The 144179-nt window shown below is 40.5% G+C and overlaps 1 protein-coding gene across 2 annotated transcripts; it reads right to left on the bottom strand.

Annotated features, from left to right (window-relative positions):
- Nucleotides 1-8901: 8901 nt before the first annotated feature.
- Nucleotides 8902-108616, bottom strand: LOC120518885 (SLAM family member 9-like). 2 transcript variants are annotated; one of them, XM_039741896.1, is made up of 6 exons: nucleotides 108498-108616; nucleotides 42750-43073; nucleotides 18794-19078; nucleotides 16601-16714; nucleotides 16237-16289; nucleotides 8902-9129 (listed from the first exon to the last, which is right to left on the bottom strand). In XM_039741896.1, the coding sequence occupies exons 1-6, from the start codon at nucleotides 108559-108561 to the stop codon at nucleotides 9013-9015; spliced, it is 957 nt and encodes a 318-aa protein (XP_039597830.1). In that variant the 5' UTR covers nucleotides 108562-108616; the 3' UTR covers nucleotides 8902-9012. The 2 variants fall into 2 exon arrangements, with proteins under 2 accessions (XP_039597830.1, XP_039597831.1); XM_039741897.1 differs by lacking the exon at nucleotides 16601-16714.
- Between the last annotated feature and the right edge of the window lie 35563 nt (nucleotides 108617-144179).

Below are 144179 nucleotides of genomic sequence, written 5' to 3' on the forward strand. Positions count from 1 at the left end.
CCATCTCGTGCTATGTCCATGGCTGTATTTAATGTTACCTTAGTCCTGGCACTTAAAACTTTCTCTCGCAGTTTTGCTGAGTTTGTACCAAACACCACCCTGACCATCTCATCTTCCTCTGCATAAGCACAGTCCTTAACCCGTGAATATTTAGTGGGAGTTTGCTATTGGATTGCCGCTGACGGACGGCCTTATATGGGCAGGCACTAAATTACAAACGCCAGCGCAGCTTGTCTATGAACTTAATTTAAAGTGTAGGTTTACATCGTGCTTTGTTTCCGAAGTAGCAGAACTCATCAATATAGTTGTATATGTCACTCGCTCGCTTCTTATTGTTTCGCTGCCTTCTCAATTATATAATGCATGTTTTCTTCAGCGCTTTTTGGAGGTCTTCCTGATTTTCTACGTACTGCGTGATTACGTGGGAGGCGTGATGATGTCACACGAAACTCCGCCCCGCGTTCAAGCTCATCTCCATTACAGTAAATGGAGAAAACAGCTTCCAGTTATGACCATTACGCGTAGAATTTCGATATAAAACCTGCCCAACTTTTGTAAGGAAGCTGTAAGGAATGAACCTGCCAAATTTCAGCCTTCCACCCACACGGGAAGTTGGAGAATTAGTGATGAGTCAGTGAGTGAGTGAGTGAGTAAATGAGTGAGTGAGTGAGTGAGTGAGTGAGTGAGTGAGGGCTTTGCCTTTTATTAGTATAGATTGACCACATACTCTCTAACCTCTCTCTCTCTCTCATTTCTCCTAGGGCACGAAGTAGAAAATGGCCGACAGTGGGGTAACTTGCGTTGAAATCGTAATTGAGGAACTCCAAGCACTTGATGAACAGATTCAGAAACTCCTGTCCCGACGGAAATACCTGAGAAATCTGAAGGCCCGGCTGTTGGATAAACCGTCCTTGCCATCTGGAACCGGAAACATCAACCCAGCGTTGTGCGACCTCACCCCGCGTCTCGTAGGAGCGCGCGCTGCTGACCTCGGTGGATTTCAGCTATGCAGGCGGGGGTTCAAGGCCAGAGCACCTCCATCGGCACAGGCGAGCATTTTATCTCAGAACCGGTTTGACCCTCTCCGCGTCCCCATTTCGCCTTCAGCACCTGGTGATGTATTAGTGGTAGGTGATTCTATCGTTAGAAACCTTAATGTCGCATGCCCTAATGCAAAATCGTTTGTTTCTTGTTTTCCCGGTGCTCGTGTCCGAGATGTAATGAAACGCGCGCCAGCAGTCTACGAGAAACACAAGGAGAGGGCAGTTGGATCAATCGTCTTGCATGCCGGCGTAAACGATATAAGGCACCGACAATCAGAAATCCTGAAGGCTGACTTCGCAGCTTTGATTAAAGACACGAAGGAGAGGACCCCATCGGCAAAGATCTTCGTTTGGGTCCACTACCTCTCGTCAGACGATCCAACGAGTACTACAGTCGTCTGCTAGGGTTGAACAACTGGCTACAGGGTTTCTGCAAGAAGAAGGATGTCGGTTTCATCAACAATTGGAATCTCTTTTGGAAAGGCGCGTCTCTTCAAGCGTGATGGCCTGCATCCGAACAGTTTGCGCCGGGTCCTCTCCGAAAACATATCGAAGGTAATTCGTTTTCTTGACTATCTATCTCTGCTCTTAACCCCTTCCGAAATAATACTGCTGTGCCAGGACATGATGAATGTTTAATAGAGTCTTCCGTTAAAGTGCACACCATTAATACTGTAATAAGCAATCTCAATGCACGTAGAAAACCTAGGAAATACGGCATAAACTCCAATAATCTAATTAAAATCACTATTTTAGAGGAACAATGTATTAAAACTATAAAACAGATCACAGATTAAACAAAAATACACACAGAGCGCTAATAATAATAATTTAGTTCCTATTCCAAATAACAATAACGCACATAGTACTCATCTCTGCACCTCCGAAACATTAAATATGGCACTATTAAATGTTAGAGCTTTAACTAACAAAACGTTTTTATCAACGATCTTATTAGTGATAAAAAAAATAGATCTTATTGCACTAAATGAAACATGGCTGAATTCAGATGCGCGCAGTTTTAATCGAATCTGCCTCCGGATTACAGTTTTACTCATGCAAACCGCCAGGGAAAAGGGGCGGATTGGCTAACATTTACTCGAGCGATTAAAATGTAAAGATGTCAGTTTTGGTAAGTTCAAGTCCTTTGAGTATCTCGCCGTTGTTATTCATGGAGATTCTCAAGTTCTAGTACTATCCGTGTATAGACCTCCTAAATATAACGCGTCGTTTTTTGAGGAATTCTCTGACTTAATGTCAATTTTAATTACTAACTATGACACACTCCTAATAGTTGGCGACTTTAATTTTCATATAGATAATCAGTGTGATCTAAAAGTAAAAGAATTTATGAACCTCCTGGATTCTTTTGATTTGAGACAACTCATAAATCAGCCTACACATAAAGCAGGTCATACATTAGACTTAGTGATTACTAAAGGACTGAAAGTTGATATAAAACAGATCATTGATATTGGTCTATCAGACCATTTTCTTCTACTTTTAATATAGAAATAATGATAAAAACACTCATGAGAAGCATATTGTTAAAAACGCTTCTTTGATTGCAGCAGCTTTAAAACTTACAAACATTTTAAGCAATCAGTCCGTTTATAGTGCCAGTATAATAGCGAGGACAATGTAAATAGTAAGGTGGAAAGATTTAATTCTAAAGTGAGAGCTGCTGTTGACATAGTTGCACCTGAAAAGACAGTGAAAAAATCTTCTAGCATTGTATACCATGGAAGACCCAAAGAGTGTCTGATTTAAAGAGAACATGCCGTAGAGCTGAGCGTCAATGGAGGAAGACTAAACTTACTATCCACCACGAAATATTAAAAGTCAAAATAACAGAATACAATAACACTGTCCGTCTTGAGAGACGCTGCTATTTCTCAAGATTATAAATAACAATGCTAGTAATCCCAGAGTCTTATTTTCAACAATTGATCACCTACTAAACCCAGGTAGCTCAAAGGAATGCCTCCTAAGTGCTTCCAGTGAAACCTGTGAGGCTGTCGCTGTATTTTCAATCAAAAATTAATGATATTAGAAATAACATAGTATATCTCCCCAACACTAAGGATCCCCTAAACCCCAACATCCTGTTATAAACAAATTAAACTCTTTCACTAGGATAGATTTACCTGATTTAAAAAAATAATATCTCAATTAAAACCCTCCACCTCGTCCTTGACCCGATACCAACAAGGTTTTTCAAAGAAGTATCAGGCGTGCTAATTGATAATGTTCTTGACATAGTAAATTCGTCACTAGATACTGGGGTCTTCCCAGACTGTCTTAAGACTGCTGTAGTTAAACCCCTACTTAAGAAACATAATCTTGACCCCTCAGCTCTTGAAAATTTTAGACCCATCTCTAACCTGCCTTCTTAAGTAAAGTTCTGAGAAGGCAGTCATTATGCAGTTAAATGACCACCTAAATAAACATGCTATTCTTGATAAATTTCAGTCAGGTTTTAGAACAAATCACAGCACAGAAACTGCACTCGTTAAAGTAGTAAATGACTTGCGGGTAAATGCAGACAGAGGCCATTTATCTGTTCTCATCCTCTTAGATCTGAGTGCTGCATTTGACACCATTGATCACAACATTCTTAGAAATCGCCTTAGTCAATGGGTGGGCCTCTCTGGCAGTGTCTTAAATTGGTTTGAATCCTACCTGACAGGGAGAAAATATTTTGTTAGTTGTGGGAATTACAACTCAAGACACATGATATCCAATATGGTGTTCCACAAGGCTCTATCCTGGGTCCGCTGTTATTCTCAATCTACATGCTTCCGTTAGGTCAGATTATCTCAGGGCACAACGTGAGCTACCACAGCTATGCTGATGACACACAGCTGTACTTATCAATAGCACCTGATGACCCTGATTCTATTGATTCACTAACACAATGTCTGACTAGTATCTCAGAATGGATGAATAGTAATTTTCTCAAGTTAAATAAAGAGAAAACTGAAATTTTAGTGATCAGCAATAATGGATACAATGAGGCTATTAGAAATAAACTGGATACATTAGGATTAAAAGTCAAGACGGAGGTAAAAAGCTTAGGGGTGATTGTTGACTGTAATCTGAATTTTAAATCACATATTAATCAGATCATTAGGACAGCATTTTTCACTTAAGAAACATAAGTAAAGTTAGACCTCTTATATCACTGAAAGATGCTGAGAAATTAGTTCACGCGTTTGTTTTCAGTCGACTAGATTACTGTAATGCACTCCTCTCAGGACTACCCAAAAAGATATAAATCGTTTGCAACTAGTGCAGAATGCAGCTGCTAGAATCCTAACTAGGAAAAGAAAATCAGAACACATCACTCCAGTTTTGATGTCACTACACTGGTTACCTGTGTCATTCAGAATTGACTTTAAAATTCTGCTTATGGTTTATAAAGCCTTAAATAATCTCGCCCCATCTTATATATCGGAATGTCTGACACCTTATATTCCAAATCGTAACCTCAGATCCTCAAATGAGTGTCTCCTTAGAATTCCAAGAACAAAACTTAAAAGAAGTGGTGAGGCGGCCTTCTGCTGTTATGCACCTAAAATCTGGAATAGCCTGCCAATAGGAATTCGCCAGGCTGATACAGTAGAGCACTTTAAAACACTGCTGAAAACACATTACTTTAACATGGCCTTTTTATAACTTCATTTTAATCGTAATTTAACTTAATCCTGATACTCTGTATGTTCAATTCATCATAATAACTATTCATGGTGGCTCTAAAATCGGTACTGACCCCTACTCTCTTTTCTGTTTCTTTTTCCGGTTTCTTTGTGGTGGTGGCCTGCGCCACCTCCACCTACTCAAAGCTTCATGATGCTCCAACAATGATGGACGGATTAAAAGGAAGAAGTCTACGTGACCATCATCATCATCAAGCCCTTCCGTGAGAATCCTAAATCCAAAGAGGACTGTTTCATTTATGTTAGGTAGAATGCCCAGAGGGGACTGGGCGGTCTCATGGTCTGGAATCCCTACAGATTTTATTTTTCTCCAGCCGTCTGGAGTTTTTTTTGTTTTTTCTGTCCCCCCTGGCCATTGAACCTTACTCTTATTCGATGTTAATGTTGATTTATTTTTTTTTATAATTGTGTCTTTCATTTTTCTATTCTTTAATATGTAAAGCACTTTGAGCTACTGTTTGTATGAAAATGTGCTATATAAATAAATGTTGTTGTTGTTGTATAAATGATTTGGATAGGAATATAAGTAACAAGCTGGTAAAGTTTGCAGATGATACCAAGATAGGTGGATTAGCAAATAATTTGGAATCAGATGAATCATTACAGAAGGACTTGGAAAGCATACAAGTTTTTGCAGATTTGTAGCAGATGAAACTTATTGTCAGTAAATGTACGGTATTACACAAAGGAAGTAAAAATGTTAGGATTGAATGCACAATGGGAGTTAAGAGTACACATTATAAGTAGTATTTTCGTTTATAGTGGACTCTACAATATCAACTTCCAGAAAGTGTTCAGAAGCCATTAAGAAGTTAAACAAAATGTCTGGTTAAATAGTAAAATGTGTAGAGTACAAGTCACAAGAGGTTCTGGTCAAGCTTTATAACACACTGGTGAGGCCTCATCTAAAGTACTCTGTGTAGTTTTAGTCTCCAAGCTACAAAAAGGACATAGCAGCGCTAGAAAAGGTCTGGAGTAAAGCGGCTAGGCTGATTTGGGGGTAAATTATGAATTATGAAGACATTAAAAGAGCTTAGCCTTTTCAGTTTAAGAAAAATAATATTAAGAGGTGACATGACTGAAATATTTAAAATTACAAAGAGAATTAGTACAGTGGATCGAGACTATTATTTTAAAATGAGTTCATCAAGAACACGGAGACACAATTGGAAATTTTGCACAAACAATAGGAAGGTTTTCTTTATATATTGAACCATATGTAATGGTATGTAAAGAGAACCATAATTTAATAATCTTGGAATAAGCTACCAAGTAGCATGACAGGCATTAAAACTTTAGGGACTTTCAAAACTTGATTTGATGTGTTTTTAGAAGAACTAAATGTATAGGACTGGCAAGCTTTGTTGGTCTAAATGGCCTGTTCTCGTCTAGATTGCTCTAATGTTTTTACATAGTTTTCATTCACACAGAAAACTACACAAGGAATAAATAAGTAGTGCTGTAGAGAGTAAGATTTCAGGGACCATAAATATTTGACTTAATTACATTTTGGAGAAGTTAGGTGAATTGGATTTGCAAACTTGTTGGGTGGAATGAATGTCTGTATTAACTCAGAATTTTTATAATCCTCTAATGTTACAAATTAAGCTGAGAGTTTAGGGAATATTTCTTTAGGCATACAGATCTGTAATCATGCATTACTCATTGCTAATGGGCAGGGCAGTGGCAGTAGCCAAGAAAATAACTTACAGTAAATCTGACATTAAACTGCATAAGCACTAAACAAAAATAGTGTTTCAAATTCAACACTAAAATATGTTTATTTTGGGTTGTATGCTCTCTCAGTTGGAAAAACATATAAGTTTAATAAAAAAAAGGCAAGTTAAGGTAATATAATAGGAATTAAAACAGTGAGAATATAATTCTCTGCAGAGTAGATGCAAAAATTGAGGATCTGAAAAAAAAAATTAAAGGACAATAATAGTATTAAATAAATGTAATCATTTTTTATTCACTAATAAAATATTCCAGAACTAAAGTTTTAGTCTAAATACAAAGACTATAATAATTCAGGCACTTGTATTTCTCTCCATTCAGATTAGTACAAGTCACTTCAAGCTCAAGTATAGACTGTGGGGGTTCTTTAAATTGTCTACTCTTTCAATAGCTGTTTCACCATTAAGATACTTTTCACTTATTTTGCAGTGGTTGTTGACCTAAGAAATGCAGCTATGTTTGCAGTCCTGTTGGCAGAGAAGTGTTTTTAGATTTAATCTTTAGCATCTTCTGGTGATCCTAGTAGTGATATTTAAAAGTCGTAAAAAAAAATACATCACGCTGTTAAAATTGACATTTTGTTCATATTATATAATATTAAATATGCTTCTTTATTTTCGGAAAGATAATTACCTTGATTAGCTCCACTGTGGCTTATGAATGCAATGGAAAGGACTTTTGCCACTGCACATGTATAATAGATAGACACAGATGGAGAGTACTTTGATTGTTCCCAGGGTGAAATTTAGCTTTTTACAGAGAGTGGTTGGGGCCATATGCTTTTTACAGAAGCTCTTTAAATAAATAAATACACAGGTGAATAGATAAATCAAACAAATAAATAAACAAACATACATACACACGCCTTAATGACTGAAAATGAAGAAAACTAAAATTAGGAAAGAAAACTTCTGACTTGGCTGTCACAGTCACAGTGATGTGCTATGCAGATGTATTCCTTTTGGTATAAAGGAGTGCTAGTAGCATTTCTTCACACACTTCTGCTGAATAATTCATTGACTAAAAGTCCTCAGTGTTACAATGTGTCAAAGAGAGAATGTGCAGCATTGTTCATAATGACAGTTTTATTTTCATTCTCTCCTTCGCTACATCCTCCAGGGGGTCCAGAGTGTGTCCTATATTAAAGGAATGCAAAGCAAAGTATAAAGAGCCTTTCTTAAATAGTTCCTCTGTGTTCTGAGATGAGTCCAACCTGTCATTAATGTGGACCCCCAAATATTGTAGCAGTGAACCACCTCTACCACCTGAATAGTTACATAGAGGCATAGACATAGAGGCTCCCTGGTGCATCAAAAGTTGATAACCAGTTCCTTGGTTTTGCTGATATTAAGATGCAGGGAATTCTCTTTGCACCAAGAAACAAAGTTCTCCAACCTGACTCCTATACTCTGTCTCATCATCTGTATCAATACACCCCACAAGCGTAGAATCATCTGAGAATTTTTGCAAATGACATGACCCGGTGTTATATTATTTATAGTCAGAGGTGTACAGAGTGAAAAAAAGCAGAAAGGGCTCTTCCTTGTGGTGCTCCCGTGTTGCTCATATCTGTATCAGAAACACAGTACTTGACTTTCACAAACTGCAGTCTGCCCGACAGATAGTCCATAATACTTCACGTAAGCAGAAAATTTCAGCATGAGAAAATAAAGTGTAAAATTTAGAGGAGAAATCAGGGCCTAGGTTTGCTACACTTTTAATATTATTAACTGGTCCAGTTAATATTTACCTTTAACTCCATTAGCTGCACCTCTAATTTTGGCTAAGCAAAGAACAGAGAGTAAATAATTACCTGAATAGGTATGGTCCATAGTGATGGACAAAGGACAAAAATGCAGAATTGTGGGAACTAGAGTATTTGGGATCTGGGAGCTAAGCCAGAGGAGGGAGAGTATTTTGATACTCCATAATTTAAAAGAAAAACTAGGATGTTACAGCAAGAAAGATGGGACATGTAGCAGAAAGAATTGTCCCTGTGTGTATAGCCCATCCATCATTCTGTCCTACTAGTCATCTATTTATATAACCTGCTTATTCCAGTGTAGAGATTTGGGGAGCCTAAGCCCATCCTGGCTACATCAGACACATGACAGGAAACAGCTTTACAGGGTGCATTTATGTCAACACTCAAACCTACTTACATTTACTTAACTTATCTTTACCAGTAATCCTGCTGCAGCTCTGTAATGCTTGGTACCCGGGGCTATGGGCACTTTTCATTAAGCCATTGAGTATCTTGTACTTCATAAGTGAGGATGGACTAGGACAAGTGTGCTCCTGTACTTCCTCTTGACAACAAAAGAACAAACAAATCTGAAAAATTATAGTTGTTCAAGTATAAAATACAACATAAAAGCAATGGAGATTATTTATAACTCTAAGTTTATTCAACAGAAAAATTTGGGAACGTTTATAATATGAAAATATATTTTAAAAAAGTCTCTTTCCCATGAACAAGCAGGGTGTGTGTCATATCATCCGGAATACAGGGCTCAACGTTTTGGTCCAACTGTGCTGTATATGGTCATTTCTGGATGGGTGAACTCACTGCCTCCAATCTGAGCATAAGTTGAGTTTACAGCTGCAGTATAATGTTGGTGATCTTTTGTCTAAAATGCAAAAATTTAGATGGTTTAAAAATGCTGGTGCATAGATTAGCAAGCAAAGCCAAAACATAATGCCAGTCAGTCGCTAATTATAAAATCCTCCTGTTTTATCTTGGTAGAGTAATATATATATTGCTCTACTTTCCCCTATTATTTTATTAACATGTAGCTTTAGAATGCCAAATCTCACAGACTTACCATTGTTTATAAGGTATTATTTTATATAACTTATCCCCACCTTCCCTTCTATATCTATAACCTCAGGCAATTAGATGTAGTAAAAAGACAAGCAGGAGTTAAGTTACACATAAAATAATGTATTACTGATAATATTCAGAAATAATAACAATATGCACAGTACATTTGAATATTAGTAACCATACAACCTGATTAAATGGTGATGTGTAGTTCAGACTTGTAGTTACTTAAAATGTCTCTAGTTAAGGCATCATTGGTGCTCGGCTTTCAGCCACATGTCTGTTCAATATGGCTGCTGAGCTGTGTTCTTCATTGTGTTGTCTTCATCATCACAGGTTAGCAAGAGATGCTTCTTTTCAGATGTTAGTAATAGAGAGTGAAGCAAGCAAATTTATGGGTTTTCTGTCCAACTCCTACAGCCAATAGGACATCATGGTACTTAAAGGCCTCTGAGACAAGCCAATTCCAAACAGCCATACCTCAGACCAGTGGGGGAAATAGAACATCTTAACACCTGCCCCCAAACCATATGTTAAACATGCTGGCTTCCTTGTGGGGGGGTTGAAAGACTTTAGCAGAGAAACACTCGCCAAACTGGTTTAAGACACATCTCCCAAAATCTTGTCGTAAAATTACAAAGAGACTTAGTTGTAGGGTGGGCAAATACGAACGCCTCTCACCAAAGTAACAGTAAATTACGTTGCTTTGCCTAAATTATAAATAAAGACATACAAAACATTTATCAAGTTATATGCAAAATCTTATATCAAGTAAGGACTGGTAGTAAAATAAAGACTTTGACATGTCATATTTAAATATTTAACACCAGATTATAGTTTGTCAACACAAAAGGTAAATGAAACTATGGCTGGGGACACAGTGGTGTAAAGATTAGCTATGCTACCTCAAATCTCCAGGGCACAGATTACTAATTTTGCACCTGACACTGTTTGTGGAGCAGGCATATTCTGATACAGGCAGATGATACTCAGCTCTTCTTCAATGTTAAAAGTGGAACTTCATCAGAGCTTTCTCAGCTCACAACCTGTTTTAGTGAAATTAAAACCTGGATGGAACAGAACTCTTTAAAATTAAATTGCAACAAAACTGAACTCCTGCAAATTGGGACTAAAATGCAACTTAATAAAATTAGCTCTTTCCCAGTCCATCTTGGCGGTGATCTCATCAGACCTGCCTCTACTGCAAAGAATCTTGTCATTTTTGATTCCTCCCTCTCTTATTCCGCTCAAATAAACCACATTAAGAAACTTTCTTACTTTCACCTCCATAACATATCTCGTGTTTGCTCCTTCCTCTCCTTTTCTAATGCTGAAAAACTTGTCCCTGCTTTTATCACATCACGTATCGATTATTGTAACTCACTGATGGCAGGTGCCCCTTCTAATCTTATTTCACAGCTCCAGCTTATTCAAAACTCAGCTGCAAGAGTCCTTACTTGAACAAGCAGCAGCGAGCACATCACACTCATCCTACTCCATCTTCAATGGCTCCCTGTGTCTTACAGAATCGAATATAAAATCCTACTAATAACCTACAAAGCCTTAAATAACCTTTGATCAACGAGCTGCTGCAATTATTAGCTAGACACTTATAACCGACATTTTAACATTACTCAGTCAGAGGGTTGGCGAGTGAGGTGAGAACCCAAATCTTGAGTTGGTACCCACAGTCACCTAAGTAACTGTATGATATGGTTACATCATACAGATAACTTACAATTTTGACCAAAAGTGTAACATTAAATGTCTTATCTTACTGTGATGCCAGCCTTCACAATGTGTATGCAGTTGACTGCTTCAATTACATTTGGAAGACCAAATGTTGCTGCCAGTTGTGCTTTGATGTTTACCTGTTCAACCACAGTATAAGGAAAACTTATATATTTGGATGATAAGTGGATAATACCATCCTATACAGCTGGCATAGTGCAAATCAGTGATAACTAACAAAATACCCGATCAGTCAGCCAGTTCACATTGAAAAGCTTCTGTGGCTAAAAACCCAAGGGTGGACAGAACTTGCAAAGGAGCAGGTAGAGCACAATTCCTCAAAGTCTGCCTTTGTAAAGCCAGCCCCAGTTCAGCATACAGCTTTAAGAGGAGAGCTCTTGGAAATCTAAATTGATTTAGAAGCCAGTCATAATCATAAAACAATTTTTCCTTTTGTGACAACACTACTGCAGCCATAGTAGTTGGGATAGTTTGGCCATTCCATGCACCATTATATTGTTGCAGATTGATTACAATCAAGTGCCTTAAATTTGTGAACGAAATGCAAAACATTTTGGTGTATTTGATAAAGCCTGCATCATGGATGCAAATCTAAAAAAGAAAGAGAAACCACTCAGAAACAGTAGGAAGGCTTTGATGCTATGTGCTGCCCATTTACAAAACCAAGCTGAAATGTGTGAATGTATGGTTTCAGGCTGCTGTGAAAATGCTTTACACCAAGTTCAGTTTTATGCATCTCGATGTGAGCGGGAAAACAGGTGCACGCAACATTTTTGTGTATATGCACTGTTTACACATGAGGCACCAGGGCATTAATAAATGGAGATGAAATTGGTGAAAATTTAGAAAAGGAGCTGGATGGAGAGGGAAGACAGGGAAAATGTAAAAGTAGGATGGATTTATATTAGTTAAATTATTTAGGTTCTAATTTTTTATCAAAAGTGAAGGAATGTTTCACAGTCTTCAGTAGAAGTGGTTGTTGGGCCAGATGCAGGTTGAAATAGTTACCTAACCAGAGGGAACAAAACCCTTGGGTTATATTGGCCACTCTCTATATTGGTACCATAATGTGTAATTCTTGGCTGCAGTCAGTGCATCTCCATAAGCTCTATGATAGGAACAGAAAGCCTGGATGTGCACAGTGAGGCCAGTCTTATGTGACATTCTCTCAAGGTGTCACCTAGCTACTTCATAGTCTGTAATGTTGAATTAAAATGATTGCTTAAATTGCTTAAATTAAACCTCTTTGTGTTTTAAATGAGCTATTTTATCTAGTGCTGAAAGGATGACTCAGTTGTAGTGATCAACAAGACTACCTAATGTAAGTAGCATATAGGAAGACAGAAAAGGATCTGAAATGGGTCCAGCAAGAATAGAACATATATTTTTCAGGCTTCTTAGAGGAATTTGATGTTTTAAGTTAGGAGCAGAAAGAGGGGTTGCAACAGTGAAAAACACTTCTTTGTGATCAGAGAGTCCCAGATCAATTCATTGAGTGCACTAGGGATAGACATTCATTTGTCAGATTAAAGCTATGTCACATTACACAATTTTTCCAGCAATTTTCAGTCTTAGCTTTCATTTACACAATCTTAGCCAGCTGGAGGAAGTCAGCGGCACGCTCCTGTGAAGCCAATCACCTAATGTAACATATCTAACAACTGAGACCCACTAATCTGTGATTAGCTCAGATAGAATCAAACTAAAACAGAATGGAAAAAAAAAAAGGCTGAGACTGTGGCTGAATGCACCTCAGCTATTAACCATTCACACAGTACCAGTCCAAAAGCATGGGGGCTCTGGACCTCACAAACAGAATAGAAGCTGGTCTGTTTGATTTCTCATATTCTACCCAACATAACATATTGGAAAAAAGAAATAAAGGGCATGGATTGTTCCTGAATACTCTGCAACTGTTAACACCTTACACAGCACTGTCTCCGTTAGTAATCTATCAACTGTCAGAAAAAAGGGCAAGAGAATTGTGTGATCAAAGAATTAAGGTAAAGGTTAAAGGTAAGGTTTTGAAGACATTATTAACACCAACAATGATGTTTGGAGCTGAAACATAGGCAGTAAATGGAGCGCAGGAGAAGAGGTTAGATGTAGCAGCAATTAGACTGTTGAGATGGATGAGTAATGGGAGTAATGGGAATAGGAGTACATTGAAAGACAAAGCGGATGGATAAAGAAGATCTTAAGGAACAGGGCTTGACTGGCAAGGAGGTTCAGGACAGAGCCGTTGTAGAAGGTTGATCAAGCAAATCAACCCCTCATACAAATGAGAAAAGAAGAGGATGAAGAAGAAAAAGACACAAGCATTTGTCCATACTGAAACAACCGCAAATGCATCATGGCGTAGACCTTTACCTGCACTGGGCATGTGCACATCAGTGGTAAGTTCTGTTTAGGGACTGTGTAATTAAAAACTCAGAGCTCAGTGAAAATCAGAAAATGCACTTTCAAAAGTATCAGCATGCCCAGGACTGTGATAGCACATTCACAGTACAGATAAGGAAATAAACTATTTAAGGAGTTATAGTGAATTGCCCCCATGTTACATGAATGCATTCATTAAAGTTGTAAAACTAACTCAATAGAGAAAATAAATAAATGCATACCCACATGTATCTATATCTTTACTTTACTGCATTGTGCTTTCATATCTCTCTTCTCTATTCTTGTGAGCTTGAGCTGCATTTTACACCTGTCCATTTCCCTAATTACCTTGTTATTAATTTTGCTATGGAAAGTGCTTCTCCTTTTTGAACGGAAACTGGATTTATCACAAAGCTGTAGTTACTGGGAAATCATCTGCACATTGTGCATGTATGCAGCATTCAAAATAAATGCAATTTAGAATGCCTACAGATGCACAGCTTAACAAACTGTGTGGAAAGCAACTGTTCTGTGCCTGCTATGCCAGAGTCTGTTTTTCTTCCATGAACAATAATCAGTCAACAAATAAGACACTGTAATGTTGGGGAAAGGTCCATCTAATAAGCACAAACAAAACAGAGCTCAGTGTTCAGTGATTATAAAAACATTAGGTTTCCCTCTTCCCCAATGAAATACTGCCCTTTGATTTTCAGAAGTATATGACTCTTAAGTGCATTTTTAAATTTTTTTGATTTCAGGAGTTTGAGTGGACAAAAGGTAGAAATAAAGACAAATACATGCATTTTTAAATTGAAAATTTACTAGTGTGGATTGGGCCAAAATTAGAAGGAAATGACAAAAAAGGGTTGTACATCTGATTACCTGTTACTAATGCCAATGGGAAACATTTTTATCTGAAAGGGGTTTGGTATTAAACAGAAACAGAACAGGAAAGTCTCAATAGTTTAACACTAATATCCTTTAAAAGTGATATCCATCAACAGCTGAATTTCACAGAAATCATAAAGATGTTGCTGCAAATAAATCTAGAAGACACAGGTTCTGAAGGAAGGGGCATATATTTTGTTTCCATACAAAATGCCCTAGAATAGTGGAGCTGTTTAAGGTAATCAAAGACTGACTGCTTCCATTTGTAAATGACTTTAGTGCCTGCTCCATCTGAACAATTCAGAGAGATTTCACAGCTGCCACTGGGGTTCTTGATTAAAAACATCTTCTTTGAATGATGTTTCAAAATATCTGGAAACTAAAGGCTATAAATAGCAAGGTATTGATACTTTAAAAGAGTAGCTGTGTATGCAAATAACCAACATACAATACAATACAATTTAATTTATTTCTTGTGTAACCCAAAATCACACAAGGAATACCTCAATGGGCTTTAACAGGCCCTGCCTTTTGACAGCCCCCCAGCCTTGACAAAGAAAAACTCTTGTAGTGAAAAACACTTGTAGTGAAAAAAATGGAAGACACCTTGGGAAAAACAGTTCAAAGAGAGCCCTTTTCAAGTAGGTTGGGCGTGTAGTGGGTGTCAAAAAAGGGGGTAAATGAAATGCAATACACAGAACAGAACACAAGTAATCCTCAATACAATATAATAGTGCAATAGAAATATTAAATGTACAGAGTAGAATTCAACAGTAACAGTCACATAATACAATTTGGATTTGTTCAGAGTCCTGGAGACCTTGGCCATCAAGCTGCCTCCCCCCTTGACCAACATAATATATAAACTATTTTATAACCAGCAATGGGTCAAAGGGCAAAGCATCACAGGGCACACTCAATCACATACCTATAGTTCAGCTGCCAATTAACCCAATGTGTACAGATGTGAGATGAACATAGGTACAAAATGCACCCAAACGTGTTTTAATGGGGTTGACATGCCACCTCCCCAAGAGATTTAAATATGGGTAAAACTGAGAGCACTGTCAAGAGAAAGAAATGATTACTAAAAGTGCCACCATGGTGTAGTAGGTATAGTGCCACCTCAGGCATCTTGGGCTCAAGTCCCACATATAGTTGTTGTGTGTTTGGAATTTGCATGTCATTTGTGTGGTAGGTGTATAGCTCACTCCAGCGGGAGAAGACCCTGGGCATGCTGGTGCATTTATATCTGTCAGTTTTCTAGGAGGGTTTAAAAGACATTTCTGGGGATATGTTGGCCTGATCTGTTGAGTTCTGCATGTGTCTACAACAACCCTCCTCAAGGAAAAGAAGGTGAAGTGATCTATGCTAGTGTTGGACTGGTACTAAGATTCTGAGTGCAACCAGTACTGGTACCAAAAGAGTTCAGAGCAAATAACAGATACTGTAACTCCAAAACCCCCACTTCCCTTTAGGTAGCTATGAAGTCCAGATCACATTAGTTGAGGCAAAAGGGGTGCAGGGGTCCATGAACTCCCGATCACATTAAATCATGTGTCTTCATTTCATAAACTCTACAAAACAGAAGTTTTTCAAAATCTATACTAGTGAGTGACAAGGGGAATCCCAAAATGCTGGTATCATACCATTTTAAAAGTTGGGGTTTTCAGTAGTTTTCCAGTACCCAAATTGATGTACGCACCTGAACTGAAGCAATTTAGAATTGCCTGAAAACATTTTTGTGAACCCAGAAAAACTGGCAAAGTTCTCACTGATTACAGCTCAGGTAGTAGATGGGACGTTATCTGGGATTGTCACATCTGTAATGCCAGCAGTTATTAAACAGTTTTAAAGCATATGATTCAAAAATGTTAAAAAAGAATAAATGTACCTGTTCATTAACTTCAGCTATACCAGCATACACTGTATTGGCGTCACTTTCGTCTAAAGGTAAACACAAATATTAAAACTTTTGACATTTTTTAATACCTCTGTTTCAATAATGGTAATATCATTTGATATTAATATGTATTTCAAATCTAAAAATCTAATGAAAGTAACAATCATGGTAGGATATTTAAAAAGTTGTTAGATTATTTTTAAGTATGTAATTTACAGACCAAATTTAGTTCTTTTTCTAATAGCATTTCTTAAGTGTTAAAGCAATTAAATAACTGCATATTTTCACAAGCAAAGTTACTTGCAATTACTGCTTTAAGGTAAGTTAATATGTACATTGTTTTCCAAATACATACCTTTATCAAAGTTTTTACGATGGGTTTTCCGGTAGCAAAATATTACGAGAATTACAGCAAATAAAATAATAATAGGAGATACTATTGAAATTATAAGGAGCAATAATGAAATGCCTGAAACAAAGAAGAAAGCAATAAAGCAATCATTTCAACTTATTCACTTCACTTATAAACTTTACAAATTACATAATGCATGATTAAAAATGCAGATTAGTTAAACAAAACATTTCAAACTTGTTAATGTGAAAAGATTCTAACAATATCTGTCCTAACATATTAACTTGGAAATATGACCAGTTGACAACAGAGGAGAAGAAAACAAAACTTCAGTCAGCAGCATACTTAGGGAAAAGAAACCTCTTTGGGGATCAATGACTGGTTATAATCTGAAGTCTGATACTGTAAGACAGGCACAGTTCTGGAAACCTTGCAGAACGTGTTGCCCACCACCTCCATGGCATTCCAAATATTATGCAAGGGAATTTCTTTTTTGAACACTCATTTAGATGTCTTGTGGATCTGAGCAGTTCAGTATTTCCTAGCCTTTCACTTTTTTGTTATATAGAATATATATTTATCCAAACAGATTATAATTAACATATATACGTGAAAATGGAAGAAAGTTAGTTGGTTAACTGTTGTTAACTTTTTCAAATAAAGGCTGTGAATCTTAACAAGCAAGTTGATTATAAAATAGGCCAAAAGCGTCTTAGCATTACAGCAGTAATTGGCTTAAAATTTTAAAAATGACTGAAATGAAAACATGCTGTTGCTGTGTCCCTTCTGGCTTAAGACCCATGCCCTAAACAGTAGCCTGAAATAAACCCTGTGCAGGAACATAAATAAAACAACATTCTTCTGAGTATTCATCCATCCATTCATTATCCAACCCACTATATCCAAACTACAGGATAACAGGGGTCTGCTGGAGCCAATCCCAGCCAACACAGTGCGCAAGGCAGGAAACAAACTCCGGGCAGAGCGCCAGCCCACTGCAGGGCATCTTCTGAGTATTCCACCTACAAAACCCATGGGAAAAATAGCATAAAAATGATAAAATCTGTCTTTTCAAAAAAACAAAAAAGGTGATTAAAAGAACTCAATCATGACCCTGTCTATGTTTTAGGGAAACTGAACACTATAACATTGCACAGGATGAAGGTATCTGTGCTCATTAAATTGTATGGTCATACCCAGCACAACATCACTATGGTGCAGACATCTTTGATCCTAAAAGACTATGGAAGATCACTAGCCAGATAAAACAAAATTAAGCACAAATAAGTTGAAAAACACACAAAAATAATGCAAACATGCTTAAATAACTAGAATATCTGATAATATGTTTTCAATGTTGTTTTACTGTTTTATACTCAATACATCATCCATAGTAGGTGGCAATAATAATTTCTCATTATATGCATAAACCTCCTCATTTGGATTCTCTCATTCTACATTAATATGTATGTGATAAGATACAACCAACTGGTAATAGAAGAGATCCAGTCATCATAGAATCTATCCGTCCATCCATCCATTTTCCAACCCGCTATATCCTAACACAAGGTCACAGGGGTCTGCTGAATCCAATCCCAGCCAACACAGGGCAAGGCAGGAACAAATCCCGGGCAGGGTGACAACCCACCTGAGTCATAGAATCATTTCATGTCTATTTTGTTATCCGGTCCCTCCATGAGCACTATAACAATGCAAGACTTTGTCAAAATATGACAAAGAATGAACATCATTAGTGATGAATAATTGCCCCAAAGTCAGGATAAATAAAATTTATCAAAATGGGAGTCACTCTAATTGATACAACCAGATAGTGATTTAAGAATTGGAGGTAGGTGGTCATATTTATTGCTCTGCATTGTGTTGCTTAGTGTTGTGTTTTGAATTAAGTGTTGAATAGTCTGACACTAAAATATTTCAGTAGTTACTCTGCCACATATAAAAGACTTACCTATTACACCCTGCAATTATCATTCATTCTCAAAAGTGCTTAAAGCAATTTAAGGTCTTTTTAATAATCTATACAGCTTCTTTCATTGTCTTGGTTGTCATGCATGAAATAATGGCAATATTTTACATCAAGTTTTGATCAAATAAATGTAAAGTATATTTACATTACTAAATACAAACAGTGAGTTTACAATATTAAGATACAGGTACAGTATTTCTTTTATATACCTTTAGGCATGTCTGGTTCACAAAGTTTTCTTGTAGTTAATGACAAATTGCTGACTTTATTTTCTGCAAAACAGGTGAAAGAAGCATGACTTCCAGCTCTATAGTGTGCAGAATATTCCAGATGAGAAGCTTTGTGTGAAGTAATCAAAGACTCATTGGCTCCAATCTGCTTCCATTTCAATGTGACTTCGGTGCCTGCCCCAACTGAGCAATTCAGAGTGATATTACAACTGCCATCAGAGTTCAGGATTTGAAATTCTTTGTTTGAAAGTTGTCGTACAGGATCTGAAACAATGAAAATAAATAAATAGCCATGAGCTGAGATGTCGAGGTTTCTGGCAATAACTTCCCAGACACTACATTTTGAAGATTTTCAGTCCTAGTGTGTTTTTTAATCAGTTTAACTGTCCATCTTTCTTGCAAGTAAACATCAAACTGTGCTCGCTGAAAAATGTGCCTACATGATATAAAAGTTTATAAAACATATATATCAACATTTTTATGAACTCTTGCTGTAAGCTGGGAGATAGTTAATGAGAGCAACAAACATGATTTACAAATTTTATAACTTTACCTAAAAAGAAATAATTGATATTTTAAATGTGGTGGCTGGATTAGTTAACATAACAACCTAAGAAAAGTCTATGTAGAACAGAGACTAATAAAAAGAACAGCCAAAGCAAGATCTGAATAGTAAGGAAGTAAAATTGGTAAGACTAATATAACTTCCAGACAAAGTGAACATGTAGAATGTTAGACGTAAGATAAGAGGCATTGGCTTCAGCAAAACAACAACTCTTTTCTTTATTACCTGTCAACATAGCATTTGGTATCTGCTTCATGAACATAATAGTAAGAGAGCTGGGTCTCCATACAATATTCCATCTGTTTTATTAAAGTCATATACATATCCATGGCAACTACATATTTTCAGTTTAAAGTTGTTTGCAATTCTATCACTGCTATAGAAATCACATGTCAAATCATTGAATCGTTGAAAATAGTATGAAAAAGAGAAATAATACAATATGCAAATACTGTAGCTAATGGGAAGTATTCAGTTAGACATGCATTCGTTTGTGAAGAGGGATGACAGGTCTGCTAACTACGCATTTTTCACGCCTCCACTATCCATTTATCTGGACTACATCTTGGTGTTTAATAAAAGTCTTCTTGGGGGAATTAAAAAAATTCCAAACCCACCCTTTTTTAACCCCTTTTCAAACACAAGGTCCCGGGGGCCCTTTTGGGCCCCTTTCCCAAACCGGAAACGGGGCGGGAATAAACCCGGGCAGGGGGGGGCCAACCCACCAAAATTAAAATCATTTCATGTCTTTTTTGTTTGGGGCCCCTCCTTGGGGCACTATAACAATACAAGACTTTTAAAAAAATAAAAAAATGAAAAACCCCATTAGTGATAAATAATTTTCCCCAGAGTGGATAAAAAAAATTTTAAATAAAAGGGGGTTCTAATTGATAACAACCAGGTGTTTGGGGGTGGGGGTGGGGGGGCCCATTTTGGCTCTCCATTTTTGGTTTAGTGTTGTTTTTTGAATTAAGTGTTGAATAGTCGGCAAAAAATTTTTTCAGTAGTTACTTTTTGAAAAAGAAACATCCCCCTTTAAAATTATCATTCATTCTCAAAAGTGCTTAAACGTTTGGGTTTTTTTAATAATCTATAAAACTTCTTTCTTTCCCCCGGTTTGTCATGAAAATAATGGAAATTTTTAATCAATTTTTGGTCAAATAAATTAAGTATATTTACTTTTACTAAATACAAAAAAAGGGTTTAAAAAATAAGATACATTTTTAGTTTTTTTTTTATATACCTTTGGATGGGTTCCAAAGGTATTTTGGGACAAATTTGATTTTACAAAACAAGGAAAGCATGACTTCCACTCTAAAAAGTGGCAAGAATATTCAGATAAGGCTTTGTTGGGAAATTAAAAGACTCTTGGCCCAATCTGTTTCCTTTTCCTTTGGTTTGGGTTTTGCAAATTTGAAGGGAAAAATTCAGTGATTTTGGGTATCGGGTTTTCCGGATTTAAAATTTTTCTTTGTTTAAAAGGGGTTTGTCAATTGAAACAATGAAAATAAATAAAAAACCATAAACTGAGATGCCCAAGTTTTGGAAAGGGCCTTTGGCCCACATTTTGAGTTTTTCCGTTCCTGGTGTTTTTTTTAATCAAGTTTAACTGTCCATCTTTCTTCAAAGTAAACATAAAAAACTGAAACAAGCTAAAAAAAATTACCCTACATGATAAAAAAGTTTATAAAACATATATATAAAATTTTTTATGAACTCTTTTAAGCGGGAAAGGGGGTTTTTTTGAGGGGCAAAAAACATGATTTAAAAAATTTCTCTTTCCCAAAAAAATAGTGATATTTTTAAAGGGTGGGGGAAGTTATTAAAAATTTTAAACTGAAAAGATGAATAAAAAAAGGGCCAAGAAAGCAAGATCTGAAAAAGAAAAGGAAGTAAAATTGGAAAGGACAATAAAACCCCAGACAAAGTGAACATGTGGGAAATTTTGGGCGTAAGAAAAAGGGGGCAGGCCAACAAAACAAAAACTCTTTTTTTTTTACCTGTAAAAAGCATTTTGGTTTTGCTTCATGAACAAATAGTAAAGGGGGTTTGGGTCCCCATACAATATTCCATCTTTTTTTAAAAGCCCAATCCCATAACGCCTTTTTTTTAAAGTTTTTTCTTTTTCCTGCTATAGAAATCACATTTTCAAATCATTAAATGGAAAATATAAAAAGAAATAATACAATATAAAAATACGAGCTAAGGGGAAATTAGTTAGACATGCTTTAAAGTTTGTAAAGGGGAAAAAAACGGGTCTCCAAACCCAATTTTTTCCCTTTTCCCTTTCCAAAATTTTTTGGCCCTATTTTGGTTTTTTAAAAAAAAGGGCCTTTTCATTAGTTTATTTTTGTTTAAAGCTGATTGACAAAGAGGAAATTCCAATTTTGGGTCCCTTAGATTAGGTTAAGGGGAAATTGTCAAAATCCCAATTTAAAGGGGCTTCAACCCAAAGTTAAATTTTATTTTTAAAAACCCCCCCCCTCGACATCCCCGGGGTGCCCCCCCTCCCAAAGGGGCCGGAAAGCCCCGTCCTTGCCCCCGATGGCGTTACTTTTGGAAATTCCCCCGCCCCCCCCGGACCTCTCTCCTACCCGTTGTTTTTGGGCTTTGGGGGTTGGTCGGGGCTTCCCCCCCCTTTGGGTCCCTCCTTAAAACCCTCCCCACCCGGGTTGGTTCCTCGGGAAAAGGGTCTGTTTGGGGGCCCCCGGGGGCTTTTGGGAACCGGGGTTTTTCCCTCCCGGGCGAAATAAACTTAAAAGGGGCGTAGGGGTGGATTCCCCGCTGGTTTAAACCCCCGGTTACCTGCGGGGAAAAAATAAACAGTCGGGGCGTTTTGACAGATGTCTGGCCGCTTTTTGGAAAAATTTTCCGAAAGAAAACCCCAAGGCTTTTACTTTTTTGGTTTCCGGTCCCTGGGGGATAGAGGGCAACCCCGGGCATCCCCCGGGGCCTTTCCCTGAAAGCCCCAAAACCCCCATTAAAAATTCATTTTTGGGTTTGACTGGTCGGCTTTTTTTTTTTCCATCTCCCCGGGGGTTAACCCAAATTGTGGGGATCAAAAAACCCGGGGTCTAAATTAAGCCCAAGGTGAGGGTTACCCTGTTTCCCCCAAATTTGGTCCAGGCGTTAATACCCCCCTTTTCCCCCCTTTAAAGAAATTCTGTAAAAAAGGTCCATTTTCTTGGTTCTATCTGTTTTTAAATTTAAAAGATCAAAAAAAAATATATCTCTTTTTGCTTTATCACCGGTAAAACCCCTTTTTCCACCCTCACAGAAATTCCTCAACCAACTTAAAGGGGGTTTCCCCCGGAAACTCTCTTTAAAAGTTTCCCCAATAAAGCACCCCCTTTTTGGGTTTCCCAAATCGGGCCCGGGCGCCCTGTCTCTCTCCCCCGAGCAAAACGGGCTGGGACAGACCCTACTGCGGCGTGGAAGGATAACCCCCATGGTTGTGCCGGCTTAAGGGCTCGCGCTCCAAAACCTAATGCCCAAGGGGCCCGGGCCGGGCCCTCCCCGCGGCGGAAGGATCTTTTTAAAATTAAAGGGTTTTTTTTAAAAGTTTAAAGCTTGGGAGTGCTACTCCCCCTTTAAAAAATCCCAATTTGGTTAAATTTGCGTATTCCCCTTTTTAAAACCTTTGGGGCTTAAAAAAAAACCAACCACGGGTTTTGGATAAAAATGTTCACATATATACGGGGCAAACGGGGACCTCTCCTTTGGGAGAATTTAAAGGGTTTTGGTTTTAAAAAACGGCGGTGGTGCAGAAACCCAACCTAAAAAAAGTATTCTGGGCTCTTGCAGGGGGAAAACCGGTGAAATCCCTACTTTTTCCGGGCTTGACTCTCCTTGAGGTTATTTTTAAAAGGTTTGGGGAAAATAAAAAAGTTATTTTCTTTTTCTCTAAAATTTGGCCCTTTGTTTTAAAGGGCAGACTCCGGGGAAATTACGTTAACTTGTTTTAAATTCATTCTTTTTAAACTAAATGAAATTTTATTTTAATCAGAAAAAGAAATTTAAAAATGGGGTGATTTTAGGCGTGTGGGTAATATAATGAAGTTATTTTTAAAAAGCTTACACCGGCGACAGTTTTCCCCGCGTGTGTTTTAGGATTTGCTGCGGTCGGTGATGAATTTTATTTTTTGCTCAGCTCTTTTTCTATCCCCTTGGGCCCTTTTTGACAAAGGCTTCAAAATTTTTAACTTTTGCATTTGGGAGATTTAAAAGCGGTTTTTCCCCCCCAGTTTTTGGCCCTTTTTACACTTTTACAAAATTTTGATTTTTTCTTCTACTAAAAAACTAAAAATTATTTCTTTTGCCGGATGATAATTAGAAATTTTTACTTTTTTTTAATTTAAAAAAGTTAAAAATTTAAAAAAACCCCAATTATGATTTTTTTTTGTCTTTTAAAAGGGGCCCCGGGGGGTGCCCATTTTCCCCCCTTTATACTTTTGCCTTTAGAAAAACCCTTGTATTTCTTCCCAAAAATATTTTAAATCCAATTCCTACCCGGGTAATTAGACAAACTCCATGAAAAGGAAAATTATGGGTCAATAGACTTTTGTAAATTAAAAAAAAAAAGTGTAAAACACTCCCCCAGACCTCCTTGCCTTTGGTTGGATTTTTTTTAAATTTAAAAAGAGTTTTTAAAGATTAGCAGGGCTTGAGATAACAAATTTTCCCTTTTAAAATCCCCTTGTTAAAATAATATCAGTATTTCCCCTTTTTTAAACCCGCATTTGAGGCGTCAAAAAAATCTAGCCTGGACGGTTGGAAAGATACCAAAAATTTCACATATATATAAGGCTTAACCGGGGGAAACCTCTCCTTTGGGAGAATTTTCCCGGGGTTGGCTTTAAACCCCGGGGCCCGGGTTGGTTGCGGTAGCCCCCCCAAAAAAAAATTATTCTGAACTATTTTCAGAGGCCCCGGGGGGTAGAAATGCCTACTTTTTGGCCTCTTTGCGGGCACCTTTTTTTAAAAGGTTGGATAAAAAACGGAAAATTCTCTTTTGGGGGCAGGTTGAGACACAGAAAGTAAAGTCGGGGTTTTAAAAAAGCACCCCAGTGGGAATGACTCTGGGGTTCCCTTAAAACAACTGGGGCCCCCCGTTTGACACCCACCTCCCGGGTTTCCCCCCAAAAACTCCCCCCGGATGGTAGGATTGGTTCCTGTGTTTGGTGGGATTGGCCCCAAACAGCCCCCGTGCCCCGGGCCAGTTGAGGTTGAAATGGATGGATAGGTTTTAGGGGCCAAAATTAAAAATTGCCTTTTAAATTTTAAAATTTTACCTAAAAAGTCAAACATTTCCCCTATTCAAAAAGGGCTTTTAAATATTGGGTTGGGAATATGAACTAGACTGAAAAGGGATTGTCCCAAAAGGGGGTAAATAAAGTAAAAACCACATAAAAAAATTGGGTGATTAAAATTTTTGAAAAACTTTTGGTATAAAACTTTTTAAAAAAAAATAAAAAAGTTTTTTTTGACGTAAAGTTTTGGAATAGTCTGAATGTTTTTAAAAAGGGGTTCTTTTAAAATAAAACTTAAAAGGAAATTAAAATATTAAATCGAATAAAAAAGAAGTATCATTTAATGTAAATTTAGGGTTAAGTATTATCAAGCCCCGGTATCTAATAAGGTTTTTTAATTTAGTTATAAACAAAAGATTTGTTGGCATTTTTTTTGGGAAATGAACAATAGTCGATAGAGTTTTAAAGAATTAAAATTTAAGGGCGGGGCCCAAAAGGTGTCCCCGGATCTCTGTTTTTTTTTAAACCCTTTTTTGAAAAAATTTCCCGGTTGGGGAAATTACCCCCCCTATTTTAAAAAGGGAACTTTTCCGACATGCTAACTAAATGGATATAACCCTAAGATATTTTGGGAAATATGACCCTGGCGTCCCCCACCATGATTCTAAACCAACTGGGGGTTTCACTTCATTGTAAATTTTTAAGGTCCCTATGGATTTTGGGGAAAGGACATTTTAAAAGATTCTTTTAATCTTTTTCAAAAGGCCCCATATTTTTGGAGGGAATCGGCGCCTGGGCCCGCAAGTTAACAGCCCTTAGGAGATAAAAAAATTTTCCTTTCCCCGGGTTTTCAAATGGGGGGATAGAGGGAGTGCGTGGTTTGAATTACTATTCACAACAACCCCCCCGGGAACCCCCGGGTTTTTATCCGGTACCTTTCACTGGGGGGTAAGAGACATCCATAAAAGGGGTTTTGCGGATTTAAAATTGGCCAAATAGGGGGGTGGGGGCGGGGGGGCTTTTCAAAGGTTAAAAGCTTTTTTCAACGGCGTGTTTGGGGTTAACAATCAGCATTTTTCCTATGTTCCGGTTGGCCCGGGGTCTCGGAGGGGGCCCCTTCGGGGGCCCGTTTTGCCCGGGGTTTCTTTCCCGACGGGGGGTACCCCGCTAACCCCCTACCGCGGGGCCCACCCGGGCCGGATTATCCCTTAACCTCCCCGATCTGGGGGCCCGGGAACCCCCAGGTATCTCCTCTGGTGACCCTATTTGGTTGGATGGTAGGGGAACCGGAAATTTTCCTTTTTTGCCCCCCTGCCCCTGATTTTCCCAGGGTTCCCGGGGCCCCTGGGGAGAAAACCCAAACCCCGGGGGTTTACGGGGGCCGAACCGGCAAAACCGGCTTTGGGAAACCCCTATACCCAAAAGGGATTATCCGGGCAGGGCCCCTTAGAAACCAGGAAAAACCCTGGGGAAATTTTTGAAAAGGCTCGAGCTGGGCAAAAGTGTTGGATGGTGGCTCTCCCCGGTTTTGGAAAAAGGATCAGCCCCCAAAAGTACTGGCGGGGATTTTTCCCGGCCCGGCCCAAAGGGGAACCCACCCAAGTCAAATTTTGGGGACTTTTCTCAGCAGCTGGCGTGTCTTTTTCCATCCGTGGCTCAGGCCCTTTAAAGGGTTTCCGGGAACCTTTTACATCTTTCCCTTTTTTAAAACCCTTTTGGCCAAAATGCGCGATGATAAAAAAATAAACATTCTTTTTAAACCCGATGTAAACCTTTCCCCCCCCAAAAACCGTGATTTTTTTCAAAAATGAGAATACCCGGGGGCATTTTTAAATGCCATTTTTTGGCCCTAAAATAGTTTTGGGGTGGAGTTTTAAAGATTTTACCAGGTATACGAACGGGGAAAAAATCGATGAAAGTCTGAACGGGAATTTCCCGGTGGGCCCCATTTTTTAAAACTTTTAAACCCGGCTTTTTGGTTGGGTAATGTTTGGTGGTTTGGGTAAAACCTCTAATTTTTAAATTTTTTTGAAAATGATCAAAAAGGGCCCTTTTGTTTTAAAAAACCCAAAATTTTTTTCCCCTTTTGGGGAGGGGTTGGGTCTTTGGGCGTTTTTATTTTTGGGCTCCGCCCCCCGGTGTTTGGGGTTAATTAAACTTCAAAGGAATTTTTTTTGGTGGTGTCTTTAAAAAATGGTAAAATTTGGCAAAAAAACCAAAAGGTCCGGGGTTATGGTTTTTGGAATGGTAATACAGAACACCCGCCCCTTTTCTTTCCCTACCCCATTTAAAAAACCGGGAGTTGAATTTTGGAACATCATGTCCTATGACGGTTTCCCCCCTGGACCCAAAAGGGTCCAACCCGGACCATTACGGTAAAAGATTAAAAAATCTTTGCAGTGTCCATTACAAGATCCATAGCACCCCAGTTTTGAAATGAAGGGGAAGACCCCCTTTGGTTTGGGCGAATCGGGAGGGGTTAAACCTAGGGGGCAAATTTTTTCTGGAATTTATTTTTTGGAGCCCCGGGGCCCGTTCATTTTTTAACATTTGGTGGTATTTTTTCCCTGACCAGGGGTTCTTGTCAAAAAATTAAAATAAAAAGAAGGGGGAAATCTTTGTCAAACCCCCATTTCCCAATTTTTTAAAGCTCCCATGGGGTATTTTTCATTTAAAAAATCCAACAATCATTTTATTTTTAATAAATTTTAAATAAACCTTTAAAAAATTTGGTTTTAACCGGATACAAAAACCTTTTTTTTTAAAATGTTCTAGAAATTTAATGCGCATTTAAAAAACCTTTTTTAAAGCATTTTAACCAATGGCCCATTTTAAAATTTTTTAAACGGCCCGGCCGCACAGTTCATATTCACAAACCCCTTTCCCAGTCGGAAATGGCCGACCTTTAATAACCCCTTTTCTTTGGCCTGCAAAGCCTCCTAACCTGCTGGCGAAACGTCCCCCGGTTCCTTGTTGGGCAGGGAAATCCTGAGCGGGAAAGCCAGCCCCGGCCCGGGGCGCACAAACACAGGTCAAAATCCCCAAATGCACGGAACGGACTTGGGGGCGCGGGGGCGGGAGGCCGCAAACCCCGCGGGGGGGCCAGGCGAACCCCGGGGCTCCCAACTTGAAGGCCGGCGCTACCCCAAACCGTCATATTTAAACAATGTTTTCCCCCCCAAATCTTTTAATCCTTTGGGAAATGCCCACATAGATGACAGTTTGTAAATACATAGAACTTGGGGCTAAATTTAAATTTGCAGTGAGCTTAGGGTTTTATCGGTCCAAAATTTTTTAATCTCTGTGACCCTTGGGATTTGTACATTTTAGTTTTACCTTTTTATCTTTGGATTTGGGGTGGGGTCAATGTTTTTATTTTGGAAAAATAATGTCTAAATAACTCTCTTTTCCCCCGACCTTTATCCCTCACAAACCCCCCGGTCCTTGGTTTTTTATTCAAAAAGATTCGGGGGCCCTTTTTGGCCCCTTGGAATCCCAGTTTCTTCGTCCCCCCACCCTGAAAACCACTTTTAAAAACCAAAGAGCTTTTCACAAACAGAGGGAAAACAGTTTTCAATACCGTCCTATTTACCCTTTTGGGCCCAAAAAGAAAGAATTTTTCACGGTTTTTGTAAAATTTTTTAAACCCTTTTGTAAACATATAAAAACAGTAGATATGTGAAAATTTTTCACTAAAACATTTTACATCCTGGTTGGCTTGCTTTCCCCAAAAAACCCAATCCCCAACCCTGTTTGTACGGTTATAACCCCTATAACCATTCTTATTTTCGGGGGGTCATAACGGATTTAAAATGGAAGGCTATTACCCAAACATTTACCAAAATTTTTTAAAAAATTTTTTTTAAAAAGCTACCAAAGTGGAAACCTTTTTTGGTGAAAAAACTGTTTTTTAAAATTAAAGGGCCAACAAAATAACTTTTTTTTTCTAATCATCATTTTTAAAAAGCTTGAAAAAAATAAAAAAGGCTAAAAAACAATTTATAACTGGAACATCGGTTTTAAGGCTGGGAAAAAAAGGGGAAACTAACCAGCTTAAAATGAAAAGGGTTTTACAAAATAAAATACACGGGGGCTCTCAAACGAAAATTTGGCCCCCCAAGGGAAAGAAGAAAATAACAAAAAAGGGGCTGAAGATTTAAAAAAAAAAAAAAATTTTAAAATATGAAAAAAACATCTTTGAACCAAACAAAATTTCTTGGGACCCTAATTTCAGAAAAAAAAACATAGAGATAGATAAATTTTGATACAAAATAGGTATAATAAAATATCAAAAAAAGGGGTTCCTTTAGGGAAAAAACGTTTTTCATGATTACAAAGAACAGCCATTTGGAAAAAAAAAATCCCCTTACATTTTTTTTGGGAAGGGAGAAATTTGGGGCGGGGGGTCAAAAGGGATATCAGATGTCTCCAATTTCCCCTTTTGGGACTTTTTTTGGGAACCCAATTTTCATTTAAAAGGTTTCAGAAATTAAATTCTTTTGCTTTGTTTAGGGTGGATGTGTCAGAAGGCACTGATCTTCCCAAAAAACAATCAGGAAAACCTTTTGGGGAAAAAAGGGCGAACTCTTTTTGGGAAAATGGATTTTTTTTTATAATTTTTAAAATGGGGCCTTTAAAAAATGCTTTTTAATTTTTTTTCATGTTAAAAAGGTTTATTTTTTCTTGGCTACTGAAAATGTATTTTTTCACTAAGGCCTTTTGTGTTTTTAAAATTTTCCCCCAAAATTGATCATTTGGTTTTTAAAAATAATTAATTTGCCCCGTACTTTTGGGGGGTTTTGGGTCCCCTTCACGGGGGTCCCCTAACCTTGAGCTAAAGCTGCTGATTTTAAAACATGATTTTAGTTCTATGAACTTGGAGGGGCAAAACGGCTACTTACATCCCTGACTATAGTTAAACCAGCACACCTCATGGCCTCCTGTGCATTCTTATAAATCTGCTTAAAGCACAAGTGTATTTACAGAGTTTTCCTTTGTCCAAAGGCTCCTAGGTGATAGAAATGAGCTAAGCAAAACACTAAAATCACTGATCGCAGCAAATCCTAAAACACACGTGGAATCTGTCTCTCTTGTGCGGTGTGGGGTTACTTTTTAAAAATAACTTCATTATATTATACATACAAAATGAATAACCAAACATGTTATATATAGTGTAAGGGACGGCAGGTATGGGCCGGCATCTCGACATGTACAGGACCTTGTTCATTAGCCTGGGTACAAGCCCCTATTAAACCTGAGGCCACAGAAGAATTGGAGAGCTTTTACAGGCAGAAATGTTAAAAAGAGACACAAGGCGTTTGTAGCACGAGACTGCTCCATGTCTTTAAAGGTGATAAATCAAAGTTTAGGTTTGTACATGACATAATCCTAACAAATTCCTGAGACTACCATCCGGTGAGCTCTCTGAGGGTCACCCAGCAGGGGTGGGTGCTCAAAGCAGGCGGGCTCAGTTGTTTGCAAGCGAACTCACAGAGTCATTCCCTCGACTGGGGTGCTTGCAAAGCCTGACTTTACTTTCTGTGTCTCTAACCCGGCTGTCCAAATGAGAGTTTATAAAGCAAAAATGTTTTGTTATCTCAACCTTTTAAAAACAGGCGGCTCCGTACAGAGAGAGGCCGTTTCGAAAGAGTAGGCATTTCACCACCGGGTCCCTTCTGCAAGTAGTTCAGAATACTTTTATTAGGTCAGAGTTACTGCACCACCGGCCTGCTTTAAAGCCACTCCTGAATATTCTCAATGGAGAGGGTCCCTAAGGTTAAGCTCTGTATATATGTGAACATTTTGGTATCTCACTACCAATCAGTCCAGGCTAGATTTTTTAGACGTCTCAAACGTGATTTAAAAGGGAACTACTGCATATTATTTAACTATGTGTGATTTTTAAAGGGGTGAACTAGTAGTTATCTCAAGCTTTACAAGCTAATCTTTAAAAATCCCTTAACTTTAAAAGATCCTTCCGTCATGGGCAGAGGGTCTGTGTGGTCTCGAGCCCGCTGACATATGGGGGTAGGGGAGTTTACCGACAGCTGCGGACAAGCGGCCGAACTCGCAGGGGCTCACAACTATGCGAAGGCGATCGCGCTCCACGCTGCAGCAGGGTCTGTCTCAGCCCGTGTCTGCGCTCTGAGAGAGAGAGACAGAGCACACAGGCCTGATTGCAAGGGGGTCTGCTAAAGCGCGCTGCTTCATTGCTAAGAATGTTTTTTACTGCAGAGTCTGTCACTGGGAACCTGATTCAATGTTGGTTGAGGAATTTCTGTGAGATGGAAAAGGATTGACCTGTAAGTGATAAAGCAAAGATGAGATAGATATTATTATTATTCATATTAAAATCATAGATAAAACCGAAGAAAATGATTTGCTTTTTAATACAGCACTTTCAGAGGTGGCTGTGAAATGGTGGGGAGACCGGCCGCTAGGTGCGGCCTGACTGGAGGGCCCAGAAACAGGGTGCGATCACGCTGACTGACTCAGACCGTGTCTTTGATCTCACAATTTCTTATCTGTGTGAGATGGAAAAAAAAGCAGCTTGACTTAGTTTGAAGTAAAGATGAGATGTTTTAATGGTGTGCTCATCTTAAAATCGCAGATAGAACAAAATGCTTGGCTCTTTATAGGGCCTTTTCAGAACTGGCCGGTAAGTATCGGGGGACTGGGAGGTCTGGGGATGCCGTCTGTCAGGTGCTGCCTTGGGCCCAGAGGCCGAGGCAGTCCCTTTAGGACGTCAGGGTACAGAACATCATCGGGTCGGTGCTGGGGCGACTTTGGGCTGGTCTGAACCGGTCAGGACAGGCCCCGGGCCTGTCTGGGCTTGTGCCAGAGAAAGGGCAGTGGCCGAGGCAGCCCCCGGGCATGTCTGAGCTGTTCAGGACAGGCCTCGGGCATGCCTGAGCTGTTCACGACATGCCCTGGGCATGTCCGAGCTTGTCGAGGTAAAAGCTGTAACTGCGCCGGGCTTGTCTTTCGGAGAGAGGGGCTGCGGGTTCAAACAGCGTCAGACATCCGTCAAACGGCCCTTGACAGTTTATTTCACCCGGCAGGTCCAATCCGGGTTCAATCAGCGGTCAGGCCTCCGTCAAACGGACCCTTGACAGTTTATGGAACCAATCAGGGGCCAGGGGAGGGTTCAAGGAGCATTCGGGGCGGGGACGGGAAGCCCTGGACCAATCCGAAACCGGGGGATGGTGCCAACGGGCGGAGAGAGGTCACGCGGGGGCGGGGAATTCGACGGCGTGATGTCATCAGGAGACGGAGCGGGACTTCGGTCTTGCGTCAGCGGCTGCACTTCCGGTGTGACGTCAGAGGGGGCGGGCTTAAAAGTCGTTAATCATTATGATTGACAGCTCTAATTGCGATTTTGACACTTGCCGCCCACCTATAACTACTTAGTGCATCCATTTTCCATTCTGTTATGTTGGGTTGGGTAGGATTCTTCAAGTTGAACAAGATAGGATAATGTGCTAATAATGTAGTTATCACAATAGACTATTTGCTAAGCAATAATGTTGCACCATATGTTATTATTAGAAAACATGAAAGTGTATTGGTGATATTTGTGATTCCAACACTGTGGGATTAAATAAGAGAAGAGTTTATTACAATCAGATCTCAGCAGGTGATATTTCTAAAATATGTGATCCAAAACAATAGTTAAAACTGTATCCTCACATTTAAAGGGACTTGGATTCAACTACTGAAACTTTCACTATCCTAGTGGAGTTTGTACTTTTCTCTAGTGTTTTCTTGGTTCTTCTACAGCTTTACTTCCACATATGAGATTAAGTTGACTGATAACTCTATATTTGTCCTGGTACACTTTATATGATCGATTCCTGCTTTTCACTCCAGGTTTTTTATACCATTATATGGTTTTCCCAACCACATAAAGGACTAAAAAGATGCAAAAAAGACATGGATTGGTAATTCAGATAACTTTTAGACCTCTAAAATCTCTGCACACAGACATGTGGGTACATCTCAGAGAGTTGTTAACGGTTGCTGAGTTCCTGCATCTTTATTATTCCGAGACTTCTTTCTTTTTTTTTAAATGGATGTCGCAGGGGCAACATTTTGAGTTTCCCAATATGCTTTTAGAGACAGCATAGGAGCACATATGCAGATCATGACTGTAAAGTCTTGTAAAATGTAATAAACCTTATGGCCCCGTCAAACTTAGAATGAGAATTAACCTTGCATGTACTGTATGACTCAATATCAGCAATTGTTTATTGCTCCTCTGACCAAGATCACTATATTTTTGTAGCTCATCTAATTTTTGACCCCTTTTTTATATTCTTGACCAAGAGTTTGCCACTTCTACATTTTCTGATCTTTTTAGCTCAATGCAATGTTCTCTGCAGACCTTCTGTCTGTATTCAACACCAGCCCAGGACCACATTTGGGCTCAAGAAGACCATTTGAAATCTCCCCTCCCTCCTCCATTGTCCCTTTAGCCTTGATTCCCAATCCACTCTCAAAGGACTAGACTACTCAAAATTGGCCTGACCACATAAGACAGAGCAGGAGGTCACGAACACTGTGATTCTCCTTATTTAAAAGGTTAGAATTCACTCTAACCCTATATTTACAGTATCTCAGTCCTGCACAGCACACAGTGCTCCCACACCAATCACCCTTAAGTTATGGGTCTTAAAAAGTCCAGGGGCTGCCTTTCTTCTCTCCGTCGCTGGAATTTCGTCCTACTCCAGCACCCGACTCTCACTCCCCGACTGTAGGAAGGCAACCCACTTTATAGTCACCTGGACGTGCTCCAGGTGCTCGTTGATGTCCAATTGGTGGCATGAGCACCCGGAAGCACTCCAGATATCCCTGGAAGGTCCTTCCTCCACCTTCCCAGGTGTGGCGGAAGTACAGATCTCCTGGGCTCCACGATGCTTGGGCGCCCTGGTGGTAGCCACAGGCTAATTGGGTTAGGGCCTCCTTGCTCCGTCCCCGTGGTCCCCTCATTATTCAAGCCGGATGCCGGAGGACATATAGACTGCCTCCAGGTCCTTCCAGGTGTCCTGGCTGGGTCTGGCCACAAGCCTCTTGCCACACTGCCTCTCTGTCAGCGGAGACCCATAGGGTGCAGCGACCCATCCTGTGAGGGCAAGCCTCCCACGAAGCGGGTCTGATTCGATTTCGTTCAGAGTCCGGTCCTGCAAAAGACAAACCGAAAACAGGCAGAGATGTTGCCCTGATGCCACGGCCTGACGTCTTTCATCTTTCCAAACAGGCAAAGCTCCCCCCATCAGCCGGCACCCTGGCAGCCGAAACCTCGGCACCTCTCCACAGCCTTCATGCCCCCTTCCACAGGATGTCCAACAGGACTGCTCGCACTCCCGTCTTCCCCACTGATTTCAGGGTTAAAGACAAAAGTCCTGCACAGCACACAGTGCTCCTACACCAATGACCCACAAATTACGGACCTTTAAATGCCCGTGGGCTGCTTTTCTTCTCTCTGTCGCTGGGGCTTCGTCCTACTCCAGCACCCGACTCTCGCTCCCCGACCGTAGGAAGGTGGCCCCCTTTATAGTCACCTGGACGTGCTCCAGGAGCTCATTGATGTCATTCCAGTGGCACTTCCTGGTGTGGCGGAAGTGCTGCATGAGCACCCAGAAGCACTCCAGGCATCCCTGGAAGGTCCTTCCTCAACCTTTCCAGGTTTGGCGGAAGTGCAGATCTCCCAGGCTCCACGATGCTCGGGGAGCCCCCTGTTGGTGGCCATGGGCCCCAATGTGTTTAAGCCTTCTTGCTCCATCCCCGTGGTACCCTCATTATCCAGGGTGGTTGCCCCCTCATGGCCCGGGGACGCATAGACAGCCACACTTGTCTACTGTAATCAAATGAGGAGTCCGAAACAGTATGTTAATAGTTATGTTTTGCTATTGTTAGTGAAGTATTTCTATCTAAAATACCCAAATACTGCAGACATGTGTGAAATGTTTTGCAATTGTCACCTTCAAAGAGCCAGACATATGGTGGCTGTGGGCAATTGTGTCCAGAGAGAAATACAAGCTGAGTTTTAAGATCTCCATGAGATCTAGCAAGAAGTTGCAATCTAGGAAATGAGCAAATTGAAGGTTTGGGAAAATGGAGTAGAATGATAAAAAGGATCAAAATATAGTGAGAGTAAATAGGTCTGAAAACAACAGGTCAAAAAACCTAACAAAAATTAACAACATTGCCAAAAACATCCTAACACTAAAGTTTTCATACACTGTACAGTAAGCGACTATTAGCTTTTACTAATTATAGTAAAATAGATAAGAGATATGAGAATTACATCTAATGTTGTCTTTTATAAGCCAGACAATGGTGGAAAAAAGTCATGCTATCTCTGTGTAATATCAAAGCTATACACAGCGAAAGTAAAACAATGTGGGTGTTTGTAGCTTTGATAAGTACACTAGTTCAAATACTAAAATGCAGTTACTTTATCGCCCTGCAGGTATACAGTGGAGTTTGGACCTTATCAGTTTGTTTTCAAAATGCTACTGAAATACAGCTGAACTGGTTAGGAATTAATAGGTGACATGCCACTGCTGTACTGGTAAACGTTGGTTTAGAATGTGAAAGAGTGAACAAAACAGACAAGCAGTATTTTGCAGGTATTGTGGAAGCCAGCCCCCGGAGACAGACAGACAGACAGACAGCAGAATGTCCAAAACACACTCCTCCAAATAATCCACAGCACCACAATGCCTTATCACCAACAGTCTTGTCTCTTTCTCTTTCACTCTCTCTGTGACCTCCACTCCCCTCCTCACAAGCTCCGTCTCCTTTCTCCCAACACCAGATTGTCTACTAGAGGGAGGTGGCCCCTTTTATAATGACCCAGATGGGCTCCAAGTGCTCCATCTGACGACACTTCCTGGTGTGGTTGAAGTGTCAGGAGAGCACCTGGAAGCACTCCTGGTGCCCCAGGGATTTGTTCCAGTAGCACTTCCTGGTGTGGCAGAAGTGCTGCCATCCAGGGTTCCATAAACGTCTGGGCGCCCCCTAGCTGTGGCCAAGTCCTCCCATAGGGATGAGCTTCCCAGCTCCTTTCCAGTGGCCCCCAAGCAGACCTGGGCGGCTGCCCTCTAGTGGCCCAGGGGAGGTATCATCCTTCTCGTGGACTGTCCAGGTGTCTGGCACAGTATATAAATTCTAAATTGAAAAAACAACGACAAAATATTTCTGCTATTTTTTGTATTTCCTTTTCCATTTTCATTTTCACCATCTCAGTGAAACCCTTTTAGTATAAGCTGCAGTTTTCCACATGATAATAGCTGATGGGCTATAGAACGTTGTATTAATACATACTTAAGCAAAAAAAAATCTATCCCAGGAAAATGCAGTTGGAGATTTCACCAGATTTAACCAAGGGAACATTATGAATCTATAATAAAATTTCCTACTAATTTTCAGATTTCACTATATCTACAAACAAGACGTGTCTTGTCTTGGTAAAAATGACTGCCTGAGACTATTGCTCTCCCTCACAGATGGATATTTCAATTGTTAAGGTCTCTATAGATAATAAAGTCAAAATACCAGCTATTTAAATGGATCAGATTAGCCTAGGAGCTACAAGGGCAGAATTGAAAGATTCATCTGCAAGCACAGTATTCAGAGACTTTGCACAGTCACCATTTAAAAGAGGATAATGTTTATTCTACCAATTCAGAAAGCAAAGCAGTCTGAGTTAACACTAGAATCCCTGAAGCCTATGAAAAAACTTGTAATCCTGGCCCACCTTAAATTCCTTTGCACTTCTCCTCATCAGCATCTTTTGTTTTGTAAATATGTCGATCAGCACAAGCAGCCTACTGTCCCATCACCCCCTTGATGGAGCTCAACTTGAGCAGCTCAACCCAAGCTCCCAGCTCAACCCAAGTCTCCTTATCTGCAGGGGTGCCTGGAGTTATATAGGGTAAATAATATAGTATATCATATAATAATATAGTATATTAAAATATAGTATATCGAGAGGAGTCAGATGAGGTGGCTCGGGCATCTGAACAGGATGCCTCCTGGGCCCCCTGGTGAGGTGTTCGGCACGCGTCCAAACGGGAGGAGGCCCGGGAAGACCCAGGAAACGCTGGAGGGACTATGTATCTTGGCTGGCCTGGGAACACCTTGGGATTCCCCCAGAACAGCTAGAAGAAGTGGCCAGGGAAAGGGGAGTCTGGGCATCTCTGCTGAAGCTGCTGCCCGCGACCTGATCTCGGATAAGCGGAAGGTGATGGATGGATATCATTATTTGGAACATGTGCATTTCATGTGTGTTCCATGTCTGCAAAGATCTGGGTAAGTGTAGGATGAAAGGAAACGCTGAACACATACCTAAAGCAGAAACTTTTTTCATGTTGTACTAATAATGATGTGAAGTGTATAAAGTGTGAAGACTTTAGTCCAAATATCAAATAAACAAGTGTGCTTTGTTAACCTCGCCCCGGACACAGACAGGCAGACACGTTAATGTCACCCACAATCACTGGTTTATTTTCCATTATTACAAAGCTACACACTACTCCACAATACCCCTCTCAGTCCAGGCCACTCCAATGCCTTCTCTTTTCTTCTTCTCTTTTTCTCTCTCTCTCTCTTTCTTTCTCTCTCTTTTCTTCTGACCGCCTCCTTCCTCCTCTAGACGTTGCCACTCTTCCACCCGACTCTTGTCAATGACTGGAAGGAGGCGGCCCCTTAAATGGGAACCCAGATGGGCTCCAGCTGCTTCCCGGCAATCAGTCCTGACCACACCCCAGTGTGGCGGAAGTGCTAGCTCGCACCCGAAGCCATCCGGGTGTCCCCTGTCGTCTTCCCCAGCCCTTCATGGTGTGGCGGAAGTGCTGGGCTCCCGGGATATTCAGGCACTGGGGCACCGCCTGGCGGTGGCCACGGGTCCCTACAGGGCTGGGCTTCCAAGCCCTCTACCCGAGGCCTCCAGTATAACCAGGACGGGCGCCCCCTCTCGGTCTGGAAGAGACACAAGCCCTCCTCTGGTCCTCCTGGGCATCCCGGCTGGGCTCCAGCCCCGGCCGGGGACCACACGGGATATACGGCATCGGGCACCGCCTGGCGGTGGCCACGGGTCCCTACAGGGCTGGGCTTCCAAGCCCTGTACCCGAGGCTCCCAGCATAACCAGGACGGACTCCCCCTCTCGGTCTGGAGGAGGTGAAAAAAAAAATCAATTAATTTACATGTTGTCAATGAGTTACAAATCCAAGCTTAAATGCCAATCGACAGAAAACTGATACATGTTCCTAGATAGTACAGAGGTATGAGTTGCTGCCTTATAACTGATTTGCTGATTTCTGCCCACATACTACAGTGGTAAAGCATCAGTATCCGCAAATGTGTCTTTGCTCACACATCTTCAACAAGGCACTTCATGCAGCAAACTTTAGGAAATGGGGCTCCTGTGCAGCCAGAGGTTGTATGTTATTTCTATTTCCATTTTGACTTTTTTATTTATTTATTTTTGTGGTTCATTTTGCAGTCTAGACTTTTAATGGTATTTTCATGCTGCTACTATTTAATTCATTTCACACTCTAGATTTTGAATATTATTTTCTTGTTCTCAGTTTTTAATGTTAAGTTGACGCTGTCAGTTTTTTTTCATTTTATGCTTTCACTTTGTATTATTAATTCCAATTTTTTAATTATTTCATGTTCTCACCTTTTTTTAATTTCATGCTCTCACTTTTTATTGTTAATTTCCACTCTAAATTTTTAATGTTAATTTCACTGTCTCACTTTTTGTTAATCTCACACTTACATTTTAATGTTAACTTCACATTCTCATTTCTTCCTTTTTTTTGTTTTTCCCTTTGGAGCCACCATACATTTTAGATATCTGAAGATACACAGGAAGCTATTTAAGATATCTGAAAAGGTACTAGATTGAATATATCTTGAAATATGCAAGAAAATATTCAGAAATATAATTAAGATATTTTAAAAAGTATTTAAGAAATCTTGAAATTCAATGCTGTTTGAGATATCTAAAATACATTAATTTTATGATATTTAAAAATGGGTCACTGTTCCATTTCAGATATCTTAAAATGTATTTTTTGATGATAACTCGTATATTTTAAAATATCTTTAAAAAAAACACGAAATAGTTTCAAGATAATCTGAATAGGATTTTCATCCATTCATCCATCCATCCATTACCCAACCTGCTATATCCTAACTACAGGGTCATGGGGGTCTGCTGAAGCCAATCCCTGCCAACACAGGGCACAAGGCAGGAAACAAACCCTGGGCAGGGCACCAGCCCACCACAGAGCATTTTCAGATAGCTACAATTTAAGATATTGCAAATACATTTTCAAATATCTCAAAATAACTTCCTGCTCATTTCGAAAAATCTAAAATTCATTTCAAGATAACCATGAAGTCCAGCTGAAACAACAGGAAATTTTACAGGAAGTGAATTTGGGATTTGTTGAAATTGGTTTCAAACACCTTAAAGTGTATGCATGGTCAGTTTGAAATGGACAAGCAGTTACTTTGATATATCTGAAAATGTATTTGAGATATTTTGAAATGCATGTAAGATATCTGAAAATGTAGTGCATATATCTTAAAATGTTAAGAAAAATATTGTAAGATATCTAGAAATTACATTAAAATATCTTTAAAAGTAAACTCCATTTTCACATATCTCAAATTCATTTTAGGATATTTCTAAATGTTAATTCATCTTGCTATAAGGATACCTTTTGAATCACCCCTTGTTGTACTATATACTCTTTTAAATATTTATTTGACACTCCACCCTGAAATATGCAAAACTTCAGTTTGATTTGATTATTTCCTATGCAAATTTGGCAACTGCTTAGAAACACCTTGGGAGGAAGTCCAAGTAGATTTAACAGTCCTCTCCTTTTAGTAATTTTTCACTTTTAGTTGGGGATATAGTTTTCCTGTGGGCTGTTAGAATTAATTAGTTACATATACCTTTTTCCATGGGGACATTTAAACTTTACAGAAATCTCATGAGAGGAAAAAAGTATTGTGAGCGCTGGCCGGACACACACAGACGGACAACATAGTTCCACCCAACACACGTTTATTTTCACAATATTTACAATTAGTGCACTCACGAACCCCAGTGCCTCCAGCACCGATTCCCCCAATGTCCAGGCCACATAGTCCTGTGCCTCTCTTTCTCCTGGCCGCCTCCAGTCCTCACTCCAGCTCCGTCCTCTTCCACCCGACTTCCGCTCATGACTGCAGGGAGGTGGCCCCTTTTATAGGAACCCGGATGGGCTCCAGCTGCTTCCCGGCAATCTCCCGCGGACACACCCCCGTGTGGCGGAAGTGCCGGCTGCGCACCCGGAAGCCGTCCGGGTGTCCCCTGTCATCTTCCCCCTGGCACTTCCTGGTGTGGCGGAAGTGCTGGGCTCCCGGGATAATCAGGCACTGGGGCCGCCTGGCGGTGGCCACGGTCCCTACAGGGCTGGGCTTTCAAGCCCTCTACCCGAGGCCTCCAGCATAACCAGGACGGACGCCCCCTCTTGGTCTGGAGGAGGCACAAGCCCTCCTCTGGTCCTCCCTAGGCATCCCGGCCGGGCTCCAGCCCGACCGGGACCACAGTATGTATATTTTATATCACTATAAATCTAAATATTGTCAAGCTTGGGTCACAAAGCTGCACAAGAGAGTACAGTAGGTTTTCCAAGGAGTAATAACTTTATTGCTGTTCCAGCAGTTACAAACACATATCTCTTACAGAGGTGATCAAGCCTCACAAGGAACAGCTGTCATACTTGATGCATTGGCCCCAACTCCTGCTCAAAAGAACACAAAGTCTGCTTTATCAAGGTACAGCTGCTCGGAAGCAGCGGCCAGAGCAGAGGGAGTCTGGGGGAAGAGAGACAGGAGAGTGAGACCTCAGGATAGCAGTAGCTCGGTCTTTTAAATGTTCGATGCCCTCATGTAGCAAGCCAGCAGCTGATCCCGCAAAGAGGAGCTGTAAGAGTGTGTTTGTTTCCAATTGAAAAACTGTTTAAGAGGGTGTTTCTGAAGGGCAGTCGCGTCCCCCTGCAGCAGCAGTCACTAGATAGATAAATAGATAGATAGATAGATAGATAGATAGATAGATAGATAGATAGATAGATAGATAGATAGATAGATAGATAGATAGATAGAAGCAGGGACAGCTAGCAATAACAACAGGGCCACCATTTAAAAAACACATAAACCTTTTGTTGTTTTCCTTAACCCATTCTACAAATATATCATATATGCTCCAATAGTGGCCCCCGGCGTTTATTTGCAAAACTAGCCTCAGCTCGCGGCGCTTAATAGAGACCGGCTGCTATCAGAGACCTGCCATTATTTAAAAAAAAACCTTCAGAACGCAATATTTTTTTTGCGCGTGTTGGTACATGTAGGTACACAAAACTATTGGCGAATATTACAAACAGCTACTTTATTTGAATTTCACATGCTGCCTAAGACTGTTAAAGATAAATGGCAATGTCTTTTTGTACCTTTCGCTGCTATTAAATCGTCAAATCCGCAATGACGGCTTCGTTGTTGTCCAGTTCACTATCGTATTTCTTTTCTTCCAGGTTTGTTTTTGGTCAACCCGGCACAAAAATGAAGCAGTTTTAGAAACCAGTATATCCATATTTCTTATATATGCAACGTGCTGACATGCACATGTATTACACACGCAAAGATACTTACGCTTACAATGTACGCTAGTATGCAAATATCAAAGACCCGGCTACTGTTAGAGACCGGCTACTATTTGGCCATGTCCCCTCTGAAGCCCGGTGCTTATTAGAGACCTGCGACAATAAGAGACTCGGTGTTTATTGGAGCATATACGGTAAATACTTGGGCTAGTATATATATAAATAAAATAACAGTAACGGTGCACTTGGTGTAGGACCTTTTCTCCCAAACTTCTGGCCTGTGCACTACATACATTATAACTTCCCTGTTTTCTTCCTTCAAATTTATACCATTTTAAAATCAGTTGCCATTTCCTTATCCCTTTACATCAGTCTATTTTATATTTTCAAGACATCCTACTTTTAAAGGCATTATATCTTTAGATTATTCTCACTTAACAAACTCTGAGGTAGTGGGTTCAAATTCCATTACTGACACTGAGTGACCATGAGCAAATTACTTTATCAGACTGTGCTCCAACTGGAAAAACAAAAGAAATGTAACAAATCGTAACTCAAACATTGTAAACTGCCTAATAATAAAATCTTTCATTAAATCTTATCAGTTGTTATTATATGAGCTATAGATCCTAATTTGTCTTGTGCCAATTTGAACTTCATCCTGGTTTTTAAATTTCCCTCATTATTTTCCAAAAATCCCAATCATCATTTAACTCCACTGCCAATAATTAATTTCCTCTACTTTACACCTACAATAGAATACAGCACTTTAGTTTAGGGCTATTCCCAAACCCAAAATGTCAGTTTTATGACATGGATATTGCAAGCATATTCATACAAATGTTTTAATGCTGTCCTTTAATTTCAAGCTATAGTCCGACATCAGTCAAGTGCTTTGTTTCCTTCTTATTGTCTTTATCCTATCCATTCACACCTCAACAATTCCTCCTTTTGGAAATACCTAATACTTTGCTACCTCTCTTTAAAAGGATTTATTTTTTATTTTCTTTAGGCACCATTGTAATCAAACTGTTAATTGTCTCTAGGTGGAGATTTCCAAACCACTTATCTTTTCTGCATTGGTGTTCTTCCTTTTTAAACTTGACTTCATTAAAGGACTCAGCTGTATTAAATAATAGTTATTCTACCAGCTTTACCATAATCTTGTGGACATGGATAACCATAACTTGGTGCTTTTAGGCTTGACTTTGATTTGAGGTTATTTTGGAAGAATTAAGTATATAGGATTGGTGAACATTGTTGGTCTGAATGACCTATTTTGTCTTGATTGTCCAAATGTTGAATGTGAAAACTTAGAGTTGAATATTTTGGAAATTTGTTTTTTGGCTTACTAGTCTTATTGTGACAATTATTTTCAGTTACTTTCCAATATAAAATTGATGACAAAAAACAAACAAGACCTAGGAATAGCTTAACATAGAAATACATACTGTACCTTGAAGAAAGAGTTTATATGAAATAAGTTCTGTTGATTCAGATTCGTTATTCAAGACAGATGCAGTATAGATTCCAGTGTCTTCTGTTGTCAGGTTCTTCAAAATCAGAACAAAATCTGATTTTCTGTATTCTGCTTTGAATTTAAAATTGGGAGCCAGTACAATATTATCACCTTGGTATTTCACAATCCGAATCTTACAGTATTCACCAAAACACCATTTGAATTCCTTTAGACTTAATTTTTGTTCCTCTGTCAACATTGGCTGCATCTCAATAACTTTGCCAGTAGGTCTATAGACTTCACAAATTTCAGCAAGACACACTGTGAGAAAAAAAGGAAAAATACTCTTACCAGTTGCAAAGTGTATGAGAGCATCTCCTCATTGACTACAGACACTACAAAAATTCATGCATCTTACACAAAAAAAGAATGTTATAACTTTCAGGTTTGATAATGATATGAAATTTTTTAAATAAACCCCATCTCTTCTGCTTCACTGCATACATTTTATGGCTACAGTCTCAAATTACCAAAATTACTACAGTATATTGCAAAACCTTTCATGTAATTTGTTAGGCGAAGGTATTCTGCAGAATATCTGTGACTTACAGTTCGACGTGCTACCATCTGTACCATTCTACGGTTTCCGCAGACTAGCACTATCACAAGATTTTCCTTTCCTACTAATAAATACAAAGCACCATTGAATTTTTTTTTCAATTTTTAACATGAATAATTTTATTTTGTTAATGAGGTTTGATGTTTGTGGACTTCAGGACATTAATCTATAAGTGAGAACAATTATTTCTTAGGTTGGCTGCAAGTAGTAGCGAAAGGCTGGGGGAAAGAGCTTGCATGGGGAAATACCTCCCCCTGACTTGCTTCAGTGCTATGGATTTGACACATGAAAGCTTAACAATGCTGGGACCCATGGTCACTGCCAGGGGGCATATGTAGAATGGTCCTCCTTTGTAGGGCTGCAGCTGGAAAGAGTTTGTATTACACCTGGAGCACTTCTGGGTGCTCTATAAGAGGGCCGCCTCACTCCTTTCAGGGAGCCAGAGTCGGGAGGTGAGGGACAAAGCTTGCAGGAGGAGGAGTGGAAGTAGACAAGAGACAGACAAGAAGAACAATGAGACTGTGTATTGGAACATATTGTACTATACTGTATAAGGTGGGAAATGAGGAAAAAATGTTGTCTACACTTAACACTAGAATTACCAGAGCCTACAAAAAACTCATAAATCTGGCCCACCTTAAATTCTTTCTCACCTCTCCATCAGCGTCTTTTGTCCTGCAAATATGTCGATAAGCAGCAAGCAGCCTGGTATCCTATCCGCCTGCCCAACGCTGCAGTTCAATTCGCAAAGGAGTTTCTCAGTGCTCAGTGTTTATCTTCGAGTGAAGTGTTGGAGTTTTATAGGATAAAAAAGTAGATCGTCATTTGAAATACGAACATTTCATGCGTGTTCAGTGTCATCAACAATCTATGTAAAAACGTTGTTAACACAGAAACGTTTTTCATGTTTTAGTAATAATTGAGAAAATGCAGACATGAAATGTATAATGTGTGGAGCCTAAAAATACAAATATGAAATAAACACTTTCACAAAAGGTACAAGTATAATAAAACAAGTGCAGTTTTATTCAATTATTTAACCGTAGGAAAAAGAAAGCAGGTTACAGTAGGCGGTTGATACGACAGCTTGTGTGATGCAATGCTAAGAACTGCTGCCTTCCAAACAAGAGGTCACGGTTTTGATATCAGCTGCTTCCCAAATTTACCATTTTCAGTAGTGACCTGCTCTTATTGTTAATATCATACAATAAATACATTTGATTTGCGTCTGTAAACTTATAGTACTTGTCAAAGTTAGTAGGGTTTTTTTTTCAGTTTTTATTCTTTCGCTCACTTTCAAGCTCACGCACAATAAAATATACGTTTGTAACAGCCGCACTACTGACATCCACAATTATTTCCAGTCAAGTACACGTCTTTATCTGAAAACATATGTCCGGTTCTGGGGGGGCAGGGAGGTGTGGGAGCTTGATCGTGAGTGAGAGAATAAAACTGAAATAAAACATGCTAGCACTTGATTAGGAGTCAGCAGTTCTTAGCATTCTAATATGCAAGCTGTCGTATCAACCGCCTACCATAACCTGCTTTCTTTTTTCTTTGGTTATATTCTTGAATAAAAGTGCACTTGTTTTGTTATACTTGTACCTTTTGTGAAAGTGTTCATTTGATATTTGAACTTCAGGCTTCACACCTTATACACATGTCGTAAATATAGGAAGAAAGGTCCTTGGGTATGTGTGTGTGAACTGTTAATGTTTGAATCTGATGATAGTATATAGCGCAGAACTGACCTCTCTGTACTATCCTGTCATCTGCATCTCCTGGAGTTCAAAAAAATACCAACATGCAGCAACATGTAGACACTTGGCAAGATTGGAATAAACAACCAAACGTGGTCACTAACTACAACCACATGAAGGTATGCAAATGAATATAATGTTGCATTACTGCAACCATGTTTTCTGAAATGTACAATACAGGTCATAAAATGAATTACTCCAAATGTCATATATACCTAAGTCTCTTTTTTTATCAGTGTGGCTTTGACATCATGGATCAGAAGGTGCATACTAATTCAGCGTAAGCAGGAACACTCAAGAATAAAAGAATAAAAAAAATTCACATCTACATTCATTCTCATTCACGCACACCACTCACATCCACGTCCACAGTTTTCCCAGTTCCAGTCTTGTTCATGCACAAGATCTGCCATGGTTTTCAAATAAAGAGGGGGTATACAAACCAAGTTTGCTGAATAAAACAAGTTTGCTGAAAATGGCATCAGATTGTGCTTGGTAGGGGATTGTGTGAGACCTTGAACGTGAGTGAGAGAATAAAAACTGAAAAAAACCTGCTAATTTTGAGAAGTACTATAAATTTACAGACACAAATCAAATGTATGTTTTTATTGTATGAAATTAACAATAAGAGCAGCTCACTACTCAAAATGGTAAATTTGGGAAGCAGCTGATATGGAAACCATGACCTCTTGATTGGAAGGCAGCAGTTCTTAGCATTGTACCACGCAAGCTGTCGTATCAACAGCCTACCGTAACATACTTTCTTTATTCTTCAGTAAAATTTTTGAATAAAAGTGCACTTGTTTTGTTATACTTGTACCTTTTGTGAAAGTGTTTATTTCATATTTGGATTTCAGGCTTCACACATTATACATTTTATGTCTACATTTTGTCAATTATTACTAAAACATGAAAAACATTTCTGTCTTAACGACATTTTAACATAGATTGTTGTTGACACGGAACACATATGAAATGTATGCATTCCAAATGATGATGTACTTTTTAACCCTATAAAGCTCCAGCACTTCACTCAAATATCAACACTGAGCACTGAGAAACTTCTTTTGAATTGAACTGCAGTAGTGAGCGGGGAGATGGGATACCAGACTGCTTGCTGCTTATCAACACATTTACAGGACAAAAGACGCTGATGGAGTGGTGAAAAAGGATTTAAGGTGGGCTGGATTTACGAGTTTTCTCATAGGCTCTGGTAATTCTAGTGTTAATAAAGGTATGCTATGTGCTTGACTTGGGCTCAGTGTCTTTTGTGTCTGGGGTTTGGGGAGCTGTTACACCCCCTGGTGTCCACAAGTGGCAACCCAGATGAGACTTCCTGGCTGTCTGCTGGCAGGAGACCCATTTTAAAAAATATTCTTGTGGTCAACCAGACACACATAGCGTAATCACACACACACTTTAAAATCTTACAGAAGACACCTGCCGAAGTCCTGTCCCGACAAAATCCCATCTGTCCATTACAATATATATATATATATATATATATATATACTAGCAAAATACCCGCGCTTCGCAGCGGAGAAGTAGTGTGTTAAAGAAGCAATGAAAAAGAAAAGGAAACATTTTGAAAATAACGTAACATGATTGTCAATGTAATTGTTTTGTCACTGTTGTGAGTGATGAGTGTTGTTGTCATATATATATATATATATATATATTTACACACACACACATAAACATATATATATACATATCTATACATATACACATATATACATACATATATATATCTACATATATACACATACATATACACACACACATAAATACATACACACATATATATATACATACATACACACACACATATATAAACATATATATACATATACATACATATCTACATATATACACACACAGCTATTTCAGATCAGTGCAATACGCTGCTTGTTAAAACGGATGACTCCGCTCTTACGTGCAAGTCTGTGGATATTATGAACTATCAGTATTTGTTCAAGTTCTATTTAAATTTTAAATAGAAGGAATTTTTATTTAGTCGACAGAAATATCTTTGGTAGGAATGGTAAAACAGACAGGAATATTATTCTGAATAAATCAACTCAAACCTTAAACAACTTATAATATTTTGCTCTCCATAAAAATATATCCTGTCTAAATTATACAAGTTAGAAATAAAGTAAACGTTAAAAGAACAAACATTCAAATTTCTTTACTCTTATGTAATTTTATATAAAAATAAACTTAGATTTTAAATATCCCAAAAGATTTTGCTCTCCATAAAAATATATCCTGTCAAAATTATACAAATTCAAATATGAACATGCTGCATAACAAAACCTGGAAATATAAATAAAATGTGTTCCTTTCAGCAATAACAAATCAAATCATTCAGTTGTCTTTGCTCATATGTCATTTTAGAGCTGGACGCCTGGCATCTTTTTGGCCACAGGTTCGTTTCTGTTTGGTGTGAGGTTCTGTGTTGTGGAGATTCTCAGGATGGATTGCAGGTGCTCATCAGTGAGGCGACTCCTGTGTGCTGTTTTGTTAGTCTTTATCACTGAGAAGAGCTTCTCACACAGATATGTGCTACCAAACATGCACAAGGTTCGAGCCGCATGTAGACGGACTTTTTGTTCTTCAAAGTCACCAAAGCGCCGTGCAAACTCTGTGCAGTGCGCTCAGTTTATCAGCAAAGTGCGTATTTGGGAACACCGTAGTGACGACTTGGTTTAACATTACTTGGCAACAGGGAAAGTGGGGCAAGGTGAACTGGTGCATTTGTGTCTCCCATAAAAGCAGCTTCACTTGAAATCACTTTGTGATTGTGCACGGGTAAAACGTCCGCTGAAGTGTCAGATTCTTATTTAATTATGCTGCTTTCTGTATCTTCTGCATTGCATTCAGGTTACCCTGATGTTTTGTCTCATAGTGCCGTCTTAGATTAAATTCTGTAATTACAGCCACATTAGCTCCACAAATGAGACACACGGGTTCAGTAAACATATACTCAGCCTCCCATCGGTTTTAAAGGCTCTATTTTCAGAATCAACTTTTCTCTTCAGCATCGTGTGAGCTAGCTTCGCAATAACTTGCAGCATCATAAGGTAGACTTGATTAACGCGGTAAGTGTTGGCAAGGCAGCTGAAGCGCTGCATTATGGGATCTGTAGTTTATTGTGTTACCAGCGCTTCATATACCCGGCTTTAATAACAATAATACAGTATATAAAATGATCTCGGGCGGATATAATTACGCCGGGCGGATGTGGCCCGCTGCCCTTGAGTTTGACACATATGGACTAAATAGAACTTGAAAAGATATATTTTTCAAATGTGATCGCGCAATTCAGATAGAGTTGACGACTACAGCCTGCATGCCTCAATAAGTCATCCTCCCTCGCTCTTACTTTTTACCGCTCATCTAATGAATACACTGAGTATGGCTTTACCAAAACAATCATTGATGGCGAATAAAGTATCCATTATTCGAGTATGTAGATCGGGATATATATATATATACATATATATATATACCCGATCGCAGCAGAGAAGTAGTGTGTTAAAAAGCTAGAAAAGAAAAGGGAACATTTTAAAAATAACGTAACATGACTGTCAATATACAGTATTTGTTTTGTGAGTGTTACTGAGTGTTGCTGTCATCAAGGATTTGATTATCATTATTTCTTTCAATCAGGTTCGTATTTGTAGGATGTGTTGTGTTCAAGTTACATTCCGTGTTTGTCAATCGCTGTAAAGATGACAGGTTTCATTCATCGATTCGTTTCTTACTGCATCAATAAACAGCTCTTCTTCTTCTTTATCTGAGACCTGACACACTGCATGCACGGGTTTTTTACACTGTCTTCCTTTAGCGGGACATTGACTTTTTCCAACGTGTGCTTTGTTTCCGCAGTAGTTGGATTTATGAATATGCTTATATGTATCAGACGCTTCATATTTTTGCTGCCTTTTCAATTGTGTAATTCGGTTTTGTTCAGCTCTTTGGAACTGTTGCTTTTATCTGTGCACTCGCCAGTTCACGTGAGCCACTCGGTGTACATGCATCGAAGGTTCCCAGCTGTGCTGGTGCCATCTCGCTATGTCCATGGCTGTATTTAATGTTACCTTAGTCCTGGCACTTAAAACTTTCTCTCGCAGTTTTCTGAGTTTGTGTCAAACACCACCCTGACCATCTCATCTTCCTCTCCATAAGCACAGTCCTTCACCCGTGAATATTTAGTGGAGTTTGCTATTGGATTGCCGCTGACGGACGGCCTTATATGGGCAGGCACTAAATTACAAACGCCAGCGCAGCCTGTCTATGAACTTAATTTAAAGTGTAGGTTTACATCGTGCTTTGTTTCCAGTAGCAGAACTCATGAATATGGTTGTATATGTCACTTTCCGCTTCTTATTGTTTCGCTGCCTTCTCAATTATATAATGCATGTTTTCTTCAGCGCTTTTTTGAGGTCTTCCTGGTTTTCTATGTACTGCGTGATTACGTGGGAGGCGTGATGATGTCACACGAAACTCCGCCCCCACGGCGTTGAAGCTCATCTCCATTACAGTAAATGGAGAAAACTGCTTCCAGTTATGACCATTACGCGTAGAATTTCGATATAAAACCTGCCCAACTTTTGTAAGGAAGCTGTAAGGAATGAACCTGCCAAATTTCAGCCTTCCACCCACACGGGAAGTTGGAGAATTAGTTGGAGAATTAGTGATGAGTGAGTGAGTGAGTGAGTGAGTGGCTTTGCCTTTATTAGTATAGATATATATAGTTACACACAAAGGCCAGGTTGGAAGCTGTTCTGTGGAAGTTAACATCTTGGGCAAGTCTGAACAAACTAGATGCTGTCTCACCATGCTATAAAGGTAGCTTGCATACACCGATCCTGCTCATTTAGTTAATATAGATTGTCAGTGTGTATGTATAGTATCAGTAAAGTTAAGTATAGTATCTGTAGCAGTATAACAGTAAGTAAGCTTGATGCCATAGACGTTTTGTATCAGTACACCTCAAACATCAGGACTGCATCTGCATCAGGAAGCCTAAAAAAAAGACCTGTCAAAATAAGAGACTATTTCTCCTTCTTGACGTGAATCATCTTTAAATGAAATGCTGCCAATAAGGAATAATAGAAATCACCGTGCTGCTTTCTATCTATGATGAACTAACGTTTTATGGGGTGAAAAAAATGATCTCCCCTGACAGATACACTTAATCAGTAGAGTGTGTGACCCACGATTTGTGAATTTAAGTGTGTGTGTGTGTGTATGCGTGTACATGTGCATGTGTGGGTGTGCATGTGTGTCTGTGTGCGTGTGCATGTGTGTGGTTTTGTCAGTTTTACTATAAAAACATTTAAACACCCGTTATTTGTGAAGCAGGGATATTCTGATCATTCTGATCTCTGATCACTGATAAACATTCAGAAGAAATAACACTATTCCAGTGTTTTCCTCCATAACATCCTTTTATCAAACAGGACTAATGCCCTTGCTAAAACAGATCGCCCTTTAATGAAATGCTGTTAATACAGAATAACAGAAATCACCCGGCGGTTTTCAGTCAATGATAAACCTGCATCTCTTGATGATCGCCCCTGACACATACACTTAATCAGTAATGTGTGCAACCCATGATTTGTGAGTTTGAGTGTGTGGGTGTGTTGGTGTGCATGTATGTCTGTGTGTATGTGTATGTGTGTGGTTTTGTCAGTTTTACTATAAAAACAATTAAACACCCGTTATTTGAGAAGCAGGGATATTCTGATTATTCTGAACCATGATCACCGATAAACATTCAGAAGAATCAGCGCTATTCTAGTGTTTTCCTCCATAACATCCTTTCAGCAAACAGGACTTATATCCTTGATTAAACAGATTGCCCAATAATGAAATGCTGCCAACATGGAATAACAGAAATCACCGGGCGGGTTTCGGTCAATGATAAACCAGCGTCTGTTGAGGTGAAAAAATGGGAGGTACTGCGGTTGCTATCAATATATCCTGGTAACTCAGCTTTAGAGAAAAATCTGTTTTATGGGGTGAAAAAATAATCGCCCTTGACAGATACGCTTAATCAGTAGTATGTGCGACCCACGATTTGTGAGTTTGAGTTTGTGTGTGAGCGTGTACATGCTTGTGTGTGGTTTTGTCAGTTTTACTATAAAAACAGTTAAACATCAGTTATTTGTGAAGCAGGAATACTCTGGTCATTTTGATCCCTGATAAACATTTAAAAGAAACAGAGCAACTCCAGTGTTTTCCTCCATAACATCCTTTCAGCAAATGGGACTAAGTTTCTTGCTGAAGCAGATCGCCCTTTAATGAAATGCTTGCAATACGGAATAACAGATATCACCGGGTGGTTTTGGTTAATGATAAACCAGTGTCTCATGAGGTGAAAAAAATGGGACGTATTGCAGTTGCGATCATTGCTTTCCGGTAACTCAGCTTTTGAGAAGAATCTGTTATGGGAGGGACAAGAGGGAGCGAGTAAGGCGGGTGGATTGAGCCGGGGCAGGACAGAGCGGGGCGAGGAGGCAGGTATCCGTGCAAGCGTTTTAAATAATGAAAGTAAAAAAGTGGTTTGAAATCAAGGACCCCCAACCAAGATGGCTTACGAAACAAAACGTGACAGACAGGCATATGTTAATTGTATAAAATATGCACAATAATGACAACAGTGTTGAAACAATGGTGAAGCGAAAGGGAGATGCTAATCTTGGGTGGCCGCGTTATGCCTGCCCGTATCTCCCAACGGATGTACATATCTGAGTGGATGTATCTGAACCAATATATATATATATCTGAATGGATGTATCTAAACCGATGTATATATCTAAACCAATATATATATCTAAACTAATGTATATCAACCAATACATTTATCTCAACCAATGTATATATTGAAACGGATGTATCTCAACCAATGTTTATATATCAGAATGGATCTATGCAAACCAATTTATATATATCTCAACCAATGTATCTAAACCAATGTAAATATATATATATCTGAACGGATGTGTGAAAGCTGATGTATATATTCAAACCAACGTATCCGAACTGATATATATATCCGTACCAATGTATATATTGTCGGGGATGCCAGGTGCCATGACCCGGCCGGGACGCCAGGAGGGACCGGAAGAGGGTCAGAGCCCTGCCTGGATCTCGTGGGGTTCGCCTTCCGGGTTGCTTTGGGGGCCACGGGTCAAGGGCATGGAAGCCTTTCCCTGTAAGGGCCCGTGGTCACCGCCAGGAGGCGCCCCGATGTCTTGGAGACCTGTTGTCCCAGCACTTCCGCCACACCAGGAAGTGCTGGGGGAAAGACCTTGGGTGCTACCCGGAGGGCTGTCAGGAGGACAGCCGGCACTTCCGCCACGCTGGAGCGTGGCCAACGGAGGAATGCCGGGAATACCTGCTGCTCATCCGGGCACTGTATAAAAGGGGCCGTCCTTCATACATTCGAAGCTGGAGTCGGGTGGAAGCAGGACAAGGCAGGAGCAGAGAGGATGAAGGCGGCCCAAAGAAAGGCATCGTGAGGCCAGGACTTTGGGATAGGGGTTTGTGCACTTGTGTGGGTCTGTGTGACCAAAGGACTGGGGTCTTTGTGACCAAACGATTTGTAAATAGTGTAAATAAACGTGTGGTGGTTGTGTAAAACAAGATGTCTGCCTATCTGTGCCCGGGTGCCGTTGACAATATTTATGAATCAATCTTTTTGTCCTGAACAGCCCCTCATAATATATATATATATATATATATATATATATATATATATATATATATATATATATATATATATATATATATATATATATATATATATATATATATATATATATATATATATATATATATATATATATATATATATACATACTGTGGAGAACTGCCGGCTTCCCATGCCGGTCCTCATGCCCAGGCCGCCAAGAGGAGCTCTCCCGACAGCTGGATCGTGCACCGAGGTCCAGCAGGGCCTTATGGACTCTGTAGTGTTTATACACAGCCTTGCTGGATACCTTGGGGACCACCCAGAGTCGCTGTGGGGGGACTTGTGGGCTCTGTTGTGCCTTATGACCCGGAGTACGCCGCGGACGGGAAGGAATGGTGTGCTCCGGGTGAAGTAAAAGACTGATTGCCCTGACCCGGAAGGAATAAGGAACTGTGGACTGCTGGGACAGGAACACCTCCGGGTCAGGGGCTATAAAAGGACGGTGCCTCAGTCCAGACACTGAGCTGTGCTGGGTGGGAGAGGAGCAAAGTGTCTGGGCGAGGAGGAGTGATTATTGTAGTTAGTGGATTGTTTATTTAGTAGTGAAATATAGAAGTAGTGTGGAGGGTGCTTTGTGCATGTTCTGTGAAGAAATAAAGAAGTCTTGGACTTTTACCTGGAGTCTGGAGTTGTACCTGAGGGTTCAAGGGAGCACTAGCGCCCCTACTGCCACAATACATATATATATATATATATATATATATATATATATACATATCTATACTAATAAAAGGCAAAGGCCTCACTGACTGACTGACTGACTGACTGACTGACTGACTCACTCACTCACTCACTCACTCATCACTAATTCTCGAAGTTCCCGTGTAGGTAGAAGGCTGAAATTTGGCAGGCTCATACCTTACAGCTTACTTACAAAAGTTGGGCAGGTTTCATTTCGAAATTCTACGCGTAATGGTCATAACTGGAAGCTATTTTTCTCCATTTACTGTAATGGAGTTGAGCTCGAAAGCCGTGGGGGCCGGAGTTTCGTGTGACATCATCACGCCTCCAACGTAATCACATGAACTGACTGTCAACGCAGAGCGTAGAAAACCAGGAAGAGCTCCAAAAAGCGATGAAGAAAACATGCATTATATAATTGAGAAGGCAGCGAAACAATAAGAAGCGAGCGACTGACATATACAACCATATTCATGAGTGCTGCTACTCGGAAACAAAGCAAGGTGTAAACCTAAAGTTTAAATTAAGTTCATAGACAGGCTGCCGCTGGCATTTGTCATGCCCACAGGTAATGCGGGATACAAGTTTAATGAGAGGACGCAAAATATAAACGAGAGTTTTGATCACTTTGTAACTAAGTTAAAATTGCCACCAAATACTCACAGAAAAATCCACAAGTTAATACACATGCTGTCTCTACAGTTTCTCCACACTGAATCCTCCAGGCACTACTTACAAAAGGTTACATTGACAATCGTGTTATGTTATTTTTAAAATGTTTCCTTTTCAAAGCACAAGCACAGCTGAGAAGCTTTAATGCATGTGCTTCATAACGCATTAAAAAATCACGCATTTAATCACAGTTTGCAATACAAGCAAAGGGGAACTTCTGTCAATGCATGATTTCCTGGTACACAGATTACATTGATCAGCGCTTCCCGATTCATTTTACCTTCTCACCCCCTTGGTTTGAGAAGAAGTATGAAAAAATATGAGGTTAACACAGAAAAACAGATCACCAATTGAAGCTTTATGAATAATCGATTCGCCATCAATAATTGTTTTGGTAAAGCCATACTCAGTGTAATCCTCCTTCCATTTTATAATTTTTCCGCCACTAGCCATGATTAAAAGAACGGTAAAAAGTAAGAGCTGCGAGGTGACTTATTCAGGCAGGCAGGCTGCTCAATAGCTCAATTTGGAAATAAGTAGGTTCTATTTTGTCAGAATCAGAAATCAGAAATATCTTTGTTAGGAATGGAAGTTGAATTTAGTCTTTAAATTTCTATGGTCTATATAAAGTCAGCGCTTTATATATTCTGACGCTGACTTTATATATTCAAGTTTTCACTTTATATATTCCAGGGATGACTTTATACATTCAAGTTTTGACTTTATATATTCCAGCGCTGACTTTACATATTCAGAAAAAAGTTTTGACTTTATGTATACCGACGCTGACTTTATATATTCAAGTTTTATTATATATATAATAAAAGGCAAAGCCCTCACTGACTGACTGACTGACTCATCACTAATTTGGCAGGCTTATTCCTTACAGCATACTTACAAAAGTTAAGCAGGTTTCATTTCAAAATTCTATACGTAACGGTCATAAACGGTCAACAACATCCGCCATGTTGAAGTTTCTTATTTATGGCCCCATCTTCAGGAAATTTGGTAGGCGGGTTCCTGCGCTAACCGAAACCGCTGTACTTACTTATTTCGATGGTATGACGCCACTGTTGGCCGCCATATTGAACTTTCCAACGTCACCAATTTTCAAACTTCCCGTGTAGGTAGAAGGTTGACCCCATCTTCACGAAATTTGGTAGGTGGCTTTCCTGCGCTAATCAAAACTGATGTACGTACTTATTTTGGTGGTATGACGCCACTGTCGGCCGCCATATTGAATTTTCCAAACGTCAATAATTCTCCAATTTCCCGTGAAGGTAGATGGCTGAAATTTGGCAGGCCCATTCCTTACAGCTTACTTACAAAAGTTAAGCAGGTTTCATTTTGAAATTCTACGCATAACGGTCAACAACATCCGCCATATTGAACTTTCTTATTCATGGCCCCATCTTCACAAAATTTGGTAGGCGGCTTCCCTGCGCTAACCGAAACCAATGTACATACTTATTTCGGTGGTATGACGCCACTGTCAGCCGCCATTTTAAACTTTCCAACGTCACTGATTCTCCAACTTCCCGTGTAGGTAGAAGGCTGAAATTTGGTACTTATTTCGGTGGTATAATGCCACTGTCGGCCACCATATTGAACTTTTAATGGAAACCGATGTCCGTACTTATTTCGTTGGTATGACACCACTGTCGGCCGCCATATTGAACTTTCCATCGTCACTAATCCTCCAACTTCCCGTGTAGGTAGAAGGCTGAAATTTGGCAGGCTCATTCCTTACAGCTTACTTACAACAGTTAAGGAGGTTTCATTTCGAAATTCTACGTGACGGTCATAATGGTCAACAACGTCCGCCATGTTGAACTTTCTTATTTACGGCCCCATCTTCACGAAATTTGGTAGGTGGCTTCCCTGAGCTAACCGAAACCAATGTATGTACTTATTTTGTTGGTATGACACCACTGTCAGCCGCCATATTGAACTTTCCAACATCACTAATTTTCCCACTTCCCGTGTAGGTAGAAGGCTGAAATTTGGCAGGCTCATTCCTTACAGTTTACTTACAAAAGTTTAGCAGGTTTCATTTCGAAATTCTACGCATAACGGTCATAACGGTCAACAACATACGCCATGTTGAACTTTCTTATTTATGGCCCCATCTTCTCGAAATTTGGTAGGCGGCTTCCCTGAGCTAACCGAAACCAATGTACATACTTATTTCAGTGGTATGATACCACTGTCGGCCGCCATATTGAACTTTTCAACAGTCTTTGTTACTTATGGGCCCATCTTCAAGAAATTTGGTACACGGGTTCCCAACGTTAACTGAATCCTACTTACGTACATATATACATCCATAGCCTGCAGCTTGGCCGCCGTGTGAGGTGCCGTTGGGTCCCCCATCCCAACGCCTCCCACGTTGTTGGCTGCCTGCCTATTTAAGGCCATCCGTCACTCCGGTCTCTACACTCCCTTCCTTGCTTCGCCACGGACCTACTGATAACTACAGCTTTTTTGTTTAATCCACGGCTTCTCTGCTGTTTTATTGTTTGTTTATTATAATTATAGTTATTGTGTAGGTATTTTCCACTTACTTTACATTGCTCAGGTACCCATTTCCTTTATCATTCCAACCCCCATTACCATGTCTATCGAGATGATCATATTACACGGCCATATCAGTCTCACTCTATATTTCAATTCAGTTCAGATATCCGGAGGAACATTGTGTCTTATGTATTGAATGACTGGGACAGGTTCAAGGTGTAGACTGATGACGGTACAGGAGATAATTATACTACACAGGAGCACTAGAAGAGTGAAATGCTTAAGCCCTTCACCTATGGTTCTGCATGTGAGTGGCCAAATATTTTACACCTTCCGACAACCGCCAATGCCTCTTAAACATCTTAGATTCACAGGTGATGATTTCAGTAGTGCACACTTTGATGTTTATGAATGTTTAAACTCTCAAAAGCTGGATGTGATTTTATCGATGAAACCGGTTATGTGCTTACAACGCTTGACAGATGCCGAATGTCACTTCAACACAACAAATCCTGCAAATACTTTTGTAATTGAAACAAACCATGACACTCAAACCGATTATGACAGCAGCAATCCAAGCTGTGAGATTTGAGACAAGATTACTGTTTACATGGCCAACTGTACGTTGCATCCTTAAGAGTAAGTTCAGCGCACAGCTTGGTCATGTTACAACCGGAGGGCCGAACTGACAACATGGTATACAAAGAGATCCTTAACAAATAATTATTGACATATTTTCCCTCAGTTTAAAAAGTTTAACTTTTCTTCTTAATAAAAATTTTAATGCAGTACTTCGCCGCTGCGAAGCGCGGGTATTTTGCTATATATATATATGCCAGCAACACTCCTGACAATGACAACACAATTACATTGACAATCATGTTACGTTATTTTCAAAATGTTTCCTTTTCTTTTTCATAACTTCTTTAACACACTATTTCTCCTCTGCGAAGCACGGGTATTCTGCTATATATATATATATATATATATATATATATATATATATATATATATATATATATATATATATATATATTTACAATCATATGAAAAAGTTTGCGAACCCCTCTTAATTCGTTGCATTTTTGTTTATCATTGGCTAAACTTTCAAAGTAGCAAGTTCCTTTTAATATATGACATGCCTTATGGAAACAGTAGTATTTCAGCAGTAACATTAAGTTTATCGGATTAACAGAAAATATGCAATATGCATCATAACATAACTAGACATAAATTTGTGCACCCCAATAGAGATATTACATCAATACTTAGTTGAGCCTCCTTTTGCAAATATAACAGTCTCTAGATGCCTCCTATAGCCTTTGATGAGTGTCTGGATTCTGGATGGAGGTATTTTTGACCATTCTTCCATACAAAATCTCTCCAGTTCAGTTAAATTTAATGGATGCCGAGCATGGACAGCCTGCTTCATATCATCCCATCGATTTTCGATGATATTCAAGTCAGGGGACTGTGATGGCCATTCCCGAACATTGTATTTCTCCCTCTGCATGAATGCTATTGTAGATTTCGAACTGTGCTTTGGATCATTGTCTTGTTGGAATATTCAAACCCTGCGTAACTTGAATTTTGTGACTAATGTTTGAACATTATTCTGAAGAATTTGTTGATATTGGGTTGAATTCATCTGACCCTCAACTTTAACAAGGGTTCCATTCCCCAAACTATCCACACAACCCCACAGCATGATGGAACCTCCACCAAATTTGACAGTGGGTAGGAGGTGTTTTTCTTGTAATGCGGTGTTCTTTCGCCATGCAAAGCACTTTTTGTTATGACCAAATAACTCAATTTTTGTCTCATCAGTCCAAAGCACTTTGTTCCAAAATGAATCTGGCATGTCAAAATGAACATTTGCATACAACAAGCGACTCTGTTTGTGGCGTGAGTGCAGAAAGGGTTTCTTTCTCATCACCCTGCCATACAGATGTTCTTTGTGCAAATTGCGCTGAATTGTAGAACGATGTACAGCAAGATGTTCTTGCAGGTCTTTGGAGGTGATCTGTGGGTTGTCTGTAACCATTCTCACAATCCTGCGCATATGCCGCTCCTGTATTTTTGTTGGCCTGCCAGACCTGGGTTTAACAGCAACTGTGCCTGTGGCCTTCCATTTCCTGATTACATGCCTTACAGTTGAAACTGACAGTTTAAACCTCTGAGATAACTTTTTGTAGCCTTCCCCTAAACCATGATATGGAACAATCTTTTTTTTCAGATCTTTTGAGAGTTGCTTTAAGGATCCCATGCTGTCACTCTTCCGAGGAGAGTCAAAAGTAAGCACAATGTGCAATTGACCACCTTAAATACCTTTTCTCATGATTGGGCACACCTGTCTATGAAGTTCAAAGCTTAACAAACTAATCCAACATATTTGGTGTTGCAAGTAATCAGTATGGAGCATTTACATGCATTCAAATCAGCAAAATTACAAGGTAACCCAAATTTGTGCACAGCCAGTTTTTCACATTTGATTTAATTTCATACATTTAAATACAGCTTCACTAAAAATCTTTGTTCAGAAAACACTACCACTGTTATCTTTTTTTGTTGAAAGTAGAGTAAATTATTATGCAGGCTGAGAGGTTTTACCAAACGTTTTCATATGACTATATATATACTGTATATATATATATATATATATATATATATATATATATATATATATATATATATATATATATATATATATATATATATATATATATATATATACAAAAGAGCCAAGGTTTTTGTCCAGTCTTTTGACAAACCAGTCAGGTTTCAGTTGTGCTGAACAGAAACTGAACAAGAAAAGCCGATATCTACTAAAGCCATTGGCAGAGGCCATGATCTGCTATGGTAGCTGGTGTACTGACTTTATGACTCCAGGGGACCTCCTGTCTTAATGAGTTTACAGGCCAATCATTATGAAATACTGAAACGACATGTTTAGCATCCAAAGCTAGGATTTGTGATGTTGATGCTCTTGCTTTACATGTCAAAAATTATGACAGTATTATGCTGAAGTATTGTCCAATATTGTATTGTATTTTACAGTTGTTTCTCAGAGTTTATTTTTAGTTTAGTTATCTGCAAAATCATTGGCTGCATTTTTTTTTAAAATAAGCACCAATTTGACAGGTTTAAGAATTAGAATCAGAGAAAAAACTACGTACTTGATATACAGTAGTACACAATAAATGTCCCTGTTTTAATATTTATTTACTTTAATCTTTTCACAAGAAACCCTTTGGGATATATACCATATATTGATAAAATAAGCAAAAGAGTAAGTTAATTGTAAAAAAGGCCCAGTTTTTTGGAAAAAGAAATCCACTCTCCCAATCTGGAAGGCTAGCTACACTCCTGTGACAGCTCCTGTTACAAGTTCTAACAGTAGCTGTCATTAGTCATGCAATTTGAAATTGTACAATTTGAAATTGCAATCCTGTCCATGAAATGATGGAGGGTAGCTGGATAGCAGCCAAAGTGATCTAGCAGCTAGCTAAGCAGCAACACATTGTGATATAAAGCAATGTTTCAGTTAATAAGTCTGTGAAATGCGGTACATAAAACAACAATGAATATTCTCTTGAACTGGAACCAGTCTTCTGCAAAACTGTATGAACATTATTGTATTTGTTACCTAATACATGAAAAAGTATTATTGGGAATATTATTGAACATAATAGTGCTGGAAGGCAAAAAATGAAAGTTCCAAACAAGGTGAATCGTGTAAATTGCTGACAGGAGGCAGTAAAACTCTCAGAACATTGTGGACTTATAGTTGAGTTTGTAAATAAGTATTGCTTCTAGTAATTGAAACAGTATACAGGTATGCAAGGTATGCTAAATTCTGTTCATGTATTTGCACTAGCTTCAAGTTTACCTGATTTTTGTATGAGATGTATTTTGTGTTTGACAATTCCTGTAACAGTAGAAAAAGCTGAAAGATGGGCTTACATCAATAGGAGACGCCATCCAATCCAGTACTTTGAGCTCAGCGTTGCAGGACTTGAGGAGAAGGTGAATAGCCTGCATTGCTGTAAGAAATTTTCAGATCTTGCCTAGATGTGCTTTGGGGAGACAGAGTGCACCCTTAAAGTGGTAAGGGAGGAGAATTCAGACCAGAGAATTAAAACAGGTGGTTAATGGTTAGATGTAAGTGCAAGACAACAGGTACACACTAACCAAGGCCAGGCATTTAACTATTTTCAGGAGGAGCTGAACTGTGACTCTAACTTTGCAGTGATAGGTAAGGATAAGGGCCTCAATGGATCACCTTTCAAACCAGTCCTCTGATGGCAAGGAGAAGGATTGAAAGTTGGTGACTTAATCATTAGGAAATTGAGACACAGGTTTATTCCAGAGACAAAGAGTTTTGTAAGATGCATCGTCTTCCAGGCTCACAGGTGGGAGACTTTTTTAGAAGGGTGGCAAGGCTCTTGAAACCAGCATTATTCTACATGTTGAAACAAATACATATGTAAGGGCAGGCTGTCAATTCTTCTATCTAAATTTAAAAAGGCAGTTGTTAACCTGAGGAATGAAACTGAATATGGTGGTCTGCTCTCTAATGCTGCAAGGCTGCAGTACCACACATCAGTCCAGTAAAGATTGAGGAGATCAGAAGGTTTAACACTTGGCTCAGACCTTCTTGTAGGATAGAGGGGCATAGGTTTACAGCATATTGAAACTACTATAACAGATATGACTTGTTCTGCTGAGATGGGTTACATTTGAACCAGACAGGCATCAATGTATTGTGGAAGTATTTAAGTAACTAGGGAATATGAGGGTTGGACAGGAAGTTTAGTATTGGCCAGGTTTAGGACACACAATAATTACAATTATGCAAAAAAGATATTTAAAACAGTAAAAAGATATTAAAATATGCTTGTCTTAATGCTAGAAATATCCATCCTATAGGGTCACGGGGGTCTACTGGAACCAATCCCAGCCAACACAGGGCACAAGGCAGGAAACAAACCCTGGGTAGGGCGCGAGCCCACCACAGTGCTAGAAATATCCATCCATTATCCAACCCACTGAATCCAAACACAGGGTCACGGGGGTCTGCTGGAGCCAATCCCAGCCAACACAGGGCAGGAACCAACCCACCACAGGACACACACAAACACACTAGGGCCAATTTAAAATCACCAATCCACCATGTCTTTGGACTGTGGGAGTAAACCGGCACACCCGGAGGGAGCCCACACAGACACGGGAAGAACATGCAAACTCCACTCAGGGAGGACCCGGGAAGCAAACCCGGGTCTTCTAACTGCAAGGCAGCAGCGCTACCACTGCGCCACCATGCCACCTAGTGCTAGAAACATTACAAATAAAATTAAAAAGTTGAATTTATATATATCTTTTCATAATTATATCATAGTAATAACAAAAACCTGGGTAAATAATAGAGATAGGGGTGAGTATAACAAACAGGTACACATTAGGAAGGTCAAGCAAACCAAAAAAGTTGTTGAATCACTATTTATGTAAAGCAGAATTTAAATTTAAGTTTTCTTTAACTGGATAAGAACGCATATTCTTGTTAGGAGGTTTGGATTCAACTGGAATGCATTTAGGATAGAGATTATACATTAGATGGATTGAAGGAGTTGTATGTTTTCCATTTAACACTAGAATTACCAGAGTCTACGAAAAAACTGGTAGATCCGGCCCACCTTAAATCCGTTTGCACCTCTCCAGCGTCTTTTGTCCCCTAAATGTGTTGATAAAGACAAGCTGCAAGCAGCCAGCTATTCCACCCCCCCACCAACTTAGAATGTGCACAAACTTCTCCCAGCTCATGCCTTGATTGGTTATGTGGGAGTGAAGAGGAATTTTAGTGTGGAAATAATAGATTGTTATTTGGAACACATGCATTTCATTTGTGTTCCATTTCTACAGTAATCTGTGTAAACACATTTTAAAACAGAAACGTTTTTTCATATTTTAGTAGTAAATAACAAAATATAGGCATAAACTATAATATATAATGTATGAAGCCAGACGTCCAAAGATCAGGTAAACACTTAACACAGTAAAGTAAAGGTTCAAAGAAAAGACAACAGCTTTTGTAGCATAGTGGTAAGATTTGCAGACTTGTAATCAAGAGTCCTTGGTTCGATCCTGACACATTCCTATATTTGCCATTTTCAGTACTGAGCTGCTCTTATTGTTAGTATTATACAGTACACACATACACTTGGTTTGCGTTTGTAACACACGATGTACATTTATAGGACTTGTAAAAGTTACCTTTTTTCACTTTTATTCTCTCTAAATCATGATCACGATACATACTAAAGGGATCTGACGCTGTTAATTTTAATTTAAAACTGGGAATAACTGGAGATATGAGTGGTGTTTTGAGACAATGGAACTGGACATTCTCTCATCTGGAGGGATTAAAGCTAACACACAAATGCTGGCAAATCTGCCTTCTTTGTATCTCACCGTCACTTGATTTTTTATTCAGTTTTATTGAGTGTTCCTGCCACGCTGAATTAGTATGCACCTTATGGTCTATGATGTCAAAAAAAAAAACCCAAAAAAACAGAGACATAGGTATATATCCATCCATTTTCCAACCCGCTGAATCCGCATAGGTATATATGATATTTGGAATTATTCGTTGTATGACCTGTATAGTACATTTCTGAAAACTTTGTGGCACGGATGCAACATTATTCATATTATTCATATTATTCATATTCATTCGCTAACATCTTGCGGTTTGTAATCAGTGACCAGGTGTTTTTTTCTCCAATCTTGCCAGTCCCCACATGTTGCTGTATGCTGTTTCTTTTGTACTCCAGGACATGCAGAGGAAAGAATAGTACAGAGCAGAAACTTCAGTGCTATATACAATCATCAGATTCAAATGTTAACAGTTCACATACATGCAAGGATCGTCCTTCCTACATTTACAACGTGTGTACCTGTTACAATGTACACACTTCTCTATGCTGTGGTTTCTATTACACACCTGAAAGAAAGAGACAATATATGTGAAAACATCATCGCACTAATACAATATTATTTGAAAATGAACAGCGTCAGATCGGGTGTCAATTTATGCTGGCAGTGTTACTTAGAGTCAGATCAGGAGGGACGGGGTGGGTGACACTGACTAAGTTTACTTTCCTGGGGAAAGCGGCTGTCTGGAGCAAAAGCTTATCGATGTTGAATCCTCCTTTTCTTTTTCCATTGCCTTTTTTAGTAAGATGTGACTACGAAGTTCCTCTTCAAGCTGAGCCATGAACATTCTTCTTTTCTCAGTGGCCCCCGTGCATGCCTTGCACAGTACACATGCGTTGCTCACTGCCAGCATGTTGTAGCACACAGCAACTGGCCACCTGCATGTTCTTGTGCGCACTGTATAAGCTCCTGATCTGACTCTAAGTAACAGCGCCAGCATAAATTCACATCCAATCTGACGCTGTTCGTTTTCAAATAATATTCCTTTAATGCAGTAATGTTTTCACATATATTGTCTCTTTCTTTGGGTGTACTGTATAATATTATTAGAGCAGCTCACTACTGAAAATGGCAAATATAGGAGTGAGTTGGGATCGAACCAGGGACTCTTGATTACAAGTCAGCAAATCTTACCACTACACTACAGAAGCTGTTGTCATTTCCTTGAACCTCTTGTGAAAGTGTTTACTTGATCTTTGGACATCTAGCTTCATACATTATATAGTTTATGCCTACATTTTGTCATTTACCACTAAAATATGAAAAAAGACGCTGGCGGAGAGGTGCAAACGGATTTAAATTGGGCCAGATCTACAAGTATTTTCGTAGGCTCTGGTAATTCTAGTGTTAAGCAAATTGAGATTAAGTGGTGATATGATGGAAGCATTTGAAACAATGAAGGGAATTAGTGCATTGAATTCCTGCTGTTATCAAAGATGAATTCTTTAACAAGAGTACCAGGACATTGTTTTGAAATTTGTTAAGGGTAAATTTCACACAAATGTTAGAAAGGTTTCATCAAAGCAAGAACCATAAACATATGAAATAAATTTCCAAATAGTGTGGTAGATAGTAGGACTTTAGGAACCTTCAAATCTTAACTTAATGTTATTTTAAACAATCTGGGAAAATAACATTGGTGAACTTATGAATGCAATGGCCTGTTCTTGGCAAAATTGTAATGTTTTAATGTCTACAGTATTTTTTATTTATCCCACCTTAATCAAATTGCACAAGGACAGAATAAAGTCAGCAAACATTCATTTTTTTTTGGCAAGAGACAAAAAATGCTGTTACAATTCATCCAGGCTTCCCAAGAAGCAACTTCGGCTGCCTCGGAATATGCCCTGTGTCTTTTTAAGGAAGGATCATAATCATCTGGAGATGGACACACCCTTAAAGGAAACTGGAAGCCCAAATATGTCTACTTGGTCTAGATCAGTTAAATATAGAAACTGGAGGTCTACTAATTCTAGCTAGTTGACCAATCCACAGGTTAATATATGGACAAGAAGGACCATTCACATTCATCCAAAACTGGTTCAAGGTCTACCTAGAGAAACAAAGTAAAGATTACCAAGGCATAGATATGCTTTACAGTATAACAAATAAGTAAGAAAATGTGTATTTGTATTTCTTTAAGGCCTTCTGCACTGTTAAATTCTGAGAAACTGTAGACTTTTGACCTAATCTGAGAGAAAACCTGCAATTAACAGTTACTGTATTTACTATGGGTGGCACGTTGCCACAGTAGGTAGTGCTGCTGCCTCGCAGTTAGGTGACCCGGGTTCGCTTCCTGGGTCCTCCCTGTGTGGAGTTTGCATGTTCTCCCTGTGTTTGTTTGGGTTTCCTCCCACAGTCCAAAGACATGCAGGTTAGGTGCATTGACGATTCTAAATTGTCCCTAGTAGGTGTGTGTGCCCTGCGGTGGGCTGGCACCCTGCCCAGGGTTTGCTTCCAGCCTTGCACCCTGTGTTTGCTGGGATTGGCTTCAGCAGACCCCTGTGACCCTGTAGTTAGGATGTAGCAGGTTTGGGTAATGAATGAATGCATTTACTATTTTTCTAAAGGCCTCCTATATGCTGGGGTTGGAAATGATTAAATAACAAGTAAACAGTAAACAGGAATATAAACGGATATATTGTAAATTAAAAAGACAAACAAATATTCACTACCGTAGATGTGTGTACGCAAAACACCACTATCCCAATGACACCACTAACTGATTACTATATAAAGAATATACAAATATTTACAAAAAAAACCCTCCATTGCTCCAAACAATAAATAGAAACATGGAACACAAATACAAACACAAATTAGTTAAAGATAGTAATTGAAATGTGGTGATAAATGAATCCAACATTAATAAAGTCCAATGGTATTGATACTGGCTGTAATGTTACTGTGCTCCTTACCAAAAAAAAAACAACCTCACCAGGAAAGTCCTGGCAATGGCTGGAATGAATCCGAAACCCCTTGGTTCCTAGGCGCTGGCTGTCGTGATGATGAAAGCGGATGTTGAAAAAGCAAGCAGTAGAATAAAGCAATGATCAGCAATGATGGCAAATGAATGGATAAACTGTCCCCCCTCTCTGTCTATCTCATTTATGAAATCCATCTCTTCTGTACTTGAATATACAGTACAAACCTCTCTGGGAAGTTAAACAATACAGAAATAATAAAGGAATAATGATGTAGAAAATAATAATTAATAATAATTGTAATTAATTAAAAAGAATTAATAAGTTAAATAACATCACAATAGGAAGTCTAATGAGCTTAATGAAATCTCAGCACCAGTCTATATTGGCCTCTTACCTTCTAGATACATTTTTATGGTGTAAAACTGAAGAAAGTAGTTAAATTGATACAGATGATCGATAACATCAAGGTTGATAACAGTTACTGAATCTGACAAAATGGATGGTTGCTACTGGATCCTGACACTTTACAGCAAGATTTCGTAAACATTTTATTTGAGATCGCAAATCAAAAAATCAGTTCCATATTGTGGAACAAAAAGATGATTATTATGAAATGGAGTTCTAGTGTCTAAAGTCTAAAGACACAAACAACAAAGGGCAAATAATAAAAAAGTAATGATTTTGTTTAATTTCAAGCATATTTGCCTCATAAATATTACTAAATGAGAAAAATGGACAAAGATTGTTAAAACAATATTTCTTTTTTCCATTTTCCAAACCATTTTATTCAGAGTAGGGTCACCTGGCAGCTGGGGCCCATCCCAGCAGCATCAGGTGCAAAATAGGGTAAACACACACACACTTGGAAGAAAGTGATAGTGTTTGCTTGTATGAAAGTAGATTATTATTATTTTTTTATTGTATTTTTGATTCAAGTCTCTATACAATGCAACTGTTTTCAGTTAATTTTTGTAGTTGGAGTATAGGCAAGTTAAGTGACTTGCTAAGGGTCACACTGCAAGTCAGAGCCAAAATTTAAAAAGGAATGTAACTAGTTCACTTTAAATCTATCAGATGGAGTTATATTGCAGTGGTCTTTGAACATCCTTAAAGAATAGATATAAGAGAAACAGAAAGAAAACCTCAGCTTCCTTTACTCCCATTTGCTTAATGAAGATAAGAAAGGCAGACTTCCCACAAATATGCTTAAGAGTAAAATTTGATAAGAGGCCTTCTAACAATAAAATAAGACAGGTCATCCTATATATCTGTACAAACTCAAATGCCAGATTCTCACAACACTTCAACAAATACTGTTTTTACACAGAGCAGTTTAATGCTCTAGTCCAAAAAAGTATAAGAAAATTTTGTAGCCCCAAACAGAAAACTTCAGGGAAGTAATCCAAGGAGGAAGTCTCAAACTAGGCCCATAAATGCCCAGTTCAGAGAAGTATAAATCACTTTTAAATACACTAGATACCAACTACATTTGAGAGGATCCTTTCAGCAGCTGTGATGACTTTCAGCTACTGTTAGCACCCACAAAGCCTAAACCACAGTAATATAATGTCTGCTGCTTTAAGATTTGATAAGACAAATTGATTTTGCAATAAAGGAAGGAACTTAAGTTTGATGTGGACACAACATAGAGAAATACTAACTGATGCCAGAATTAAAACTTAATTTATCTGAAATTCTCTTCACAGTTCATGTGCACACAACTAGGTCTCCCCAACAGTAAAATAATAAAATTATCAGAAGAACTTATTCCTCTTTTTGTATCTAATATCTTTAATCCATCAAGTTTTCCTTATAAAAACAGGTGTCCATTTCAGTTGATAAGAATTGTTTCTAGTAGGTTCAATAGGTTTTGGAGAAGGGGAATGAAAAATGCCCTGTTTGGGCATCTGACAACATTACATGATACGTTTCTTTGTGCCCATGTCTGTGTGGTTTGCTCCAGGCATTCACATTTTCCTTACACATCCTCAAACACTTGAAAATGTGTTCATTTACGGGTTACAAATTGGTAACCCAGCCACAGGGGATGACAAACCAGTTGGTTTCTTTGTGCCGATCCCAAGCCTGGATAAATGGGGAGGGTTACGTCAGGAAGGGCATCCAGTGTAAAGATTTGCCAGATCAATATGTGGACAACAATTCAAATTTCCATAACAGATCGGTCGAGGCTTGGGTTACCAAGGGCCACCATTAGCACTGTTAACCAACAGGGTGCTGGCAGAAATTGGGCTACTGTTGGCCAAAGAAGAAAAAGAAGGAGAAGAACGGGGGAGACATGTCTCGAGGCAGGAGGAGAGGAGGAAAGTAAAGAAAGTGGAACTGAGGGTAGGAACTTTGAATGTTGGCAGTATGACTGGTAAAGGGAGAGAGTTAGCAGATATGATGGAGAAAAGGAAGGTTGCTATATTGTGCATGCAAGAGACTAAATGAAAGGAGAGTAAGGCCAGGTGGATCGGAGGTGGATTCAAATTTTTCTACAATGATGTGGATGGGAGGAGAAATGGAGTAGGGGTTATTCTGAAGTAACAGTAAGACAAGAGTGATTTAGAAGTGAAAAAAGTGTCAGACAGTGTAATGATTATGAAGCTGGAAATTGGAGGCGTGATGATGAGTGTTGAGTGATGAGTGTTGTTAGTGCATATGCCTTGCAAGTTTTGTAAGTATTTTGTAAGAGTACAGACTAAAATTGTTAAGATGAACTTTGGTAGGGCTAATTTTGAGCAGATGCGACAAAGTCTAAGTAGGATAGACTGGGATAAGCTTTTAAATGTGGAGACAGTCGAGGAGCAGTGGAACAGGTTTAAAAATGTTTTACATGTAATGCAGGACAGATACATACCTAAATTTGGAAGTAATAGGAAACTAAAAAACTCCACAATGGATTAATAAAGATTTAAAAAAGAAGTTGCAAAGGAAAAAACTGCTGTATAAGGCATATAAGACTAATGACTGCAAAGAGAACCGTAGCGCGTATGAGAAAATGAGGGCAACCATTAAGAAGGATATCAGAGAGGCTAAAAGACAGTTGGAGAGGAATATAGCAGATAAGGCGAAAGAAGACCCCAAGAGATTCTTTCAGTATTTTAGTAGTAAAAGAACAGTTAAGGAGGAGGTCAAGTTCATCAGGAATAGTAAAGGGAATTAAAAGATACAGACAATGAAATAGCAGATGCCCTAAACTTACATTTTTCTGAGGTGTTTACAAGTGAGCAAGTGGATAACCTGCCAGAGGTAAACGCAACTACTAAGGAGGTACTGAGGGATTTGGAAATTGTAGAGGGAGAAGTGCTGCTCAGATTAAATAAGATGAAATCAAACAAATCACCAGGCCCAGATAATATTTATCCTCGTGTTTTAAGGAGGCTAGTGAGTACATATATAAACCCTTGACACATATTTTTAGGAAGTCACTGTGCACTGGAGAGATTCCAAAGGACTGGAAAATGGCAAATATCATCCCATTATATAAAAAGGGTGACAGGGCAGATCCAAGCAACTATAGGCCAGTAAGCTTAACAAGCATCACAGGAAAATTAATGGAAGGAATTATTAATGATAAGATTGAGCAACACATGACAAGGACAGGAGTTATTCTGAACAGTCAGCATGGGTTCAGAAGGGGGAGGTCGTGTTTTACTAACATGTTGGAATTCTATGAGGAGGCAACAAAAGGATACGATCAAAGTGGAGCTTATGATATTATTTATCTGGACTTTCAGAAAGCATTTGATAAGGTGCCACATGAGAGGTTGGGCATCAAGTTAAAAGAAGTGGGAGTTCAGGGTGATGTTTTTAGATGGGTGCAGAATTGGCTCAGACACAGGAAGCAGAGGGTGATGGTGCGAGGAACCTCATCAGAACTGGCCGATGTTAAGAGTGGTGTTCCACAGGGGTCAGTGCTAGGGCCGCTGCTATTTTTAATATATATAAATGATTTAGATAGGAATATAAGTAACAAGCTGGTTAAGTTTGCAGATGATACCAAGATAGGTGGATTAGCAGATAATTTGGAATCCGTTATATCATTACAGAAGGACTTGGATAGCATACAGGTTTGGGCAGATTTGTGGCAGATGAATTTAATGTCAGTAAATGTAAAGTATTACACATAGGAAGTAAAAATATTAGGTTTGAATACACAATGGGCGGTCAGAAAATCGAGAGTACACCTTATGAGAAGGATTTAGGAGTCATAGTGGACTCCAAGCTATCAACTTCCAAACAGTGTTCAGAAGCCATTAAGAAGGCTAACAGAATGTTAGGTTATATAGCACGATCTGTGGAGTACAAGTCCAAGGAGGTTATGCTCAACCTTTATAATGCACTGGTGAGGCCTCATCTTGAGTACTGTGTGCAGTTTTGGTCTCCAGGCTACAAAAAGGACATAGCAGCACTAGAAAAGGTCCAGAGAAGAGCGACTAGGCTGATTCCAGGTCTACAGGGGTTGAATTATGAGGAAAGATTAAAAGAGCTGAGCCTTTACAGTTTAAGCAAAAGAAGATTAAGAGGTGACATGATTGAAGTGTTTAAAATTATGAAGGGAATTAGTACAGTGGATCCAGACTTGTATTTTAAAATGAGCTCATCAAGAACACGGGGACACAGTTGGAAACTTGTTAAGGGTAAATTTCGTACAAACATTAGGAAGTTTTTCTTTACACAAAGAACGATAGACACTTGGAATAAGCTACCAAGTAGTGTGGTAGACAGTAAGACGTTAGGGACTTTCAAAACTCGACTTGATGTTTTCTTGGAGGAAACAAGTGGATAGGACTGGTGAGCTTTGTTGGGCTGAATGGCCTGTTCTCGTCTAGATTGTTCTAATTCTAATTCTAAAGTTGGGTGTGTGATAGATGAGAAAGAAGATTTATGGAGAGAGTTGGATGAAGTGGTGAACAGTGTACCCAAGGGACAGAAGTGGTGATTGGAGCGGATTTCAATGGAAATATTGGTAATGGGTATATATGGTGTCAAGGAGAGCAATGAAGAAGGTTTAGATGCTAGTGGATTTTGCCAAAAGGATGGATATGGATGTGGTGAATATGTATTTTAAGAAGAGGGAGTAACAAAGGTTTACATACAAGAGTGGGGGAAGATGCACACAGGTAGATTACATCCTATGCAGAAGAGTCCATCTGAAGGAGATTGAGGACTGCAAAGTGGTGGAAGGGGTAAGTTTAGTTAAGCAGCATAGGATGATGGTCTGTAGGATGACGTTGGAGATCAAGAAGAGGAAGAGAGTCAGGGCAGAGCCAAGGATCAAATGGTGGAATTTGAAAAAGGAAGACTGCAAGGTTGAGTTTAGGGAGAAGGTGAGACAGGCACTGGGTGGTAGTGAAGAGTTACCACACAGTTGGGAAACTACAGCTGATGTAGTAAAGATGACAGCAAGAAGGTTGCTGGGCGTGACATCTGCACAGAGGAAGGAGGAAAAGGAAACCTGGTAGTGGAATGGGGAAGTATAGGAGAGTTTACAGAGAAGGAGGATGGCAAAGAAGAAGTGGGATAGTCAGAGAGATGCAGAGAGTAGACAAGAGTACAAGGAGATAAGGGGCAAGGTGAAGAGAGAGGTGGTGAAGTCTAAAGAAACGGTGTATGATGAGTTGTATGAGAGGTTGGACACTAAGGAGGGAGAAAAGGACCTGTACCAATTGGGTGGACAGAGGGACCCAGCTGGAAAAGATGTGCAGCAGGTTAGGATGATGAAGGATAAAGATGGAAACATACTCACAAATGAGGAGAGTGTGTTGAACAGATGTAAAGAGTACTTTGAGTTGCTGAGGAATGAAGAGAATGAGAGAGAGAAGAGGTTGGATGATGTATAGATAGCAAATGAGGAAGTGCAACGGATTAGCAAGAAGGAAGAAACGACAGCTATAAAGAGGGTGTAAAATGAAAAAGCTGTTGGTCCATATAACATACCTGTGGAAGCATGGAGGTGTTTAGGAGAGATGGCAGTGGAGTTTTTAACCAGATTGCTTAATGGAATATTAGAAAGTGAGAGGATGCCTGAGGAGTGGAGAAGAAGTGTACTGGTGCCAATATTTAAGAATAAGGGGGATGTGCAGGACTGTAGTAACTACAGGGGGATAAAATTGATGAGCCACAGCATGAAGTTATGGGAAAGAGTAGTAGAAGCTAGGTTAAGAAGTGAGGTGATGATTAGTGAGCAGCAGTATGGTTTCATGCCAAGAAAGAGCACCACAGATCCAATGTTTGCTCTGAGGATGTTGATGGAGAAGTATAGAGAATGCCAGAAGGAGTTGCATTGCGTCTTTGTGGACCTAGAGCAAGCATGTGACAGGGTGCCTCGAGAGGAGTTGTGGTATTGTATGAGGAAGTCGGGAGTGGCAGAGAAGTATGTAAGAGTTGTACATGTGTGTATGTGTGCCAATGTGTGAGTGTATTCACCCTGCATTGAACTGGTGTTCTATCCAGGGATTGTTCTTGCCTTGACCATATGCTTGTTGAGATAGATTCCAGTCCCTTGCAACCCTGCTTTGGAAATGTTATGGTATAGTATTCTACTCATAAAACTTATTTTGTTATTAAGGTTGAAGCATACTGATGTAGTGGCTTGCACTGCCACCTTATAGTTCCAGGGGCCATGCCTTTGAATCTCAGCCCAGATACTGTACCTCTTTCATGTTGTTTGAATGTTCCCTGTGTGCCTGCTTGGATTTTTCTCCCTGTATATCCTGTATATCTCGTATAGAGAGAGCTATGGGGAGGGAACTCACAAAAGTTAAGGAGGTTCCACCTGATTTGGAACTGCTTCCAGAGTGTAATCATGTGGCACCAGAAGCACTCCAAGATTTGGCATAAAATAAACCGCACAACCTCATCCAGGTAAGATGGGAATGGAAGATAAAGGACAAGGCTTGTCTGGAGGAGAGTAGAGGAGCATTAATATGCAAGTTTACTTGTGAGTACTTTTTTGAAGAAAGGACCTAAAAAAGGTATCTGTGTAAAATAAAATGTATTTTATTTAAACCCCTGGCTGTGCAAATACACTCTTTCTGGACTCAGCTGGTATTATTTACTTGGCTACATAAGATACTGATGGCATTGCTAGACATTTGTTTGTATTTTTATGTATGAAAATATGAACAGGATCTACAGGATGAACAACCATAGCAGATATCTGCTGAACCAGTCCACAAAATGTATTTGTTGAAAGGCTGAGACTAAATTTCATTACCTGAACCAATGCAAGTGAGAACTGCATTATTATAATGCTATGATGAAACCCGCCATTTTGACTGAGCTATTTTGAGGCAATTTGAGAATACTTTGTGCTATAATCCCAAGTGATATTTGGTAATACTGCTTGGCTCATTAATTAGTTTAAACTGAGATAATGTTGTTATAAACATTAAATGAAGAACTAAATTTTTTTATGAGCTGCATTATGGGTGAATGGTATAATGTGAGATGCCTGTTCATTCATGCATTTTTACATGCGTGTCTGAGGATCTCTTAATGGGCTCTGTTGAGGCATGTAATAACCTGCCAGAGTGAGAGGGGTGTACATCACTTGCTTTGTCTTCTCCTTCTATCTTGAGAGAGACACCTGAATCCCTTTCCATTAGAGCCCCAGACTCCTGGAAGACGTGAATTATTTGACTGACAGACTATCCGCTAGACAGAGCTCCTGAAAACATTGACTACAATTAAAGGTGTTACTTTGTTTATTTTTCTTTTATATTAAACAAGATGAAATTTTGATATGGCAGTCTGTAATTTCTGCGCCCAGCCACAGTATATACAAGGGACGTTCAAAAATTTTATGCACTTTTATATTTTCGTCAGCAATGGTGAAGGAGGGAGGAATAGTAATTGGGCATTAAAAAGTTGTCACGATGGTGAATGGTCTCATCCGTTGCGAGAGATATACGTCTAAAGTGGAGCTCCATTAGCAGCAGTGTTATTTTTTTCTATTACAGTGATCCCTCGCTATATCGCGCTTCGGCTTTCACGGCTTCACTCCATCGCGGATTTTAAATGTAAGCATATCTAAATATATATCACGGATTTTTTCGCTGGTTCGCGGATTTCTGCGGACAATGGGTCTTTTAATTTATAGTACATGCTTCCTCAGTTGGTTTGATACCAGTTGATTTCATACAAGGGATGCTATTGACAGATGGCTGAGAAGCTACCCAATCAGAGCACTTATTACGTATTAAATAAAACTCCTCAATGATATATAATATGCTTGCCACGCGGTGCTTCGCATACTTGAAAGCATGAACAGCACGTATTGATTTTTGATTGTTTGCTTTTCTCTATCTCTCTCACTCTCTCTGACATTCTCTGCTCCTGATGGAGGGGGTGTGAGCAGAGCGGCTATTCGCACATTGGCCTAGAGCAGGGGTCGGCAACCTTTTGCTAACTGTGTGCCAACTTAAGGTTTCAAATTATTCAGAGTGCCAACATCACATATCATTTTATACAAGTCGAGGTCAATATTCTTATTTTACCATATATTTTATTTTTATATTTTAATTAATTAGTATATAGTGATATTCAATAATATGTAAAGTTGTAAACAACATTAAAAGAAATAGAGTTTCTTGAAAGATTTTTAAAAAAACTTTTTTATTATTAATGGGAGCCTTGCCCTTGCATGGTCTTGGCCAGTTGCTCAATATCGACAACATACTTTCTCACTTTGAGTTTGACACAATTTTCTGAATGTTCAGGCGTTAGGCGACTACGCTGTGGATTTAGCACTGCTTTCATGTGAGAGAAAATTTGTTCACAGGAATAGGTTGATCCAAAAGCTGAAAGAAGAGCAAAAGCAATTTTCTTCAAACAGATGTAATAATTCGGAAGGGATCTCCAACAGCTGAGAATAGCTGCAGACTTTTCTAGATTTTCATTTTCCAGAGACTTCCGTAGTTCAACAAATTTTGATGTCCATAATTCTGAAGATCTGAAGTCAATCTGTTGCATTTCAAAGTCATTAATATCCATCCAACTAAATAGTTCCAACTGGGTAGTTTCCAAATCAATTATATCAGGCTTAATGAGATACGAAAATAAGGATCCATGAATGTGGAAGTCTTTACTTCGTTTATCAAATTCTGCTTTGAGTACTTCAATGTACTCTTGAAGCTCATCTACATTTACTTCAAATTGATTTGAGAGATTCTTCACATTCGGGAAGTACCTGAATGCTTTGATATTGATATCACAGGTAAAAATGTCTAGTTTCATTGTAAATGCTTTCCAATAGCTGAAAAGATCAAGTACTGTTTGTCCCTGTCCTTGTAATTTCAGATTAAGTTAATTTAAATGTGTGCTTATGTCAGTCAGAAACATCAACTTTAACACCCAGTTTTCATCATTCAGTTCAGGAAAATGTTTCTTTTTTTCATTAAGAAACACCTTAATAGCTCCAAGACAACTGACAAATCTATTTAAAACTTTGCCTCGACTAAGCCAGCGAACATTGCTGTGTAGCAGAAGATCTCCATATTCACACTCAATTTCTTGTAAAAGAAACTTGAACTGCCTGTGAACCAGTGAAGAATGAGAAATTATAAAGTTGACTATTTCAACAACAGTTGTCACCACAGAGACCAAATTCAGAGATGAGGTCTTTGCACATAGGCTCACCTGGTGTATAATACAATGAAAATTCAAAAGTTTGCGGCCAACATGATTTTCAAGAAGTTTTACAAATCCTTTCTTCTTGCCAACCATTGCAGCAGCACCATCGGTTGTCACACAGAATAACTTGTTTAAGTCTATGTCATGTTTAGCAAAATAACTAATAAATGCAGTCAAAATGTCTTCTGCTTTGGTTGTGTCATGATGTGGCAATAAGCAACACAACTCTTCATAAATGTGATTATTTTCAAGATATCTTGCAACCAAGGCTAAGCGAGACAAATCGTTTAAATCAGTGCTTTGTCAAGCACAACACTAAATACTTGAGATTGTTTTAATCCAGATATTTGTTTAGTTGTTACATTTTCAGCTAAATCAGTTATGCGCCTCTCAACTGATCTTGCAGAAATTGGTATTTCTCTAATACGAGTAAATATAATCTCCTTATTTGGTAAATCACCGAATAAAATTTCAGCACTGCTTAAAAAAGTTTCTTTGATGTATTCTCCGTCTGTAAACGGTTTCCCTTTCAAAGCAAAACATTCAGCTATTTTATAACTACATTCAGTAGCTTTAATCTTCATTCCAACTGCTTTGCTCAAAATACTAGTTTGTTTTTCGAAACCAGAAATAGCTTTTTTGATAGCTCCACTTTTCTCTTCTGAGGTTTTAAACTTAGACTGGTGTTTTGTTTGAAAGTGTCTTTGTACACTAGATGTGCGACACGCAACGCTTTCACAACAGAAAGTACACACAGCACGATCTTTTTGTCCAACAAATCCATATTCTTTTGTCCAACAGATCTACATACGTGCAATATGAGAGGAAAACTGTCAGTAAACTGTCAGCTATAACTAGTCATAATGACACTACAATGCCGATCGCTGTACACAGCTTGTTTAGAAGCGTGGGCCTTAATTATATTGACGTTTTTTCTAAGTAGATCTAGGAACTAATAAAAATATGACCATCTCAGTTTTTTTATACAATGGATATATTTAGATTAATCAATTATGAACCATATATATTATTCAACTATCGGCATCCGGCCTTTGTAGATCTACTGTAGATCTGCATATTTGCAGCACATGACCGGAAAGTCGTAACCAATGTTCATATTAGAAAACATTTATAAAATGCAAAAACCAATGTTGTTCTATAGTGGGTATCGTTAAAATATCACCTGAAAAATTATATATATGCTTGTATACAACGAAATCCAGATATACACACAACAGGTTTTAAAGCAAATGCGCCACAATTTTTTATGTAATAGAATTTTGATCTCGCTAGTGGACGTTACTGTCGTTAGTTTCTGAGATTTCTCATATAGACTGTTCCCCTGACCTACTTAGACTGCTGTTACAACAAGTCTGTGGCTGGGACCCTGCTACGCCCAAGTGCCGAAATGAGCGAGGAAACCCCGCTAATCAATTTATAATCAACTTGATACAGGAAACGTGAAGAGTCTGCGTGCCATTTGAAATTGCTTGGCGTGCCAAGTGTGGCACGCGTGCCATAGGTTGCCGACCCCTGGCCTAGAGGATACGGACGCTCCTCTAAAAAATGCTGAAAGAATGCCTTCACATTGCTCCCTTCCTTGCAGCTGCTTTGTCCGGCGGTGCTTCGTATACTTAAAAGGCTGAACAGCCCTATTGATTTTTGATTGTTTGCTTTTCTCTCTCTCTGTGTCTCTCTCTCTCTGACATTCTCTGCTCCTGACACACACTCCTTTGAAGAAGAAGATATGTTTGCATTCTTTTAATTGTGAGACGGAACTGTCATCTCTGTCTTGTCATGGAGCACAGTTTAAGCTTTTGACTAAAAGGTGTTACTTCATGTCTAGAGGGCTCTAATAATGTTAAAAAAGTATATTTAGAAGTTAGAGGTTTTCTATGCTCTGTGAAAATATTCGTTTTATAAATAAAGAATCCTACTTCGCAGAAATTCATTTATCGTGGTAGAGTCTGGAATGGATTAACCGTGATAAACAAGGGTTTACTGTATTTCCTTAGTATCCTGAGATATCCTGTATTTATCCAACCCGAGGGTTTTACTATAGTATATGCAAGCATATATAAACATGGGCGGCAAGAAAGGGGCTCAGAAAGAAATGGAAAAGAAAACTAAGGCTACATCCAAGCCTAGATCGACAAGTCCAAATTCAAGCTCAAGGTATGGCCTTTCAGAGACTGAAAGAAGAAGTGAGAAGCTGCGGCGGGAACTGCAAGAGCTGTGGCAGGATAATAAAGATTCGGAGAAACGTGTATATATTCGTTTTGAGGTGGCCTTTAGAGGTCTGCTGGATAAATTTGAGGAGCACATTCAGGAAAACGCGTCTAAACTGAGCACACTTGCCAATCAGCTGGAGGATGTTAAGCAGACATTAAAGACTCGAATCGAAACAGCCGAAAATCTAGCATCCACCGCTGATGGAAAAACAACAGCTGCCAATTCTGAGACAGACTTGCTGCTCTGGAAGATGGAAGCAGTAGGAATATTATTAGAATTGAAGGTCTACCTGAGAATTGTGAAAGTCCAAACCCAGTGAAATTCACAGCTGAACTATTCTCTAAAATAATTGGAGATGACTTTAAGTCAGATACCGAGACAGCAGCAGCTTATCGCATATGCGGATCAAATACCTTTAGACCTAGGTCTTTTATTGTCCGCTTCGAGAGATTACTATGTAAGATAGAGGTGATGGCACTCCTCAAGAGATTATATTTGAAAATAACTACATTCATATTTTCCCTGATTTCTCTCCCGCAACAGCTGCTAAATGTGCTGCCTTCTACAACATTAAACTGAGGTTATGGCAAGCTGAAATCAAATATAGCCTCCTGTACCCTGCCAAACTGAAAGTGGATGTTTAAGGCCAATACTACGTCTTCTCCAGCAAGGAGGAAGCAGAAAAGGAATCCCGACACTACTCTGAAACACAATAGTGAGTCGCATCCTGTCATGGCATGGCAAGGAGATATCACCTGCTGACTAAACCACTTGTAATAATACGGGTAATATAATTATACATCCTTTTCATTACTTGGACACTTTCTGTTTATGTTTTAATTACAGTTATAGACGTGTGTGTGGAAGAAATTAACTTTTTTTTTTCTACTACCCTAACGGAGTCTGATTAACATCATACCCTTGGTTTATTGTTATTGTTATTATTGCATTAAGACTTACTATGCTTATCCTGGACCACTTTTTAACATCATTCCCAGGGTTTATTATCTTAATATTCAAAGATTGCTGAAGATTATATTTTATGCTTATAGTTTGTTAATAATTATATTTTAGGCATAGTAATTAGACAATATTGGCAATAGATATCTCTACCTTTTAATCCTAAAACGCCGTTGCGTGGGGGCTTGTTTTGCTTTGGATATGCTCTGTCTCTAGTTATGTCAGAGCACCAAGACTTTGTGAAGTGGGGTCCAGACTCTTGTGGGGAGACAAAATGTGTGGGGTGTGGAGGAGGAGAAAGAGAGCAGGCTATATCTAATCAATCCTTTTAATGCTTATAATTATAACTACCAATGTAACAACAGGCTGCATGGCAATAACTCTTGGGGAAATATGGAATTAAGGTTAAAGCTGTCTCACTTCCGGTTAAGACTATAAAATGAAATGATCAAAAATTCAGAATCAATGTCTCCATGATGGAACAGTTAACTTTGTGAGCTGGAATGTTAAAGGCCTGAATCACGAATTAAAGAGAAAGAACGTACTCTCTCAACTAACAGGTTTAAATGCTAAAATAGTATTTTTACAGGAGACCCACTTACTAATCAAGGATCAGTTCTGGCTGCAAAAGTACTGGACTGGCCAAATGTTCCATTCTAGCTTTACAAAGAAAACTAGTGGTGTGTGTCTCATACATAGAACAGTCTCATCTGTAGCATTAGCTGTAGCATCTGATCCTGAAGGGAGATATGTGATTGTCTTGGGCTCTTAAAACTATAATGGCTGGGAATTTTAATTGTGTTTTAATTAAAATTCCCAGCCATTATATTTAATTGTGTCACTGCCCATTCCTAGCTTGGTCGATGAGTTCAAATGCGCAAAGATAAGGCTGGACATGTCACTCACGGACTCTCGGGATTCCATAGTGAGAGGCGCTGCTACCACCCTAGCAACAGGGAGGAAGTGGACCACAGCCACAGCTGTGCTACAGGCCAAATCTGCTCTTCTCCATTGTGACGTGGTGGGCCACGTCCAACAGGGCAGAGGAGGCTTTGGTCTTGGAGTGGTAACACCTCTCTGGCAACAGGCATCTGCAACTGAACATTGAAACATGGTGGTGGAGGAGGTGCGTCGAGAGGAGGAAGCAGCCAGACATGCCAGAGGTGTAGCACAGGCCAAGCAGGGCCGCTGGATGAAGTGGGAGGGTGTTGAAAAGAGAAAACTCACATGGAGTGAACTCTGGGGAATGGAGTCCAACAGGCTGAGCTTCATTATCTGAGCCACATATGATGTGCTGCCTTCCACCATAAATCTGCAGCTGTGGTTTGGAAAGGACCAATCTTGCCCCCTGTGTACAGTCCCAGCAACACTCAAACACATCCTGGTTGGTTGTAGGACTAGCCTCACGCAAGGCAGATACACATTGAGATACAACAAGGTCCTCAGGTGCCTAGCTGAGAAAGCTGAATGCAAGAGGGAATCCATCAATGCCCTACCTTTCACCAAAAAGGAGGTGCGCCAGTACCCACCAGCATTTGTCCGGGAGGAGGACAAGCAGAGGACTAGCCCTTCAACCCTAGATCTGGGACAGCTGAAGGTAGCCAGGGATTGGCAGATGCAAGATGACTTGGATCAGAGGCTCATCTTCCCTACAGAGATCATAACAACTACTCTGCGACCAGACCTCATCCTTTGGTCTAACTGCCGAAAACTTTCTTATGTCATCAAGCTGACGGTACCGTGGGAGGATGCCATTGACGAAACCTTTGAACATAAGAAGCTGCAGTATGCCAACTTAGCAGCTGAGGTGGAGAAGAGAGGCTGGAAGATAAAGGTGCCCGGTGGAGGTGGGGTGTAGGGGCTTTGTGGCCAGTACAACAGCGAAGCTCCTTAGAGAGGTTGGAGTCAGGGGACAGGCCCATCGACAGGCTATCAGAGAATTGGCTAACACTGCTGAGAGGACCAGTCACTGGCTATGGCTGAAGAGGGATGATATCACTTGGGCTGCTAAGGAGATCAGCTAAATGCGAGACACATGCCCAGGCTTGATCAACCTGGGGTGGGCCTGCCTCAGCAGAGGGTGTCTTGTGATAAATGGCCGAAACACCCTCTGAAGTTGAGGCACACAACTAACGATGTGTCCTGCTGGTAAAGCCTCCTGGCTGCCATCCCTCATAGCAGCCATCCTTCAAGATTTCCCCCCTATAGAAGCGGTGCAAATATCAGGGATTGTAACACCTAGTTCTTTCATTGAATCTAATTTCTACTCACCAGTATATCATTGCTACTAAAGAATTGGTAATAATTTCTTGCCTACGATTAAATCCTACAAGTACAATGCTATTGTTATTTCTGACCATGCACCTCTGATCTTGGTGCTAAAGTCACTATGCCCCACACACTCACCTCGCAGATGGTGTCTTAACCCGCTTCTATTAGCAGACGAGAACTGTACAGAATTTATATCCAAACAAATCAGTTTCTTCCTAGAGACAAATACATCCTCAGAGGTTTCTGCAGGAATACTCTGGGAAACTCTAAAGGCCTTCTTAAGAGAACAGATTATTTCATATCTTTCCCACAGGAATAAATTAGAAACCAAGAAAGTATCGGAGCTAAAAAGCGAAATTACTAGAATAGATGAAGAACATGCCAGGCTTCCAAGCGAGGCTCTACATAGGAAAAGGCAGGCTCTGCATTCAGAACTCAACCTCTTGACAACTAAAGAAACTGAACAACTAATTTATAAATCCAGACATCATTACTATGAACACGGAGAGAAAGCTAATAAGCTTTTAGCTCAACAAATCCACAAGCAAGAAGTTCACAATGCAATCCCAGTAATCACCAACACGAACGGAGATGAAATCATTGACCATAAAAATATAATGCACACATTTAGAGACTACTATAAATCCTTATATTCTACTGAGTTTAAAGAAGACAACACACAATCTAATGCATTTCTGGATACATTACAGATACCACAAATAGATACTTTAGTGTGGAGGAACTGATAAACCTCTAGCACTATCAGAATTACTAGATGCTATAAAGTCACTTCAAGGTGGGAAAGCAGCAGGCCCTGATGGCTACCCTGCAGAATTTTATAAGAAATTCTCCACTCAGCTAGCTCCCCTCCTATTAGCAACATTTACAGAAGCTAGAGACAATCAAATTCTACCTCAAACTTTTCACCAAGCATTAATCACCATTTTTCCTAAACAAAATAAGGACTTATTACAATGTGCATCATACAGACCAATTTCACTTCTGAATAATGATGTTAAGATACTCTCAAAAATCATAGCTAGAAGGATGGAGAAAGTGCTGCCTTCAGTAATATCACAAGATCAAACTGGATTTATCAAGGGTCGACACTTATCTTCCAATCTTCGACACCTGTTTAATGTAATATACTCACCAACAAAGTCAAACACCCCAGAAATATTATTATCATTGGATGCAGAAAAAGCATTTGACATGATTGAATGGAAATACCTTTTCACTACATTGAGAAATTTGGGTTTGGCCCAAAACATTTGTGCATGGATCAAACTACTGTATACAAATCCAGAAGCTTCAGTTTGTATTAACAACATTTGTTCAGACTACTTTAAACTAGAAGGTGGTACCAGACAGGGATGCCTTGTCACCACTGCTATTTGCAATCGCCATTGAACCACTGGCGGTTCACTGTCAAAATGCTGATCAGATAAAGGGATTATCAGAGAAGGACTGGAACAGAAAATTTCTCTATATGCAGATGATATGGTACTGTATATATCAGACCCACAAAATTCTGTGCCTGCAGTCTTAACAGCACTTACAGAATTTCAAAAGATCTCTGGTCTCAGAATTAATCTGAATAAAAGTGTACTCTTTCCAGTGAATTCTCAAGCATATAATATTAGATTAGACACCCTACCTTTTATCATTGCAGATCAGTTTAAATACCTAGGGTAAACATCACAAGTAAACACAAAGCTCTTTATCAACAAAATTTCCATGTCTGTATGGAAAAAATTAAGCAAGACTTGCATAGATGGTCAACCCTTCATCTCACTCTAGCTGGAAGAATTAACGTTGTTAAGATGAATATTCTTCCTAAGCTTCTTTTTTTATTTCAAAACATTCCAATATACATCAATAAATCATTTTTTAAGCAATTAGATTCAACAATAACCTCATTTATTTGGAACTCAAAACATCCACGTATCCAAAGAGCGACCCTACAAAGACCTAAGGCAGAAGGTGGCATGGCTCTACCTAACTTTCAGTTTTATTACTGGGCAGCAAACATACAAGCTATAAAAACCTGGACACAAATAGATGAACATACACAGGCCTGGTCCGCAATAGAAGTAAAATCCTGCAGTACTTCTTTATATTCCCTGCTTTGTGCCCCAATAAATGCAAGTTATTGGCAATATACTAATAACCCAATTGTGCTTCACTCACTCAGAATATGGAACCAATGTAGAAAGCATTTTAAGATGGAGAAGCTTTTATCTGTGGCACCTCTGCAAGAGAACCACCTCTTTCAACCTTTGCAAACATATGCAGTTTTTAATATCTGGAAAAGATTTGGGATTAAATTGCTTAGAGATCTTTATATAGACAACATCTTTGCATCCTATGAACAATTACATTCCAAATTTAACTTTCCAGCTACACATTTCTTTCACTATCTTCAAATTAGGAACTTTGTTAAAAAGAACCTGCCCAATCTTCCTCATATTGCTCAATTTCGAGGACTTAGATACCATCTCTAAAATATATAAAATTATTTTACAGTCCCTCCCTTTCAAAGGTCCAAGAGGACAATGGGGAAAAGATCTCTTAATCAATATATCAGGAAAGGAGTGGAAAGAAGCAATGCAGAGACTTCACTTGAGCTCCATATGCACAAAGCATACAATTATTCAACTCAAAATTATCTATCAAGCACATCTGTCTCACCTAAAACTGTCCAAAATGTTTCCAGGGCAAGCCAAACGCTGCAATGAAGTCCCAGCCTCACTGGGTCACATGTTTTGGGCCTGCACCAAACTTAATATCATTTTGGACCAAAATTTTTAAGTGCCTTTCAGACAGCCTTGGTATCACAATCCCTCCTAACCAATTAACAGCTGTGTTTGGTGTACTCCCAAATGGGCTTAAAGTGGAGAAGGACAAACATACTGTGATTGCATTCACTACAATTTTGGCACGGAGACTTATTTTGCTAAACTGGAAGAATCCCAACTCTCCTCTTTTAAGTCAGTGGGAAACCGATGTTTGAAACTGGAAAAAATCAAATACTCAGTTAGAGGATCTGTACAGAATTTTTTCAAAACCTGGCAGGATCTAATCAATAATATTTTAGAATAATCTCTTAAAGCACAGAAGAAGCAATTATTTCCACATTTCTTTTTCTTTTCCATTCATCTCTATTGCCCTATTAAACTCATCAATTTAGGTATGTTCATAAGCCTTAAGTTTTACTCTGTTGGTCATGCTCTCTCTCTCAGTGGTGGGGGTCGATTTGTTTTTTTCAATCCTATTTTTTGTAAAAATTGATCTATTTGTATGGAATGATTACAATAAAATGTATAAATAAAAAAAAAAAATTGGTACAATGCTGGGAAAATTATATCGCAAACAAAGGTGACTATATAGAAAAGTGATGCAATTTGTTTTCCATCCATCCATCCATTTTCCAACCAATTAAATCTGAACACAGGGTCACGGGGGTCTTATGGAGCCAATCCCAGCCAACACAGGGCACAAGGCAGGAACCAATCCCGGGCAGGGCGCCAACCCACCGCGGTGCACACACACACCAAGCACACATTAGGGACAATTTAGAATCGCCAATCCACCTAACCTGCATGTCTTTGGAGGTGGGAGGAAACCGGAGTACCCAGAGGAAACCCATGCAGACACTGGGAGAACATGCAAACTCAGGAAGGAAACCCAGGTCTCCTAACTGCGAGGCAGCAGTGCTACCACTGCGCCACCGTGCCGCCCCTAATTTGTTTTTGAAATTCTTAAATAATACAGTTTAAAAGAAAGTGTGGAAACTTTTTGAACGTCCCTCGTATATGGATATATATAAAGCACAGGCAGGTTTAAAAGATGGACTGGAAGTCTTTGTATATTTTATTCACCAAAACAAGCTGACTGCCTAGATAAACAAAAGCAATCAGTCCCTGGCAAGATCAGTGAATAAACATTTCAACAGTTTAAAAAACTTTGAAATAATTATCAAAGAAGGAGAGAGAGATAATAGACAGAGTATCACGCCATTTATTATATGAGTTGCTAGTGTTATATAAATTCAAGAGCTGCAATTAATATCCACTTTGGCATCATAAAACTGCAGTAATGAAATTCCTTTTTGTAAATTTATAGTTATATCACCAATTAGGCATTAATTCAAAGCATCACTTTACAGTTCTCAAATCTGTTGGAATTAACAAATAGCTCCATATTTGTCCAGTATTTTCAATCTAAGTATGTGTTATGAGTGCTGCACTCCACCCAGAGCTGGCCCGATGGTGCCAGTTTCACATCACCCAAGACCAATGGACAGATGAGTAAAACCACTGGTTTCATTCGATTTAAAATTTAGTTGCAATGTTTATATCAAGGGTTTTTATGTCAAATGAGTTTTCTGACCTATTATGAACGCATTACTAAGCTTCATTTAAAAATAGCTGTTTCTAGTTACTTCAATACCTTACTTATACATGTTGTTAAGAATGTATTAAAATTCTTTTTTGGATTTTTAACTATTGTCACACACGTGCGAGTAGGAAGCAGCTAAAAAGTCTGAGTAATGGTAATAAAACATCCAACCAGGGGACGGCGGAGTGCGCTGACTGTCTTTTTTGTTCCCTACAGACCTTTCCTGGGAAATCCTGCAAGGTTCCCAGGAACCTTCTGCTGACAGAAGACATCGCTTCCGGAGCTGACCTCTTTGCTGACATCACTTCTGAAGCTGGCCCCCTTGCTGACGTCACTTTTGGTTCCGGCCCTTTTGATGACATCATTTCCTCTACAGGCCTTTAAAGCCTCTATCTTTGTCTATTGCAGTCAGTTCTGTTGTGGACTCTGTTCTATGCACATCATGTTTAAAAAAAACTTAAACTTTTGCAGCTAGGAAAACAATATACAGGTGGCTGCCCCAAACCTGTATGATATCTATGTTGTATTATTATCACAGTGGCAGAGCTGCCAGGATACAGTCCCAGAAGAAACTGGGACATGGATAGGAAACTAACCAGGTAGGAAAGTACCAGGGCCGAGTTTCTTGGGGGGGGGAGTGCATTTGGGTCAGGAAGGACTCGGTACAGGCTCCGCTCCCCAAATACTACCCCAGGCTTGTCACTTACCAAATGGAGAGTGTGAAAGGGACACATAGACGTAAGCTGGTTTCTGGGGATGAAACAAAAATCGCTTATTATGCTCTCTCAGAAGAGAGAGCTGAGCCACCCAATGGGGTTGCTTTCCCAGTTAAATATGAGCTATCCCTAGTTCAGCAGGCAAGAATAATAAAAAATTGGGAATTTGATCCAGAGAGATCAATCTAGGGGCAGGCTATGACCCTCTGGGAGCAGGTGGCCTTATGGCTAAGGCCATTTGAACTGACCACCTGCCAAACAGTGCAGTAGGTCACCTGCTTTATTTTTCTAAAGAACCTCCCCAAAAACTTTGCCCAGCTGGACTGGGGAGATTTCCATTCTATGGAAGAGCTTATAAAGCTCATAAAATCACCAAAATACTAATCTCGCAATCTGGGAGAGCAGAACAGTTCTCTAGTGGATTTCCTAGAGATTACATCCTACAAAATAAGTCTCTTCCACATAAATTGGAGCCTGTTTCTGAGTGTGACCTACCTGGGAGCGAGGCAGGATGTAGGTGGATGGGAAGTGATGGTTTGTGTGCTCTTGCCAACTTCCTGATGTCATCAAATAAAAGACCAGTAGTCATTAATGGTTATAAATTCAATGCCTTGTTTGGTTCTGGCAGCAACATTTCCATTGTTGATTGCCGATACGTTTTACCGCGACAAAGAATTAAAGCAAAGACCAGTATTAAATGTATTCACAGAGATATCCGGATGTACAATACCGCCCTATGTTTCATGAGTCAGGGAGGATCGCTAAAAAAATCCCCCATGGCTGTCCACCCTAATCCACCTTTTCTAGAGATTCTGGGGCAGGACTGGTCTGAAAATAAATGCGGTAAACTATTGAGTACTCCCGATAAAAACTTCGTTATAGATGGGGATAACTTGTCTCAAGCTGTCTCCATGTCGTGTACACAGCCAGTGGAGAGAGATAAGGAAGCCCATGAGAAGGATGGGCAACAACCCCAAGGTATATTGAATATTTTGAAAGAAGACTGGGAAGAAGAGGCTCTTCCATCTAAAAATATTTTGGAATATATCAGAAAATTACATGATAGATTTGGGAAAATCCAACCTATTCTAAAAAGTCATATGGAATAGGCACAAGCAGCACAGGCCTGTTATTATGACCGTGGCACAACGCTCCAAGAATTCTATCCGGGCGATCGTGTCATAGTATTAGTTCCCACCTCCCATTCTAACTTACTTGCCCATTTGCATGGCCCATATGAAATTAAGGAGAGAAAAAGATTAGTTGACTATTTGGTGAAACAACCAAAGCAAGCTGGTTTATCATGTGAACTTACTAATGCCGTGGAAGGAGAGGGAGTCAGATCCCTCCTCCGCTCAGCCCTGCTAATTCTTCGCTCACATGAACACCCTTAATTTCAGCGAGGAATTAACTTATAGACAAAGATGGGTGCTGGAATCAGCTATCCTGTCTGTCTCTGAGGTGGTGAGTGAAAAACCCAGGAGGATCTCTCTAATTGTGCACAGCATAGTGACTGAATCGGGGGTTATAGTCAGAGAGCGCCCCTATAGACTTCCTGAGGCAAAGAAAGCAGAAGTGGAGCTGGAAATCAAGTGGATGCTGGAACTAGGAGTGATAGAGGAAATTTATAGTCCCTGGTCCAGTCCAATTGTCTTGGTTAGTAAGCCTAATGGCAGTGGGTGGGTTTGCAATGACTTCCATCGGCTTAACCAGGTCTCCCTATTTGATGCTTATCCCATTCTTCTCGTGGATGACCTCCTCGAGAGGATTGGTCAATCAAAATTTTTGACCACACTTGACATGACAAAGGGGTACTGGCAGATTCCTTTAACAGACTCCGCGAAGGTCCAAACAGCGTTTAGCACCCCTAGCGGACACTGGCAGTATCATGTCCTTCCATTCGGATTACATGGGGCTCCTGCGACTCTTCACTGTCTGGTGGACAGTGCTCCAACCCCATAATGCATATAGTGCTGCCTTTCTGGATGACATTGTCATCTATTCCAGCACATGGAAGGAACACATACAGCAGGTCACTGCGGTACTGTGGACACAAGGAGAAGCCAGGCTTCATATCAATCCCAAGAAATATTTCTTTGGACTGAAAGAGGCTAAATATTTGGGCTACCTGGTGGGTCGGGTACCATGAAACCACAGTGTTCAAAAATAGATGCCATTTTAAAATGGTCCCATCCGCAAACCAAGCGGCAAATCTAAACAGTAGTTATAGGCATGCGGCTTCTGTCAAAATCGCAATTAGAGCTGTCAATCATAATGATTAATTACTTTTAATCCCCGCCCCCTCTGACGTCACACCGGAAGTGCCGCCCCGTTGATGCAAGACCGGAAGTCCCGCCCCGTCACCTCCTGATGACGTCACGTCGGAATTCCCCCGCCCCTCCACGTGACCTCTCTCTGCCCCGTTGGCACCGCCCCCCGGTGTCGGATTGGTCCAGGGCTTCCCGTCCCCGCCCCAAATGCTCCTTAAACCCTCCCCTGGCCCCTGATTGGTTCCATAAACTGTCAAGAGTCCGTTTGACTGAGGCCTGACCGCTGGTTGAACCCGGATTGCACCTGCCCGGCGAAATAAACTGTCAAGGGCCGTTTGATGGATGTCTACCCGCTAGTTGAACCCGGATTTCACCTGCCGGGTGAAATAAACTGTCAAGGGCCGTGTGACGGATGTCTGACCGCTGTTTGAACCCATTCAGCCCCCCTCTCCCGAAAGACAAGCCCGGGCGTGTTACAGCCTTTACCTCGACAAGCTCGGACATGCCCGGGGCATGTCGTGAACAGCTCAGGCATGCCCGAGGCCTGTCCTGAACAGCTCAGACATGCCCGGGGGCTGCCTCGGCCCCTGCCCTTTCTCTGGCACAAGCCCAGACATGCCCGGGTCCTGTCCTGACCGGATCAGACCAGCCCAAAGTCGCCCTAGCACCGACCCGAGGATGTTCCGTACCCTGCCGGCCTAAAGGGACTGCCTCGGCCTCTGGGCCCGAGGCAGCACCTGACAGACGGCCTTACCACACTGCCCGGTCACCCAGACTTCCCTGCCGAAAGCCTAAAAAGCGAAGCATTTTGTTCTCATCTTTGCTTCAAACTAAGTCAAGCTGCTTTTTATCCATCTCACACACAGATAACAAACTGTGAGATCAAAGACACGGTCTGAGTCAGGCCGGAGCACCTGACCGTCGGCCTCCCCACACTTCCCGGTCACCCAGACTTCCCAGTCCCCCACACTTCCCTGCCGAAAGCCTAAAAAGCTAAGCATTTTGTTCTATCTACGATTTTAAGATGAGCACACCATTAAAACATCTCATCTTTGCTTCAAACTAAGTCAAGCTGCTTTTTTTTTTCCATCGCACACACAGATAACAAACTGTGAGATCAAAGACACAGTCAGTGTGATCGCACCCTGTTTCTGGGCCCCCCGGGGTCAGGCCGCACCTAGTGGCCGGTCTCCCCACCACTTCCCAGCCACTTCTGAAAGTGCTGTATAAAAAAGCGAAGCATTTTCTTCGGTTCTATCTATGATTTTAATATGAACATGCCATTAAAATATCTATCTCATCTTTGCTTTATCACTTACAGGTCCATCCTTTTCCATCTCACAATTCCTCAACCAACATTGAATCAGGTTCCCAGTGACAGACTCTGCAGTAAAAACATTCTTAGCAATGAAGCAGCCCCGCTTTTAGCAGACCCCCTTGCAAGCAGGCCTGTGTGCTCTGTCTCTCTCTCTCTCTCTCAGAGCGCAGACACATGCTGAGACAGCCCCTGCTGCAGCGTGGAGCGCAATCGCCTTCACATAGTTGTGTGCTTCAAGCACCCATTCCCGCTGGGTGAGCCCCTGCGAGATCGCCCGCTTGTCAACAGCTGTCTGTAAACTCCCCTACCCCATATGTCAGCGGGCTCGAGACCACGCAGACCCTCTGTCTCTGACGGATGGATCTTTTAAAGTTAAGGGATTTTTAAAGATTAGCTTGTAAAGTTTGAGATAACTGCTAGTTCAGCCCTTTAAAAATCACACATAGTTAAATAATATGCCGCAGTTCCCTTTTAAATCACGTTTGAGACATCTAGCCTGGGCTGAATGGTGGCTGATATCAAAAATGTTCACATATATACAGAGCTTAACCTTAGGGTTTATTTTCCGGGGTCTGTCTAAAATCAGACAAAAGACACTTCCTAAAAAAGAGCAAAACCCTAATTTTTCCTTAATTATATTGTCCTCCTGGCTGAGTAATGAACCATGTCCTGTACTTTCGAGAGGCTGGCCCATGCCTGTCATCCCTTACACTATATAGCATGTTTGGTTACTCTTTTTGTAAGTATAATATAATGAAGTATCACTACACTGGTCAAGAGAGACGGATTCCACGTTTGTTTTTGCTTAGCTCATTTCTATCACCTAGGAGCCTTTTGACAAAAGAAACCTCTCTAAATACACTTGTGCATTTCAACGGAGATTTATAAGAAAGCAGGTTTTCTACCTTATCCCAGTTTTGTACGTGCATGTAAAAGCACTTACTGTTACACTAGCACAAAATTTTGATATTTTCTGTCTACTCAAAAAACTGAAATTATTTCTGTTTACACAGGTGATAATTAGAAATCATTTTACTATTTTTAATTAAAAAGTTAAAAACAGAAAAGCCCAATTATAATTTTTATTTTGTCATGGGAGGGCCCTAGGGTGACACTTTTCCCCTTTATACTCTTACTTATGTAGACCTTAAAACATATTCTTACCAAAATAGTTCATCACTTCCCAATTCCTGTAACTTCAGGTAATTAGACAGAGCTCCATGACAGGCAAGAGAAGATTATAGGTCAAATACACAGTGTCATAAAATAAAATAAAATGTGAACACTGCGCAGACCTCTGCCCATGACGGATGGATCTTTTAAAGTTAAGGGATTTTTAAAGATTAGCTTGTAAAGCTTGAGATAACTGCTAGTTCAGCCCTTTAAAAATCACACCTAGTTAAATAATATGCAGTAGTTCCCTTTTAAATCACGTTTGAGACATCTAAAAAATCTAGCCTGGGCTGTATAATTTGTAATTATATTACTTAATATAATTTGTATAACAATCGATCTAAAACAAGCCCTTTTTCTATTCAAACTCACCCCACATTTTTAAATACAGGTATCTTCAGCTGACCCTAAGGAAACATCTTGTGGAAGCAAGCGGCCGTATGGCTCAGGGAGGGGGGTGATGGTTCCAGCAGGGGCCGATTTCACACTTCAGCTAAATCAGGTTTCCCAGTGACGGACTCTGCAGTAAAAAACAGTTTTAGCAATGAAGCTGATTTCCCAGAGAGAAAGACCAAGTGGCAGACCCTGTCAGCTTTTAGCCGACCCCCCTGCGAGCAGCCCCTGCTCTCTCTACACACAGAAAGTAAAGTCAGGCTCTGCAAGCACCTCAATCGAGGGAAGGACTCTGCGAGTTCGCTTCCAAACAACTGAGCCCGCCTGTTTTGAGCACCCACCCCACGCTGGGTGACCCTCAGAGAGCTCACCGGCTGCTAGTCTCAGGAATTTGTTAGGATTAGGTCATGTACAAACCTAAACTTTGATTTATCACCTTTAAAGACATGGAGCAGTCTCGTGCTACAAACGCCTTGTGTCTCTTTTAACACTTCTGCCTGTAAAGCTTTCTATTCCTTCCGTGGCCTCAGGTTTAATAGGGGCTTGCACCCAGGCTAATGAACAAGGTCCTGTACATGTCGAGATGCCGGCCCATGCCTGCCATCCCTTACACTATATAACATGTTTGGTTATTCATTTTGTATGTATAATATAATGAAGTTATTTTTAAAAGTAACCCCACACCGCACAAGAGAGACAGATTCCACGTGTGTTTTAGGATTTGCTGCGATCAGTGATTTTAGTGTTTTGCTGAGCTCATTTCTATCACCTAGGAGCCTTTGGACAAAGGAAAACTCTGTAAATACACTTGTGCATTTAAACGGAGATTTATAAGAATGCACAGGAGGGCATAGTGAAGTGTGCTGGTTTAACTAGAGGCAGGGGATGTAAGTAGCCCTTTTTGCCCCTCCGAAGTTCAGCAAACTAAAATCATGTTTTTTTTTAAATCAGCAGCTTTAGCTCCTGCTAGTGACCTCATAAATGGGAGCCAACCGCTCAGCACGCTTGTATAGCTCACAAAATAGCAGAGCTAATTACTCTTTCTTCTTAAACTAATGATCAGATATTCGGGTAATTCTTAATGAAACACTAAAGCTAGTGAACAAAAATACATGTTCAGTAGCCAAGTAAAATGACCGGTTGCTTTAACATGAAAATAAAGCATCTTTAGAAAATAAAGCATCTAAAGCATCTTTGTAAAGGTCCGATTTTAAAACATTATAAGAAAAATCCTAGTTTCCAAAAAAGTTCTGCCCATTTTCCAACAGTTTTCCTGATTGATCTTTGGAAGCATCAGTGCCTTTCTGATCACATCCACCCCAAACAAAGCATAGAACTTAATTTCTGTACTCATTTTAAATGATAATAGCCAGTATAAAGTCCCTAAAGGAACTGGAGACATCTGATATCTTCCGTCATATATGTTTTCTTGCCAGCCCAAGTCATTCAGATTCTGCTTACAACATAAATGTACGATTATTTTTTCTCAAATGGCCAGTTCTTTGGCCTGCTAATCATGAAAAAATCTGATTTTATTCTCATGACACTTTATTTGCATATTTTATTATACCTACTTATATCGACATTTATCTATCTCTATATTTATTTTTCTGTATCAGAAGGTAGTTTAAGTTAATTTGTTTTGGGTTCAATAGATGTATTTTTCATATTTTCGATTCTTGTTTTCTTTTTTCACATCTTGAGTCCCCTTTTTGTTACTTCGTGCCCCCTAGCGTGGTCAGCCCCCAGTTTGAGAACCACTGTGTAGGGTTTTATTTGTAAAACACTCTGCTGCATTTTAAGCTAAATTAGATTCCCTTGTTTATTCAGCCGTGCATCGGTGTTCCATTTTTGTTATAAATTGTATTTAGCCTCTCTTTATTTACTAAGCATTTTATATGATGATTAGAAAACAGTTATCTTGTTCAGGCTTTAATTTAAAAGAGCATTTTCATCAACAGGTTATAAACACTTTGGTACTCATGGGGCTTTGTTTAATACAACGTTTTAGAAATTCTTTGAATGCTTGGTAATAGCCTTCCATTTTACATCAGTTATGAACCCCTGAAAATAAGAACGGTTATAGGAGGTTATAGGAACCTGTACACTACAGGGCTGATGCTTAGGCTTTGGACACATTAGACCAATCAGGATGGAAAATGTTTTAGTGAATAATTACATCATATCTATTATATGTATTAGCACAAGGATTCCAATTTTACTAAAACTGTGAGGTTTATTCTTTCTTTTAGGTAGTCCAGGATACATAGGACAGCTGTCATTGAAAACTGCTTTCCCTCTGTTTGTGAAAAAGCACCCTTGGTTTTAGTAGCATTCAGGGTCAAGGGATGTAAGTTTGACCTGTGATTCCAAAATGAAACATTGACTCGCCCCTATCACAAAGATAAGATAGTAAAAACTAAAATGTACAAATACTAAGTCACAGAGGAGATTAAAAAACATCTTAAGACCGGATCACATCAAGCTCACCGCACACTACAACAGAACCTACAGTACGTGTTCTGCGATATATTATCAGCTAAACTGTCATCTATGTAGGCAGTTCCACGGGATTGCAAAGAGTTGGGGAAACATTATTTAACATCGGCTAGTATGAGGCTGATTAACATTAGCCGGTTATTGTTAGAATCTTACCTGGCACTAAAAGTGAGGCTTGTGTTCCTCCTGATTCAGGAAGAACATTAAATATTAGAGTTTAAAATATGAACTAGACTGATAAGGACATGTGTGCCAAAATAAATAAATAAAGTAAATAACCACATGAAAAAGTGGAGTGATTACAATTTGAAAAAACTGCCGTGATGTATAAAAACATTTGAAATAAATAATAAGCTTTTTTGACATGCGCAGTCCGGAATAGTCTGAATGTGTCTTAAAGAGTTCATTTTTTAAATAAAACTTAAAAAGGCAAATTAAAAATATTAAATCTGAATAAAACACAAAAGTCTCATTTAATGATATCAATTAGGGTTGAGTATTATCAAGCACCGGGATCTATTTATAAGGTTTATTTAATTTAGTTATAAACAAAATGATTGGTGGCATTTTGCTTTGAAATGAACAATAGTTTGATAGATCTTTAAGAATTAGAATGCAAGGGCTGACAAAGAGTATCTCAGATGTCTATTTTATTTTAACCTTTTGACAAGAAGCCCCTGGTCAGGGAAATATACCACCTATATTGAAAATGAACAGTGCTGACATGCTAACTAAATAGATATAATCTAAGATATTTTAGAATATGACCCTAGGCGCTAACCCCCATGATTCTGACCAACTAAAGGGTCTTCACTTCATTGTCCAACTTCCTGCGGGTGTTATGGATCTTGTAATGGAGACTGCAAAAGATTCTCTAATCTTTACACTGTAATGGTCCACATGACGGAGATCTAGCGCCTGTGTCCGCATTGTTAACCGGTCATAGGACATGATGTTCAAAATTCACCTAGGGTTTTTCAAATGAGATAGGACGAGTGCGGCGTGTGTTCTGTATTCACTATTCACAACAACCGTTCCCCCGAGACCTTAGGTTTTTTATGCCGAAGTACCTTTCACTGACCCGAATAAGAGACATCCATCAAAATGCTCTTGACAGTTTCCTGAACCAATCAGACCGGTGGGGCGGGAGTCTCTTTTCAAAGAGTATAAAAAACATTTTTAACGACGTGTTTTGAACGGTTAACAATCAGCATCTTTCCAGCTATGTTCCTGATCAGCCACGACGGTCCATGGACCAGACGGCCCCCTACGACGGCCTGTTTTGACATAAGGCTATCATGCCCGACTCCGAGTACTCTGCGCCTAACAGCTAGCCTGCAGACCAGCCTTCTCGGCTGGACCATCTTATGCCTTCAGCTGCCCAGATCTAGGGTCCTGAGCCTCAGGTATCTGCCCCTGGTGATCTATATTGGAGAACCGCGCAGTACCTGACATTTTTGTACCTGCTCATGATGTTACGGGGTTCCTAGTAGGGTCTGAGGAGATAGCCGTGCAACAAGAAGAGGCCGTGGACGACCAGGCAGAGGCTCAAGCCGATTGGAACCTATCACCCAAGGATGGGATTATGCGGGCATGGCCCTTGAACAAACGGATGGACCCTGGGTGAAACATTTCGAAAGGCTCTGAATCTGGGCAAGTGTTGGATAGAATAACGGATCGGCACCTAAAAAGTACCGGCAGGGATGTTGTACAGACCGACCCAGCCAGACACAGCCTACTGGTCTGTTTGAGACTGATTGACTCACCAGCGACTGTCTGTTTTCCACAAACTGTGGCTCAGGAGCCTGGTTATCAAGACTCTGGGCGGCTTCCACATCTTTCTGCCTTTTCATCACCTTTGTAAACTATACACTATTCACAACAACCATACCCCCGAGACCCTCGAGTTTTTTATGCCGAAGTACCTTTCACTGACCCGAATAAGAGACATCCATCAAAATGCTCCTGACAGTTTCCTGAACCAATCAGACCGGTGCGGCGGGAGTCTCTTTTCAAAGAGTATAAAAAACGTTTTCAACGACCCACCATCGTCGACGGTGAAAGAAATTAGGGCTTAAAAATCAAATGGTCCTTTATTGATCATTTTCAAAAACAATATTAAAATTCAGAGAGGTTTTACTAACCACTTCAAAACATTACAACTAAACAGCGTGATTAAAAGCCGACAAAAACATGTGATCTCACCAGACATTTAGTTCAGACACTTCATCTGATTTTCCAGGTCATACAGTGGTGTGAAAAACTATTTGCCCCCTTCCTGATTTCTTATTCTTTTGCATGTTTGTCACACAAAATGTTTCTGATCATCAAACACATTTAACCATTAGTCAAATATAACACAAGTAAACACAAAATGCAGTTTTTAAATGATGGTTTTATTATTTAGGGAGAAAAAATCCAAACCTACATGGCCCTGTGTGAAAAAGTAATTGCCCCCTGAACCTAATAACTGGTTGGGCCACCTTTAGCAGCAATAACTGCAATCAAGGGTTTGCGATAACTTGCAATGAGTCTTTTACAGTGCTCTGGAGGAATTTTGGCCCACTCATCTTGGCAGAATTGTTGTAATTCAGCTTTATTTGAGGGTTTTCTAGCATGAACCGCCTTTTTAAGGTCAGGCCATAGCATCTCATTTTGATTCAGGTCAGGACTTTGACTAGGCCACTCCAAAGTCTTCATTTTGTTTTTCTTCAGCCATTCAGAGGTGGATTTGCTGGTGTGTTTTGGGTCATTGTCCTGTTGCAGCACCCAAGATCGCTTCAGCTTGAGTTGACGAACAGATGGCCGAACATTCTCCTTCAGGATTTTTTGGTAGACAGTAGAATTCATGGTTCCATCTATCACAGCAAGCCTTTCAGGTCCTGAAGCAGCAAAACAACCCCAGACCATCACACTACCACCACCATATTTTACTGTTGGTATGATGTTCTTTTTCTGAAATGATGTGTTCCTTTTACGCCAGATGTAACGGATATTTGCCTTCCAAAAAGTTCAACTTTTGTCTCATCAGTCCACAAGGTATTTTCCCAAAAGTCTTGGCAATCATTGAGATATTTCTTAGCAAAATTGAGACAAGCCCTAATGTTCTTTTTGCTTAACAGTGGTTTGCGTCTTGGAAATCTGCCATGCAGGCCATTTTTGCCCAGTGTCTTTCTTATGGTGGAGTCGTGAACACTGACCTTAATTGAGGCAAGTGAGGCCTGCAGCTCTTTAGACGTTGTCCTGGGGTCTTTTGTGACCTCTCAGATGAGTCGTCTCTGCGCTCTTGGGGTAATTTTGGTCGGCCGGCCACTCCTGGGAAGGTTCACCACTGTTCCATGTTTTTGCCGTTTGTGGATAATGGCTCTCACTGTGGTTCGCTGGAGTCCCAAAGCTTTAGAAATGGCTTTATAACCTTTACCAGACTGATAGATCTCAATTACTTCTGTTCTCATTTGTTCCTGAATTTCTTTGGATCTTGGCATGATGTCTAGATTTTGAGGTGCTTTTGGTCTACTTCTCTGTGTCAGGCAGCTCCTATTTAAGTGATTTCTTGATTGAAACAGGTGTGGCAGTAATCAGGCCTGGGGGTGGCTACGGAAATTGAACTCAGGTGTGATACACCACAGTTAGGTTTTTTTTTTAACAAGGGAGCAATTACTTTTTCACACAGGGCCATGTAGGTTTGGATTTATTTTCTCCCTAAATAATAAAAACCATCATTTAAAAATTGCATTTTGTGTTTACTTGTGTTATATTTGACTAATGGTTAAATGTGTTTGATGATCAGAAACATTTTGTGTGACAAACATGCAAAAGAATAAGAAATCAGGAAGGGGGCAAATAGTTTTTCACACCACTGTATACCTGTAAAACCTTAAAGGTCCATCAAACCTATCAGGTCCAGAAAATGGCATTTAGAGAATGCCTCGGCTATTTCACATATTTTTGAGTAAGATTTGGCGTCCGTGTGATGAAAGGCTTGGGCGATCGACTGAATGTTCATTTTTCAGGTCGTCGACAGCGTATTTTACAAAGGTGATGAAAAGGCAGAAAGATGTGGAAGCCGCCCAGAGTCTTGATAACCGGGCTCCTGAGCCACAGTTTGTGGAAAACAGACAGTCGCTGCTGAGCCAATCAGTCTCAAACAGACCTGTAGGCTGTGTCTGGCTGGGTCGGTCTGTACAACATCCCTGCCAGTACTTTTTAGGTGCCGATCCGTTATTCTGGCCGTCTGGTCCATAGACCGTCGTGGCTGATCAGGAACATAGCTTGAAAGATGCTGATTGTTAACCGTTCAAAACACGTCGTTGAAAATGTTTTTTATACTCTTTGAAAAGAGACTCCCACCCCACCGGTCTGATTGGTTCAGGAAACTGTCAAGAGCATTTTGATGGATGTCTCTTATTCGGGTCAGTGAAAGGTACTTCGGCATAAAAAACCTAAGTTCTCGTGGGTATGGTTGTTGTGAATAGTGAATACAGAACACACGCCGCACTCGTCCTATCTCATTTGAAAAACCCTAGGTAAATTTTGAACATCATGTCCTATGACCGGTTAACACTGCGGACACAGGCGCTAGATCTCCGTCATATGGACCATTACAGAGTAAAGATTAGAGAATCTTTTGCAGTGTCCATTACAAGATCCATAACACCCGCAGGAAGTTGGACAATTAAGTGCAGGCCCTTTAGTTGGAATTATTCTAATTCTTAAAGATCTATCAAACTATTGTTCATTTCCAAGCAAAATGCCACCAATCATTTTGTTTATAACTAAATTAAATAAACCTTATAAATAGATCCCGGTGCTTGATAATACTTAACCCTAATTGATATCATTAAATGATACTTCTGTGTTTTATTCAGATTTAATATTTTTAATTTGCCTTTTTAAGTTTTATTTAAAAAAATTAACTCTTTAAGACTCATTCAGACTATTCCAGACTGCGCATGTCAAAAAAAGCTTATTATTTATTTGAAATGTTTTTATACATCACGGCAGTTTTTTCAAATTGTAATCACTCCACTTTTTCATGTGGTTATTTACTTTATTTATTAATTTTGGCACAAATGTCCTTATCAGTCTAGTTCATATTCTAAACTCTAATATTTAATGTTCTTCCTGAATCAGGAGGAAAACAAGCCTCACTTTTAGTGCCAGGTAAGATTCTAACAATAACCGGCTAATGTTAATCAGCCTCATACTAGCCGATGTTAAATAATGTTTCCCCAACTCTTTGCAATCCCGTGGAACTGCCTACATAGATGACAGTTTAGCTGATAATATATCGCAGAACACGTAGGTTCTGTTGTAGTGTGCGGTGAGCTTGATGTGATCCGGTCTTAAGATGTTTTCTAATCTCCTCTGTGACTTAGTATTTGTACATTTTAGTTTTTACTATCTTATCTTTGTGATAGAGGCGAGTCAATGTTTCATTTTGGAATCACAGTTCAAACTTACATCCCTTGACCCTGAATGCTACTAAAACCAAGGGTGCTTTTTCACAAACAGAGGGAAAGCAGTTTTCAATGACAGCTGTCCTATGTATCCTGGACTACCTAAAAGAAAGAATAAACCTCACAGTTTTAGTAAAATTGTAATCCTTGTACTAATACATATAATAGATATGATGTAATTATTCACTAAAACATTTTCCATCCTGATTGGCCTAATGTGTCCAAAGCCTAAGCATCAGCCCTGTAGTGTACAGGTTCCTATAACCTCCTATAACCGTTCTTATTTTCAGGGGTTCATAACTGATGTAAAATGGAAGGCTCTAACCAAGCATTCAAAGAATTTCTAAAACGTTGTATTAAACAAAGCCCCCTGAGCACCAAAGTGTTTATAACCTGTTGATGAAAATGCTGTTTTAAATTAAAGCCTGAACAAGATAACTGTTTTCTAATCCTCATATAAAATGCTTAGTAAATAAAAAGAGGCTAAATAAAATTTAAAACAAAAATGGAACACCATTGGACGGCTGAATAAACAAGGGAATCTAATTTAGCTTAAAATGCTGCAGAGTGTTTTACAAATAAAACCCTACCCAGTGGTTCTCAAACTGGGGGCTGACCACGCTAGGGGGCACGAAGTAACAAAAAGGGGACTCGAAGATGTGAAAAAAAGAAAACAAGAGTCGAAAATATGAAAAATACATCTATTGAAACCCAAAACAAATTAACTTAAACTACCTTCTGATACAGAAAAATAAATATAGAGATAGATAAATGTCGATACAAGTAGGTATAATAAAATATGCAAATAAAGTGTCATGAGAATAAAATCAGATTTTTTCATGATTAGCAGGCCAAAGAACTGGCCATTTGAGAAAAAATAATCGTACATTTATGTTGTAAGCAGAATCTGAATGACTTGGGCTGGCAAGAAAACATATATGACAGAAGATATCAGATGTCTCCAGTTCCTTTAGGGACTTTATACTGTCTATTATCATTTAAAATGAGTACAGAAATTAAGTTCTATGCTTTGTTTGGGGTGGATGTGATCAGAAAGGCACTGATGCTTCCAAAGATCAATCAGGAAAACTGTTGGAAAAATGGGCAGAACTCTTTTGGAAACTAGGATTTTTCTTATAATGTTTTAAAATCAGACCTTTACAAAGATGCTATTAGATGCTTTATTTTCTAAAGATCCTTTATTTTCATGTTAAAGCAACCGGTCGTTTTACTTGGCTACTGAACATGTATTTTTGTTCGCTAGTGCTTTAGTGTTTCATTAAGAATTACCCGAATATCTGATCATTAGTTTAAGAAGAAAGAGTAATTAGCTCTGCTATTTTGTGAGCTATACAAGCGTGCTGAGTGGTTGGCTCCCATTTATGAGGTCACTAGCATGAGCTAAAGCTGCTAATTTAAAAAAAAACATGATTTTAGTTCGCTGAACTTCGGAGAGGCAAAAAGGGCTACTTACATCCCCTGCCTCTAGTTAAACCAGCACACCTCACTATGCCCTCCTGTGCATTCTTATAAATCTCTGTTTAAATGCACAAGTGTATTTACAGAGTTTTCCTTTGTCCAAAGGCTCCTAGGTGATAGAAATGAGCTAAGCAAAACACTAAAAATCACGGATCGCAGCAAATCTTAAAACACACGTGGAATCTGTCTCTCTTGTGCGGTGTGGGGTTACTTTTAAAAATAACTTCATTATATTATACATACAAAATGAATAACCAAACATGTTATATAGTGTAAGGGACGGCAGGCATGGGTCGGCATCTCGACATGTACAGGACCTTGTTCATTAGCCTGGGTACAAGCCCCTATTACACCTGAGGCCACGGAAGGAATAGAGAGCTTTTACAGGCAGAAGTGTTAAAAATAGACACAAGGTGTTTGTAGCACGAGACTGCTCCATGTCTTTAAAGGTGATAAATCAAAGTTTAGGTTTGTACATGACCTAATCCTAAAAAATTCCTGAGACTACCAGCCGGTGAGCTCTCTGAGGGTCACCAAGCGGGGGGTGGGTGCTCGAAACAGGCGGGCTCAGTTGTTTGGAAGCGAACTCTCTGAGTCCTTCCCCCGATTGGGGTGCTTGCAGAGCCTGACTTTACTTTCTGTGTGTAGAGAGAGAGCAGGGGCTGCTCACAGGGGGGTCGGCTAAAAGCTGACTGGGTCTGCCACTTGGTCTTTCTCTCTGGGAAATCAGCTCCATTGCTAAAACTGTTTTTTACTGCAGAGTCCGTCACTGGGAAACCTGATTTAGCTGAAGTGGGAAATCGGCCCCTGCTGGAACCATCACCCCCTCCCTGAGCCATGCGGGCCGCTTGGTTCCACAAGATGTTTCCTTAGGGTCAGCTGAAGTTACCTGTATTTAAAATGTGGGGTGAGTTTGAATAGAAAAAGGGCTTGTTTTAGATCGATTGTCATACAAATTATATTAAGTAATATAATTACAAATTATACAGACCAGGCTAGATTTTTTAGACGTCTCAAACGTGATTTAAAAGGGAACTACTGCATATTATTTAACTATTGGCACTTTTCCACTGCATAGTATGGCACGACATGGTTCAGTTCAGCTCACTTTTGGGGCGTTTTCCACTGGGAACAGTACCTGGTACCTGGTCCTTTTTTTAGTACCACCTCAGCCGAGGTTCCAAGCGCACCGAACCGTTACCAAAACATGACGTGTAAACTCTGCTGGTCACTGATTGGCCGGAGAAAATCGTCATTACTGCATCACTGGCTATTGTTTTCTTTAAAGGTACACACACGCGGAAGTTTGTGTCCCGTCTCTCCATCGCTGGACGCAGTTTGTTGCATAAGTGGATGAATGTTTCTTCAGACATTCGAAAGTTCTCCTGCCACTGAGTGTTTGTAAAACCGGGAACAATCACATCCCACCACTCTGAAGCACGGTTAAATGTCCAAACAGATGGTCTGTTGCGCCGAATTTTTTGCAAAATGTGGAAGATCTGTAATATACAGAATAAGCATTTTAATGTTACACTGGCAGTTAAGTTCATTTTATGCTTTGCAACAGTGATAAAAGTTAGCTAGTGATGTGCTTTTTTTAGATGCTTACCCTTACGTCGTTGAGCTAAAGTGTTGTCGTTGTCTGCATGTTGTTGTAAAAGTTCCACGGTGTCACGGCAGTAGAGGCGCAACTATACACGTGAATAATCCCGCCCACTCTAAAGCGGTACTATACTGCAGTCGAAACGCAAACTGAGCCGAACTGAGACGAACCAAGGTGAGCTGTACTGAACCGTGCTGTGCCGTACTATGCAGTGGAAAAGCGCCATATGTGTGATTTTTAAAGGGCTGAACTAGCAGTTATCTCAAGCTTTACAAGCTAATCTTTAAAAATCCCTTAACTTTAAAAGATCCATCCATCATGGGCAGATGTCTGCGCAGTGTTCACACTTTATTTTATTTTATGACACTGTGTATTTGACCTATAATCTTCTCTTGCCTGTCATGGAGCTCTGTCTAATTACCCGAAGTTACAGGAATTGGGAAGTGATGAACTATTTTGGTAAGAATATGTTTTAAGGTCCACATAAGTAAGAGTATAAAGGGGAAAAGTGTCACCCTAGGCCCTCCCATGACAAAATAAAAATTATAATTGGGCTTTTCTGTTTTTAAATTTTTAATTAAAAATAGTAAAATAATTTCTAATTATCACCTGTGTAAACATAAATAATTTCAGTTTTTTGAGTAGACAGAAAATATCAAAATTTTGCGCTAGTGTAACAGTATGTGCTTTTACATGCACGTACAAAACTGGGTTAAGGTAGAAAACCTGCTTTCTTATAAATCTCAATTCACAAGTGTATTTAGAGAGGTTTCTTTTGTCAAAAGGCTCCTAGGTGATAGAAATGAGCTAAGCAAAAACAAACGTGGAATCCGTCTCTCTTGACCAGTGTAGTGACACTTCATTATATTATACTTACGAAAAGAGTAACCAAACATGCTATATAGTGTAAGGGATGACAGGCATGGGCCGGCCTCTCGAAAGTACAGGACATGGTTCATTACTCAGCCAGGAGGACAATGTAATTAAGGAAATTAGGGTTTTGCTCTTTTTTAGGAAGTGTCTTTTGTCTGATTTTAGACAGACCCCGGAAAATAAACCCTAAGGTTAAGCTCTGTATATATGTGAACATTTTTGATATCAGCCACCAATCATCCCAGGCTAGATGTCTCAAACGTGATTTAAAAGGGAACTGCGGCATATTATTTAACTATGTGTGATTTTTAAAGGGCTGAACTAGCAGTTATCTCAAACTTTACAAGCTAATCTTTAAAAATCCCTTAACTTTAAAAGATCTATCCGTCATAGACAGAGGGTCTGCGTGGTCTCGAGCCCGCTGACATATGGGGTAGGGGAGTTTACAGACAGCTGTTGACAAGCGGGCGATCTCGCAGGGGCTCACCCAGCGGGAATGGGTGCTTGAAGCACACAACTATGTGAAGGCGATTGCGCTCCACGCTGCAGCAGGGGCTGTCTCAGCATGTGTCTGCGCTCTGAGAGAGAGAGAGAGAGACAGAGCACACAGGCCTGCTTGCAAGGGGGTCTGCTAAAAGTGGGGCTGCTTCATTGCTAAGAATGTTTTTACTGCAGAGTCTGTCACTGGGAACCTGATTCAATGTTGGCTGAGGAATTGTGAGATGGAAAAGGATGGACCTGTAAGTGATAAAGCAAAGATGAGATAGATATTTTAATGAATTAAAATTTTAATATTAAAATCATAGATAGAACCGAAGAAAATGCTTCGCTTTTTTATACAGCACTTTCAGAAGTGGCTGGGAAGTGGTGGGGAGACCGGCCGCTAGGTGTGGCCTGACCCCGGGGGGCCCAGAAACAGGGTGCGATCACGCTGACTGACTCAGACTGTGTCTTTGATCTCACAGTTTGTTATCTGTGTGTGAGATGGAAAAAAAGCAGCTTGACTTAGTTTGAAGCAAAGATGAGATGTTTTAATGGTGTGCTCATCTTAAAATCGTAGATAGAACAAAATGCTTAGCTTTTTAAGGCTTTCGGCAGGGAAGTGTGGGGGACTGGGAAGTCTGGGTGACCGGGAAGTGTGGGGAGGCCGACCGTCAGGTGCTCCGGCCTGACTCAGACCGTGTCTTTGATCTCACAGTTTGTTATCTGTGTGTGAGATGGATAAAAAGCAGCTTGACTTAGTTTGAAGCAAAGATGAGAACAAAATGCTTTGCTTTTTAGGCTTTCGGCAGGGAAGTCTGGGTGACCGGGCAGTGTGGGGAGGCCGTCCGTCAGGTGCTGCCTCGGGCCCAGAGGCCGAGGCAGTCCCTTTAGGCCGGCAGGGTACGGAACATCCTCGGGTCGGTGCTAGGGCAACTTTGGGCTGGTCTGAGCCGGTCAGGACAGGACCCGAGCCTGTCTGGGCTTGTGCCAGAGAAAGGGCAGGGGCCGAGGCAGCCCCCGGGCATGTCTGAGCTGTTCAGGACAGGCCTCGGGCATGCCTGAGCTGTTCACGACATGCCCCGGGCATGTCCGAGCTTGTCGAGGTAAAGGCTGTAACACGCCCGGGCTTGTCTTTCGGGAGAGGGGGGCTGAGCGGGTTCAAACAGCGGTCAGACATCCATCACACGGTCCGTTGACAGTTTATGGAACCAATCAGGGGCCAGGGGAGGGTTCAAGGAGCAGTCGGGGGGGCGGCGCCAACGGGGTGGAGAGAGGTCACGTAGAGGGGCGGGGGAATTCCGACGTGATGTTATCAGGAGGCGACGGGGCGGGACTTCCGGTCTTGCGTCAGTGGGGCGGGACTTCCGGTGTGACGTAATAGGGCGGGGCTTAAAAGTCATTAATCATTATGATTGAAAGCTCTAATTGCGATTTTGACAGTATGTACCTGCCTATAACTACTCTAAGCATTTCTCAGATTGGCTGGGTACTAATGCTGGTTCGTACCTAGATTTTCAGAGAGAATGGTGCCCTTGACTGATCTAATAAAGAAAAGAGGTACTAATCATGTGGTATGGACTGACAAGACGGACATGTGAATTCTGTGACTTAAAACCGGCTCCCAATTTTTCTCTCCCTTTTATTCTCCAGACGGACGCTTTGGACACAGGCCTGGGGGTGTTGAACACCCCGTCATGTACCTAAACTGGAAACTGTTGGATTGGGAGACCAGGTATGCGGTGGAATGGGAAGCCCTTGCGATTCAATGGATGATTACACAGTTTAGGTACTACCTCTTGGGCCGGGAGTTCACTCTGGTGATGAATCATGCTCCCTTACAGTGGATGCACCTTCACAAAGAGTCGAGTCCACAGGTCACTAGATGGTTTCTTGACCACCAACAAGTTTTTGCTAATTCATTGTAAGGGCTCTCTCCATACCAATGCTGACACTCTTTCTCGTGCCCACAACCTCTCAGTGCAGGACACCCGACCCAATGGGTCTGGGCTGGGGGGGTGGGGCCTTGTCACACACGTGAGAGTAGGAGGCAGTTAAAGGGTCTGAGTAATGGTAATAAAACATCCGACCAGGGGGGCGATGGAGTGCTGACATCACTTTCGAAGCCGGCCCCTTTGCTGACATCACTTCTGAAGCCAGCCCCTTTGCTGACATTATTTCCTCTACAGGCTTTTGAAACCTCCATCTTTTGTCTATTATAGTCAGTTCTGTTGTGGACTCTGTTCTATGCACATCATGCTTAAAATAAACTAAACTTTTGCAGCTGGGAAAACAATATATGGGTGGCTGCCCCAAATCTTTATGAATTCTATGTCTATGTTGTTATTATCACACTACATTTTAATTAAATATAGCAGGTACTATTCTAGGGCAGCACAGTGGCTGAAGTGGTAGCACTGCTGCCTCACAGTTATGAGACCCTGGGTCTTCCCTGCGTGGAGTTTGCATGTTCTCCCTGTGTCTGCGTGGGTTTCCCCCAGGTGCTCCGGTTTTCTCCCACAGTCCAAAGACATGTAGGTTAGGTACATTGACGATTCTAAATTGTCCTGGGGTTTGTTTCCTGCCTTGCGCTCTGTGTTGGCTGGGATTGGCTCCAACAGACACCCATGACCCTGTAGTTAGAATATAGTGGATTGAATAATGGATGGATGGAGGTACTATTCTATTCTAAACAGAGTTTACACTATTTCATGCCTTGTGGGCTTTACACAAACAATAAACACAGCTACCAAGAAGTGCAGTGGTGTAGTATTTTGTGACCATCAAACAACAAAATCAAAAAGCTTGAATTTTACAAAACCAGATCCCAGCATATTACATTCCACTATGATTGGCCACAACTTATCAAGTGATTGATACTGTAAAACACAGAAACATTAATTCAAAAACATATTGCATGTAAAGTTTGCTTTTCCACATGTTTGTGTTTACCTTTAGTTTATCCGAAATGCTACCAAAAGGGCCACTGTTTGAACTTTGAGATACCATGCTATATTTTGCATTGGCTTCAAGTTACATTTAAAACCAATTTTAAAACACTCCCCTCTGATACATAAAGTTATTATTAAGTTTGGTTACCTTCACTTAATAAAACCCAATAATGTAATCACATGATACAGGTTTTCTAGAAATGACAAGGACAAATAAGACTCCTGCAGAAGTCAATAGCCTATAACTACAAGGTGCCTATGATATGGTTTAACTAGCCTTCAAAGCAGGGAATGACCTGTTAGTGTTACAATTTAAACTAATCTAACTAAAAAAGTGATATCATTTAAGTTGTTCACACAGGCCAGTAAAAATGTGACAATAATCATGAGCCTTTGATGATCATTTCCTATTCCTATTCCTTCTCCTTTCATGATATCCCACTGCAATACTTGGTGGCACAGACTAGAATTGTATGTCAAAGTGGTTCAATATCTTTGACATTAACTGTGAAGGACACAGTATTAAACTGCCTTATGGTTATATTCTCAAGCACATGGGGTCAAATATTGTAAAATGTCCAGCTACAAGTGCGTAGTCATTTTTTGATCTGTAACAGTCAAACGTGGACTTGTTGAGATAGTAATTTACAGAGATAGTAATCTATTGTGAGTGAAGACAACATCAGTTTACATGTTACTGAGGTCGTGGTTAATTTTCAAATAACTATAGTGTGCTGAGGAAAAAAGGTATTTTCTTAATTATGGGAGTAAAAACCTTAATGACTTCAATTCTTTATGTCTTCTGTTTCTAAACCAGTTTAAACAAGTTTGCCAATTGATGAAATTTATACCAGAGTATAAAACAAAATATTAAAAAGATGAAATCTTTAGCCAAATGAAATTGCCTTTATTATCCACGTATATTTACCATACACTAAGCTAGTTATGTGTGTACGTGTTAATGAGAATAAGCTGAAAGTTGTACCATCTCCTATCTCTGATTATGCTTTGACCTTCAAAATAAGAAATCGTGTCCATGTTGACTATGGAAACTTCATTATCTATTTGGGTTTGTGCTCACTCAGTTTTATTATAAAGATGTCTGAGAGCTGTTCTTGTAAATCTTTGCCCAAGTCTGCTTGAACCATGAAATTGCTAATGTCATTGAGGCTGCTTTTTTACTTTGCTAAGTTGCAATACCACTCACTTAGGATTCATTTTATTCGTAATTGAAAAGTAACTGTAGCAAAAAATTGATGTAATATAACCCATTAAACTGCATTAGCCTTTTACTGTGGAGGAATTATAAAATATACAACACAATAATTAGTGTAAAAGTGTTCCATTAACTTTTCTTTTCATATCTCAACATCACTAGAACAAAGTGCATTAGTACTGACCTTCTCTCACAAAATATTAATATGAATAATGGTCTTTTTTTCTGAAGTGTAAAGACATATAGTCCCACGCCAGATATATATATTTTTTTATAATAAAGTTTAATAATGTTTCTTTCTAAGTGTGTGAGAGTAATTGTAATACAATAAAGTAAAAAAAAAATATATTTAACATACTTTAAAGAAATAATTTACCTGTTTTATTCATGAAGATGCTAATTATGCAGAATGTAGAAATTTTCATGCTCATAGCAGTCATTTGGTCCAACAAATATGAAGTTGTTAAGTTATGCTAACTCTCAGCGATGTGTAAAAACTTTCAGCTTAAACCTTAGAACAGGAAACTGTCGGATAACAGGAAGTTACTCTTTAACATATACTAATGCTGGCACAGCAAGTTTAATATTTCAGTCATCCTTCTTCACTTTCATTTAAATACTAGTTTTTCAATGTAATTAAATATATACTTTTGCAGTGTGTTTTCCAGTAGACAAAGATCACTCTTCTCATCTATCCATCAATCTACGTGTATAAATGCATACAACACTCTTGTTTTTAAAGGTACTAAGCTGTATAAGAAAAGAGTTTGAATTAATACATAAACACTATATATAAAAAGTAAATTATTTGAATTTTAATCTATTCTCTTCTCAACGTCATCCAATCCTTATATTATTTGAATTTATATATTTTAATTTCTCAACAACATCCACACCTTTTAACTACTGTACTTCACTTATCAAATTCAGTGCCTAGTTAAATGCAGAGGCCAAAAAAATCAAATATTTAAATTTCAGAAATTCAAGATATTTTTTTATTGAAAATTAAAGCAATTCAATAAACATATAAAATTTGATTATTCAAGTAACCAGTTAAACTCACTAATTGAATTTCTTTGCTGTTTCAATGCACTTCAAGACCCTACATTTATTTATTTTATTTTATATTATTTATTTATTATTATTACATTTGCTTTCAATTTAAAGTTGCAAAATTTCACAATAAAATATTTACAGTCTCACAGGCTTCAATATCTCTCGTTACACCTTATGGACCCACACACACCTACACAAACACACAAACACAGGTGATGAACAGCAAATGGTTCATACAATAAATATAAAATAATATAACAAGTACACATAAAACACCCTTTAGTTGCAAGCCTGAGTGATGGTGGTGGTGTGTAGCAGAAATACAGTACCTTCAGAAATGTCCTTTGTTACCAGAGGAAAACCCAGGGCTTTCTCTTTCGTGACTCACATTGCTATGTCTTGTTTCTCTCTTTTTTTTCTTTGTGATTGTAACCCAGTCCAAATAAAAACTCAACTGACACACTAACAACATTCGGCAACAGTTTTAGCTGCTGCCGCTATCAAATACGATGTTGGCGGTCATGCTCACCAATTATTTTTTTACTTTATCACTAAACTTCTTCCTTTCAATGTTTTGATGTTCCAAGTAATTTTTTTCTCTCTCATTTCCCTTTCCAAAAACAAAAAACTGAACTGGAGTCAGGCAGCTCCCCCAGTCTCTTCCTGGTCTTTTTCAGGTCTTCCCCATTTGCTCCTTTTGGCCAATCCCATTGCATGAACAGAATACTGACCCTCACTTAACCAGTCACAACAGAGATACTGTCAAGATGTGTTGTGCTCAGTATGTTAACAAGGCGCTTTTCAAACAGCAAGAATAGTGAGTAAGACGACACATGTTCTGCCCTATTTGGGGCTTATCAGTTGTATGCACTTTTTTGCTTCCCCTTACAGGGATCGAACCTTGGAAATCAGCACCTGAACCATTGTGCAGTGGTGGCCAGCTCACTTACTTGACATGGTATAGATCGGATATTTATAGTCACGCATGTGTGTCCAAGGAACGCCTCCTGAGCTGTCAAGGTATGTAATAACCCGTTGAGATGAAAGAGGGCACCATTGCTAACTGTGTTTTCTCCTTTTCTCCCCACAGGAGCAGCAAACCACCCAGTGAGGGCACCTGTCTCCTTCCTTACCTGTTCAGTGTCTGTGACGGCACCAAACTCTCAGAAGATGGAGTCATTTGGCTATCAGACGACCCACTTGATAGATCACCAGAAAGCAGTGACTGTGTTTGATTTTCTGTTTTGTTTCGGCCCACAAGCCTGGGTAACTATGCCAAGACATGTGTTACTTTCATTTACTTTTTATACATACTAAATGGGACCATCTCATTGGTGTCCCAAATATTGATAAGTTTACCTGTCAGTCTGCACACAGCCACAATATGGTTATGTATATGTGTATTGTAAAAAGAGCACACAACAACCATGTTAAAGGGTTGTGGGACCGTTCCCATATACTGTAGGTAGAAGTTAGGTCTTAGAGGTTTGTTACAGGCAACTGTAAAAAACATTGGCACAAGACAGTTATTAGGTGGACAAGATGGTGTTTTTATGGAGGAGGGGAGAGTGAAAAGGATGTCAGGAATAGCAGGGTATCCTGGGAGGATCGTGATATCATCAGGAAGGGACAACACATGGCTAGGGAATGTGGAAGTGGTCCGACCATCTGAATGAACAATTGGAGGTGGTTTTACGGTGACTGACTCTTTTGTGGATCATCCTTCCTGTGAGAGAACAGAGAGGTTGGTTAGTACACTGGTTTTGTCCTCCGTCTTTCGAGTTTAAGCGGCTCATCGGGTTCTTTGGTTGCCCCCTAGTTGCACGTGTGTGACAATATATATATGTACGCCCCTTTGACACTTTGTCCAGGGGAGCAGCCATGGAATGCACATTAGGTCCCCCAGAACGCATGGTGGCCTCTGGGTTACATTGGGGCCACTGGCTTGGGACACCCGGAAGTGCAGCCAGAAGTAGGTCATCAAGCACCTGCAGCAGTTCCGGGTGAGCTATAAAGGAAGCCAACAGAAACCACTCCGGGCACCTGAGTCGTGAAGAGGAGGACAAACCTGCCATGGAGGAGTGGAGGAAGACGAGAGTGTTTTGGGTGTTTTTTGTTTGTGTGTTTTGTGGATTGTGTAGGGCCTGTGGGACAGTCTGTCTTGGGTCGGTGCAAGCACTTATTCCACACTGGAGTAGTCGGCAGGATTCGAACCTGCATGGGGACCTTCACCCAAATTTGTGCGACAACCCGGAACAGCAGCGCGAGGCACGCACCCTGCACAGAAGCGCATAGAGTGCTCCCCGGGACCGTGCACGGAAGCGTGCACCCGTGGCAGGAAGGCCGTGACACTCAAGGGGCTCTCAAACCCCACCAGAGCCGGTAGGGGGAGAAGGAAAGCCGGGTGGACTCCAAGTTGGTGGCCGGATGCCCACGCACTGTCAAGGAAGAAGTCAGGGTCGACGTGGCCCGAGGTGTGGCCAGCTGGATGGTAGAAAGTCTGGCACAGACAAGGTAAGTGCCAAGCCCAGGGAGGATTGGCTCTGGGGCTATTATACTGTGTTTCCACATACCTACCTTGTGGATGCCGATGGCCCAGATCTGCGTCGGTGGTCTGGGGATGCCGATCTGGGGCACGATAGTGGGGCGAGCAAGGTAGGTCTGGCCCCCTCTTTTTCCGCAGGACATCAAACAGAGGATGAGTGACTGGATGATCACCCCGACGTGGCTTTCCCAGGTGAGGTGGGTGCGGTGGAGGAGCGAAACCACCTCCCCGTGGCAGGTAAGGGGGGGTGAAGGGTATGTGCCGACATCCCGTAGGTAAAAGAGTACAGGCGGGAGCGACGAACTTCCATCCCGGACCCTATTAACAGCCGAGAGCACCTGCGGAGAAGGAGCAGGACCTCCAAGACTCACGGTTGGCGAGGTGGGACAAGGTGAGTCCGAGTCCACTGCCGGCCAACAAAGTTAACCTATCTTTGGCTGTGCTGGAGCTGGAGGAGATCCTCAAACCTGTACAGTCTTTGTTTCAGGCCCTGGGACTGCTCCACAAGATGTTGGAGTGGCAGGAGAGGAAGGTCGGCACACCCCTGGGGGCTATAACGCAATGGCTAAGGCGGCGCAACGCTGGATTCTCTGGTCGGACACACATGACGGTACAGGTGAGTGATGCCTGCCCCTGACACAAGATGCCACCATGATGACTAATCGCGTGGCAGGGGCGGGGCTGACTGAGCTGTGTGCTAGCAGCCAGCATGCCAGCGTCAGTCTCGCAGGCATCTAAAGGGGCGTAGACGGCACAGGATCTCCCTTCTACCCAAAAGAGGACTCAGACCGTCGTTGCACCCCAGAACAAGAGGAGACCCTGGAAAAAGAAGACAGAGGCTCCAAACAGTGGACAGCACGAGCCGATCTGCTCAGGGACAGTGGAGGGCCGTGCTGCAGAGGGACTGAACCACCAGCCACCCTCAGCTGCGCAGACCTGCCAAGGATCTAACCAGAATTGAGCAGCATTGCTATGAGTGCAACTGCTGTGGCCACAACTGGAGGTGTTGTCCATGGAGGATGCGGGTGCTGGGGCAACACCTTCCAGTTTCTTTATTTTTTTGTTTCAGGACAGAGCCGTGGACCAAAGGACACCAGCTCCCCATCCTGGGAGGCTCAGCTGAGGGGTGGACAGCCAGGCATGGGTACCAGCCAGGATGCCCCTTTCCTTTGACACTGAGTCTGCGGGAGCAGCCATAGGATGCACACTACGTCCCCCACCCGGAGGAGCTGCACGGATTTACGAGCCTGTCTGGGCAGTACTGCAGCCACACTCTGAAGTGCAGCCGGAAGTAGCTCATCAAGCACCTGCAGCATTTCCAGGTGAGCTTTAAAGGAAGCCGACAGACACCACTCCGAGTGCTAGAATAGGGAGAAGGAGGACAAAGCTGCCTGGGAGGAGTGGAGAAAGACAAGTGTATTTTGGGGACTGTGTAGGGCCTATGGGACAGGGGGAAGATGTGCCCCACGGCTGCAGAGAAAATAAATCTTTTTGTTTATTTTTCACGTGGCTCTGGTGTCAGTCTGTGTCGGGTTGGCGCCAACAGAGTGCTTATTCCACAACATACAGTATATATATATATATATATATATATATATATATATATATATATATATATTGTCACACTCATGTACATGGGAGGCAGCTAAAGGGCCTGAAAGTGAGTTATCCCATGTCAGAACAGGGGGTAGCGGAGTGTGCTAACTCATTCTCTCACTTTCCTGCAGACTGTTCATGGGACATTCTGCCTGGCCCTTTTGATAACGTCACTTCCAGTTCCGGCCCCTTTGATGACATCACTTCCGGTCCGAACCCATGGAGGAGGACCCTTCCAGTTTCAGCCCTTGTGATGATGTCACATCTGGATCCAAGCCTATAGAAGATTCTTCCGGTTCTGGCCCCTTTGAGGACATCATATCCTGTTTTTACCTTTAAAGCTGCCATCTTACAACCAGAGAATCAGTTCTGTATTAGACTCTGACTTGTGGACATCAGTGCAATAATATCAAAACCTGTTTGCAGCCAGGGAGAATATGCGGGTGGCTGCCCCAAACCTTTTTTATGACTTCTTGGTCTCATTCTTGTGACATTATACCGTATATACTCATGGATAAGTTCTCTTGCGAATAAGACAATACTTCATTTTATCATATAATTTCTGGTACTTTATAATGTCAGTCGTATAAGTTAAATGCGGAAAACTCCCACTGTTGGTCCAAGAGATTATGATATGCTAGCGGCCACCTGAGAGAGTAATCACGGAACGCTGTTTTTTTGTATGTGGGTGCAGCAATGCGCCGTATCAGCATGTGTTTCTAACCTCTCTCTCTCTATTGTGCCTACGTGACCACACAGTAATACCCAAACTATTCCAAAGCAATGTTTGCACTGCTTTGTTTTTTTTGTATCTCACACCCTCAGGCACCTATATCGTAAAAGCATCCCTTATCTATGATGGAGCATTCGATTAGAAGAAAATATGAAGCTGGTTTTAAATTAAATGTCGTTGAAGTAGCGTAAAAAATTGGTAACTGCAGTGCTGCAACAAAATTTGATGTGTCTGAGAAACTGATGCTAGATAGGAGGAGGCAAGAAGATGTAAAAAAAATGTAAATGTTGCATTTTTGAACGGGTGTATAAGTCGGGGTATGATTTTATGATCAATTTTTCATGTTTCAAGACCCGACCTACACGTGAGTATACAGTACAGGCCAAAAGTTTGGACACACCTCCTCATTCAATGTGTTTTCTTTATTTTCATGACCATTTACAGCACTCCATCACTCTCCTTCTTGGTCAAATAGCCCTTATACTGCCTGGAGGTGTGTTTGGGGTCATTGTCCTGTTGAAAAATAAATGATCGTCCAACTAACCTGACTTCTGCACAACACAACTGCTGGTCCCCACCCCATTGATAAAGCAAGAAATTCCACTAAATAACCTTGATAAGGCACACCTGTGAAGTGAGAACCATTTCAGGTGACTACCTGTTAAAGCTCATTGAGAGAATGCCAAGAGTATGCAAAGCAGTAATCAGAGCAAAGGGTGGCTATTTTGAAGAAACTAGAATATAAAACATGTTTTCAGTTATTTCACCTTTTTTTGTTAAGTACATAACTCCACATGTGTTCATTCATAGTTTTGATGCCTTCAGTGAGAATCTACCAATGTAAATGGTCATGAAAATAAAGAAAACACATTGAATGCGGAGGTGTGTCCAAACTTTTGGCCTGCACTGTATATATATTATAAATACAGTCATATGAAAAAGTTTGGGAACCCCTCTCAGCCTGCATAATAATTTACTCTACTTTCAAAAAAAAGATAACAGTGTATGTCTTTCATTTCCTAGGAACATCTGAGTACTGGGGCGTTTTCCGAAGAAAGATTTTTAGTGAAGCAGTATTTAGTTGTATGAAATTAAATCAAATGTGAAAAACTGGCTGTGCAAAAATTTGGGTCCCCTTGTAATTTTGCTGATTTGATTGCATGTAACCGCTTAATAATGATTACCTGCAACACCAAATTTGTTGGATTAGCTCGTTAAGCCTTGAACTTCATAGACAGGTGTGTTCAGATCACCCCCAAGGGCCTGTAAGAACATTTTGCTGCAGATAGTGTATCTGTACATTGTTCTACAATTCACAGCAATTTGCACAAAGAACATCTGTATGGCAAAGTCACACAGAGTCACTTGATTTATGCAAATGCTCGTTTAGACAAGCCAGATTCATTTTGGAACAAAGTGCTTTGGATTGATGAGACACAAATTGAGTTATTTGGTCATAACTAAAAGCGCTTTGCATGGCAGAAGAAGAACACCGCATTCCAAGAAAAACACCTGCTACCTACTGTCAAATTTAGTGGAGCAAATCATGCTGCTGTGGGGCTAGTTCAGGGACTGGGGCCCTTGTTAAAGTTGAGGGTCAGATGAATTCAACCCATGTGGTCTATGGCTGGCTTGTCATCCCAGCCAATACCCCCAGGCCGCCAGGTGGACCTCTCCCTGCAGCATGGCGGTGCCCCGAATACCAGCAGGGAGTCATGGACAATGGAGTTTTCCTCAACAGCCCTGCTGGATACCACAGAGGCCAAAAGAGGACACTGCAGGGAGGCCCAGAGAGTCTTATGTGCCCTATAACCCGGAAGTACGTCCTAGGCAAAGTGACAGGGGAAGTGACGTACATCCGGGATGAAGAAGAGGACTTTTTACCTGAGCCGGAAGTGATAAGAAGTCACATGAACTGAATGATTGGAAACACTTCCGGGTCAGGCAATATAAAGGACTGTGTGAAATCCCCAGATGGCCAAATTTATGCACCTGTCTAATTTTGTTATGATGCATATTGCATATTTTCTGTTAATCCAATAAATTTAATGTCACTACTGAAATACTACTGTTTCCATAAGGCATGTAATATATTAAAAGGAAGTTGCTATTTTGAAAGTTCAATCAATGATTAATGAAAATCCAAAAAATTAAGATGGGTTCCCAAACTTTTTCATCCATTCATCCATTATCCAACCCGTTATATCCTAACTACAGGGTCACGGGGGTCTGCTGGAGCCATTACCTAGCCAACACAGGGCACAAGACAGGAAACAAACCCCGGGCAGGGCACACACTAAGCACACACTAGGGACAATTTAGAATCACCAATGCACCTAACCTGCATGTCTTTGGACTGTGGGAGGAAACCGGAGTACCCGGAGGAAACCCACGCACACACGGGGAAAACATGCAAACTCCATGCAGGGAGGACTTGGGAAGCAAACCTGGGTCTCCTGTTTGCGAGGCAGCAGTGCTACCACTGCACCACCGTGCCGCCCAACTTTTTCATATGACTGCATATATATATATATATATATATATATATATATATATATATATATATATATATATATATATATATATATATATATATATATATACAGTGGTGTGAAAAACTATTTGCCCCCTTCCTGATTTCTTATTCTTTTGCATGTTTGTCACACAAAATGTTTCTGGTCATCAAACACATTTAACCATTAGTCAAATATATAAGTAAACACAAAATGCAGTTTTTAAATAATGGTTTTTATTATTTAGGGAGAAAAAAATCCAAACCTACATGCCCCTGTGTGAAAAAGTAATTGCCCCTGAACATAATAACTGGTTGGGCCACCCTTAGCAGCAATAACTGCAATCAAGCGTTTGCGATAACTTGCAATGAGTCTTTACAGCTCTGGAGGAATTTTGGCCCACTCATCTTTGCAGAATTGTTGTAATTCAGCTTTATTTGAGGGGTTTCTAGCATGAACCGTCTTTTTAAGGTCATGCCATAGCATCTCAATTGGATTCAGGTCAGAACTTTGACTAGGCCACTCCAAAGTCTTCATTTTGTTTTTCTTCAGCCATTCAGAGGTGGATTTGCTGGTGTGTTTTGAGTCATTGTCCTGTTGCAGCACCCAAGATCACTTCAGCTTGAGTTGACGAACAGATGGCCGGACATTCTCCTTCAGGATTTTTTGGTAGACAGTAGAATTCATGGTTCCATCTATCACAGCAAGCCTTCCAGGTCCTGAAGCAGCAAAACAACCCCAGACCATCACACTACCACCACCATATTTTACTGTTGGTATGATGTTCTTTTTCTGAAATGCTGTGTTCCTTTTACGCCAGATGTAACGGGACATTTGCCTTCCAAAAGTTCAACTTTTGTCTCATCAGTCCACAAGGTATTTTCCCAAAAGTCTTGGCAATCATTGAGATGTTTCTTAGCAAAATTGAGACGAGCCCTAATGTTCTTTTTGCTTAAAACCGCTTATCAAGCGGGGTCATTTTTGCTAAATCGATTGTAATTTGACCTCTCCAAATTAGAATCATTGCTGTTATTGAACTATCTGGAGTATAAACACATGTTTGGTCTCTTTGTAAAGGTAACATTCTCTAGTTTCACCCTTAGTAGTCAGAATCACTGTAGGTGTGACTGATCAAAAGTTATGCACATTAAAACTCACAGAAAAAATGAATTTTTTTGTTCCCGCCTAAGTTTTTTTGTGAAAATAAAGGCCTCTATAGCTGCAGTAGGTAGGTGGGGACAGAAACACACTATGTACCAACAGAATAACTTGTTGACTACTCACATTTCAAATTTGTAAAGAATACCTGTAAAAATGACATTTTTACACCAGTTTTTATGTGGGCATGTCCAGGTGCTTTTTAGAGGGACCTATGGTTAATCCATTATCCACATTTTGGAATGTATGGAAAAAGTGTAATAACTTTTGAATGCTTCAACCCACATATATCAATGAGGGCTCTACTGAAAGCTTACACCTAAAGGAATCTATATCTACATACAGTGTCACTCTATTAGTTATGGAAATTCATATTCCATAATAAAAACAATAAAAAATACACATTTCAATATAAAAATAGTCAAAACAAGTCTTATGGGCCAAAAATATATATATATTTTATTTTTTACTTTTTTTTAAATAAAATGCACACAAACTATATACATTTTTTTACAAACTGTTACAACACAGCTCAGCGTTTTGCCATGTGCCACTGATTGTAGCAATCCCTAGCAGGCAGAAAGCACAAGGGCGTGTCACATGTATTTCTCTGCCATTAGACGTCTCCTGATCCGGAGGATCCCTCTCACTGTCACGCCGCGTACATGCCTCTATTACTTAATCGAGAGTGTATTTACGTATATCTGTACTTTTATCCATATTTTAAATGCGAAAAAACTTGGTGAAATCACAATAAACAACCACGCACCAAGTCTGCAGACTGGCACAAATGCCAGCTTCGCGTGGCTCCGATCAGTTTTGTTTACAAGTTAGCATGGCAAGTTACATATCGGCGTGCTCAGCTGCTCATTGGCTGTAAGTTTGGAGTGTCACTCACAGCGTCCAATCAAACTGGTAAATTCTACCAGGGTTTGGAGTTGTGCGTCATCGTTCAGCTGTCTGTGACACTCGTTGGCTATACGAGGTGCCAGTCACCCCCCCAGACCCCTCGTAATTGGCCAACTTAGGTGTCAATCAGAAGCTAACACTTCCATGTAACATGCTTTAGCATGGTTATTGCCGACAGAAACAAATTACGTCTGATATGACCAATAGAAATGAAAAAAAATGTCGGAGCTAGTCTCAAGTTAAGAAACGTTTTCTGGAGTTTTTGTTCCTTTGAGGATCTATCGTGTGTTTTGGACCTAATCATTTTACTGGATTATATTCCCTGGAGCCTTACGGACATAATGAGATATGCTCGGAAATATTGATGTTTGACTTGCAGAGAGCCTTCAAAGGTAGTCAAAGGTAGGAAAAGTCAGCTCTTAAAAGTATTTACTTCTCTGTAAAAAAGGATTTAGTGTCAGTGCTGTGGTTGTTGTGTGTCAAAATGGTTTATATCGTCGGAAAGACGAGTATCTGAATTTTCATTTGATGTGTAGTATGTCGAGGTGCATGACAGAGGGGCATGCACACATGGCTGTGACATGATTGTGACATCGTCCAATCGTCGTTATGTACCGGACCGGTACGTGTGCATGTTAAGTGTGGTTTGCGTCTTGGAAATCTGCCATGCAGGCCGTTTTTGCCCAGTCTCTTTCTTATGGTGGAGTCGTGAACACTGACCTTAATTGAAGCAAGTGAGGCCTGCAGTTCTTTAGACGTTGTCCTGGGGTCTTTTGTGACTTCTCGGATGAGTCGTCTCTGCACTCTTGGGGTAATTTTGGTCGGCCGGCCACTCCTGGAAAGGTTCACCACTGTTCCATGTTTTTGCCATTTGTGGATAATGGCTCTCACTGTGGTTCGCTGGAGTCCCAAAGCTTTAGTAATGGCTTTATAACCTTAACCAGACTGATAGATCTCAATTACTTCTGTTCTCATTTGTTCCTGAATTTCTTTGGACCTTGGCATGATGTCTAGCTTTTGAGGTGCTTTTGGTCTACTTCTCTGTGTCAGGCAGCTCCTATTTAAGTGATTTCTTGAATTGAAACAGGTGTGGCAGTAATCAGGCCTGGGGGTGGCTACGGAAATTGAACTCAGGTGTGATACACCACAGTTAGGTTATTTTTAACAAGGGGGCAATTACTTTTTCACACAGGGCCATGTAGGTTTGGATTTTTTTTTCTCCCTAAATAATAAAAACCATCATTTAAAAACTGCATTTTTGTTTACTTGTGTTATATTTGACTAATGGTTAAATGTGTTTGATGATCAGAAACATTTTGTGTGACAAACATCCAAAAGAATAAGAAATCAGGAAGGGGGCAAATAGTTTTTCACACCACTGTATATATATTGTGAGACTTACCTGGACATCAACAGTCAGAGACCACATCTTTATTAAAAGACACACGTTTATTAATCACCACTATACACAGGTTTCAGTCCTGAACACCACACAATGCACTCAGCAATAATCCCCCACAATGAACTCTTCTTTCTTACAGTCCTTAGCCACCTCTATTCTTCTCCTGGGAGCTTTGTCCTGCTCCCACTCCCGACTCAAGTTCTTTGAATGTAAGAGGGCGGCCCCTTTTATTCCCGCCCGGATGTGCTCCAGGTAGCTGATGACGGCCTTCCGGCAGCACTTCCGGGCGTGGCGGAAGTGCTGCCCTTTGCACCGGAAGCACTCTGGGCGTCCCTGGCAGGTTCATCCGCCATCTTCCCTGGTGAAGTGAGAGTTCTCCGGGTCCCACGAGTCTGAAAGCGCCCCCTTGCAGTGGCCACAGATTCCAACGAGGTAAATTCTTTTCCCTCTTTTCCCATAGTCCTTTTATAGTCCAGGGCGGTTGCCCTCTCATGTCCCGGAAGCTTTTAATGTCCACTTCCAATCCTTTCAGGCATCCCGGCCAGGTAAGGACCCCAGCAATATGCCACAATATATATATACTCAGCAAAAAAAGAAATGTCCTCTGACTTTCAACTGTTTTTACTTTCAGTAAACTTAATGTGTAAATATTTGTATGAACACTAAAAGAGTCAACACCATAAGACATAAACTAAAAATGTTTCACAGTGTGTCCCTGAATAAAGGGAGGCTTAAAATCAAAAGTACCAGTCAGTATCTGGTGTGGCCACCAGCTGCTTGAAGTACTGCAGTGCATCTCCTCCTCATGGACTGGACCAGATTTGTCAGTTCTTGCTATGAGATGTTACCCCACTCTTCCACCAAGGTACCTGCAAGTTTCTGGACATTTCTGGGGGGAATGGCCCTAGCCATCGATCCAAATCGATCCCGCTCCAGGGTACAGGCCTCGGTGTAGCAGCTCATTCCTTCGACGATAAACACGAATCCGTCCATCACCCCCGGTGAGACAAAACCGTGACTCATCAGTGAAGAGCACTTTTTGCCATTCCTGTCTGGTCCAGCGAAGGTGGGTTTGTGCCCATAGGCGGCGTTGTTGCTGGTGATGTCTGGTAAGGACCTGCCTTACAACAGGCCTACAAGCCCTCAGTCCAGCCTCTCTCAGCCTATTGCGGACAGTCTGAGCACTGATGGAGGGATTGTGTGTTCCTGGTGTGACTCAGGCAGTTGTTGTGGCCATCCTGTACCTGTCACGCAGGTGTGATATTCGGATGTACCGATCCTGTGCAGGTGTTGTTACACGTGATCTTCCACTGCGAGGATGATCAGCTGTCCTTCCTGTCTCCCTGTAGCGCTGTCTTAGGCGTCTCACATTGCAGACATGGCAATTTATTGCCTTAGCCACATCAGCAGTCCTCATGCCACCCTGCAGCATGCCTAATGCACGTTCACGCAGATGAGCAGGGACCCTGGGCATCTTTCTTTGGGTGTTTTTCACAGTCGGTAGACAAGTCTCTTCAGTGTCCTGCGTTTTTAGAACTGTAACCTTAAATGCCTACTTTCTGTAAGCTGTTAAGGTCTTAACGACCATTCCACAGGTGCATGTTAATTAATTGATTATGGTTAATTGAACATGCATGGAAAACATTGTTTAAACCCTTTACAATGAAGATCTGTAAAGTTATTTGGATTTTTAAAACATTATTGTTGAAATACACAGTCCTGAAAAAGGGATGTTTCTTTTTTTGCTGAGTATATATTGTAAGGTTTCTAAACTTACAATACTTGGTTGCCTGTGTCATTCAGGATTGACTTTAAAATACTGCTTATGGTTTATAAAGCCTTAAATAATAATCTCGCTCCATCTTATATATCGGAATGCCTGACACGTTATATTCCAAATCGTAACCTTAGATCTTCAAATGAGTGTCTCCTTATAATTCCAAAAGCTAAACTTAAAAGAAGTGGTGAGGCGGCCTTCTGCTGTTATGCACCCAAATTCTGGAATAGCCTGCCAATAGGAATTCGCCAGGCAAATACAGTAGAGCACTTTAAAACACTGCTGAAAACACATTACTTTAACATGGCCTTTTTATAACTTCACTTTAACTTAATACTGATACTCTGTATGTTCTATTCTTCATAATAACTATTCATGGTGGCTCTAAAATCCATACTGACCCCAACTCTCTCTTCTGTTTCTTTTTCCGTTTTTTGTGGTGGCGGCCTGCCACCACCTACTCAAAGCATCATGATGCACCAACATTGATGGACTGAAAGCCAGAAGTCTACGTGACCATCATCATCAGGTCCTTCGATGAAAACGCTAAATACAAAGAGGACTGTTTGATTTATGTTAGGTAGATTGCCCAGAGGGACTGGGGGTCTCTTGGTCTGGAACCCCTTCAGATTTTATTTTTTCTCCAGCCTTTGGAGTTTTTTGTTTTTCTGTCCACCCTGGCCATCGGACCTTACTCTTATTCTATGTTAATTAATGTTGACTTATGTTTATCTTTTATTGTGTCTTCTATTTCTCTATTCATTTTGTAAAGCACTTTGAGCTACATTTTTTTGTATGAATATGTGCTATATAAATAAATGTTGATTGATTGATTGAATGATTGATTGAAACTCTTTTGGGGCTCTCCCCAAAAGTATGACATGCCTAAGAGCACCCCCAAGCGCTGTGGAAGATAGCATCGCGGTTGCAGAGGAACCGCAGGATCCTAGCACTGTAGCAGTTTGCGCTATAAGCGCCTGCCAAGGATGGGTGATGGAAGGAATTTTGTAAATGCAGGGAACAGTATTACTTGGCCATTAACCTGATCACGACCCTGCCTGATTGTTGTGTCTGTGTACAGGAGAGTGATAGGCCCCAGTTCAATAAATAACCATGCTGTTCCTGTTTCAAGTTGAATAAAGCTGGATTTGCTAAAGTACTGAAACTCTGCCTTGTGTTTTGGGGGTGCAAGACAGGGACTCACATGTCACAATATATATACAGTGAATATATATATATATATATATATATATATATATATATATATATATATATATATATATATATATATATATATAGCTTACCAGCCATGGAGAAGTAGTGTTAAAGAAGTTATGAAAAAGAAAAGCAAACATTTTAAAAATAACGTAAGATGATTGTTAATGTAATTGTTTTGTCATTGATATGAGTGTTGCTGGCATATATATATATATATATATACAGTATATATATATATATATATATATATATATACACACACACACAGACACATATATAAACATATATATACATATAAACATATATAGAAATATATATATATATATACACATCTATACACATATATTTATATACACACACATATATATACATACTGTATATACAACATATACATATTGTGAACGCTGGCCCCGGCACAGACAGACGGACAACATTGTTTCACCCAACACACTTTATTTACACTAATATTTACAAGGTTTGTGCTCACGTGCACCCCCAGTGCCTTCTCGCACCGATCTCCCAAGTCCAGGGCCACAGTCTTTTGTGCCTTCCTGGCCCTCCGTCCTCTCTCTCCAGTTCCGTCTGCTTCCTCCCGACTTCCACCACCGACTGGAGGGAGGCGGCCCCTTAAATAAGGCTCCCGGATGAGCCCCAGGTGTTTCCGGCACCTGTTCCTTGGCCACGCCCAGCGTGTAGAAGTGCTGGCTGCCTTCCTGGCAGCTCTCCGGGCGCCCCATAAAGTCTTCCCCGGCACTTCCTGGTGTGGCGGAAGTGCGGGCTCCCGGATAATTAGGCACCGGGCGCCGCCTGGCGGTGGCCACGGGTCCCCAGGGCTGGGCTTCAAAGCCCTGTACCCGAGGCCCCTGCCTAACCAGGGCGGGCGCCCCACTCCGTCTGGAGGAGGCACTCGCCCTCCTCCGGTCCTCAAGCGTCCGGCCGGGCTCCAGCCCCAGCCAGCGGACCGTCGCGGGATAAACCGGCATGGGCGCCGCCTGGCGGTGACCACGGCCCTACAGGGAAGGGCTTCCATGCCCTCAACCCGTGGCCCCAACAGAACCAGGGCGGGCGCCTCGCGGTGTGGAGGAGGCACAAGCCCTCCTCTCGTCCTCCAAAGCGTCCCGGCGGGCTCCAGCTCCGGCCGGCGACTGCATGGGATCAACCGGCATCGGCGCCGCCTGGCGGCAACCACGGCCCCTACAGGGTAGGGCTTCCATGCCCCCGACCCGTGGCTCCCAATAGAACCAGGACGGACGCCTCGCGGTCTGGAGGAGGCACAAGCCCTCCTCATGTCCTCCTGGGCGCCCCGGCGGGGCTCCAGCCCCGGCCGGGGCCACAATATCTACATATATACTGTATATACACATATATATACAAATCTACATATATATATCTACATATATATATATATATTAGGGGTGGGACTCGATTAAAAAAATTAATCCAATTAATTAGAGGCTGTGTAAGAATTAATCTTGATTAATCGTATGTAATCGCACGTAAATTTGCCCCAAATCGCAAATGTTTTTTTTTTATTTAAAACGGTTTTAGTGGGCGACAGAATCAAATAATAGACATGGACATGAATATTGTAAACTGAAGCTGTTTTAATTTCTGAAAAAAAGCCTTTAAACTGCATTTGAATTCAAAACAGAAACAAAAATATCATCCCTGGTTAAAATTGGGCAGACTTAAAAATAAAGTGGTAGTTTAAGTACTTTAAGTACATTTTCAGAATAGTATTGTCTTTAAATAATAATAACCAAAATTTCACCATAAAGTGCAGTTTTTCTTCTTAAAAAAATAAGTCAGAAACATAAAAGGTAATTTGACCAGCTTACTCTTTAAACTCTGAGTAACATTAGCCAAAATTATTTTGTACATTAGGCTAAAACAGTGTGATCATTGAACATTTTGTAATTAGATGTATTTAGAATTACTAACGGTCACGGAAGTCCAATGATCCCCAGTAAGAGCCACAAAGTCCGCTTTCTGTAATGCATCTAATTTTGCTTGCTTTTCAGTGTGCACAAAACCATGCTTTTATCAAGGCTTCGCTCGGGAAGTCGAAATGATCAGTCGTAGGAACGCGCTTTATTCCGACTCTAACATTTTTGTAGCTGTGATGTGTGCATCAGTGTAATGGATGTACCAGGAAATCATGCATTGACAAAAGTTCCGCTTGCTTGGAATTGAAAGTGTGATTAAATGCGTTATTTTTAACGCGTTATGGAGTACATGCATCAAGCTTCTCAGCTGTGCTTGTGCTAAGAAAGGGAAAATTTTAAAAATAACGTAACATGATTCTGCGTTAACCTAATATTTTTCATACGTCCCAAACCAAGGAGATCGAAGGTAAAATGAATCGGTAGCGCGTACATAGTCAGTACATCCCTCTCGGGAATCGAACCTCGAATGTCGGCGTTAGAGGCTAAGACTCTACAATTGCGCCACAGCGTGTGGCTTGTCTATGCTAAAGTATGTATTGTAGATCGAGGTATATATATACATTTATATATATACCCGTGTATCGCAGTGGAGAAGTAGAAGTTATGAAAAGAAAAGGGAACATTTTAAAAATAACGTAACATGATTGTCAATATACAGTAATTGTTTTGTGAGTGTTATTGAATGTTGCTGTCATCAAGGATTTGATTATCATTATTTCTTTCAATCAGGCTCGTATTTGTAGGATGTGTTCAAGTTACATTCCGTGTTTGTCAATCGTTGTAAAGATAAGAGGTTTCATTCATCGATTAGTTCCTTACTGCATCAATAAACAGCTCGTCTTCCTTTTATCTGTGATGTGACAAACTGCATGCACGGGTTTTTTTTACACTGTCTTCCTTTAGCAGGACATTCACTTTTTCCACCGTGTGCTTTGTTTCCGCAGTAGCTGCACTTATGAATATGATTCTATGTATAAGGCGCTTCATATTTTTTGCTGCCTTCTCAATTGTGTAATTCGGTTTTGTTCAGCACTCTTTGGAACTGTTGCTTTTTGTCTGTGCACTGCGTCAGTTCACGTGAGCCGCTTGGTGTTCTTGCATCGAAGGTTCCCAGCTGTACTGGTGCCATCTCGTGTAATGTCAGCTAAGACCCGGCACTTAAAACTTTCTCTCGCAGTTTCAATGAGTTTGTGCCAAACACCACCCTGACCATCTCATCTTCCTCTGCATAAGCACAGTCCTTCACACGTGAACATTTACCTGCAGTGTTTGTATTGGATTGCCGCTGATGGACGGCCTTATATGGGCAGGCACTAAATTACAAACGCTAGTGGTAGCCTATGAACTTAATTTAATATAAACTTACGGTTCACGCCGTGCTTTGTTTCCGCAGTAGCTGTACTTATGAATATGCTTGTATGCATCATTTGCTTCATAATGTTTTTCTGCCTTCTCAATTGTGAAATGGCGTTTTGTGCTGATCGCTGTTTGGAGTTCTTCCTTGTGCTCTACGTACTTACGTAGGAGGCGTGATGATGTCACACGAAACTCCGCCCCGCGCCATCTCCAACTCAAGACTCCATTACATTATATGGGGAAAAATAGCTTCCAGTTATGACCCTTATGCGTAGAATTTCGAAATGAAACCTGCCCAACTTTTGTAAGTAAGCTGTAAGGAATAAGCCTGCCAAATTTCAGCCTTCTACCTACACGGGAAGTTGGAGAATTAGTGATGAGTCAGTGAGTGAGTCAGTGAGTGAGTGAGGGCTTTGCCTTTTATTAGTATAGATATATATTGTCACACACGTGCGCATGGGAGGCAGCTAAAGGGCTTGAGTGAAGACAGTTCTGAGGCAGGCCGGGGTGTGGCAGAGTGCACTGACTCTTTTTCTCACTTCCCTGTAGACCATCCCAGGGAGACTCCTCCTGGCTCTCGTGACATCACTTCCGGGACCGAACCAATGGAGACAGAACTAACCGGCGCCGGCCCCCTGATATCACGCCCGGGCCTGATCCAATGAGTGACGAACACATGCCCGATTCCCAAGACCTCACTTCCTATCTTCCCCTTTAAAAGCCTGCCCTTTTTCCCTTTTCCCTCAGTCTTGTTTTGGACTCAGTTGTATGCACTTCAGTGCTGATTATTTGTAAAAACGACTTTTGCAGCCAGGATACCACATTATACGGGTGGCTGCCCCAAACCTTTCTTGGAGTATGTCTCAATTTTGTGACAATATATATATATATATATATATATATATATATATATATATATATATATATATATATATATATATATATATATATATATATATATATACTAAGACAAAGATAGCAGATAAAGAGTTGGGGCACTGTGGTGAACCCCATATATTTGACAGTCCAAATTCTGAAAAAAGACACAAGATCAGTCTGTTGTAGGTGTGAGTTTATTGTTGACTGACTCCGGAATGGCAGGGGAGCTGTATTTCATTTGGGAGGACAGGAAGAGACAGGTTCAAGAAGTCAAAAACTTGAAGTTACATCATTAGGGACATAGCTGTCAATCACTGCAGATGGGAGGAAAGAGAAGATGTTAGGCAACAGCACCAACCCCTGGTTCGCAGTATAATTATCTTTAGATGTGCATTGAAGTTGTCTCGCAAGTGCATGTGTGTGACAATAAACATACTTGCTGCACTATATAGTGGTGTGAAAAACTATTTGCCCCCTTCCTGATTTCTTATTCTTTTGCATGTTTGTCACACAAAATGTTTCTGATCATCAAACACATTTAACCATTAGTCAAATATAACACAAGTAAACACAAAATGTAGTTTTTAAATGATGGTTTTTATTATTTAGGGAGAAAAAATCCAAACCTACATGGCCCTGTGTGAAAAAGTAATTGCCCCCTGAACCTAATAACTGGTTGGGCCACCCTTAGCAGCAATAACTGTAATCAAGCGTTTGCGATAACTTGCAATGAGTCTTTTACAGCGCTCTGGAGGAATTTTGGCCCACTCATCTTTGCAGAATTGTTGTAATTCGGTTTTATTTGAGGGTTTTCTAGCATGAACCACCTTTTTAAGGTCATGCCATAGCATCTCAATTGGATTCAGGTCAGGACTTTGACTAGGCCACTCCAAAGTCTTCATTTTGTTTTCTTCAGCCATTCAGAGGTAGATTTGCTGGTGTGTTTTGGGTCATTGTCCTGTTGCAGCACCCAAGATCGCTTCAGCTTGAGTTGACGAACAGATGGCCAGACATTCTCCCTCAGGATTTTTTGGTAGACAGTAGAATTCATGGTTCCATCTATCACAGCAAGCCTTCCAGGTCCTGAAGCAGCAAAACAACCCCAGACCATCACACTACCACCACCATATTTTACTGTTGATATGATGTTCTTTTTCTGAAATGCTGTGTTCCTTTTACGCCAGATGTAACGGGACATTTGCCTTCCAAAAAGTTCAACTTTTGTCTCATCAGTCCACAAGGTATTTTTCCAAAAGTCTTGGCAATCATTGAGATGTTTCTTAGCAAAATTGAGACGAGCCCTAATGTTCTTTTGCTTAACAGTGGTTTGCGTCTTGGAAATCTGCCATGCAGGCCGTTTTTGCCCAGTCTCTTTGTTATGGTGGAGTCGTGAACACTGACCTTAATTGAGGCAAGTGAGGCCTGCAGTTCTTTAGACGTTGTCCTGGGGTTTTTTGTGACCTCTCGGATGAGTCGTCTCTGCGCTCTTGGGGTAATTTTGGTCGGCCGGCCACTCCTGGGAAGGTTCACCACTGTTCCATGTTTTTGCCATTTGTGGATAATGGCTCTCACTGTAGTTCGCTGGAGTCCCAAAGCTTTAGAAATGGCTTTATAACCTTTACCAGACTGACAGATCTCAATTTCATTTGTTCCTGAATTTCTTTGGATCTTGGCATGATGTCTAGCTTTTGAGGTGCTTTTGGTCTACTTCTCTGTGTCAGGCAGCTCCTATTTAAGTGATTTCTTGATTGAAACAGGTGTGGCAGTAATCAGGCCTGGGGGTGGCTACGGAAATTGAACTCAGGTGTGATACACCACAGTTAGGTTATGTTTAACAAGGGGGCAATTACTTTTTCACACAGGGCCATGTAGGTTTGGATTTTTTTCTCCTAAATAATAAAACCATCATTTAAAAACTGCATTTTGTGTTTACTTGTGTTATATTTGACTAATGGTTAAATGTGTTTGATGATCAGAAACATTTTGTGTGACAAACATCCAAAAGAATAAGAAATCAGGAAGGGGGCAAATAGTTTTCACACCACTGTATATCTAAGATGAATGTAATCTAAGTAATCAACATAGACCAGTGCACCATCCATTGGAATGTATGTAATAATAAAATGCACCGCATTAGCCATTCCAACAAACATTTGTAGTAATAAAGCCCATCACTATAAATGTTTGTTATATGTCATCTGTTGGATTGAGAAATGCATTGCATGTTAGTAGCATTATGTCAGGCGGCTTTGGTCAAACTCTCAATCAAATTTTATTGATTACCTTAGGCCCCATTTTCTCTGATTGATGGATTTGAATGCTGGCCCCGCCCCGACATGTTTGCCCGAGGAAAGTGTCAAGGGCATTTTGATGGATGTCTGCCCTCCTACTTAATCCCACCCCCACCCACCTGTTTGCCAGAGGAAAGTGTCAAGGGCATTTTGATGGATGTTGGTCCCACCCCCAGCCCCTCTTCCACCTGCTTGGTGCCCGGTATGTCAGCACCTGTTTTGTGGGGTGGCCCCCCACTTCCTGGCCCCATCTCTTAAGGACATGTTCAGACATGTTCCATCCAGCCCAAGCAACATTCTCGGGGTATGAAAGGCCTGCCTCTGCCCCCGGTCAGGCAGCACCTGTTGGTTGGCCCCCCTTCTCCCGAGGACATATTCAGACACGTTCCAGCAGGGCCCCTCGACATGTCTGGGGCATGAAGGCCTCTGCCTCGGTCCCCGGTCACGCAGCGCCTAATGGCTGGCCCCATCCACTTCCTTGCCCACTTCTCCTGAGGATATACCCACACGTGTTCCAGCCGGGCCGATCTACCTTATAGCCGTTCCTGCCTATATTGCTTTGGGTAAGACCCCTGTATCTACAGTATCTATTATTTTTAAAATATCTATCTAATCTTTGCTTTACCATTTGTAAACCGGTTTTTTTATCTAAGTCAAAACAGCCTTTTTCCATCTCACAGAAAATCCTCAAGTAGAAAGACCAAATGACAGGTTTCCCACAGAAAGACACTTTTACAGCTGCAGCTGCGATGCAAAAAGCCTTTCCCAATCTTACAGAAAGCAATGCGCCTGCTCTCTTTCTCTCTCACTGTACACATTGCAAGCTGATAAACTCTCAGATCGCTGACAGGCTCTGCACGCTCGCGCAAGCTGGACAGTCCCTATCAGCCGCTTTGCGCGTATAAGCAGGCACGTGACTGTAGCTGGAAGCTGCAACCTGTGTGAGCTCCTGCGCACTGCTACGTACCTACTAGCCGGCAAGCATTTGTAGATGGAAACTGACAGGCCCCTGCAAGCTCGCTTCCAAACAACTGTGTGTAATCTCCCACCCCCCAACCCTGCCTGCTCGTGAGCACCCAGACCTTCTGTCCATGAGATGTAAAGGTTATACTTATCTTTTAAAGTTAAGGGATTTTAAAAATCACACACACACAGTTAAATAATATGCAACAGTTCCCTTTTAAATCACGTTTGAGATGTCTAAAAAATATCTATCCTCTGCTGTATAATTTGTAATTATATTAATTAATATAATTATAATTTGTATAAAAATCGATCTAAAACAAGCCCCATTTCTATCCAATACCTACCATTTTAAATACATGTATTTTCAGCTGGGCCCTAAGGAAACACATTGTGGAAGCAAGCATTTAATTTTCTAAAAGTTAGATTGCCTTAAACAGATCGGATATCTGGGATAGAGAAAGGCACTTTAAAATACTCTTTCCAAAGCACATTGCCACCAGTTCCGGCAGCCTGAAGCTGAGTGTGAAAGTCAGTGTCGATTCACACTTCAGCTGTTAGACCGGCTCATTCCTTTTGCTGACACCAAGGAGGTTCACACATCCAGACCTTTAACCTCAATACAAAGAGTGTCTTAAAGACAGCTACTTAAAGAAATCTAAGCATGACAAAGGCTCCTTTTTAAAAAATACTGGACTTTAAGTCGTCCGGCAAAAGACCTGGTTGTAAGCGCGCACGTGTTTGTTATGATAAGTTGTAGCCTTTTTATATTGACATTTTTCTATTTGTCTGAACCATTCATGAAAGGGGTTGATGAGGCTATAAATGGTCATGTGTGAATATTTGAGTTTAATTATGGTTTTATAATGGAAAATGTACAGCTGAATCCTTTAATTTTTTCCTTAGAGATCTATATACAAGTAGAGTTTCCAATTCATTATGCGGAAGCAGGTAAGAACCTTTTCAAAAATGATAAATGTTTACAATGGGCCTACGAGTGTGTGCACTTGAACGCGTGTGCTCGTGTGATTAGAAGCGCTCGGGCGTATGCGCTTTCATTTATTTTGCTAAATGAAATGTAATTATTTTAATACAGAATAGTAGCCCCAAAGTCCACATGATTTTTAGACGTGTCATGTGTATTGTTGAATCATGGGGTAAATGCTTATTATAATATGGTGCGGTATTTATGAGATTATATTTTAATACCCAGGAGCTCTGAGATCAGGCTGTCAGCTGTGCATGTGTGTGCGTGCGTGTGTGTGTGTGAATTGCTTGTTTAAAGCGAGCCTGCTTTTTGTTTGAGCTGTGGTAGGCTTTGGAAGGGAAGATTGTTGTTTTAAAGAGCATATGAAATTTGTTTAAGCTGTGGTAGGCTTTGGAAGGGGGGACTGTTGTTTTAAAGAGCATATGCATTTTGTTTTCTAGACAATAACCCTTTACAACGTGAAGCAGCTTCTCAAAGGGCTTCCTCTGATCTGTCATTTTTAGGGCTCAGATTATCGAAGAAACATAGGGGACATGCATAGCTCCAGATTTTGTGAAAAGATGTCTTTAACTGAGAAGTTCATACTTTATTTCCAGGTCCCAGTCCCCCGGGTATTTTAATGCAAGTGTTGGATGGTTCAGAAAATCTAGCCCTGTACCATAACTGGAAAATTCCACAAACACTGCCACCCTCTGAGAGCAGCGTTCAACATTCTCCCTCGCACTCTGAGAGCCGCGTACAGCATTCTCCTGCACCCTCTGAGAGCAGTGCTCAGCAATCTCTAGCGCCCTCTGAGATCAGTTTTTTTTCGAATCTTCTGCAGTCTCCTCCGCATTTGCCGACACCTTCTAATTCTAGCTAGTGTTCAGCCCCCCGGCAGTCCCCTTTGCCGGCAACGCTTCACTCTGACCGCGGATCTCGGTGTAGAAATCGTTATTAACCCCGATATTCCCTGACCACGAGCGGAGACATCAAGAAAGACTGGAGCAGCTGACTGAACACCTTCACCGATTACTGGAGCAATTTGTAGAATTAGAGGCTCCTGTGTACAATTCTGTACCCGAAATGTGTTTAGATTTGATAAATCATGTATTCTTTTTACAATGCTCTAATCCGAAGTTAAAGGATAGGATTTATATTACTTTTTTTTCATGAAAAATAACATTGACTGCAAATTATTATTATATTCTGTGATCATAACTGTAATCTTTGATTAAATTTAGGTCATGCCTGAAAACAGGTCTTGCGGCAGAAACAGCTCCAGCGTCAGCAGCATCAGCAGTGATACAGACAGTGAACGTGAACATCCTGGAGGGTGCAAAGGTAGGAAAAGACCGTCCAGTGAAAACCTGAGACAATTAAAAGAGATGTCTGATAATCTCGAATATTCTATAAAGCCCCCTCAAATCCCCACCCCTCCGCGATCTCCTCAAATTGTTCAATCATCATCCCCAGTGACACATCCGATTGACAATTTTGACCTCAATAATAATTTGCTCCAGGTTCTAAATTCTGATGAAATAGCCATAGTTAATGCTCTGCTTGAGCTTTTGAAGAATACCTCTTCTGAGGCCAGAACATCTTCAGGCCCTTCACAACAGCCTAATGCCCTAGACACGTTTGTAAAATCCCCACAACCTTCTACCTCAGGTACCTCAGGGGCAAGTAGATCTCCACTTCAGCAGTTACCAGTTGACGACACCCTTCTACCTTAGGGCCCAGTAAGGTCAGTCTTCAGCACTCACCTGTTGATGCCTTAACAGAGTCGAATAATTCAACCCCACATCCTCAGACAGGATCAGGAGTGACTAATTCGTCCGGGGTAAACTTGAGTCTCAAAGCCAACTCTCCACAGCCATCTGCCTCACCTCCTTCGTCTCCAGAGCCATCATTAAGCTCCCCGCAGCCCTCCACCTCTAGATTAAATCATTTTTCTATAATGGAGCATCCAAAATTTAACAATATCGAGATTAGACACCAATTCAATTTTTATGAGGCCTACACACTTGATTCATTCGCCGAAGATTTTAATTATATACACGAGACCCTTCAGCCAATATTAGACAGTTTTGCAAACACTTTGAATCCTAAGGTTCTAGTGCAGCTAGAATTATGTGCCGAATCTCTCAACCCCAATGTTTATTCCCTAACCCCCGTGAGTATACTTTCTGTTGAGGACTTTTTTAACCAAATTGAATTACTTCTCCAGAGTCACACTACTATTTTAGCCGATTCCAGTCTGATGCTAATCGTTCAGGTAGTGAGGGTTCCATCTGGTGGTGGGGGACCTAAGTGTAAAGCCTGTACCCTTTCCAACAATATAATCGTTCAAAAGAAACGGAAGCACCTATGAATCTCCTTCAACCCGGATGATCAGTGCTGTTTTGCCAGGGGTTTGCTGGCTGTATTAAACAATCAGTTCAGAAACAACCAGAAATTGTGTGAACAAGAGGGTCGTCAATTACACGTCAGGGTCGGGTTATCAACGGATCAGAAAGTAATGTTTTCAGATGTTGAAAAATTTGAGAGGCTACTAGGAATTAAAATTATCGTCTGGTACCAAGCCCCGAACTTACGCTCTATTAGAATTTGAAGCGCCCCAAGGCAGAAAACCAAACACGGCATTTTTGTTTTTGCACCGTGAGCATTATTACGGTATTTTGAATCTAAAAGGCTTTCTGGGATTTTCCTATACCTTTTTCTTCTATTTCTGCTACTCGGGATATTCTATACCATCACGACATCGTTGTGAACAGCACTGTGATGTCTGTTTATCTAAAGACTGTCGATGGGTTGACGAGGAGGCTTTTCGATGTCCTGATTACAATATTTTCTGTTGATCAAGGTTTTGCTTCGAACTCCACAAAACACAGAAATTTAATGAAAAGACGCGTCAGTCTGAAAGTATCTCCGACGTCCTTAAAATCTGTGCTATCTGTTATGAGAGATACAGCTTGAAAGCCGGGTCAAAACCTCACAAGTGCCACCCCAGACACTATCACATTTGTAGAGCGGTCATTAAAAAGTCGGATGAAAATCATCAGTGTTTTATTCAAAGCTTACCGCAAAGACTGATCCACGAAAAGTACGTGTTCTACGATTTTGAGTGCCGTCAAGATGACAGAACCCACATCCCCAATTACATCCGCTGCATGCATTGGAACAGTCAATCGTGGGGTCGTACCGGTGAGGACTACATAGCAAAGTTCTTCCACAAATATCAACGCCTGAAATACCAAGATTACACGTTCATAGCTCACAATTCTAAGGGATATGACGGCTATTACCTAATGAAATTTCTCGTCGAGAGTGGGCAAACTCCATTTGTTACAACTCAGGGGTGTAAACTAATGTGTTTTATAGAAGAAGATTATGACTTGAGATTTATCGACTCATTGAACTTTGTACCTATGAATTTAAGCAGTATGCCCAAAGCCCTGGGATTCCAGGCTCAAAAAGGGTACTTTCCCCATTTCTTTAATACCGTTAAAAATCAAAATTACATCGGACCGTACCCTGATCCTAAATATTACAGCATTCAACACATAATGAGCCAGGAAAGAGAGGAATTTTGTCTTGGTACGAATTGATTAAAAGCGGTACCTTCAACTTTAGGCAAGAAATGGCTTACTATTGTAGTAACAATGTGGTTATTTTGAGAATGGCGTGCATGAAATTTAGAGAGGAAGTGCTCAGGATTGGTAATATTGATCCTTTTCAGTGTATGACCCTAGCTTCTCTCTGCCTGTCCATGTACAGACAAAATTGCATGCCTGATAATGCATTTGGAATAATTCTGAGTGATCATTACAAAGGCACTCAAAAGCTTATTCTAATGCTTCTATTCAATGGCTAATGTTTCTTTCTGAGAAGGAAAAAATCAAATTCAACATGCCCTGAATCATAGTGAAGTAAAGATGGGTTCCTTTTATCTAGATGGTTACGCTGAAGTTCAGAGTGTCCCAACTGCCTTTGAGTTTGCTGGCTGCATTTATTACGGTTGCCCAGAGTGCTACGATGTGCAAGCCAAACTTCCTCTCATGGGTATATCTTATGCCGAATTGTTTAAAACGTTTGATGACAAACTGAAGAAATGGCATGAAAAATTTAATCTCATGGTTAGAATGATTTGGGAACATCAGTGGGAAAGCATGAAAAAAGAGGACTCGGAGCTTCAGGATTTCTTAAGGTGCTTTGAGTTTCCTGAACCTATCAATCCCCATGATGCCCTGTATGTTGGGCACACCAATGCTATCAAATTATATCATAAGGTTCAAGGTGACGAGCAAATGCATTATTACGATTTTACAAGTCTGTACCCTTATGTCAATAAAACAAAAACCTACCCAATCGGCCATCCGACCTTAGTTTTTGAGAGTTTGGCGATCTTAAGAAATACTTCGGCCTCGTTAAAATCACCATACTAGCCCCTCGCAATTTGTATTTTCCGGTCCTCCCTTTAAGAATATGTGAGTAAATTGATGTTCACTCTGTGCCGTACGTGTGCAGAAACCCAAACATCCACTGGACTTTGCCGTCACAATGATCAGGAAAGGTCTTTAACAGGAACCTGGTGCAGCGTTGAAATACTAAAGGCCTTAGATAAAGGGTACAGAATTCTAAAAATTCATGAGATATGGCATTACGAGTAGAGTACTGCAGATTTATTTTCCGCTTACTGGCGTCTCGCCAGTGCTATGTTGATGACTATTTCATAAAAGAAGGAGTATTATTGGACAGTGAAAACATACCCTCCAACTCCGCTAAGAGACAAATTTCCAAGTTCTCTTCTTAAATTCTCTTTGGGGAATAATTCGGTCAGAAGCCTAACCAGCTGACCACTACGTTTGTTAAACACACCCAAGAATTCTTCAATAACCTGCTCACGGCCGTGTATCGGGTCTCCTATTTTGGCTTTGCTAGTGACAAAATCGCTCAAGTGCAGTGGAGGTATGCAGATGACAGATACGTTCTACCCGGGCCCGTCAATGTGGTGATTGCCGCTTTCACAACGTCCTATGCCCTCCTAGAATTGTACGATTTGCTGGATTGTTTAGGGCTGAGGATTCTGTATCATGATACAGATTCCGTTATCTTCACAGCATCGCCTGGAGAGTACTCGCTGCCGCTCAGTGACTATTTAGGCGAACTCACCAGCGAACTAGATCCTGATGACTTCATAGAGGAATTTGTTTCTGGGGGTCCAAAAACGTACGCGTACAAAACATTCAAAGGCAAGGTCTGCATGAAGGTAAAGGGCATTACTCTCAATCATGAAACCGTTCAAGCGGTAAACCTATACTCATTAATGGATCTAGTGCATAATTTTGTAGAACATGATCTCACGAAAGAAATAACGGTTCATGGCACACAGATTCATAGGAACAAAAACACCCTGACATTGCAAAATCGTACACTCAGAAAAGGATTCAGAGTGGTGTACAACAAAAGGGTTCTATTGCCCAATTTCACATCTCTCCCCTATGGATACTAAAGAGGGCTTTGATATTAGACTTTAGCATCCGTTCTCAAAAATAGTCTCGGGACCCTCCTGTTTGGGTAAATCGCATTATGTGAAAAAGCTTTTGGAGCATGATGACCATGTGCTTTCTTGTCGCCCTGACAATATAGTCTGGTTTTATAGCTGTTGGCAGCCTCTGTACAACGAACTGTTAGCCCAATTTCCAAAAACCACATTTTTTGAGGGGTTACCTGCCTCCTTAAGCGACGATGAACTACTGCCACCTGACCAAGTTAACTTGGTGATCATTGACAATTTGATGGAACAGGCGAGCCATAGCGAAGAGATAGAGAGGGCCTTCACAAAATATCACAGGAATTTGTCCATCATTGTCCATCATTTACTTGGTCCAAAATTTATTTTTTCAAGGCAAGAAAAGTAGAACGATAAATCTGAATGCCAATTACATCACCCTCTTTAAAAACCCTCGAGATAAGCTGCAAATCACCAGTTTAGTGCGTCAAATGTACCCTGGGAGGGTTACATTTTTCTTGGAGGCTAAACGGGCCCCTTACGGTTTTCTGTTGGTGGATCTGAAAGCCCATACGCCTGACGAATTTCGTTTACGTACTGGATTGTTTCCTCCTGACTGGCCTGCGGCATACGTCGTGAAAAGATAAAGACGTGTGATTTTCCAAGTATTTGAGAAAGAGCCGGCATGTCGTGCAAAATAAAAAGAAGTCTCCCTCTGCTCAAGACCCTGCATAGGGTCTCCTGTCGCTGAAGAAAAGCGATGTTGAGCGAGGCTCTGGATGATTTCATTTACGCTCTGGCCAAAATAGCTCTCAAAACTTTAAAAGGCCATGTACCACTGACTTCCAGACAGTTTGAGTTGCTGAAGAAGCATTGTTGCGCTATTAAAAAACTCAGCGATAAAAAAGTTAATGTTAAAAAGAAAAAAGCCCTTTTAAATCAGAAAGGAGGGTTTGTCAGAGCCCTATTAAGCGCAGCCATTCCTTTCATTATTAGTTTAATAGGTTCGAGAGTATAAATATTGAATACACTCGTAAGATGTACCTGGTCTCTCAACAACAAATGGCTCAATGGCAACAGAAACTCCCAGCTTCCAATGACCTTTTAAGCGCTACGGAAAGTGAAATGGATAAACAAATAAAACTCATACTTGAACGCTGTGACTTGAGCGTTGATGCAAAAGTAAAACTTTATACGACCATCTTGCAAAGATACCTCACCTTTGTGAAAAAAGCTGATAAATAAACCGCTTCTCTGACGTTATTGCTGCCTGCCAAGAGCAAGGAGGAGTCACCGGGAGCTCTCAAAGAGGCTCCTAGTACCCCAGAAGAACAGGTGTATGACGAGATTTTGAAAAGTGCGCTGGATAAATCAAAGAAATATACTGAAATTATTTTACAGGAAATGTTGCATAACCCTAATACAACCTGCTGGAATGGCTTGGGAGAGTTTGTGTTTTGTGGAGAACCATTACCTGAGACAAATATGGTCGATCTAATGCGGAACTTAACCACCCGTCACAATATACTGTCCTATCGGAGACCTAGGGGGTGGAAAGAATTTGTTAAGGCCCTGGCCAGTTTGAACATTCCGGTCTCTGCCATGCCAAACGTCGACACAAGAGAACTTCTAGAGAGTTTCAAACCTTCTGTCCCAGACGGGGCCTCTGCTGCCTGTGGCACTGCCGCTGTAACTGCTTCCGATACACCTGTTGGCAAGAAAACCAGATCTCGCAAAAAGAATGAATGGTGTCACACATGTGTGATTAGGAGGCAGTCAAAGAGCCTAAAAGTGAGTGAAATATCGCGAGATAAAGGGTCATCACGTGGTTCTTACCTAAACTTCTTTTCATCAACAGAAAACCCAAAGAAAAATAATTCTGGTTTCCAAAATGGCCGCAATGATGTCACTTTCAGCCAACCCTGATAATGCAACTTCCAGCTCCATCAAATCACATCACTTCCGACGCATCATGATGACGCTGGTTCCGGCTCCTGCTGCAACGTCACTTCCTGCCAACCATTTCCAGTCCCATCAACCCTTTTGTATAAATCCTCCATTTTCTCTAAGTAAAATTGTTCATTGTGCTCATGAAGACTTTGAATCACATTTTTCTTTATTGTCTGCACGACAATATATGGGGGCGGTCCCCAAAACTTTGTTTTTGTGACGCATTATTTTTATAAGAAATAATCACATTGGATTCCTTATTGAAATGTAATTATATTTTTGTTTAGTAAAATATTACATTTGATTACACAACCTCACTATTCTTTATTAAGATAATTACAGGTTATAGAGCTTTGCATACAGGAGTGGTCCTGAAAACCTCTAGAAGTGTCCTTAGACAATGTGCTGAGAAATTTTTGAAACATATAATCTTTCTTGGTGACTTCATTTAAATACAGGTTCATGACCTCTTTATAAGAGCATCCTTTTCCTCTGTGATGCAGGAAAAAAATACAATGTTGTCTGCAGACGGTGGAAAACCAGATTTGAAGCTGCCGGATACGGTGAATAATTTCTTTACAGTTTCTGTTTAAAAAGCTGTATATTTCCTCAGGAAAATAGATAAAGTCTGGTGGGGCTCCGTAGGAATTGAAAAATTCTCCAGTTCCGTCTTCTCTGAGATGTATCACCAGCCAGTATTCTCCGGGTTGATTTTGACGGTGAGTATTGACGATGATCATGGTTGGGAGATCCGTAAGTATCTTTTCAGGCAGTTTGTCACCTGAACAACAACAACAACATTCCATAAAACAGATTTTCTGTGTACGGATTACTGGACAGGAGTTCGTTGATCTGCAGGGTGTTCATGCTTTTTAGTAATCATAAAGTATATTTCTTCTCTTGTTTATTTCAATAATGTTGTCAAAGACCGTGTACAATATTAGATTCACAGTATGGGGTAGGCTACCGAAAGAGGATTTCAAATCTCATGTTCCCGGTTTTCATCAATCATAAATGGTCTTCGCATTCTTGATCGGGTGTCAAGTCAAAAGTGAAATGGGTGTAATATTTTTGAGCGGTGGTGTCATTAGCAAAATTGGGTTGAAATGGTTTGGCAGGAATCTGTTCACCGTCCAAATACAAGGCCAAGAACTCCACATTGTTATGTTTGAAATTGAAGGGGTTTTTGGCATAATCCCCCGAAAAGGCATCGTTATCCACCATGCCTAGGACAACATACTTGGGTAATTGTCCCAAGAACAGGTTCTCCTGATTGCTCACTCTTATCCCAGCCGGCATACTGAGAACTTTCATATTCACTCTTTCCACGGGGTACTTGGCTGTTTCTTTTTTTGAATCCCTCATTTGGCACGTCCAAGGTGGTGTTTTCATGTTCATTGCCCGTGTCTTTGTAAAAAAGACCAGAGGCAAATTGATACTTAAGATTTTCATTGCTGTAATTTAACAGTCCCTCAAAAAGGGCCCTGTACCGGTAAAGGCTGGAACTCTGTGATATTAAGTGATCTCCCAGGGTTATATCCACTTGTGAAAATAAAGCGGCTATTGGATAATTAACAAAGGCTACCTTGGCCACAGGGGACGGATTAGTTCCGTCAGCATTGATGATTTTGCATCGGATGTATAGAAGTGTGTTATTCAGGTCCAAGTAGTTTTCCCCATTCCCAGTAATCAGAAACCCCAGCGACTTCAGATAGAGCTGAGAGAGGAGGTACCTCGATGTAGATGCTTTTTTCTACGCTAGTCTGAGTATAGGGTACCGTAAACAAGTCCAGTTTGGATTTCACACACTCTTGAGACATTCGATGAAAGAAAGACATCTTGAGTTAAAAAATGTTTTTCAATTTCTTTTGTCTGCGGGAGTTGGACTTATCCTTGTGACAGAGAGAAGAAACTTATGTAAAAGCCGAACGGTGCGTCTTTTTGATGATCAGACCTGTGACCCGGGAGGTTTCTTACATTTAGTTTTCCTCATCATCATCAGACATGCCCCGGCTTGATTTTCTTCGTTTCCTTAAATCATCGCTCCTGACATGGCTCCAGCCACCACGTCTTTGACAATATTCTTAGCGGCTGATTTAATATGTGGTTTGACAATTTCAAATCCTCTTTTCAAGAGAGGCAAAGCTCTTCTAAACAGACCTCGAAATATTCCGCCGATCCCAGAACCGTACATCACGGGGGCCCCAGAGAACCTCTACCCGCTACCCGCTTGGGCTTCACAATAACGCATGTAAGGGCTAGGGTCCAGGTAACATCTCATCTCTGTACAGTGGAACCTCGGTTCACGAACATCTCGGTACACGTACAGCTCAGTTCACAACCAAAAAGTTCACCAAACTTTTGCCTCGGTTCACGACCACACACTAGGTATACGAACAAGCCAGTTTCCCTTTCGGTTTGTGCGCGCCGATGATTTCCGCACGTGTTGCATTGTTCTCGGTCAGACGTGCCTGCCTGCCTGCACGTGCGTGCCTGCCTTCCTGCACGTGCGTGCTTGCCTGCCTGCCTGCCTGCCTGCACGTGCGTGCCGATTACTGTATTTAAGCACATGTTGAGCTACTCCCTGTTCATTGTTCTCAGTCAGACGTGCGTGCTTTACCTGTGATCTCTTTGTGCTCTACACTATTTCGTGTGCTTTTGCAGTTTACCATGGGTTCTAAGCAAGTGAAGAGTGGTGAGAAGAAAGTTTTGAAGAAAATTGAAATCGAAGTTAAGAAAGAAATTATTGAAAAGTCTGAATGTGGTGTTCGTGTTACTGATCTTGCCGCCGAGTACAAGAAGTCAAAATCTATGATTTCGACTATTCTAAAGCAGAAAGAATCTATTAAAGCAGCTGATGTTGCAAAAGGCATTACAGCGTTAACCAGGCAGAGGCCTCAAGTGCTGGAAGAGGTGGAAAAACTGTTGCTAGTGTGGCTGAACGAGAAGCAACTTGCAGGGGATAGCGTAAGTGAGGGGATGTTATGTGAGAAAGCCAGGAAGATTCATGACGATTTGCTGCAAAACTGTCCTTCTACGAGTGCCGAAAGTGAGGAATTTAAAGCCAGTAGAGGAAGGTTTGAAAAGCTTCGCAAAAGAAGTGGCATTCATAGTGTGGTAAGGCATGGAGAGGCTGCTAGTTCTGACGCTGAAGCTGCAAAAGAATTTGTGAAAATTTTCACAAAATTAGTGGAGGAAGAAGGCTACATCCCGCAAGTCTTCAACTGTGACGAGACCGGATTGTTCTGGAAGAGGTTGCCGAAGAGGACCTACATTACCCAGGAAGAGAAGGCTATGCCCAGCCATAAACCAATGAAGGACAGGTTAACCATTTTGCTGTGTGCTAACGCTAATGGCGACGTAAAAATCAAGCCGCTACTCGTTTACCAATTTGAGAACCCTCGTGCTTTCAAGCAGCATAATGTAAACAAAGCCAGACTGCCTGTGATGTGGAGGGCAAATACGAAGGGGTGGGTCACAAGGACCTTGTTTTTGGAATGGCTGCAGAGGCTTTCGCTCCCGCCATGAAGCGATTTCTCAAAGAGAATAACCTGCCTAAAAAATGCCTTCTTCTGATGGACAATGCACTGGTACATCCTCCAAATTTGGTTGACGATATGGTCGAGGAGTATGAATTTATTAAGGTTGTGTTCCCCCCTCCCACCCAACACGACTCCTCTTCTGCAGCCCATGGACCAGAAGGTTATTTCAAATTTCAAGAAACTGTACACCAAAGGACTATTCACCAGGTGCTTCAATTTGACCGAGGAAACGTCTTTGACCTTGAAAGAGTTCTGGAAGAACCAGTTTTAATATCGTTCATAGCATTGGCCTCATTGATAAAGTCTGGAAAGACGTCATACACCGCACATTGATCTCGGCCTGGAAGAAACTTTGGCCTGAATGCGTTCCTGAACAGGTTTTAGAAAGCTTTGAGCCTCCTGTTGTGGATGAGATTGTGTCCATGGGCAAGAGCATGGGTCTTGAAGTGGACAATGAGCACATCGAGGAGCTGGTCCTGGATCACAAGGAGGAGCTGACGACGGAGGAACTCGCTGAACTCCAGCAGAGGCAGCTTAGGTTGCTCACCGAGGAGCAGTCCCCCGGGGAAGAAGAGGAAAGGATGGTTATAAAAAGTGATGCGATAAAAACCATCATGGAAAAATTGAACGAGTGCCAGGATTTTTTCGAAAAGAACCACCCTGACAAAGCGGTTACGAACAGAGTGATAAACATGATGAATGACAATGTTGTCTCGCATTTCTGAAAAATTTTAATGCGTAGGAAAAGGCAAGTCACATTAGACCGCTATTTCGCTAAGTCTGATCCACCAGCTAAACAGCTAAAAACAGCAGAAACCCAAGAAATCACAAGAGAGAAAACACCTGAAGGAAAACATCCCTCCATCGAGGAGCCAGACTCTCCCTCAAAACTGTAACCTCCTCTCCACCCAGTTCCTCCTCACTTCATGCCAGAACTCGACTCATGCAAGGTTAGTTTTCTTGGTGGTTTATAGTTTTTGTATTACGGATTTTTCAAAAGTTAATTTTTCAGTTCGTAGCGTGAATTGTTGCAATGTTACTTTTCTCTTTTTTCAAATGTTTGTGTTTTTCCCTGTGCTTAAAACTCATTAAAAAAGTGTTTACATAGAGTGGTTCATAGCGTGATTTGTTGCAATGTTACTTTTCTCTTTTTTCAAATGTTCGTTTTTTTCCCTGTGCTTAAGACTCATTAAAAAAAGTGTTTCCATAGAGTGGTTCATAGCGTGATTTGTTGTTAATTTTTTGGTAGCTTGTGGTTGGTTTTTAAATAATTTTCGGATTTGTTCTAATGTTCCTTTTTTTCCGCTGTACTTAAAACTCATTTTTAAAAAAGTGTTTACAGCGATCGGGCTGTAAGGCTATTAGCATGAACTCCTGCAATGTTACTTTTTTGGTTGCTTGTGGTTGGTTTTTAAATTAAAGTTCGGATTTGTTCAAATGTTCCTCTCTGTTCTGAGAGAGAGAGAGCGAGTGAGCGAGCGTGTGCTGCTGAGAGAGAGGGGGAAGGGTGCGTGCTGCAGAGAGAGAGAGAGAGAGAGAGAGCGAGCCTGCTTGTGTAGCTGAGCAGAGAGCCTGGGTGTTTTGTATCAGTGTTATTCAATGTTTTTACATTAGTTTACTATTACACTGTGCATTCTATGGTGTAATTAACTATATTTGTGCTTAATCTTTACATATATTTACATATATATTTACTTACAGTTCGTATGGTCTGGAATGGATTAATTGTATTTACATACAAT

This window comes from Polypterus senegalus, chromosome 18 (assembly GCF_016835505.1).
Source record: "Polypterus senegalus isolate Bchr_013 chromosome 18, ASM1683550v1, whole genome shotgun sequence".
NCBI lineage: Eukaryota > Metazoa > Chordata > Cladistia > Polypteriformes > Polypteridae > Polypterus > Polypterus senegalus.

Excerpts from the sequence above, each read along its gene's own strand:
- LOC120518885 (XM_039741896.1), bottom strand. The coding sequence starts at position 108,561 with ATGACTGCTATGAGCATGAAAATTTCTACATTCTGCATAATTAGCATC. Across the intron at positions 43,074-108,497 it reads CATCTTCATGAATAAAACAG|TGTGTCTTGCTGAAATTTGT; the intron begins GTAAATTATTTC and ends TTTTTCTCACAG. Across the intron at positions 9,130-16,236 it reads TAGCTGAAGTTAATGAACAG|ACAAAAGATCACCAACATTA; the intron begins GTACATTTATTC and ends TTTGCATTTTAG.